This window comes from Myotis nattereri (assembly GCF_964212035.1).
Source record: "Myotis nattereri genome assembly, chromosome: 10".
Classification (NCBI taxonomy): domain Eukaryota; kingdom Metazoa; phylum Chordata; class Mammalia; order Chiroptera; family Vespertilionidae; genus Myotis; species Myotis nattereri.
In genome coordinates this window covers 29,103,249-29,247,427 of record NC_138085.1, presented here as the reverse complement: position 1 = coordinate 29,247,427, position 144,179 = coordinate 29,103,249, and the positions used below count along the sequence as shown (strand labels likewise).

The 144,179-nt window shown below is 44.0% G+C and overlaps 2 protein-coding genes and 1 pseudogene across 4 annotated transcripts; 2 read left to right on the top strand and 1 right to left on the bottom strand.

Moving 5' to 3' along the window:
* The first annotated feature begins 16,475 nt into the window (after window positions 1-16,475).
* Window positions 16,476-26,942, top strand: LOC308526416 (large ribosomal subunit protein uL4-like; annotated as a pseudogene). The gene is made up of 3 exons: window positions 16,476-16,487; window positions 25,630-26,130; window positions 26,320-26,942. The product of its transcript is annotated as a large ribosomal subunit protein uL4-like (transcript).
* A 10,167-nt stretch (window positions 26,943-37,109) lies between these two features.
* RMND5A (required for meiotic nuclear division 5 homolog A) lies at window positions 37,110-102,148 on the top strand. The gene is made up of 10 exons (XM_081101134.1): window positions 37,110-37,488; window positions 63,748-63,890; window positions 78,368-78,502; window positions 79,990-80,090; window positions 93,565-93,731; window positions 94,422-94,587; window positions 96,991-97,093; window positions 99,351-99,505; window positions 100,708-100,795; window positions 101,291-102,148. Exons 1-9 carry the CDS (start codon window positions 37,347-37,349, stop codon window positions 100,769-100,771), a joined length of 1,176 nt encoding a protein of 391 aa, XP_080957260.1. The 5' UTR covers window positions 37,110-37,346; the 3' UTR covers window positions 100,772-100,795; window positions 101,291-102,148.
* Window positions 102,149-116,352: 14,204 nt separating this feature from the next.
* Window positions 116,353-123,439, bottom strand: CD8A (CD8 subunit alpha). Of its 2 annotated transcripts, XM_081101558.1 has the most exons (7): window positions 123,232-123,372; window positions 122,761-123,126; window positions 122,076-122,189; window positions 121,826-121,936; window positions 120,633-120,663; window positions 118,206-118,261; window positions 116,729-117,797 (listed from the first exon to the last, which is right to left on the bottom strand). In XM_081101558.1, the coding sequence occupies exons 1-6, from the start codon at window positions 123,278-123,280 to the stop codon at window positions 118,210-118,212; spliced, it is 723 nt and encodes a 240-aa protein (XP_080957684.1). In that variant the 5' UTR covers window positions 123,281-123,372; the 3' UTR covers window positions 116,729-117,797; window positions 118,206-118,209. The 2 variants fall into 2 exon arrangements, with proteins under 2 accessions (XP_080957683.1, XP_080957684.1); XM_081101557.1 differs by having other exon boundaries at window positions 116,353-118,261; window positions 123,232-123,439.
* Window positions 123,440-144,179: the final 20,740 nt, after the last annotated feature.

The following is a 144,179-nucleotide window of genomic DNA, read 5'->3' as shown; positions in this document are numbered from 1 at the left end:
AATCTCTTTTCTACCGCTATAGATTAGCTTTGAATTCTCTACAGTTTAGTCATACAGTAGGTATTCTTTTTTGGCTGGCTTCTTTCACTTAGTATGATAATTTTGAGATTCATCCATGTTGTTATATGTAGCGATAGTTCATTCAGTTTTTATTGCTGAGTGGCATGTCATTTGATGAATGTGCCAGTTTGTTTATCCATTCACCTGTTGATGGGCAGTTGAGCTGTTTCCAGCTTGGGTTCTACTACAAATAAGACTTCTGTAAACATTTGTGTATAAGTCTTTGTATGGTCAATAATTATATTTCTTTTGAGCAAATACTTAGGAGTGGACTGAGGGGATCATCTGTTCCTTGTATGTTCACCTTAAGGAACTGCCAAATTGTTTTCCAAAGTGGCTGTAATATTGACATTGTCACCAGAAGTCCACAAGGGTTTCAGTCATCAATACTTGCTATGGCCGTGGCTGGTATTGCTCAGTGGTTGGAGCATTGTCCCATACACCAAAAGGTTGCAGGTTTGATTCCTGGTCAGGGCACATACCTAGCTTTCAGGTTTGATCCCTGACCCCAACACATATGGGAGGCAACTGATCAATGTTTCTCTCACATCAATATTGCTCTCTCCTCCCAAAATAAAAAATCAGTAAAAACATATCTCAGGCGAGGATTACAAAAGAAAAAAAAAAAAGCACTAAAGGGCATCCAGATTGGAAAGGAAGAAGTAAAACTGTCTTTATTTGGGATGACGTGATAGTCTATGTAGGACATCCAATGGAATCTCCCAATTCTGTTGTAGGTTTAGAGTAAGCATGTTTAGCTAAGTTGTAAAATACAAGATCAACGGACAAAAGTCAGTTTTCCTATATACTAGCAACAAATAATTGGAAATTGAAATAAAAATTACCATTTATAATAGCATTAAAATTCAATAATTAGTGATAAATCTGACAAAAGATATAAAATGTATCTAAGAGAAATTAAAGAAATTAATAAAAGAGAGAGAGATACTATGTTCATGGGTCAGATGACTTAATACTATTAAGATGTCATTTCTCCAAAAATTGATCTATATATTTAATGCAATTTTAATCAAAATCACATCAGGACTTATTATGGTAGAAATTGACAAGCTGTTTCTAAAATTCATGGAAATGCAAAGGACCTAAAAAAGTGAAAACATTGAAAAAGTGGAACAAAGCTGGAGCACTAACACTATCTAATTCTAAAATTATTATAAAACTTCAGTAATGAAGACAATGTAGTATTGGCACAAAATCAGAAAAATATATCAGTGAAATAAAACAGAGAGTCCAGCAATAAAGCCCATACATATATGGACAACTGATTTTTTCAAAGATACAAGGCAATCTAATGGAAAAAGAATAGTCTTGTCATTACATGGTGCTGGAACAACTGGATATCCATATGCAAAAATCCACCACTAAACTATACTTCAACCCATACTTATGCCATATGTAAAATTTTCTCAACATAGATCTTAGATCTAAAACTATAAACTTCTTAAATAAAAGATAGAAATTAATCTTGAATTGAGTTAAAGATTTCTTAGATATGTACCATCCATTAAAAAGTACAATCTGTTAAAAAAAAACCCCACAAATGAATATATTAGACTTAATCAAATTTAAGCACATCTGTTCTTCCAAGGACAATGTAAAAAGAATGAAAAGTGTAGCCACTGACTGAGAGAAAATATTTTCACATCATATAACTGATAGAAGTCTTGAATCCAGAATACATAAAAACTCTCAAAACTCAATCATAAGCCAACCAACAACCAATGCAAAAGATTTAAATAGAGAATTAATTAAAGAAGATACATTTAAAAAAATAAACATATGAAAAGGTGTTCAACATAATTAGCCACTAGTAAAAGTTAAATTAAAACCACAATGAGGTGCCACTACATACTTACTAGAATGGCTAAAATGTAAAACTTACCATTCCAAGTGTTGACAATAGGTAGAAAAATTAGAATGCTCACACTGTTAATGAGAATGTAAAATGTTATGTCCACTTTAGGAAAACCCGTTGGCAGTTTTCATTTTAAGTTAAATATGTATCAATCATATGACTCAGCCATTTCACTTTTAGCTATTTTCCCAAGGGAAAAGAAAGCATATATCCATACAAGGACTTGTACATGACTGTGTATAGCAGCTTTATTTGAGATAGTCATGTATTCACTTACCCAAAACTCACAGCCGTCCTATGAGTTGTGTCCTGTCATTAACCCCATTTTCCAGGGATTTGTTATGAACTGAGGATGTGAAGCATTAAGGTGGTCACTGATTCTTGTCCACCACCAAGATGAATAATGAAACCTGCCTCAAATATACATTACATATTACACATTACACACTACATATTACACATTATATAACTATATTATATATATTATATTATATTATATTATATTATATTATATTAATTATATTATATTATATTATATTATATTATATTATATTATATTATATTATATTATATTATACTAGAGGCCCGGTGCACAAAAATTTGTGCACTCGGGGGGGAGGGGGGGTGTCTCAGCCCAGCCTGTGCCCTCTCGCAGTCTGGGACCCCTCGGGAGATAATGACCTGCTGGCTTAGGCCTGCTCCCGGGTGGCAGAGGGCAGGCCCAATCCCTAGGTGCAGCCCCTGGTCGGGCTCAGAGCAGTGCCGATTGGGGAGTTGGGGCACCGCCCCCTGTCATGCACAGAGTAGGGCAGATCAGGAGGTTGCGATGCCACCCTCAGTCACGCACAGGGTAGGGCCGATTGGGGGGTTGGGGCACCGCCCCCTGTCACACCCAAGGCAGGGTCGATGGCAAGGTTGTGGCACCACCCCCTGTCATGCACAGAGCAGGGCCCATCAGGGGGGTTGGGGCTCCGTACCCTGTCACGCACAGAGCAGGGTTGATCAGAGGGTTGGGAAGCTCCCCCCTGTCATGCACAGAGCAGGGCCCATGAGGGGTGTGGGGAGCTCCCCCCTGTCACTCACAGAGTATGGCCGATAGGGGAGTTGGGGCACCACCCCCTGTCACACACAGAGCAGGGCGGATCAGGGGGTTGGGGTGCCACACCTTGTCACACTCAGGGCAGGGCCGATGGGGAGGTTATGGCTCTACCCCATCACACACAGAGCAGGGCCCATGGGGGTGGGTTGGGGTGCCGCACCCTGTCACACACAGAGCCGCAGGGCGATCAGGGGGTTGGGGAGCTCCCCCCTATCAGGCACAGAGCAGGGCTGATCAGGGGGTTGGGGTGCCTTCCCCTGTCACGAACAGAGCAGGGCGGATAGGGAGGTTGTGGCCCCGCCCCCTGTCACACACAGAGCCGCAGGGCGATCAGGGGGTTTGGGCGCTGCCCCCTGTCATGCTGATCCCAGTGCTGGGAGGCCTCTTGGCTCCGCTGATCCTGGTGCTGGGAGGCTTATTACTTTTACTAGATAGGATAGAGGCCTGGTGCACGGGTGGGGTCTGGCTGGTTTGCCCTGAAGGGTGTCCTGGATCAGGGTGGGGGTCCCCACTGGGGTGCCTGGCCAGCCTGGATGAGGGGATGATGGCTGTTTTCCAGCTGGTCACACACCCTTCAGGGTGGGGGTCCCCAGTGGGGTGCCTGGCCAGTCTGGGTGAGGGGCTGAAGGCTCTTTTCAGGCTGGTGGGTGACTAAAGCTCCCAACTGCTCCTTTTTTTCTTTTTTATCCTGGGCCAGCTTTAGCTTTGAGGCTTGGCTCCAGCTCTTAGGCCTCTGCTGCTGAAAGCAGGTATCTGGTTTGTTTGGGTTCTATAATCGAAACAGTTTCAACTCCAGCTCTGAGATCCCGGCTGGCTGAAAGCAGGTTTCTAGGGTTTTGTTTAGCTTCTATATTTGTAACAATGTTTCAAACTGCAAGCTCAGAGGCCGGCAGCGGCAGGCAGGGAATGTTGGAGTCCTCTGTCACTGAAGCAAGCAAGCCTCATGTTCACTTCAAGCTGCCTGGCTGCCGGCCGCCATCTTGGCTGGCAGTTAATTTGCATATCGCCCTGATTAGCCAATGGGAAGTATAGCGGATGTACGGCTAATTACCATGTTTCTCTTTTATTAGATAGGATTATATTATATTATATTATATTATATTATATTATATTATAATCTGCCTCAAAGTTCAAAGTCGGTTAGAAAGTTCAAATTGAATAATACATATAATGTACATAGTGTAATGCCTAGCATATTGTATGTACTCAATAATGTGATTGCTGATGATAATTATTTGAGAGTAGGGAATGATAGTTCAAAAATATGTGAAAATATTTTCACATCATATATCTGATAGAAGTCTTGAATCCAGAATACATAAAAACTCTCATATTTTGCCATGTATCTATAGAGAAATGAGCATAGCTCCTTTTTTTTAAAGAAACATTTTCAAATTTTAATAAAATACTATTGAGTTCTGGAGACAATGAGTGAGATTTACAGACTTCGTTCCTTTAGCAAATAGATAAATCTGTTGAGATGAGGGCCAAATTGTCTGCATCAGAGTGTCAAGCAGTGAAACCTGTAATTCCTGATTGTTCTGCAGTTGTTTGAGCAAAGATGGTCACGATGTAAAGTGAGAAGACCTGTTTTTGAAGTGATATGTCCTTCTGCCGGAGGGACCCACAGGGAAACATTCTTACTTACCTGGCCTGGGGGAAGCTGGTGACGGTTTATTAGATTAGGCAGGCCATTAACTCTTCAAATAATTCTTTTAGCAATCAAAACATTGTGTACTGTTGTCATTTGAGTGCATAAGTAATTTTTCTCCAGAGAAAAATAGAAAAACATGAGTAAGCAAGATGAGAATACCATAATTATAGCCTCATAATCTCACCTATCTATAAATACCTTAGTGGAAACTTTTCCAGAACTCCTTCTATTCATCTTTAAAAGAAACAAAAGTAGAATAATAGCACAATATACATTTTTTAATAAATTGCTTTCTTCACTTGGCAATGTATTCTGATTTTTAAAAAGATTTTAGTTGATGCATCTCTGCAACATCATTAATCTTTGTATAGATATATAATCATCAATGTAATCAACCCCCTAATTTTGAGATTCCAAACAAGGCTTTGTTGACCATCTTTGATTCTACCATGCCACTCTACATATTATATTCACTGATAATTTCCTTAAGAGAAATTCTCTTAAAGAGAAATTGCCTTGTCAAAGGATGTGAACATGTAAAAGATGTTTTACATATTTTCCCAATTGCTCTTCAAAGAAGTTGTACTGACTTCCCACTCCCCCTGTCAGTGCACATACTGTTACTTTTAGACAAGCTCTATAAAAGAAGATTGTGCTAAACTCATGGGTGTCCTTTTGATCTGTGAGTAGCCAAATACAATGCAAATAGAATTGCTTTCTACATCTAAACTGGGATTAGGGTAGTCAACTCAGGGTAATCAGGGCCAGCAGGTGGATTTCTCCACAGCTGGGAGCTTGAAATGTAAAACAATGCATAAAAATAGAAGAAGAAAGGAAAAGCCTACTCAAGGAAAGGTGAAGCAATTTGTGGTGTACTTTTGCTGACCTTGTAAAATTGCTTCTACTAATATATGTTTTATAAAAGGGCGTTGGGGAGGTCCTTCCGAGGCTGGAGGGTAAAAGAACTAGGATGGGCCCTGGCCGGTGTGGCTCAGTGGATAGAGCATTGGCCTGCGGACTCAAGGGTCCCAGGTTCGATTCCGGTCGGGGGCATGTGCCTGGGTTGCGGGCACGTACCCAGTGGGGAGTGTGCAGGAGGCGGCTGGTCGATGTTTCCAGCTCTCTATCCCTCTCCCTTCCTCTCTGTAAAAAATCAATAAAATATATTAAAAAAAAAAAAAAACTAGGAAGGGGCTTGCCAGGCTCAGAAGCCATTGGAAGAGAGGACCTCAGGAAGTCCAGACCGAAAAATCTAAGGAGTAATGGTTTGCAGCTCATGCTTACACAGCACCTCATACTTTACAAAATACATTTTTTAAAGAAACAATCTCTCTCTCTCTCTCTCTCTCTCTCTCTCTCTCTCTCTCTCTATATATATATATATATATATATATATATATATATATATACACTAGGGGCCGGTGCACAAAATTCGTGCACTGGGTGGGGGGGGGGGGAGTGTCCCTCAGCCCAGCCTGCCCCCTTTCACATACTGGGAGCCCTCAGGCGTTGACCCCCATCACCCTCCAATCGCAGGATCGGCCCCTTGCCCAGGCCTGACGCCTCTGCCAGAGGTGTCAGGCTTGGACAGGGGACCCCCATCTCCTCCCGATCACTGGCTCTGACCCCCGCCCAGGCCTGAGGCCTCTGGCCCAGGAATCATGCCTGGGCAGGGGACCCCCATCTTCCTCTGATCGTTTGCTCCACCCCCCGCCCAAGCCTGACGCCTCGGACCCAGGCTTCAGGCCTGGGCAAGGGGACCATCATATCCCCCCAATCCCCGACTCCGCCCCCCACCCAGGCCTGATGCCTCGGCCAGAGGAGTTGACCCTCATCACCCTCCGATCACCAATCACCGGATCGGCCCCTTGACCAGGCCTGAGGCCTCCGGCAGAGGTGTCAGGCCTGGGCAGGGGACCCCCAGCTCCCCGCGGTTGCAGGCTCCGCCCCTGCCCAGGCCTAATGCCTCTGGCCTAGGGGTCTGGCCCGGGCAGCGGGGACCTGCAGTGGCAGCGGGGGGCGCCGCGATCGCGTGGGCTCCACCCCTGCCCCTGCAGGACGCCCCTGGTGAGGCGTCCGGCCCGGGCAGCAGGGACCCGCAGCTGCAGAGGCCCCGTGATTGTGGGCTTCGCTTTAGGCCAGGCAAGGGACCCCTAGCTCCTGGGACTGCCAGCTTCGACCATGCCCAGCTCCCATCGCTGGCTCCACTCCTACTTCCTGCTATCACTGGCCAGGGCGGAAAAGGCACCTGATTCTCCGATCATGGCTGGGTGGCAGGGCAAAGGCGGCTCCAGGGCCGCCTTTGCCCTGCCCCCCACCTCTTAGCTCCCCCCTGGGTTTCCGATCACTGTCAGTGGCAGGGGGCTTCTTCCTGCTTTCCCTTTCGCCTCCCTGCATTGTGCCTACATATGCAAATTAGCCGCCATCTTGTTGGCAGTTAACTGTCAATCTTAGTTGGCAGTTAATTTACATATAACCCTGATTAGCCAATGAAAAGGGTAGTGCCATATGCCAATTACCATTTTTCTCTTTTATTAGTGTAGATATGTGTGTGTGTGTGTGTGTGTGTGTGTGTGTGTATTTCAGAGAGAAAGGGAGAGGAAGAGAAAGATAGAAACATCAATGATGAAAGAGAATCATTCACTGGCTGCCTCCTGCACACCCCACACTGAGGATCAAGCCTGAAACCTGGGCATGTGCCCTGACTGAGAACTGAACCGTGACCTCCTGGTTCATAGGTCGACACTCAACCACGGAGACATGCCGGCCAGGCCTACAAAATACTTTCAATGAAATGTAGGGAAATAGCAGGATATCTGCTATAGTAGGACCATGGCAGTGGATGGTGCTGGGCGGTGTGGCGGGGGGGGGGGGGGGGGGGGGCGTTCTACACTAGCACTGCACTGGCCACTCCTAACTTCTTGTGACTTGAGGAATAGAAACCACTTACTTTTTCCTTCAACAGCACTTGGCTGCTCTAGAGTGAAGGTTTGTGTTCCCCCAAAGTTCATTTGTTGAACCTAATTCCCAATGTGGTGGTATTTTGCGGGTCGGGCCTTTGGGAGGCGATAAGGTCATGAGGATGGAGCCCTCATGAATGGAATTAGTGCCCTTACATAAGAGATTCCAGAGAGCTGCCTTGCCCTTTCTGTTGTGACTGCCATCTATGAACCAGGAATCTTCCCAGACACCATATTTGCCTGCACCTTAATCTTGGACTTCTCAGCCTCCAGAACCGGGAGAAATAAATGTCTTTTTTTTTTTTTGTTTAAGCTACCCAGTCAATGGTATTTTTGTTATAGCAGCCCAGACAGACTGACACCTGCTACCTTTTACATGGTAAATGCAATCCTAACTCCTAGCTGGGGGTGGGGGTGGGGGGCTTTTGCAAGATGTTATGTAACTGTGACAAGGCAAACCCTGCCAGAAATAGCATGGCGGTCTCTCTCTCTCCTCTTCTTGGCCTTCCTTAAAGTGTTTCTCTTTGTTTCCTTTCTCCCAAGCTCCACGAGCCCTTCTTTTGCCTCTGAAACTTGTTTTCTGAGTCCATGGAGCCCAGCTTCTTCCATGGCTTGCTTCTTCTTTGCTTCTGCTGCTGTGACTTTCTAAATAAATGTTTGCTTGTATTTGGAAAGAAAAAAAAATGGAACATTAAAGAGTCCGGAGGCATAGGAAATGCTGGGTGGTATGCTAGTGATAGAGCAGTGGGTAATGTCTACTTGACCCAGGGAGGATGTGCATAGTGAAGAGAAGAGAGCTAAGGAAAATTCAGAGAAAGGCCAACATCTTAGGGTAGGGAAAGGGCCAGGGAAAAGGGGTGAGAGAAGGAGAAAAGGAAGGAATGGCCAGACACCCAGGAGGAAACCAGCAGTTAAGTCAATGGCTGGAGAAGAAACAGGAAGGACAGATGCACTGTTAACCTATTTGAAGGATTTCTTGTGGGAAAGAGGTTACACTTGTTTTCTATAACAAGTATGTGACAAGCATAAAAACACAAGAGGTAAAACAAACCCTGTGGTGAAGGTGCGGGTAGGAGGATCTGGAGCAATAATTAGTGTTCTTGTCTAGTCTGGATGCCTTCACCTCCCCATCTTCGTCTGTTAATAACCTGGCCCTTGGTTATAAAGTGGGCAGTAATATTATTCTATCCCTCTGGCCACAGTGACTGGTCCAGTGATAGGCACATGATGCCAGGCAAGACAATCAGAATTCTTATCCAAACATTTTCTAATTGGACTAGTCTTCTTTTCTTCTCTTTTGGTGATGGGATTTTTTGGCCATGAGCTCAGAACTGGAGGGCATGCTGCCTGTTGAGCATTGAGAGTTTGTCTGCAAGAGCAGAACTTCAGCACACATTTTCCTAACATTAATTAGTTATGAGTTGATTAATTAATAGAGAGCATGATTTATGTGATGCATCAAGTGCTGTTGTTATATCCTCATCCAGAACTAGCAAGCAGAGCAGGAGAATCACGGGTGGAAGCAGCACCAGCCTGCAATGTCTGAGTGACTATATGCTTTGCTTATCGAAGCAGTGGGTTGTAAAGTTGATAAGAATGTGTACAAGTTGTATTAGTGAAAAGGATGGCGGAGATAGTAAAAGAAGGATTGTTGCTCTTGAGTAAGAGCCATATGTAATCTACACTAATAAAAGAGAAAAATGGTAATTGGCGTACGGCACTACCCTTTTCATTGGCTAATCAGGGCTATATGCAAATTAACTGCCAACTAAGATGGCAGTTAACTGCCAACAAAGATGGCGTCTAATTTGCATATGTAGGCACAATGCAGGGAGGTGAAAGGGAAAGCAGGAAGAAGCCCCCTGCCACTGACAGTGATTGGAAACCCAGGGGGGAGCTAAGAGGTGAGGGGCAGGGCAAAGGCGGCCAGCCATGATCGGAGAATCAGGTGCCTTTTCCGCCCTGGCCAGTGATAGCAGGAAGTAGGGGTGGAGCCAGCGATGGGAGCTGGGCACGGTCGAAGCCTGCAGTCCCGGGAGCTAGGGGTCCCTTGCCTGGGCCTAAAGTGGAGCCCACGATCACGGGGCCGCTGCAGCTGCGGATCCCCGCTGCCCGAGCCGGATGCCTCAGCCAGAGGCGTCCTGCAGGGGCAGGGGTGGAGCCCGCACGATCGCGGCACCCCCCGCTGCCACTGCAGGTCCCGCTGCCTGGACTGGACGCCTAGGCCAGAGGCATTAGGCCTGGGCAGGGGCGGAGCCTGCAACCGCGGGGAGCTGGGCAGGGGCAGAGCGGGAGATCGCGGGGAGCTGGGAGTCCCCTGCCCAGGCCTAATGCCTTGGCCAGAGGCGTTAGGCCTGGGCAGGGGCAGAGCCTGCAACCGTGGGGAGCTGGGGGTCCTCTGCCCAGGCCTAATGTCTCAGCCAGAGGTGTTAGGCCTGGGCAGGGTCAGAGCGGGAGATCGCAGGGAGCTGGGAGTCCCCTGCCCAGGCCTAATGCCTTGGCCAGAGGCGTTAGGCCTGGGCAGGGGCGGAGCCTGCAACCGCGGGGAGCTGGGGATCCCCTGCCCAGGCCTGACACCTCTGCCGGAGGCCTCAGGCCTGGTCAAGGGGCCAATCTGGTGATTGGTGATTGGAGGGTGATGAGGGTCAACTCCTCTGGCAGAGGCATCAGGCCTGGGCGGGGAGCTGGGGGTCCCCTGCCCAGGCCTGATGCCTGGGCCAGAGGCATCAGGCCTGGGTGGGGGGCAGAGCCAGGGATTGGAGGGATATGATGGTCCCCTTGCCCAGGCCTGAAGCCTGTGTCGGAGGCGTCAGGTTTGGGCGGGGGTCAGAGCCAGTGATCGGGGGGAGATGGGGGTCCCCTGTCCAAGCCTGACACCTCTGGCGGAGGCGTCAGGCCTGGGCAAGGAGCCGATCAGGCGATCGGAGGGTGATCGGGGTCTACGCCTCTGGCTGAGGCATCAGGCCTGGGCTGGGGGCAGAACCAGTGATGGGGGGAAATGAAGGTCCCCTGCTCAGGCCTGACACCTCTGTCAGAGGCGTCAGGCCTGGGCAAGGGGCCGATCCTGCGATTGGAGTGTGATGGGGGTCAACGCCTGAGGGCTTCCCCACACCCAGTGCACAAATTTCGTGCACCGGGCCCCTAGTATGGAAATAAAAGGCATAGAGAGCCTTAGATTCATGCAAGGTTAATATTATTGATGGGAAGTGCAGGAATAAAAGTATATAGTCACTAACTGTTATGCTACTTGGTAGGAAAAGAATCCTATAGAAAACTAATGAGGTGAGGGGGAAATCCGTTTTAAATTTAAATCTATTAGATTACTCATATGAAATGCCATTTTTAAAGTCAAAACTGTCAAAGAATAGCAATTGTAAATGATTTTCCCTAATATATAGATTGTCATTTGTTATGACAAATACGAACCAAGATACTTTGAGGTATTAAATAGCTAAGTACAGTTTAATCATAAAGTTCCTGTTTAATTTCCCAGGAACATAATTTTTAATTGCAACTAGTGGGATTTGGGAATGCTTCAAGGAGAGGTGTTTGCAATGGTGTTGAAGACTGCTTGACTTAGTAGTGGAGATGGAATAGAAAAATATCCCAGGCCATGGGCAGTAGCCTAAGTAAAAGAATGGATAGGACAGTGAGTACAGTATGCTACCTTTTGTGTAAGAAAGGAAAACAAAGTATATATTATTTGCTTGTGTAAATGTTTAAATTTTCTGTATTCTTGGAAGAAATTAATGCCAGTGGTCAACTTTTTGGAGTTGGGTATGGAATCTGGGTGGATGGGGGACAAGGTGTAGGGAAGACTCCTGGGTGTCTGGCCATTCCTTCCTTTTCTCCTTTTCTCACCCTTCTTCCCTGGCCCTTTCCCTGCTCAGTGCACAGGCATGGAAACATGGAATGGACTGATGAATCTCAGAGGGAAGTGGGGAGGGAGTGGCCGGGAAGAGATTAACTGAAGATCTTATATGCATACTAGAGGCCCAGTGCATGAATCCTGGCCTGCCGGGATCAGACAGAAACCAGCAGTCTGACATCCCCCAAGGGGTCCTGGATTGTGAGAGGGCGCAGGCCAGGCCGAGGGACCCTAGTAGGCAAATAAAAGAAGTAAGACCAATAAGTGTAATGTGGTACACAAGGGGTGTCTCTTAGAATGCTTCCCAAACTTTACTGCGCTCACAAGTCATTTGGGGATATTGCTAAAATGCATATTGTGACACAGTAGGTCTGGGAGAGCACTTTAGAGTCTGCATTTCTGCACACTCCCAGGTACTGCTGGTGCTGGTGGTCTGCAGATCACATTTTGATCCACAAAGCATTGCATCTCAACCTCAACCCTCTGCTTCTCCTTCTGTCTCTCCAAGAGCTCAGACTTGGTGTCCAAGGTGTAAGCACACACAGCACAAGGCAGAGAAGGAGGCAGAGATCCCCTTTCCATCTACAAATTGTGTTTATTTCCTCATCGGGTTATCTGAATGGACCCATGTTAGAAAGATAATACAGATGTCACCATGAGGCATAGAAAAGAATCATGAAGAAATGAGAGGCAGCTATATCAAGCAAGAGTTGACAAGGGTCCTTAAAGATTAGAATGGAAGCAGCCACTCAACCAGAGTGACTCAGTTGGTTGAGTGCCATCATGCGTATCAAAAGGTTGCTGGTTTGATTCCTGGTCAGGGCACATACCCAGGCTGTTGGTTTAATCCCTGGTTGGGGGCAAACAGAAGACAACTAGTGGATGCTTCTCTCCCCTCCCCCACCCCCTCCTCTCTCCTCCCTTCCGCTTCTCTCTCTCTCTCTCTCTCTCTCTCTCTCTCTCTCTCTCTCTCTCTCTCTCTCTCTCTCCCCCTTCCTCTCTTAGCATGTTCTTAAGTGAGGATTTTTTTTTTTAAAGGAAACATTTGAGATCTTGCTCCCCAGCACATGTCGTCAGAGATTGGCTCAAATAAACTCATAACAATTTTCTCTAGAAAAGAAAAAAAGAATGGAAGCAGCCAGAGAGATTTTTCAGAGGTCAACTCAGCTGGCTGAGGAAGCCAACCTGATGTTAGCAGGAGAGTGAGAAGGAAGGAATAAAGGTGACTCCAGAGTTTTGTGCCTGGATGTGCCTAGAATGATGAGGGTGCCATTAGCTTGTGGGGGAATATGAGTTCAGTTTTATCCCTTACATCTAGGAGAAATCCTAGATCTGAACAAAATGGTAAAATAAATATAGTAATGGGTATCAAGTGAGTATGGACATGAAGTACAAAATGTTTAGAAATAAGAATGTTAGGGCACATGTTCATTGAGTGGAAGAAATCTAAAATAATGGCGGGGGACTGTTTTGGTAGTGTAGGGTAGTGCTACCAAGAAGTTTAGATAAAATAAAAAACCTTTGCTCATAAACAGACATGTAACATTTTCTTCTGTAACAAACTCTTGTAAATCTTTCAGAAAACCTTTGAAGCTTCCAGGAAAGTCAATCCAGTCCCTGACATATCTGCTCCGATATTAGAGTCTGAGTTGCTGGAGTTACCTGTCTGGTATCTTTTATGAGCACTGCTTGTACACAAAATAGTCTTCTGTGTTCCCTTTTAATGAATGTATTTTGGAATGTAAATGTCTTTTCTAATTGTTTAAAATTTACTAACAATTTTACAGAAAAAGGTGCATATAAAACAACTTGGTAGAGCTTTTGGATCCTCAGTTCTTATGAGTGCACTACATACCAGTATATGCTCCTGGTGGTAATGGCTGTGAATCATTGGTGTGTAAGTTGTTTAATGACCACTCATCCCTTTGCAATGTGCCCTAGATGTTCCCCTCTTCAAAATATGGAGTCTGTTGCCTCTCTTCCTGAATCTCAGCTGGCCTTATGACTGGCTTTGACCAAGGGATTACAGTATCTGCTCTTGCCCTCTTGCAATGTACCACAAAGATGTGAGGAAACTTGTCCTAGACTGCTTCCTGTGAGAGACTATGTTCAGAGATAGAGGCCCACCCTTCAGCCAGCACCAAACTCCAGACATCTACAGATGAGTCTGAATGAGTGAGCAGGGGCCAGATTCTGAAGGACTTTGTGAGACATGCTAAGGAAGTTGGACTCTGTGGCATGGACAGAGGGAAGTCACTGAGGCGTCCGAAGCAAGGGAGGGAACTTATCAAACTTACATTTAATTTTATTATTTTTAAAAAATATATTTTATTGATTTTTTTACAGAGAGGAAGGGAGAGAGATAGAGAGTTAGAAACATCGATGAGAGAGAAACATCAATCAGCTGCCTCCTGCACATCTCCTACTGGGGATGTGCCCGCAACCAAGGTACATGCCCTTGACTGGAATCGAACCTGGTACCCTTCAGTCGGCAGGCCAACGCTCTATCCACTGAGCCAAACCGGTTTCGGCCAAACTTACATTTTAGAAAAATAAATCTCACAGTAGGGAGAAGAACAAATGGTTTGAGGAAAAACCTGGAGTTAGAAGATCTGTAGGCAGAAACACTATGGCAATAGCACAGGTGAGAGATGAGCTGGGACTGAACTAATATAGCAGCAACAGAACTGTTGAGATGTGGGGCATGAGGAAGTGGGAAGACTTACCTAAGGGTAACTAGGGTGGCGACAGATGCACCGACTAAGATAGGGAATGGGGATGGGGAGCAGGAGGAGACAGCACCATGGGAAAGAGAATGAGTTCATTTTGGGGGTGTTGGATTTGAGATACTTATGGCATGTCCAGATGGAGAGGACTATTTGTCAATTGGGTATGATGATGGAGGGTTCTGGAAGAAGTCCTGCTAGAAATAGAGATTTGGGAGTTCCTCAGGACAAAGGTAGAAGATCCTAGAAGGTAAATAAGGTTAGTTAGAATAACACGTGGGGTGGAAGGGGTGGGCATTGAGAAGGGACGCCAAAGAAGAAGCCTGAAGAAGAGAGGCCCAAAACAACTGTGAAAAATGCAGGTCTTAGAAGTCAGGTTGAACATTTCCAAAAGAGAGAACCTACAGAGAGGTAGGTGAGGTAAGAGCCGCAACGTAACCTCTGGATTTGGGAATTAGATAGTTGGTGAGCTTTCCAAAGCAGTTTCAAATGAGTGATAGGAGAGCCAGACTGCAGAGAGATGAAGAAATAGATGGAGGGAATTAGATTTCCCTTTCAGAAAATTTAGCTGCAGATAAAAAGAAAGATGATGGTATCAAGGTTAAAATCAGTTTTTGTTGGTTTGTTTCTTAAAATAACAAATATTTGAGCTTGTTTACAGGCTATGGAGAGCAAGGGACTGGACAAGCATTGGAGTGAAGCAATAGTTGATGGAATGGGACCCTGGAGTTGGGAGTAGGAGATGGTGTAGTGATAGAGGGATTGGGTAGGAAGTGAGCCATTTTGTCCTTTGAGACTGGAAGGCTAAAACCCCAATAGAAAATGAAAATCACCCTAGCCGGTTTGGCTCAGTGGATAGAGCATCGGCCTGCGAATTGAAAGGTCCCAGGTTCGATTCTGGTCAAGGGCACAGGCCTGAGTTGTGGGCTCGATCCTCAGTGGGGGACCTGCAGGAGATAGCCGATCCATGATTCTCTCTCACCATGGATGTTTCTATCTCTCTCTCCCTCTTCCTTCCTCTCTGAAATCAATAAAAGTAAATTTTTAAAAAAGAAAAGAAAATGAAAATCATTCATTTTAGAGGACACCACCCTGCTTTCTGGTGTGGTTTGCCCCGGAAGTTCTCAGCAACCTGGTGTAGATAGAATGTTGGATTTGCTTACTGTTGATCACAGAGACGGTTTCTAGTTTTTCAATATTTTAAATAATGGCAAAAGCCATTTTTTATTAGTTCCTTTTTTCTTAAAAAAGTATAACATTACTAATACATTCGAATGCCTGACATACTTTCTCTCCCTTTCTCCTTTGAGGTAACCACTGTCCTGAACTGGCAATATGTCATTCCCATACAGCTAACGTTGGATTACACTAAGTATTTATTATCCATAATTTATATAAACATTGTTTTGTATGTTGAAAGACTTTTTTTTCAAATTATAAAAGAATGTTTATTTAGAAAGGTAGTGAGGTAGTAGAAATAAGCCAGCTGGGCTGCATAGTCTCAGGAAACAAGTTACAGAGGCAGAAGAAGGGCCCTTGGAGCTTTTGAGAGGGAAGGGAAAGGTAATGCTCCTGGGGGGAAGGAGAGGAGGAAGGAAAAGGTGCAGGCCTGCTCCCAGAGGGAGACCGCCTAAATAATTTTAATAAATTGGTATGTTACTGTACTTTTCATTCTGAAATTTGCTGCTGCTTTTTATTTTTTTAATCCTCTTCTGAGGATATGTTTTTATTGATTTTCAGAGAGAGCGAGAAACATCGATGTGAGAGAGAAATGTTTACCGTTTGCCTCTCATAGGCACCCTGCCCAGGGATGGAACCTACAACCTGGGCATGTGCCCTAACTGGAATGATAACAAAGACATTTTGGTGCATGGGACGATGCTCAACCAACAGAGCCACACCGGCCAGGGCCAGATTGTTGGAGTTTAAATTTCAGCTAGTTAACTTAAAGTCTATGTAATCTCGATGAAATTACCTAAACTCTTTTTACTTTCTTTAGTTCTCCTCCCTTTCTTCTTTTCCCTCCCTCCCTCCCTCCCTCCCTTCCTTCCTTCCTTCCTGCCTTCCTTCCTTCCTTCCTTCCTTCCTCTCTTTCTTCATTTCTTTCCTTTCTTTTTGCTTCAGTTTCTTCATCTATAAAGTGGGGTGATTAGTAGTACCTACCTGTTGGATTTTGTGGTAATAATATGCATTAATACATGTAAAGTGCTCAGAGCTAGAGTTCCAGTCAAGATGGCAGAGCAGGTAAACACTGCACTCACCTCCTCCAGCGACTGTTAAATTAGACAACCAATCAGCCTGAGGGAATCCCTCCCATTTGTGGCAACAGCAATCAAGGCTCAACTACAACAGAAGGGCAGACACAATCCACATAAGGGAAACCCCAGAGCACTCAGCTCAGTTGATCAGGGAGACTAAGGCCTCACAGGACACCTACTATAAAAGGCCACTCTACCAAGACTGGGAGTTATAGCAGCTCCACTTAATACATGGAAACAAAGATGGGGAAGCAGCCCAATGAGAAGACAAAGAAACACGTCCCAAATGAAAGAACAGAACAACACTCCAGAAAAAACCTAAATGAAATGGAGGGAAGCAATCTACCAGATACAGAGTTCAAAATATGGGTTATAATATGCTCAATGAACTTATGGGAAGAGTCGATAAGTTCAATGAAAATTTAAACAAAAAGATAGGAAACATAAAAATGGAATTTGTGTTACAGGTTTGTTCCCCTATTTGTATTAAAGCCCAAACAAATGCAAACCAAAGTACAAGTTTATTTAAGGAAATTGTGCCATTCCTAGAGTCACAGGTGAACTAGTGGTCTAATTGCTGGTTCCCCCAATTCCTGGCCTGCATGGCACAGATTATATATGGGGGGTGGGATAATTCATGGCGATTAAGGGAGTAGGGGTCATAGGCTCTTCTGATTCATTGGAGCCAGGGTAGGGAGTAGTTCAGTGATGGCGAACCTATGAAACGCGTGTCAGAGGTGACAAGCGAAGTCATTTTTTTGGTTGATTTTTCTTTGTTAAATGGCATTTAAATATATAAAATAAATATCAAAATCATAAGTCTTTGTTTTACTATGGTTGAAAATATCAAAAAATTTCTATATGTGACATGGCACCAGAGTTAAGTTAGGGTTTTTCAAAATGCTGACACGCCGAGCTCAAAAGGTTTGCCATCGCTGGAGTAGTTGATCATTATATCAGGTCTCGAGGTCAGCTATGGCTCCAGTCTGTCTGGGTACATGAGGGTGTGGTGGGTAGCATCATTCCACTCTCCTGGGCCTGAGGCTGAAACACAACTGAGATCAAGATGTTATCTTCAGTTTGACTAAAACTTGGTTCCCTTGATCAACAGACTTGAGGCTTAAATCAGTTTGACACTGGCCGGAACCTGATGTTCTAAGGCAGTGGTTCTCAACCTTCCTAATGCCACGACCCTTTAACACAGTTCCTCATGTTGTGGTGACCCCCAACCATGAAATTATTTTCGTTGCTACTTCATAACTGTAATTTTGCTACTGTTATGAATCGTAATATAAATATCTGATATGCAGGATGGTCTTAGGTGACCCCTGGGAAAGGGTCATTCGACCCCCAAAGGGGTTGCGACCCACAGGTTGAGAACCACTGTTCTAAGGGCTCTAAGGTAGAAGGGAAAAAAAGAAAGGAGGAAAGAGAGTCATAGTGCCACTAGACGGAATCAAGAAGACAGAAAAGAGGAAGGGTCATGTTAAAGAAATAGAGTTTCTGTGTAAATTAGAAAACATTAAAAAAGAACCAGCCAGAAATGAAGAAGACAGTAATTGAAATGAAGAATGCATTAGAGGGAATCAACAGTAGATTAGATAAATTAGAGGATCTAATTAGCGATTTGGAATACAAGTAGCAGAAAACACCTAATCAGAACAGCAAAAAGAATAAAGAATTCAGTCAGGACACATACAAGAAGCAACCCATGAATGCATAAATCTTTCTCTCTGTCTCTTCTTCAAATCAATAAAAAAAAAGAAGAATAAAGAATTCAAAATAATGAAGATAGGGGCTTCTGGGACAACATCGAGCATAACAACATTCTTATCATAGGGGAACCAAAGGAGAAGAAATTGAAAACCTATTTGAAGAAATAATGACTGAAAACTTCCCTAACCTGGTAAAGGAAACAGACAAACCCAGGAAGCTCATAGAGTTCCAAACAAGATGTAAAGTATAGCATAGGGAACATGGTCAATAATATTGCAAAAACTCTGTATAGTACTAGACTTATTGGGGTGATCACTTTGTGAGTTACAGAAATATCTAATCACTGTGTTGTACACTTGAAACTAATATGATATTGTATGCCAATTGTAATTGAAAAATTAAAAGAATTTTTAAATAGAAACCAATGAGGAAAGAAATCCATATGAAGCACAGAATACTACAGACATACACATATATGAACACTCATATGTACACACACGTATTATTATAGTAAAATGCTGTAAAGATATATCAGCTTTAGGTGACTGTTCATGTTTCAGTGTATTTTTGTGTTATTTAGAAATCTAAGTTGACAAAAGATCATGCAGAAACCCACCATTTAATTCAGCAAAGACACATTCTTCTGCTCCTGCACCCTCAATCTCAAGAATTTGCAGTACTATTTACCACCACTTGGTAGCACTGTACAGCATATGTAGGGCTAACTCAAACTTCATCTTAATCTCCGAAGGTCTAAAATTGCAAAACAAATATCATAAGGTGACAGCTTTGTGGTGGACACTCACTCAAGAAAAGGTTATAAGATAAGTAAAACTAGAGTATTTGGTTAAGAAACACATTAAATACTGGAAGTTTTATCTACAAGAGAAATCCACAAAAGGGAGAGATCCAGGAGAGCTGCGAGGGAAAATGAGGTAAGCTGGCCTGTGAGGCGTAGGGTTAGACTTCAGGAAATTGAGAGAAGGACATTAGATTCGCAGAGGGAAGGGACAGAAGCAAGAACAGTGTGAGCAGAGAAAATGAGACTGATTGAGATCAGAACCGAAGGTTCATGCTGGGAAGTAGTTCTGAGGCCAAGTGGGTGAGCAGTGAGCAGGACAAGGGAGGTTATTGGATTTAATAAGGGGGCAGTGCGTGGAGATCCCTAGAAGTGCTATTTCAGGAGACAGGTGGTCAATTGACAGACCCATTCATTATTTATAATATCCTGTTTGATTTTTGTGTGAAAAATATTCTTCATAGTTTTTCATGAAAAATAATGCTAATATCCTAAATATCCCTATTTTTATGCTTTTTTTGGGGGGAGGGGGTGGGGTAAATCAGAACAAGGTAAAGATCTTTAGCCCTGATAGATAAGGTAGCTTGAATACATGTATTTATTTATTTATTTTTATTTCAAGAATTTAAACCTAAAAACTTAAGTTTGTTTTTAAAATCCCAATGTTTTAAAGGAGAGAAAAAATATTTTCTGGCTGACTGGTTTGGGAACAAGAACAATTATTGTGCCATTAAAACAATACATTTTGAAAATAGCATGCTATTAAACAATGATTGGGTTACCAAAGAGATCAAAGAAGAAATAAAAAAGCATCATGGCAACAAATGACAATGAAAATTCAACAATCTAAAATCTATAGGACATAGTAAAAGCAGTCTTGAAAGGAAAGTTCATAGCTCTACATGCCTACCTCAAAAAAACAAGAAAAAATGGTAATAAATGATCTAACCCTACACCTCAAGGAGTTAGAAAGAGAGCCACATGAAAAGCCCAGTGTAAGCAGAAAGGAAGGAAATAATAAAGATCAGAGTGGAAATAAATGACATAGAGACCAAAAAACCGCCCCCCCAAAAACAAAAGATCAACAAAAGCAAGAGCTGATTCTTTGAAAGGATAAACAAGATTGATGAAAAAATACTATGAACAACTCTATTCCAACAAAATGGACAACCTAGAGAAAATGGACATATTCTTAGAAAAATACAAGCTCCCAAAACTCTATCAGGAAGAATAAAAAAACCTGAGTAGGCCGATAACTACTGAAGAAATTGAAGCAGTGGTCAAAAATCTTCCAGCAAACAAAAGCCCTGGTCTGGATGGTTTTACAGGGGAGTTCTACCAAGTTTTCAAAGAAGACCTAAAAACTATCCTCCTCAGACTATTCCAAAAATTTCAAGAGGAAGCAACACTTCCAATCTCTTTTTATGAAGCCAGCATTACCCTAATTCCAAAATCAGATAAAGGCACCACAAAAAAAGAGAACTACAGGCCAATATCCTTGATGAACATAGATGCTAAAATCCTCAACAAACTTCTAGCAAATCAGATTCAGCATTACATTAGAAAGATCATACACCATGACCAAGTGGGATTTATCCCAGGGATGCAAGGATGGTACAATATCCGCAAATCAATAAATGTGATACATCACATAAACAAATTGAGAGACAAAAATCACATAATCATATCAACTGATGCAGAAAAAGCATTTGACAAAATCCAACATCCTTTGTTGATAAAAACTCTCAGCAAAGTGGGAACAGAGGGATCATACCTCAACATAATAAAAGCCTTATATGACAAACCTACAGCCAACATCATACTCAATGGGCAAAAACTAAACTCATTTCTCCTGAGAACGGGAACAAGACAGGGATGCCCACTTTCACCACTCCTGTTCGATATAGTACTGGAAGTGCTAGCCATAGCAATCAAACAACAAGAAGAAATAAAAGGCATCCAAATTAGAAAAGAAAAAGTAATACTGTCATTATTCACAGACGACCTGATATCATACATAGAAAACCCCAAAAACTCTATCAAAAACTATTACATTTAATAAATGAATTTGGCAATGTAGCAGGATACAAGAATAACACCCAGAAATCTGTGGCTTTTTTATACACCAATAATGAATTCACAGAAAGAGAAACAAACAAACAAAAAAATCCCATTTACCATTGCACCAAAAAACTTAAGATACCTAGGAATAAACTTGACTAAGGAGGTAAAAGACCTGTACTGGGAGAACTACAGGACATTGAAAACAGAGATAGAGGAAGACATAAACAAACGGAAGAACATACATGTTCATGGATTGGCAGAATCAACATCATTAAAATGTCCTTACTACCCAAAGCAATCTATAGATTCAGTGCACTCCCCATTAAGATACCAAGGGCATATTTCACAGATCTAGAATAAATGCTCCAAAAATTCACATGGAATAAAATAATACGCCAAATAAGCTCCCGCCACTGCTGCTAGGCTAAGGAGCAGCAAGCCTGGCTTCTAGCTGAGCGGTGCTCCCCCTGTGGGAGCACACTGACCACCAGGGGGAAACTTCTGTGTTGAGCATCTGCCCCCTGGTGGTCAGTGTGCATCATAGCAACCAGTTGTTCTGTTGTTCAGTCGGTTTGCATATTAGGGTTTTATTATATAGGATTTTTAAATTTTTGGTAAAATATACATAACATAAAATTTACCATTTTAACCTTTTTTAAAAAATATTTTTTTATTGACTTCAGAGAGGAAGGAAGAGGGAGAGAGAAAGCTGCAAACATCAATGATGAGAGAGAATCATTGATTTGCTGCTTCCTGCATGCCCCATACTGGGATCAAGCTGCAACCCAGGCATGTGCCCTGATTGGGAATTGGACTGTGACCTCCTGGTTCATAGGTTGATGCTCAACCACTGAGCCATGCTGGCTGGGCTTTAACCATTTTAAGTGTACAAATCAGTGGGATTAAATACATTAACAATGTTGTGCAACCATCTCCATTTCCAGAACTTTTTCATTGTCCCAAACATAAAACCTGTACTTCTTGAACAGTAACTCACCATTTCCCCCTTATCCATAGTATTTCCAAATTTTACCCCTGTATAGTTTTTTGTAGTGGTTGCTCTAGGTATTACATTATGTATACTTGCCACAATCAACTCATGTCACCATTTTACTAGTTCAAGTTAAGTATAGAAATCTTACATTCATTTACATCTTTGTTCTCTCTGTTTATAATCTATACTAATAGAAGGGTAATATGCTAATTAGACTGGATTGACTGGACATCTTCCAGATGTCTGACTTCCTTCCGGACAAAGCCACGGTGGCCTGGCCAAGGTAGAGGCAGTTAGGGGAAATCAGGCCGGCAGGGGAGCAAGCAGTTAGGGGTGATCAGGCTGGTGGATGAGCAAGCAGTTAGGGGCGAGATCAGACTGGCTTGGGGGAGTAAGCAGTTAGGGGCACGATCAGGCAGGCAGAGTGGTTAGAAGCCAGAGGTCCCAGATTGTGAGAGGGTGCAGGCCAGGCTGAGGGATCCCCCCCTCCCTCCCCACATGCACGAATTTCATGCACTGGGCCTCTAGTATAATATAAAAGGGGCTCTATGGAAAGTAACCTCACAGGGTGATTTGATCATAAATTCCTAATTGAGCAGGTCATGGTAGGTAGTCATGCCCCAGGTATACTAGTATAACTTCTTTAGTAAAAGGCTTATCTTTGCCTTAAGCAAGCCCTGTCCATTGTCTCTGCACATCTAGGTTAACACACCTTTGAAATGCTTCTTCTTAGAGCCCTCTTACTAAAGCCTGACCACCTTCAAGAGAGAACATAATATTAACCTTTCTGAAATCAGATCCCTGCCTTGCTTTCTCCCACTTTCCTGTAATCTTCCTTATACTCCCTCCTTAATTTCAAATGCACAAAAGAAGCTGACAACTGTCATATTCTTGGTAGCACTTATCTCAATCTGTTGAGATCTTGCTTCCATGTGTATCCTCTGTTTGATTCAAATAATGTTTTATAAAAATTCTCTACAGGTATGGACATTCTTATGTCAACATACTTACTCTACATACAACATTGTTATAGTTCTTGCTTTCACTGTTAATTTAGAAATTTAGAAAATTCAAGAGGAGAAGGAAACTGTATTATATACACTAATATTTTTGGTTATTATGTTATTTCTTTCTTCTTGATGTTACAAGTTTCTTTCCTTTATTATTTTCTTTCTGTTAGAAAACATTGTTTCTGGTAGGTCTGCCTCTGAGAAATTCTCTTAGTTTTCCTTCATCTGGGGATATCTTGACTTCATTTTCATTATTAAAGAACTAGTAGCCTGGTGCACAAAATTCATGCACATTAAAAGGGAATTAATTAGTGGAGCCATTTTAATATTGCTATTTGCCCTTTATAATAGAAGTGTGAGAGAGGAAAGGAAATTAGTAAAATGTATATGAAAATAATATATAAATTTATTAATAATTAAACAGTAACAAAAGGATATAACAACAGAGGCATGATTTAAAAACGACAAAAACATGATATGAAAACAACAAAAACATTATGTAAAAACAACAGTGATGCAAACAATGACTGATAAAGTGATTAAACTTATTCTAATATCTCCCTGTACAGCACATTAAGAGTGAAAACAATTTCAGAGTGCTTGACTAATTTCCATTGTGCTGAAGTATTTAGAACTTTAACTGTAACGTCACATGCTCTTCAAACTCAAGAGAAAGCAACATATAACTGACCATGTGCAAAAACGAGTTCAGGTAGGAATATGCCTACTCTGTCTAGACTTTGTCCTTGTGATTTGTTAATAGTCATCACAAATGCTGGCATCACAGGAAACCGTCATCGAATCAATTTAAATGGGAGGCCAGTGTCAGATGGGAACAAATCAATTCTTGGAATCAGAACAACCTCTCCCTCTGCATATCCTGTTAATACTTCAGCTTTGATAATGTTAGGTAGTAATCTTTTGATAATAAAGCTGGTACCATTACAAAGACCCCATTTACTATTGAGATTTCTCAATAGCATGATGATTGCACCCACTTTCAATTTTAATTTATGACACGGCATTCCCGAAGGAGTAATACTATTAAGAAATTCGATGGGAAAATGTTCCTTTTCAGCATCATCTGTGGAATCAATGGAATCTTCACTCAAATATGTGTGAAAATCTCCATCGAGTATTTCCAAAATTTCTTCATTTAATTTTTGAACATGCTCATTTTTTGGACAAAGAATTGCATGTTTAGATATATTTTTCATATTATCTATAGATATAGTATTTCCAAAGGTAGCTTCAATAATAGATCCATTACAAATCATTTCACAGGAGATTTCAATAATATCCATTCCTAAATGAAAACTGCTATCAAGTTTGCCATCTCCAAGTTTTACTAACCATCCACTATAAGCAGAATCCTCTGATCTCATATTTGTTGTAAGAGACAACTTTCTGAAACATCCCCAAACATTGCAGTACTTTAAACTCGTTTGTACTATGGCCGATCACATAGTATGCAGTACAATATGGAGACATTGTCGAAAATCTCCTCCAAGAAGGAGAACTTTCCCACCAAATACAACATTCAAATTCCTCTTAGTAATCTGTCTATGGTGTTTATAGCATGACTGGATGCCATGGTGCATTCATCAATAATGAGAAGTTGGGCCTTTTTAATAGTTTTAGCAACTTCACTCTTTATATTGAGTTTAGAAATTGAAGCTTCATTTAATGCAGTGGTTCTCAACCTGTGGGTCGCAACCCCTTTGGGGGTTGAATGACCCTTTCATAGGGGTCGCCTAAGACCATCCTGCATATCAGATATTTACATTATGATTCATAACAGTAGTAACATTACAGTTATGAAGTAGCAACGAAAATAATTTTATGGTTGGGGGTCACAACATGAGGAACTGTATTTAAAGGGCCAGAAGGTTGAGAACCACGGATTTAATGGAATCGGTAATTTATATTGGGAATGAAAGGTGCTTCCACCGAGAAGTAAATTTGCAGCAATTCCTGTAGACACTGTGGATAAAACAGTACTACCACGACCTCTAATATAATGTATTAAAACTTTATACAGATATGCAGGTGAATAGGATTCCTAGCTGGCAGGCCCCTGACAGCAAGCTGGCCACCTGTGGATTCTGTGAGGAATGGGGTTCCCTTCTCCCTCCTGTCAGGGTCTGGGGTGCAGATGAATGGGGTTCCTGGCTGGCAGGCCACTGACAGCAAGCTATCCAACAGCAGATTCTGTGAGGAATGGGGCTGCCTCCTCCCTACTGTCAGGGTCTGGTTTGAAGGCCGGACTCAGTACTTCCATGCCTCGCTCCGGCGGGTTCCTGCCTGAAGTCTTGCCCTGAAGGCGGGTTCCTGCCTGAAACCTCCCCCTCTGGGAAACAGCTGGGGGAGGGCGCAGCCGTTTCCAAGACGACCCCTGCAGGACTGACTTCTTTCCGGTTGGTTGCGCTTCTGGAGGTGATGTTACACCGAGGGTTTTTATATAAGTAGCTATTTTCCCTTTTCCTATGGAAGCCACCAGCTTGGGAGAAGTGTGGCCACAGATATCAGTGTGCTCTGAAAAGAGGGAGTCATCTGGCAAAAATGTCACTTTCACACCAACTTGTGCAAAAACGGATGTGAATTGGCAGGTCATCAAACCAATGTTGAGTCTTGGGGTACTGGCAGAACTGTGGCTCGAATTCCTAGAGTTTGAGGTGGGGGAAATCATTGTTCTGGCCAGAATGCTTTTAGACATATGCGTGTGGGGGCTGCACATTTGCACCAAAACCTGGCGGCATTGGCAATGCAGAGTGAACACAACAGAGCAGCGATATGCCATCTGCGGTGCCCTGGCTGCCTCGGCCTTACCAGCGCTGGTCATGTCTAAAGGTCATCATATTGAGGAAGTTCCTGAACTTCTCTTGGTACTTGAAGATAAAGTTGGAGGCTATGAGAAGACCAAGAGGCTGTTTTGTTTCTTAAGAAACTTAAGGCCTGGAATGGTATCAAAAAGGTCTATGCCTCTCAGCGAATGAGAGCTGGCAAAGCAAAATGAGGAATTCGGCGCAGAGACCGTGCATTATCTGTAACACGGGGACAACGGTACCATCAAAAACCGAGAAACATCCCTGGGGGAGCATTTGAGATTTTGCTCCCATGTGTTTGGCTAAAATTGACTCTTTTTAATTTTTAAATAAAAAAATGTGTTTTCAAATAAACATATGAAAATTATCAACAGGTTTTTATGTTTCTTATATTGATGAGGTTTTTATAGAAAACAGGAAGCCGAGAAAGGAGAAAATAATGCTGAGATTTGGTGATGGAATTAGTCTGCTTAATGTAAGCAAAGTGAACATTTTGAACCTTGCTCCCAGGAGCACGTGAGCCGTTTCTGTGTTTGGACTGAAAGGGCTTTTCCGCGAGTTAGGTGGTCTGTATGGCACCTGGTGGAAAGCAGCCTCCCTCAAGAGTAACTACAGCCTTCCCATGCACAAGGTGCTCAGTACAGACCTGAGCAGAATCTTGAAAACCCTAGAGACCCAAAGAGCCCTCTGAGCACCGCGCAAGAAGATTCACCGCAGAGTCCTGAAGAAAAATCCACTGAAAAACCTGGGAGTCATGTTGAAGCTGAACCCATAGGCAAAGACCATGAGCCAAACATCGTTCTCCAGGGGCCAAGAACCACAAGCTCCAGATGGATAAAGCAGCAGTTCTAGACGCCAAATCAGAAGAGAAGGGGGTTCCAGGCAAGAAGCCTGTGGTAGGGAAGAAAGGAAAGAAGGCTGTTGGTGTTAGGAAGCAAAAGAAACCTTTGGTGGGGAAGAAAGGCTACAGCTACCAAGAAACCAGCCCACAGAAGAGAAACCCACCACAGAAGAAAAGAAGCCTGTAACATAAAGTTAAATGTGGTCAAATCACTTCGGACAGCTCTAGCCGACTTGGCTCCGTGGATAGAGCGTCAACCTGGGGACTGAAGGGTCCCAGGTTCGATTCCGGTCAAGGGCACGTGCCTGGGTTGCAGGCTCCATCTCCCCCCCCCCCCCCCCCGTGTGTGTGTGTGTGTGTGTGTGTGTGTGTGCAGGAGGCAGCCAATCAATGATTCTCATCATTGATGTTTCTATCTCCCTCTCCCTTCCTCTCTGAAATCAATAAAAATATATATTTAAAAAAAATCACTTTGGACAACTAATTTTGAATAAAAACCTAATCAAAGACAGTGAAAAAATTATTTTCACTGGACATAGGATACTCGGTTGACAATTCTTTCCTTTTAGTACTTGAAAAATGTTGTGCCACTTCTTTCTGGCCCTCATGGTTCAGATGAGAAATCTGCTGTAATCCATATTTGTGTTCTGCTTTAAGGTATTATTTCTCTCTGGCTGCTTCTAAGGTATTTTCTTGATCTTTAGTTTTCAGAAGTTTAATTGTCATATGTCTTGGAGTGGATTTCTTTGAGTTTATTTCATTTGAGATTTGCTTAACTTCTTGAATTTGTAGGTTTATTTATTTACTTTTTTACCAAGTTAGGGATGTTTTCAGCTATTTTTCTTTGAATACGTTTTCATACTCTTTTCATTTTGTGACTGAAATGATATAATTATTATCTTTTAAAAAATCCTATAGTCCTTAAGACTCTGTTCCTTTTATTTCAGACTATTTTTTCTCTGTTGTTCAGGTTTGGTAAGTTCTATTGATCTGTTCTTCAAGTTCATTGATTTTATCTCTCTTATTTTTACTCTATTATTGAGCTCATACAGCAAGATTGTATTTTACTTACGTATTTTTTCAGTTCTTTAATTTCCATTTAGTTCTTTTTGATAATTTCTATTTCTTTGCTGAATTATTTACCTTCAATTTGTTTCAAGAGAATTTGTAAATGATTGCTGAAGGTTTTTATGATAATTGCTTTAACATAATTATCAGATAATTCCAACATTTGATTCATCTCATTGTTGGCATACATCGAGTGTCTTTTCTCATTCATGCTGTCATTTTCCTGGTTCTTGAATGAGTGATTTTTTTTATTATATCCTGGACATTTTAGTATATTATAAGGCTCTGGATACTATTTAATCTTCATGGTCTTTTAGCAGGCAGTCCCCTGTTGAGATTTAACACATGGGCTGTTGGGTGTGTGTTTTAGATTTCCTCTGGTCCATTCCAAAACCACTTTGGCAAAAGTGGAGCGCTGCATCACACTGCCTTGTTGCAAATGGGTGAGGTGGAAGTTCAGCTCGCCCCTGGTCCACGGACACCCTCCCAGTAAAAGTGGAGCCTCAGCGCCCATTGTCTTGTTGCCTCTGAGTGGGGGTGTGAACTCAGCTCCATGTTCAATCTGCTGATCCCACCTGCAGGGGGAATGGGAGCACCGCCTGCTTTTGCCAGGCAGAAGATGGAAGGTCAGTTCCCCATTCAGCTCTTCCCAAACCATTCTGCAGAAGCACTGGAGTGCTGCCTCTCCCGTCCTGGATGAGAGGGACTGAGTGGGAAATCACTCCCTGTGCAGTTCTGCCGAAATCATGCTGGGGAGAGGGTGTAGGGGTTTTTTGTTTGTTTGTTTGTTTTTCTGTGTTTGGCTGGAGTAAGACAGATATTGCTAATAAGGTTTTCTATTATAAGGCCACCCTTTTCCCCTCATGGTGGAGCCAGGGAAAACAGACTTTTCTTGGGGCTTTTATTTTCTTGGGGTTGAGGCTTTTCCAGTCTGAGATATGACAGAAAATAAAGAAACCCAGGAACTTACCATGGTGTCATTTCTCAAGTGCCAAGATCCCTATGTAGGCCAACCTCTTTCTAGCTTTGAAAATAGTCCCATGCTTAATGAGACATATCATGCGACAAGTGACTATGACTGATAAGTTAAAAGAAATACAAACAATAGAAGCAGACCCACAAATGACTCAGAGGTTATATTTAGCAGGTAAAAAAAAATTCCCATGCTATGTCCAGGGTTTTTAGGAATGAGCTGGAGCAATGGGATTACTTCATGTTAGTGGAACTGGAAGTCTCCTCAGAAAGCCATTTTTCAAACACTTGCTTAATTTACTACCTGGAGTCTCCCCCAGGTTGTCAAAAGTCGTGAATCTTGTATTTTACAATTTACAACCTAGACTCTGCCCTGAACAGATGCATAGTAAATTATGTAAACAGACAAATCAAATGCATATCTAATAAAAAGAAATAATAACATGCTAAATTTATATAAGGATTCATTATTTACAGAGCACTTTCTATATACATATTCTCTATACATTTACTAATTAAATGTATGCATTTACTATTATATATATTTCAACAATGTTGCAAGGTAGGTGGAGTAGGTATTGTTTTTTTGTGTGTGTGTGTGTTTTTTTAAAGGGAGCTGATTGGTTAAGGTTCTTGCCTAAGGTTGAAAAGCTGGTCAGTAGAAGTGCTATGATTTTGTGAATTTTAGCCCTGGGCTCCTATTACCAAACCACACTACCTAGGGTAAATGAACATTTGTTCTATTAGCAATCCCATGCTTGACAAATAATCATGGAGCATGGTTTTGTCTTTTTGAGGTACAGTATTTTATGGGTTTTGAAATCAGAATGATTCAAATTCAAGTTCCAACTCCACCATGTCTAAGTTGTGTAACCTTGGAAAAATTACTTAACCCTTCTGTGCCTCAATTTCTTCATCTGTAAAATGGGGATAACAATATTTACTTTCAAAGATTCTTTCGGATAATCACACATTTAAAGCAAAGTGCCTGGCTTAATAAATGGTAGCTGTTATTATTCTTCTTAAATATACACAAAGCAAAAAAATAAATCCCCATTGCATTTCCATGATGAGGAAGTAATGATTCAGGCTCCAAGCTTTCAGAAGCAGGGCGTGTGCACCTGTCCATTCCTGTTTGGTTGTGCAGCACCTCACATGTTGCTTAATAAACACTGGCATCTCTGTAATTTTAACTGGAAGGGACTTAAAGGTCACCTGTCTCAAGCCTCTCATTTTATAGGTAAGGAAACAGGCTGGGCGAGGTTGGATGAATTACTTCGGGGTTACAGTGTTAGTGCCTTCCTGCTACACCTGGTAGAGCACACCAAGGAGTAGGCAGAAAACAAGTATACAACAACACCCAGACTCCAGGAAGGAGGAGATTCAGACCAATAAAACCGGAGGGAGGGGGTCCAAAGGTGTAAATGCCCCCTGCAGGCTGGACACCATCCATGAGGGAAGTGCTTTCCTGGTAGGCAGCCAATTGGACGTGCCTGGCCTTCAGGTGTGGTGAAGGCTACACCAGCAGGGCTTTGCTGGTGAGAGAGGCTGTCTTCTGCAGACATTAGTGCGGCTGTAGGAAGGGGGCGGTAGATGTAGAAGAAAAGGCATTATTGTCGACACTGCCTATCCAATTCCTATTAGCAGGTCTTAATGGGGGCAAGTGTCATTCAGCTAGTCATCAAACAGTCATTTAAATGGCCATTTGCCCCACACCACACAGGAGCCATAAAAGAAGCAGAAAACACTCACTTTAATATTTTTTGGTAGTAGTTGCGTTTTCAACCATTTCTTAAACTGATCTTAGTAGCAATTGTGAGAAATGTCTCATGTGGAGATTTTATTTTATTGGCTTGAAAATAAAGAAAGTTTAATTTGAAAAATAAGAAGGAATGGTATTTTTATAATTCAATATTTCATAACAACACATTTTGTCAGTTGATCCTTGCTTTTATATTGGCTGTCAGCTGGAATAGTCAGTAACTTAGCAAGGTCTTTTCTTTTCTTTTTTTAATCCTCACCCAAGGATATTTCCCCATTGATTTTAAAGAGAGTGGAAGTGAGAGGGAAAGACAGAAACATCGATGTGAGAGAAACACATCGATTGGTTGTCTCCTGCACACCCCTGACCAGGGCTCAAGTTGGGGAGGAGCCCGCAACTGAGGGATGTGCCCTTGACCAGAATCAAACCCAGGACCCTTCCCACTGAGCCAAACCAGCTAGGGCTCCACATGGTCTTTTTTTTTACAATTATAATTATAAATATAACCTTTCTTCCCCTTATCTGAAAGTGTGTTTAGCATAAAATTACATTTCCAAAGCAATATTTTATAAATTCTCAAATCTAAAAAGATGACATTTTGACACTTTCTATCTAGCCTCTGTCTAGTTTCAGGGTTCTAAAAATAAATCAAAATAAGCCCTGGCTGGTGTGCTTAGTGGTTAGAGCACCGGGCTGCTCACAGGAGGTTCTTGGGTTTGATTCCCGGTCAAGGGTATGTACTTGGGTTGCAGGTCGGATCCCTGGCCCTAGTTGGGGTGCATGTGGGAGACAACCAATTGATGTGTCTCTCTCACATCAATGTTTCTTTCTTTTTTTAAAAAATATATTTTATTGATTTTTTACAGCAAGGAAGGGAGAGGGATAGAGAGTTAGAAACATCAATGAGAGAGGAACATTGATCAGCTGCCTCCTGCATACCTCCCACTGGGGATATGCCTGCAACCAAGGTACATGCCCTTGACTGGAATCAAACCCGGGACCCTTCGGTCCGCAGGCTGATGCTCTATCCACTGAGCCAAACTGGTCAGGGCATCAATGTTTCTTTTTCAGTCTCTCTTTTCACCCCTCCCGCTCCCTTCCACTCTCTCTAAAAATCAACAGGAAAAAAAATCCTCACTCCTTGGGTAAGCACGAAAAGATAAGTAACTAAGTAATCCTATATAATAAAAGCCTAATATGCTAAGTGTCCGACCGTTCATTCAACCGTTCTACCAGTCATTATGATGCATACTGACCACCAGGGGGCAGATGCTCCAACTGGTAGGTTAGCTTGTTGCTGGGGTCTGGCCGATTGGGACTGGGTGAGATGGGACGGACATGCCCTGGAGCCCTCCCGAGGTCCCTCCTGGCCCTGATCATGCACCAGTGGGGTCCCTCGGCCTGGCCTGTGCCCTCTCGCAATCCGGGACCCCTCAGGGGATGTCAGAGAGCCAGTTTCAGCCCGATCTCTGCAGGCCAGGCTGAGGCACCTTCCATTGCACAAATCCGTGCACTGGGCCTCTAGTAAGTAACTAAATAACTAACTAAATAACTAAATAAGAAAAGAATACATAAGATATATTGAATAAGGGTGTGCTAAGGTATAGTTATGTGTAATGGCTATTAAACATTTCAAAAAGATGTCAAAAGCAGCTCTATAAATTTTTCTGTTGTTAATTTTGTTTGGACATCAAAAACAGTTTACAAAATAGTTATATATAATGAGAGCAATCTTTTATAAAAATGCACATATGGATATATATGTATAGACACAGGAAAAACTCTGGAAATTCACCCTAAATGTTAAAACTGAATTTCTGCCTGGGTTTTGGGATTTCATGGGATTATGATTTTTTTTTATGTTTTTAATTTTTTTTTCATTTTCTAAGTGTTTTTTGTTTTTTTTACAGTGAATATGTATTTTGGTCTCCTTTTTAAAAATGTTTATTTAAATGTTACAGAGGATTGAATCTGGCGTGGAGGGAAGACCAGAGCAAGGTCCAGAATGACTGCAAATGAAAAGTTCTCTAGGTTGAACAGAATGTGGGCAGGAGTCCATTGGAGTGGTGTTTGTGTTGTGTGTGCAAATCCTTTTTCGTTGTGTACTGAAAGACGATCATAACAATATAATTTATAGTTGTTCTGAAAACTAAATTTCCCCCCTCTTGTTTCAAGAGACCTTCTTTGACAAATCAAGGTTCAGGCTTGAAGCAATTATGCACTGGGTAGAAAAGGCCAGAACAAGTGAAGGAGGGAAGACAAAGATCTCTGCCCAGACAGGTACTATTTTTTCTCCCCTCAGTTAAGTTTGAGGTCCCTTCTCTTCCTTGTCTATTCTCTTTCCTTTAACACATTTTCTATGCTAATTAGATCATGGGGGTTAAAAAGAAAAGTCAGTCCTGGCCTAGGAGCTAACCATCGAATTGAGCTAAGGCAAATACTTAAAAACTTAACAAAAAATAGAGGGGCAGTGTTCCCCTCGGCGTTAAATGACTTAACATAGAGAAGTCCTAGAAGCAGTCCAAGGGTGGCTGCTAACTTTACTGTGTGGTCATGGCTTAGGTCCGCACTGTTTGACAGAACTTTGTACCGTGATGGAAATGCTCCTTCTGTGCTGATTGGCACAGCAGCCACTAGCCACACGTGGTTCCTGAGCACTTGAAATATGGTTAGTATGACTGAGGTATTGAATTTTTGATTTAATTTGAATAGCTATATATAATTAGTAATCACCATACTGAAGAGTGCAGGCCAAGCTCTAGGAGGTATAAAATTGGTGGTGGGACTTTTTTCTGTTACTTTAAGAAAGCGGAGGATTTGAATAGCTAATAAAGAAAAGCATTCCAGGAGAAGAAAAAGCATAAATGAGTTATGCTCAATTCACACTGAAAGTATGAGTGTTTGGATGCGGGTGTGTGAAAGTGCCCAGTGTTTGGATGGGGAATTGTGATGGGTTGTTACACTTGTACAGACCATACATCTGAGAGCTAGGATGGGAAGTCATTGGTTACTTCTTTTTCTTAAAAAACTGAGGTATAATTGACATATAACGTTAGTTTCATATGTACAACATAACAATGGTATTTGTATAATTATTTCTGATCAGGCACTATTGAGTGGCTTACATGTATTATCTCATGCAATTATTATTTTTAATTGATTCTAGAGAGGGAAGATGGCAGAGAGAGAAAGAAAAAGGGGGGGGGGGGGAAACATCACTCGGTTGCCTCTGGTACATGCCCCAACCACTCTCAACCTAGGTATGTGCTCTGACTGGAAATCAAACACATGACCTTCCAGTGGTGGGACAAGGCTGCGACAACTGAGCCACACTGGCCAGGACTCTAATTATTATAACAACCTTTTCAGGGAAATGAAGATTCATTTGTTGGCCCTGTAAGGGTAAGAGATCAAAGGCAGATAAGTGAAGCGATTATAATCTTGGAGACATGTCAAAGGTACTAATCAAGGTGAGGAGGTAGAAATTAAAAACCTCCCACTTAAGACATTAGGAAGTTACACTCAATAGAACTTGACGTCTGACTACAGAGGAAGGGTGAATGAAAAAGGGAGCAAGACAATCTCTCTCTAGGGATACTCATGAGGACAGAATTCTGGGAACACCTACGATTCTGGGGTGAATGAAGGCAGCTGACCTTGCAAAGAGATATTGGAAAGGATGTAGGTGGGTGGCAATGGAAAGAGTTTAGTGGAGTTGAGCAATCTGTTAGAGAAAAGGTTTTCAAGAATCCTATAGGTAGATAAGTTAAAGATGAGGATGAAGAAGTGTCAGAGAAACCTGGGAGAGTTAAGGCAATGCTGACAAAAACTGAGGCGTCAAGTGGAGGACAGTTGGTTTTGGAGGGGAGATACAAATTCTGCTTTTGGCATGTTGATTGGATGATGATGTCTGCTGGTTGGAGGGAATGTGAAGTTTGAGTTGATAAGGCAGATCAGGGCTGGAGAGGGTCAGTTATAATTTTTTTCTCCCAGGACAGTAGGTAAAGGGAAAAGAGAAGGTTAAAGATATAACCTGGGGATAGAACCATCCATCTAAGAAGGTTAAATGGGGACTTACAATCATTAACAACCACCATCACCACCATTTATCCTGTGACTATCATGTGCTTTTTACGGGCATCCTATATAATAAAAGCCTAATATGCTAAGTGTCCAGTCAACCAGTTGGCCTTTCAACCAATCAAAGCGTAATACGCTAATGATATGCTAAGGCCGCTCAACTGCTCGCCATGACGTGCACTGACAACCAGGGGGCAGATGCTCCAACTGGTAGTTTAACTTGCTGCTGGGGTCCACTGATTGGGACTGAGCAAGAAGGCCAGACACACCCTGGAGCCCTCCCGCAGTCCCTCCCCAGGATGGCCAACCTCCTGCGTCCCTCCCTGGCTCTGGTTGTGTACCAGTGGGGTCCCTCAGCCTGGTCTGTGCCCTCTTGCAATCCAGGACCCATTGGGGGATGTTGGAGAGCTGTTTCGGCCTGATCCCACAGGCCAGGCTGAGGGACCCCACTGGTGCACGAATTCGTGCACTGGGCCTCTAGTTTATATATATTATCTCACTTAATTTTCCTAAGAATCTAATGAAGTATTATTAATTCCAATTATAAAAATGGAAGTTGGAGCTCAAAAAGGTTTTGTCATAATTAAGTAAAAACGATTGCCTACTATGCTGTCAAACTCTGTTCTGGGCACAGAATAAGACAGCCAAGGGGCCTGCTTTCATGGAGCTTTTATGGATGAGGCGCAGACAGAAAAAAAAAAGCAAGCGAATAAATGAAGCAGATCACTTCAGATTTAATAAGCGGCGAGAAAATAATAAAATTAGTGATATAGCCCTAATCGGTTTGGCTCAGTGGATAGAGCATCAGCATGTGGACTGAAGGCTCCCAGGTTCCATTCCGGTCAAGGGCATGTACCTTGGTTGTGGGCACATCCCCAATAGGGGGTGTGCAGGAGGCAGCTGATCAATGTTTCTCTCTCATCAATGTTTCTAACTCTCTATCCCTCTTCCTTCCTCTCTGTAAAAAAAATCAATAAAATATATATTTTTAAAAATTAGTGATATAGTTTACCTATAATAATAAAAGCGTACTAAGCTAATTAGATCTTCCAGGCTGAATTTCGTGCATCGGGCCTCTAGTATTATAATAAAGATGATGCAGCAATGGAGGAGGGTGTGCGAGAGGGTAGAAGCTAGTTAGTGGGGTCAGGGGAGGACCCTCTGAGGGGGGACAAGTGAGCTGAGAACTTCAGGAGGGGAAAGATGGAAGTTTTCCAGGCCAGGGAAAAGGGTAAGACGGCAGAGGCCCTGCGGCAGTCCTTGCTGGGCTACTGAGTCCACGTTAAGGTCGGTGCAACTATATGAAGCTTAGCGAGCAAGGGGAGGTTGGAGACGACACCAAATCAGGGGAAGGAGTTACACAAAGGGGGACGTCGATCCCATTCAATGGAATAAGCCACCTAAGAGGCAGAGAGGCCAGGCTGTCCGGCTTTTGGACGAATCTCCAATCCGCGAAGCTGCGGGTGCATGGCACGGGGGTGAGGCAACCCATCAGGAAAGGTTCCAGGACCGGGGCCAAAGGGCAGAGGCGGCCGGGGGCTGGGGGCGGCGGGTGCAGAATGGGACCTCGTGGTGTCGCAGGCGGCAAGGCAGCACCGCCCGCCGCGCCTGGTCTTTCCTGGCGGGGATCCCGCGCGGCCGGCAGGAATCTCCGGCCACGGCCCCCCGAGTCACCCCGCCTTTAATTCTGGTAGGGCGCCCCCTGCCCGGCCTGGCTTGGTTTTCCGACCGCGGCGGTGAGTTCGTCTTCCAAAACTCCGGAAATGACAGTACCCACGAATGACAGGGAGATGGACTGACGGATGGCTAGGAAGAACTGCCAGGGAAAACAGCCCTTTTCACTTCGGCCTGGTTTTATCGCACGGCTTTGCAGGAACCACTGGCTTTCCGCTTTGCTCTCCAGGTCACCCCCTCCAACAGCAAGACTCTTGGTTTGGCCCCTCGACCTGGATTGGCTGGAGGTTTACGCCTCGGCCCGGGATTGGAGGACGTTGGTTCCTTCCGTATTCCTCGCTCCCATAGGCTCGTTCGCCCGGTTTCTGGGAGGAGGGGTTGGGGACGGTTTCCACCCTCTTGTTTACGAAGCGCGTAGTGGCGGCGCTGTCAGAGTGCCGGGGCTGTCCCCAAAGTTCCCCATGTAGCTCCTCGGACCAATTGGGTCCCGGCTCCACCGCGCCCTCTCCCGCGTGGGACGGCCCTCACCTGGAGAGCGGCGGCGCGAGCGGACGCCCGCCGCCTCCCTCCGCCCTCGCTCGCCGGGCTGCTCCCCCTCGCGGGAGCTCTTGGTACGGCCCGCGCCGCCTCCTTCCCTCGCTGGGGTGGCTTCTCCCCTCACCCCCCCCCTCCGCCCCCCCATCTCGGGTCGGCGGCTTTTGGTGCCGCCCAGGAGAACCAGGTCATCGGCCGGTTCCCGTAAAAACAAAAACAATCGGCGGGTAGCCGAACGCGGCGAGCGGGGGGACCGGAGACGCGGGGCCGGGTGGGGCAGCGAGCCGGCGCGGTTGCGACGCGCCAGAGGCCGTGCGCCATGGGGCAGCCGGGCACGGGCTTCGCGGGGCTTCCCCGGCGCCGGGGCTAGCGTGCCCGCCGCCTCAGCCGCCCGCGCCGCCCGCCTGGGGGACGAGGAGGAGGACGCGGCCTCGGCCGGGCCCGGGTCGAACGGCTGTGGACGCCCGGGCGCCGGGGAGCCGAGCGCCGCCGCCGCCGCCTCCGAGATGGATCAGTGCGTGACCGTGGAGCGCGAGCTGGAGAAGGTGCTGCACAAGTTCTCGGGCTACGGGCAGCTGTGCGAGCGCGGCCTGGAGGAGCTCATCGACTACACGGGCGGCCTCAAGCACGAGATCCTGCAGAGCCACGGTAGGGCGGCCCGGGTGGGCACGCGGGGCCCGGCCCGGCCCGGCCCACCGCCCGCGCCCCCAGGCCCCGGCGGGGCGGGAGGGGTGCCCTCGGAGTTCGTTCCCCGCCTCCCCTGTGACTTTCCCTCCTCATCGCGGCCGCTTTGCCTCGAACCTGCCCGACCCGGTTGCTCATTGAGAGCGAGCGCGAGTCCGTGCAGAAGCCCCCCCGGAGCCTCGTGCTTCAGCCATGTTCCGCGCGCGCGTGGGGTCGGCCCGCCGCACCTGCGAGCTGCTGCGCTCCCGGGTGGCGCCCCCTACCCCGCCCCGAGGGGCGAATTGCGTTGGGCCCTTTTCCTGCCCCTGCTCCCCATCCTTGGCTGGGGACTCACTTCTTCTTTCTTTTTTTTTTTTTAATTAGAAAGTCGAGTGTTATTCTTAGCTGTGGGTGAAACAGTGGCCCCTGCAAGTTCATAATTTGACTGTTACGTGGAAGCAGCTCTTTGCGCTGACATGATTCCTATAGAATTAGCTGAATTAAACTGGCCCGCCCTCCCAGTGCAGACAGTGCTGAGACGGGGGGAGAACAGGCACATCGTTCTTCCTGAAGCAAATTGTGGAAGAAATTTTTGGTTATTTGCCTAAATCGAGTTTTTACTTGTTTTCTTTTTAGCAAACCCATTTTCTAGAGAAGGCGTTTTGTCTGGGTTATTTCAGTATTGCCCTAGCCCTGGAGGCAGACACTTTGCCAGAGTTAACTTGTGGTAGCTGGTTGAGAAGGGTTTTTTTTTTTTTTTCTTTTCTCTTTTTAAGTAACATTAAAGATCTGTCTGTGCTTACATCAAAACAGTCACAGTGATGATTCCTTCTGATCAGGATGTCAAGGACTGTATTTAATAGGCTTATTCTGGATGTAGGGACGGGGGCCTTTTCAAATCGTCGGCTGGACAGAAATTTGCGTAGAGGAAGGTATGGCAGCTGGGGTGCAGTGCAGGTGCCTGTGGCGGCTGAGATGAGGGCAGTGGCGCTCCTGGAACTTCTGTCCTCCTCCCTTCCTTCTCTCCTTCGTTATTCTACACCTTCCTCTCCCAGGTGACTTTCAGATGAGAGTTAGTGCTAGTCCGTGGGCAGGGAGTCTGAACAACATCTCTTTCTGGACTCAGCATCACTTTTGAGCTCCTGGGAAGAAGCAACCTGCAACCCTCGTGGGGGTAGGAGTAGAAATGTTCATATGGGACACCGAGCAGACCTCGATGGTTGCCTCTGAAGGGGAACGGAGGTGGAGCAGGCTGGGAATCCTGGGGAGGGTCTGCTGCGTTCGGTTTTGGTCATGAGAGAGAAAGCAAAAGCAGAGGGCTCATGAAGAGAGAGTCCGGCGCTTAATGTTTACTGGTGGCTGAAGATGTATAGATGGTGTTGGTCCGGAAAAGGACTATCATTTTTTAGCTTAATTTGCCACAAGTTCAAGGATTGTACTGAGCCCTGATTCTTTTTCTTCATCATTTAAATTAAACTTTAGGTTGTCTTAACTTCCCCAACTCTGAGGGAAGGGGAGAGCACTGTTGCCATTGAGTTGTACCTGCCTTGTAATGAAGTTTGGTCTAATTTAAGGTTCAGTAGGTGCCATTTGATCATTCTTACTGTGCTTTTGGTCTAATTTGGATAATGCACTGGTGCTTCTCAAACCTCACTCACGTATGCACTCTTATTTTTCAGATGGATTCATGATTTAACATAAGTAGGTTTGTCCTCGTTCTAGGCAGTGGTATTTGTGAAGTCACAGTCTTTGGTGTGTTTGGTATAATAAACTACTTATTAAAAATAAATTCGTAGCTATTAAAATATATTACATACAGGTAAAAGCACCATTCACATCAATGGTATGGGAACCACACTTTGGACAACCATTGATTGACAGATAAATAGTATGGATACATTTTGGTGGTTTGATTTGTGATTATTTATATGCTTTTTAGCACTTTTTTTCTATTGGCAAATATATTTATATATTTTCATTTGTGGTGGAAGGGACAACAGGAAAGAATTATATAGCTTTGTTGCTGATATTCTAAATTCACATTTGGTGAAAGAAGAATAGATAAACAGTTTTATGACATGTTTAAAGTGTATTTGGGAAAATGACAACCTTTGTAAGAGTAAAGTCTGTACAGCATTTTTTTAAAAATAGATTTTTATTGATTTCAGAGAGGAAGAAGAGGGAGAGAGATAGAAACATCAGTGATGAGAGAGAATCATCAGTTGGCTGCCTCCTGCACACCCCACTGGGGATCAAGCCCACAACCTGGGTATGTGCCCTGATTGGGAATCAAACCGAGACCTCCTGGTTCATAGGTTGAGGCTCACCCACTGAGCCATGCCTGCTGGGCTGTACAGTATTTTTTATTATTAGTTTTAGGCTATTATTAAAGGGAGTTCTAATGTGGCTTCTGAAAGTGATTCTTAAGGATTTTCTAAATTTAAATTTTATTTATTTGGGGTAAATAGTACATTCAAATGACAAAAAGGATACCCAGTAAAACCTCCCCCCTTCTTATTCATTGAACACTTAATTGGCTACCTCACAAAGATGCTTATTTCCAGAAAAAATTTTAAGAGCATTCAGGTAAATAATAATTTGTCATTATTTTTACTGTGATTTAGGCTTAGTATTATCTCAATTTGCACGTTGGTAGAGACAGCTGTATTTGTGGGAACTATCTAAAATTCCTTTTGTGTGGTGTGTGGTCTGAATCCTGGCAGTAAAACTCTTTTAAATTATGATCCTCTATCTTTATTTATTTCTTTGGTGAATCAAAGAGAATTTAGTTACTATTTGCAGAAGAACTGCTACTTTTTTCTTTTTCTTTGTTTAAAGTAATCTGAGGGTGGCAAATGAGTAGGTAAGTAGGCAATTAAGCATGAAAGAAAAAACAAATTATGGTGGTCACATTTTTTTAGTTCTGTGATTGGTATAAAGGATACTGTTATGAGGATAATGACTAAGTTTTGAATTGAATAAAATTTGATATCTAGTTTAATATCTAATCTGAAAAGTAGCAAATAAGTAGGCCAGCAGAGTTTGGGTGGATAACAGTAGCCATTGTTCAAATACTCTAAGAGGAGAATAGACTAGCAACCAAACTACTTGAGCTATTTTAGATGGTGAGAAGAGGTCATTGTTGGTGTTTCTAGTGGGTTTAGAAGCAGATTTAACTTTGTCAGCCATTCCTTTCCAGGCTCATTTCGGAGATAATTCTTTGTTATTAGGCACCTTACTCATTCACACTAGTATGCTACCCTTGATTCTTTTGGTTGCAGAATCCTTTAAATTAAAATGGAATTTGTTGACTCATAACTAGGCTGAGGTTAAGCCAGGCTGGCTTCAGGGGCACAAAGGATGTCATAAAGACAGGACTTGTGTTCTCCTCCTCTCAGCTGTGCTTTCCAAGGTTGGTTTTTTCTCAAAGGAGCTTTCCCCATATGGAGGTAAAGATGTCCAGGGGAGCTCATGTCGTCCTTGCTGCTAGGGTCCCCAAAGACAGGAGCGTGTCTTTTGTCTGCACTTCCAACAAAATTACCAGGAAATACCCTTCTTGTCTTGTTTGGGTCATATGAGCCTCTCCCTGAATCAGTAACTGGGGCTAGGGCATGGAGTCCACTGGCCATCCTGGTCTGTGCTTACCATGTGTCCGTAGATGTATGATCATGTGATCCCTTGTTGATCAACTAGAGGACAGAGTTCTAGAAAGAACAATTTGCACCCAAGACAAAAGGGATAGGTGTCTATTATAGATATACACAGGGGTGGGCAAAAGTAGGTTTACAGTTATTTGTATGGAAAATAATACAATAAATCATAGCAGAATAAACTTTCGAGTACTCACACCTGTAAACTTACTATTGCCCATTCTTGTATTATCATTGTTACATCATATGAATTACATCAATGGCAGTTACATCAAAACATCTTTTAGATGTTTTCTTGACCAGCCCAACCTTTATTTCTCAGTTTTTGCCTTGCTTCTTCACTGTAATGTTTGTATAATTCAAATATTGAATTATTAGTATGACAATCTGAAGACTAGAGAAAACAACTTGATTCGTGTTACCTTTGGGAACTTATTTGGCATCACTTCAGTACTTGACATGATAAAATTATTTTCCTAAAGTTCTTTTATCTTTTAAGTAGTTTATAACTTCAGATAACAACAGGGGAAACATGCCAGCACTGCTGTGATAGTATCTTACTACAGCTAATAGACAAATTTCCATTGTTTTCATGTTTTATTCCGTTAGCTATTAGGATGGTGAAAATGGTGTAGCAAACTATTCATTTGGGGTATTAAAACTGTTTTTATTTGGTGTCCTGCCTATTCATCTGTAAAATACTTGAAAATCAGCCCGAAAAGGCAGTTTAGGGGAGCGTTGTGGAGGGCCCTGACGCTGAGGTATGTACTTGGAGCCCTGTGGTACTCCATGTAACTCCCGCAAGTTGGTAGATACCAGGAGATGATCTCTAACTGGGCGTTTCTTAGAAAGCTCCAATACTTTGTAGGAGAGTGGCAGAAACTCTGCCCTTCCTCTTAGATTAGGTGCTAGCCTGATGCCTCAAGAATAGGGACTAGAGTCTCCGGCAGGACTTGACGCTTTTAGAAATATGCTTTCACCTTATTTGGGTTTGGTGATTGCTCAGCGGAGCTCACAATTCTTCGGGAACATTGTTTGGGGAGTCCATAGTAAGGCTTATATTACCAAAGCCTTTCTCCACTTAAAATTAAGGCCTAAATAATAATTTCTTTTTATACTAGAGCACCGTGTGTTACTTTGATACGTTTTCAATATTTGTGGAATTCATATAGATTTACTGTCTTACGGATATATAAAGACATTTGGGTGGAGATAAGGAGAGACTTATTATTATTTTTTCTATTTGAGAGAGACTTATTTTTTAAGAAAAAAAGGCCTCAGTCCTCCGGGAGCTTGGAGGCCAATTAAGGAGATAGGATGAGTCTGCACTTGGTGGAATAAAACACACTTTTGTCCTTGAGCTCAGGAGATGTGAGTTTGAGTGCTTGCTCTGCCATTTACTGGTTCTTTTTTTTTTTTTTTTTTTAAATATTTTTTATTGATTTTTACAGAGAGGAAGGGAGAGAGATAGAGAGTTAGAAACATCAATGAGAGAGAAACATCAATCAGCTGCCTCCTGCACATCTCCTACTGGGGATGTGCCCGCAACCCAAGTACATGCCCTTGACCGGAATCGAACCTGGGACCCTTCAGTCCACAGGCCGACGCTCTATCCCAGGGGTGGGCAAACTTTTTGACTCGAGGGCCACAATGGGTTCTTAAACTGGACCGGAGGGCCGGAACAAAAGCATGGATAGAGTGTTTGTGTGAACTAATATAAATTCAAAGTAAACATCATGACATAAAAGGGTACGGTCTTTTTTTTCAATAGTTTTATTCATTTCAAACGGCCGGATCCGGCGCGGGCCGTAGTTTGCCCACGGCTGCTCTATCCACTGAATCAAACCGGTTTCGGCCATTTACTGGTTCTATAATCTTTTTGTTGTTGTTAATCCTCACCCGAGGATATTTTTTCTATTGCTTTTCAGAGAAAGTGGAAGGGAGGGAGGGGGAGAGAGAAAATGGACTGGTTGCCTTCTGAACACACCCCAAGGGGGCGGAGAGTGAACCCGCAATCCAGGTACATGCCCTTGACTGGGAATCAAACCGGAGACCCTTTGGTGATGGGTGGACACTAACCACCGAGCAATACTGGCCAAGGCTGGTTCTACAATCTTGCCTAGCCTGTTTCCTTTTCAGTAAACTGATAATATCACAGAGTTATGGGAATTAAATAGATAATAGTTGTGAACTGGCTTTGAAATCTGTAAGACAAAGTATATTTGTTATTTTGAAGGTCCGTACCTTTAATCAGTGTTAAGCACTGTTTTATTTGAGACGCTTTGACTCTTTAGATGTATTTATTACTGGTGTATATGAAATACCATTCTGTGACCAGGGATCTATCTGCTCAATACTATAAGGATACTCAAAGCGTATAAGAAAGAGTCTTCAAGAAACTTCAGTGGCATAATGAGATCAGACTTTTATATTTGAGAAGGGCAAAAACCAAGGCCGTGGGCTCAATATATAACAGTGCTTCTGGTTGGTACAAGTATTAGCAGTTCAGAGAAATGGGAAGAGCAGGAACCCTTGGAAAGAACTGCTTGGGGAGGAGAGGTATTTCAGTGAACTTGAGAGCATCTGGTCAAATAGTAGTTAATCACCAATTATATGTGGAACTAGGCTGTCTTTTGAGAGTTACAGAGGACAAGCAATCATTCTCAAGCTCTAGTTAGGGATGAGACAGGCATGTTTTTAACAAACACAAACAATCCTTGTAATGCAAGACCATATACAGACAGTTCCCAACTTACAGTGGTTTGACTTATGATTTTCTGACTTTACGATGGTGTACAGATGATATGCATTCAATAGAAACCGTACTTTAAGTTTTAAATTTTGGTCTTCTCTGGGCTGGTGATACATGGTACGATACATGATGCTGGACAACGCAGCAAGCCCCAGCTCCACTCAGCCATGCCAGCACTTAGGGTAAACACTGGATGTAAGTCTTGAGAGCATGGTTAAGGTAGGCTAGGCTAAAGCTATGATGTTTAGTAGGGTAGATGTATTAAATGCATTTTTGACTTACAATATTTTCAGCTTAACCCCAACGTAAGTCAAGGAGCTTCTGTATATAGGCCAAGTGCTGATTGAGGTACAGACAAGAAGGAGTAAGACTTGAGACAAGGAGCCTCTTCTAACATGTGGGAGGTTTCAGTAGAGACTGAATGTGGGTAGTAGGAAGATAGGAGGGGGTGCCAGGAGAAGTTGTTGGTAAGAACAAAAGTGCAGAGGAGTGAGAGGACAAGAGGCATTCTGGGAACTGTGGAGGATCAGGGTGGGGAGAAATGAGGTAAAAGAATGAAGATTAGCCGAAACCGGTTTGGCTCAGTGGATAGAGCGTCGGCCTGCGGACTCAAGGGTCCCGGGTTCGATTCCGGTCAAGGGCATGTACCTGGGTTGCGGGCACATCCCCAGTGGGAGATGTGCAGGAGGCAGCTGATCAATGTTTCTCTCTCATCGATGTTTCTGACTCTGTATCTCTCTCCCTTCCTCTCTGTAAAAAATCAACAAAATATATTTAAAAAAAAAAAAAAGAATGAAGATTAAGTTGGAATAGGTTTTCTATAGTCATGGATACCTGGGAAAGTAGTAGACCAGGAGAAAGTATTGAATGACTTGGGTTGGGAGGGGCTTTTTGAACAGAGAGAGGCATTATCAGAGACCAATTGTAGTAGCATTTAAGTTGGTTGGAGTGGGGAGTGAAGTTTGGCAAGAATAGTTAAGATTAAGATCTGATGAAATAGGCACCTGTATATGGGTGGTAGAGATATGAAAGGAACATGCCCAGAATTCCTGAAGAAAGAAATTTCCAGGAGTTGGTACATGGAATGGATGGAGTCTGGCAGAGTGTGATAGAGGGGCTGGAAAAATCAAAGGTAATCTGAGGTGTGTGTTTTTTTAATGTGATTTTTTATTGATTTTAGAGAGGAAGGGAGAGAAAGAAGCATCAGTGATAGAATAATTGATCTGCCACCTCCTGCAGGGAGAGAAAGAAGCATCAGTGATAGAATCATTGATCCGCCACCTCCTGCAGGCCCTATACTGGGAATTGAGTCGAAATCTGTGCATGTGCCCTGACCGAGAATCATTTGTGACCTGCCGGTTCATGGGTCGAAGCTCAACCACTGAGCCACACCGGCTGGGCTAATCTAAGGTTTTGAGCCTGAGTGGCAGGTGGAACCAGGAAGAAAAAAGGAAGTTTAAGTGAGGGGAAGGTAGAAATTTTTTAAATATGAAAGCCCCATTTTAATGCTAAAGTAAACCTTATGGGGTTCAGCCATTTATTTCAAAGATAAAAAGAGATGCCTAGAAATAATTCTCTACATTTTGAAATTGAAGGGAATGAGTAGGCGCTTTAAAGTCAGACTATCTAGCATTTAAAAATTTGCATGTACATCCTCTTTTTTGTCTTTCTCTCTCCAGTTCTTGTCTCCTAGCCTCCCCCCCCCCCCGCCCAAATATATTTTTATTAATTTCAGAAGGAAGGGAGAGGGAGAGAGAGATAGAAACATCAATGATGAGAGAAAATCATTGACCAGCTGCCTCCTGCACGCCCCCTACTAGGCTCGAGCCTGTAACCCAGGAATGTACCCTTAACTGGAATTGAACCCAGGACCCTTACCAGCTAGGGCAGTGATGGCGAACCTATGACATGCGTGTCAGAGGTGACACGCGAACTCATTTTGTTGGTTGATTTTTCTTTGTTAAATGGCATTTAAATATATAAAATAAATATCAAAAATGTAAGTCTTTGTTTTACGATGGTTGCAAAGATCAAAAAATTTCTATATGTGACACGGCACCAGAGTTAAGTTAGGGTTTTTCAAAATGCTGACACGCCGAGCTCAAAAGGTTCGCCATCACTGCTCTAGGGCCTAGTCTCTTTTTGAAGCCTTCCTTTTCTTTCTCATGCCAGTCATTCTGGCCTAGCTCTCTGCTTCAGGAGCACTATTAGTCTGTACCATGTAATTTAGCCCTTAAATATAAACTCCCTCCCTGCCCCCCTACCTCCACGCTTGGTTTTGTAGCAAGCACTCTGGGCTGTGATTTGGTGCAGTGGATCACAATACCTATTGAATCCACTGTTCTGTTCTGTCAGGAGTTGACCGACAGATTCGCTAGCTATTAATATACTGAAGCAAGTTTGTTTTGTTTTCAGGGTGTACCGCCTGGAGAAGAAAAATGAGCATGTTCTATTTACGCCTTTTCCTTCCCCCTGTAAGTCTCTTCTGAGCAGCTACTGTGTTCTAGATGCTGAGATAGTTCACGAGAAGCATAAAACTTTCATAGGCCAATTTTAGTTTGCTACTCACAGTATGAAAGTGTCTCATATTGTTTTTTAATACCAACCGTACCTTTTCAAGTTTTTGTATTTTATTACTTTGCAAGCATATCCATGCTCACCTTATCAACAGTTTTTTCAGACTCTAGTTTAGACTCTTATCTTGGTCTCCTTGTACTCCCATCCTAAATTTCTTAACCCTTTGAGTGCCAACCAATATCCTAGGAACTATGCTAAAATTGCCAAGGCATTTTTGCTGATTTTACAGCAGTTTAGGAAAAAAATTATGAATCGCAAGTAAATGAAGTTACATATTCAAAAGCTTAAGGAAACCTTTACTACATTGACATATTTAGCAATATCATCATCACTAATAAAAACAGACTTAGAACTGGACGCCATTTCGAAGCTTTGATAGCGTTCCCGGCATTTTTGGCGAAAGACAGGAGGAGCGCGATTGCGCTCCCCGGCACTCTAGCGGTTAATCTGTCTAGTCTGTACCCTGAACGCTGTTGACACATGCATTCAGTGCTCAGTAAATGTCCATTCAATCTAAATGTCATGGTTCCCCCTTTCTTTTGACTTTAGTGTTTTTTTTTTCCTGTGTTGTCTTTGGTTTCATTTTGTTTATTTTAAGGTATAAAATTTTTTTTATAAGAATGTGATAAGGTAGAAAATTTTTTCCCTTGTTGCTTTCTTAGTAATGTCTAATCCTTTGTCTTTTTCTATTTAAAAAAATTTTTTTAGAGGAACTAATGTAGGATAGTCTCTGGAGTGTATTATTTCCTCTGTGAGATATAACTTTTCTTTTAGGTACAGTTAGGATTATGTTTACTCTATGGGGTTCTTTGTATTTATCTACATCAAGAGTGTGTATCATTTTGCTTTTCACTTAATTCCAGATGTAAGCTCTCTGTTCCATTTTATGAAAGTGGAGTTAACTTTTTTTTGGGTGGGGGGGAGTTAATAACTCAAAAGAGCTGAAATGTAATATATGTAACTAGTAGCCCGGTGCATGAAATTCGTGCACATTAAAAGGGAATTAATTGCCCTAACTGGTTTGGCTCAGTGGATAGAGCATCGGCCTGCGGACTCAAGGGTCCCAGGTTCGATTCAGGTCAAGGGCATGTACCTTGGTTGTGGGCACATCCCCAGTGGGGAGTGTGCAGGAGGCAGCTGATTGATGTTTCTCTCTCATCGATGTTTCTAACTCTCTATCCCTCTCCCTTCCTCTCTGTAAAAAACCAATAAAATATATATATTTTTTTAAAAGGGAATTAATTAGCAGAGATATTTTAATATTGCTATTTGCCCTTTATAATAGAAGTGTGAGAGAGGAAAGGAAATTAGTAAAATGTATATGAAAATAATATATAAATTTATTAATAATTAAACAGTAACAAAAGGATATAACAACAGAGGCATGATATAAAAACGGTGAAAACATGATATGAAAACAACAAAAACATGATATATAAACAACAGTGATGCAAACAATGACTGATAAAGTGATTAAACTTATTCTAATATCTCCCTGTACACCACATTAAGAGTGAACATGCTTTCAGAGTGCTTGACTAATTTCCCTTGTGCTGAAGTATTTAGAACTTTAACTGTAATGTCACATGCTCTTCAAACTCAAGAGAAAGCAACATATAACTGACCATGTGTGAAAATGGGTTCAGGTAGGAATATGCCTACTCTGTCTAGACTTTGTCCTTGTGATTTGTTAATAGTCATCACAAATGCTGGCATCATGGGAAACCGTCGTCACATCAATTTAAATGGGAGGCCAGTGTCAGATGGGGACAGATCAATTCTTGGAATCAGAACAACTTCTCCTTCTACATATCCTGTTAATACTTCAGCTTTGATAATGTTAGGTAGTAATCTTTTGATAATAAATCTGGTACTATTACAAAGACCCCATTTACTATTGAGATTTCTCAATAGCATGATGATTGCACCCACTTTCAATTTTAATTTATGACACGGCATTCCCGAAGGAGTAATACTATTAAGAAATTCGATGGGAAAATGTTCCTTTTCAGCATCATCTGTGGAATCAATGGAATCATCACTCAAATATGTGTGAAAATCTCCATTGAATATATCCAAAATTTCTTCATTTAATTTTTGAACATGCTCATTTTTTTGGACAAAGATTGCACGTTTAGATATATTTTTCATATTACCTATAGATACAGTATTTCCAAAGGTAGCTTCAATAATAGATCCATTACAAATCATTTCACAGGAGATTTCAATAATATCCATTCCTAAATGAAAACTGCTATCAAGTTTGCCATCTCCAAGTTTTACTAACCATCCACTATAAGCAGAATCCTCTGATCTCATATTTGTTGTAAGAGACAACTTTCTGAAACATCCCCAAACATTGCAGTACTTTAAACTCGTTTGTACTATGGCCGATCACATAGTATGCAGTACAATATGGAGACATTGTCGAAAATCTCCTCCAAGAAGGAGAACTTTCCCACCAAATACAACATTCAGACTCATAATTTCTCTTAGTAATTTGTCTATGGCGTTTATAGCATGACTGGATGCCATGGTGCATTCATCAATAATGAGAAGTTGGGCCTTTTTAATAGTTTTAGCAACTTCACTCTTTATATTGAGTCTAGAAATTGAAGTTTCATTTAATGGAATCGGTAATTTATATTGGGAATGAAAGGTGCTTCCACCGAGAAGTAAATTTGCAGCAATTCCTGTAGATGCTGTGGGTAAAACAGTACCACCACGACCTCTAATATAATGTATTAAGACTTTATACAGATATGCAGGTGAATAGGATTCCTAGCTGGCAGGCCACTGACAGCAAGCTATCCAACAGAAGATTGTGTGAGGAATGGGGCTGCCTCCTCCCTACTGTCAGGGTCTGGTTTGAAGGCTGGCCATGCCCCCTGTTGGGCCAGACCCAGAGTTCTACTACGCTGTGGCCTCCGCCTCAGCAACCCAGGACTTACTGCTGCTGGGCGCTCCTGGCGCTCCGAGCGTGGGTTCTTCCCTCAGGCCTCGTGGGAAACAGTTCAGGGAGGGCGCACCCTTGGCAAGGCAACCCAGGACTCAGCACTTCCACGCTCCACTCCGAGAGTGGGTTCCTGCCTGAAACCTTGCCCTCCAGGAAACAGCTGGGGGAGGGCGCAGTCATTTCCAGGACGACCCCTGCAGGACTGACTTCCTTCCGGTTGGTTGCACTTCTAGCCGTGATGTTACACCCAGGGTTTTTATATAAGTAGATATTTATAAACTTGTACATTAAAATTGTTCTCTGCTTCCAGGATATTCTTAACAATGATAAGTCAGGTATTAGTGATTTCTGGGGTACCCTGTTATCTATTTACACCAAAGTATCCTAGTCCTAGGTAGTAAGGTTTTCAGCCTTTTTGGAAATCTGAATAATTATCATTATAGCAATACCTTTCTGTGTTGTGCCTCACCATTTTTTATAGAGTGCTCTCAGTTATAGTTGGTCTTATCTCATGTGTTTGACTTTTAGGCAGCATGTACTTCTTGGTGTAATTGACACTTTTACATTGCCTTTTATAGACCAAATTAAAATGTGTGATTATCTGCCAATGTGCAGACATATCAAGCTACAGCATTGTAGTGCTGCCTATCAACCAGCTGTTTCGTTTTAGTAACACTGTCTTTAATAGTGTGTGTACAATTATTTGAGGTCCCCCACCCATATCATAAAAACAAGTATCAAACAAAATTGAAAATGCAAATACTGAGTAAGGATGAGAAACATAGTTTTCAGTAGTAATGATATATTTTTCCTGATTGTATTAGAAGGCCTGAAATGATGAGTAAATCTTGTTACATGGTTGGACATATGATTATCTTAAACTATGTGATCAGTAATGTAGGAAAATAATTGAATATATATATTCAATATATATACGTATATACATATACATAAATATATACAAACATGCTCTCACACACAAAATGCTAAACTGTATTGAGTATTATTTACAAAACTACTGTATAACTAGGAATTTTTAAGGATTTTTCACTTTGTGAGGCCTAGACACCTCGTTTACTATTAAGTATGTTCTACCTTCCTACATTCTGGCTTGGAATACCCTTTTATAGGAATACTTTATGTATTAAGGTTGAGGTGAATTTCATTTCTTTAAACCTTAGGATAATTTTCTTTTACAATTAAGGAAACGGGCTCAAAACACAAGCCTGTAAATTCTCATTCCGAGTTTACAGCTGATTTTTTTCTTTTGGGGAGGCCATTATTTGGAAGAGAGAAGAAACTTAAAACTGCAGTGGCGCCATTTTGTGAATGTGTTTTATTTGGAAATTGGTGTATGTTGAAAATGCATATTACTGAGTGAAAGAACCCAGCCTGAAAGGTTATATACTGTGTGATACCACTACTTGACTTTCTGAGAAAGGCAGAACTATGGAGACAATAAAAAGATCAGCAGTTGCCAGGAATAGGGTGGACGGGAGAGATGGGCAGGCCACAGGATTTTTAGGGCCGTGAAAGTGCTCTCTATGATATTATAATGAAGGATATACCTGTGTCTGTACATTTGTCAAAACCCATAGAATGTGCAACACCAAGAGTGAACCCTAAGGTACACTATAGGTGTTGGGTGAGTATGATGTGTCAGTGTAAGTTTGTCCTTTGCAAAAAAATAACAGAAAGTGTTGATAATGGGGGAGGCTATGCATGTGTGGGGGCAAAGTGTATATGGGAAATCTCTGTACCTCCCTCTCAATTTTGTTGTAAACCTAAAACTGCTGTATATAAAATATTGTGACTGGAAGTGATGGGCACTGTCTCAGAACTATTTCTTTCATTATTAAGTAGGGGCCTGAGTCCAGGGAGGCTTATTACATTGAAAAAGCAGTACTTCATCTTGGGTAAAAAGTGACCACCGCAGCGGCCAACCTGGATTTCAGTGTTTCCCTTCAGATCTAGTTTAGTTATGGTAAAGACAGCTGTCACAGTAACCAACCCGCCCCACCCCCACCCCCCTCCAGCTTTACTTTCTAGGAACTGAATCCAGTTAGATTTCTTTCACAGAAAGGTTCTCCTAGAAGCAGGTTTTGTTTTCAGACAGAGAAGTCAGCAGACCATTAAAACTCTCTCTTTAGGACTAAAGTTTGGTTTCACTCAGTTTGGTTACTACAGTGATTTTTAAACCAGTTTTTACCTTTGGCTGTTTTCCACTGAAAATGCATTAGTGGACTCTTTCTCTCTGAACAGGGTTTTCCCAGGGTTCTCTGTCAGATTATTATACTTTTCTTATGCTTCCAAATACTTTGTAGAAGTTATTTTTTCTTGGGGCATACCAAGAACTCTCAGTGTTAATTAAATTACTAGTATAATTTATAAACTTGAAAACCAAAATCTATAGGGACTTGTAGATGGTAAAGGAAGAAGAGATAACAGTGACATCAAAATCCGTAAGTTGTTAAGATTTGAAAATATCTATGGAGGTCAAGGTTGGGGCATGGAATTATAGTTGATAAATTCCAAATAACCTCTCTCTTGTAGTTTGGTGTCTGCTTTTATGTTCTTTAATTTGTTGTTTACTTTGTTGTCTATTGACTGTAGAAACGAACATGTCTGGATGGATAGGAGTTAGGGCTTTTTAAAGCTTTTTTTTAATATCATAAATTTCACCCTTTTAAAGTATACAATTAACTAGCTTTTAGTATATTCAGAGTTGTACAACCATAACCAGAACATTTTCATTACTCCCCAAAGAAACCTCTTGCTCATTAACAGTCACTCTCCATTCCCCTCTTCCTTAGCCCCTTGGCAACCACGAGTCTACTTCTGTCTGTAGATTTGCCTATTCTGGACAAGTCATATATAGAATCACATAATATGTGGCCTTTTGTATATGGCTTACTTCACTTAATATCATGTTTTCAGGGTTCATCCATGTTGTAGCATATATCAATGCTTTGTTTCTTTTTACGGTTGAACCACATTCCATTGTATGGATATGCTACATTTTGTTTATTCGTTAATCATTTGGATGGTTTCCACTTTTGGCTGTTTTGAATAATGCTTCATGTACAAGTTTGTGTGTGGACATATGTGTTCAGTTATCTTGGGTATATACCTAGGGGTGGAATTCCTGGGTCGTATGGTAACTATGTTTAACTTTCTGAGGAACTGTGAAAGTGTTTCTATAGCAGCTGCATCATTTTACAATCTAGCAATGTATGAAGTTTCTTAAATTCTCTACTTCCTTGCCAACGCTTCTTGTTGTCATCCATCTTTTTCAGTGTAGCTATCCTAGTGGGTCTGAAGTAGTTTCTCATAGTTTTTAAAAAATATATATTTTTTATTGATTTCAGAGAGGAAGGGAGAGGGAGAGAGATAGAAACATCAGTGATTGGAGAGAATCATTGATCATCTGCTTCCTACATGCCCCCCATTGGGGACGGAGCCCCCAATCCAGGCATGTGCCCTAACTAGGAATCGAACCATAATCTCCTGGTTCATAGGATGATGCTCAGTCGCTGAGCCACACTTGCAGGGCTCTCATTATAGTTTTGATTTGCATTTCCCTACTAACTAATGATGTGGAGCATCTTTCCCTGTGCTTATTGGTTATTTGTGCAACTTATTTGAAAAATATTTCTATTCAGATTCTTTGCTCATTTTTAAAATTTGTCTTGTTATTTTTGAGTTGTAAGAGTTATTTACTGGTATATATTCTGGATGTTAAGCTCTTATCTGATATATGATTTGCAAATATTTTCTCCCATTCTGTGGGTTGTCTTCTTGGTATTGTTTGAAACTCAGAAGGTTTTAGTTTTATTGAAGTCCAATTTAATTATTTTTTGCCTGAATTACCACGTTTCCTCAGCATAAATTACGTTGTTAGAAGTAGGAAGCGTCTAATACATACTTTGTGCAATTTTACTTAGAGATAAGGGCAATTTCTATTTTGGCTTCCCCATATTGGATTGGGCACCTTATCTATATATATAAAACCCTAATATGCAAATAGACCAAACGATCGAACAACTGAACAACTGGTTGCTATGACGTGCACTGACCACCAGGGGACGTGCATGGAACATGGCAGGTGTCGGCAGCAGGAGGCAGAGTGTGGGACATGGTGGGCATCGGCCGCGGGGAGTTGGTGGAGCAGGTGAGCAGGGGCGTCAGACCAAGACCGGGTGCCAGTCACTGTCATTGGGGCGAGCCTCTGGTGCTTACTGAAAATTCTTTGCTCCTGCACACCACAGTCCTGCCCAGTGTTTGTACCTGCTGCTGGCACCGGCCCTGCTTGCACCTGCTACCGGTGCTGGAGCCATTGCTCGCACCCGCTGCTGGTGCCGGCCCTAATCGCTCTGTGCTGTCAGCAGGTGTGAGCAGGGCCGGCGCTGTCAGTGCGTGGGAGCAGCAGTGGTGGAGAGGGGCTGCCAGCAGACGGGCCGGGGGCTGGGTGGGAGTGCAGAGGATGGGCTGAGACCCGTCCCTGTGCCCACTGCAGCTTTGTGTCCGACAGTTCCTTTCAAGGTGCATGAATTCGTGCACTGGGCCCCTAGTAGGCACTATATTCTTTTTCAGTGGTTGTCATTGAGTCGGATTTTCTATATTCCAACTTCACAGTCCTTGCAACTTCTTTGGAAAATATTTTGTGCAATTTTACTTAGAGATACGGGCAGAGAAACTCTAGAGAAACTGTTCTTGTTATGTTAACTGATAACATCCACATTGTAAATCCAGTGGCCAGTCCTCAGTCCACCATTTACCTGACATAGCAGTGCACTTAACACAGTTGGTTACTCCCTCTTCATTGATACATTTTCTTCACTTCGCTTTCCCAACACCATGCTTTCTTGATTTTCCTCTTATGTCACAGTTAGTGTTTCAGTAGTCTTTGTTGTTCTTTTTTAAAAAATATTTTTGTTGATTTCAGAGAGGAATGGAGAGGGAGAAAGAGAAACATCAATGATGAGAGAAAATCATCGATCAGCTGCCTCTGTACACACCCTTCTCCCCATTGGGAATTGAGCCTGAAACCTGGGCATGTGCCCTGACCAGGAATCAAACTGTGACCTCCTGGTTCATAGGTTGACGCTCACCCACTGAGCCGTACCGGCCGGGCTTGTTCTTTTTCAGTCCCACTTCATCCTGGTCTCATAAACTTGGAGTTAGTTCCTTGGATTTGCTCCTTTTACTACTTCTTTCTACACTGACTCTCTAGGTAATTTCATTTAGTCACATGCCAGTGATTCACAAATTAGTATATCCAGCCCCCTACCAGGGATAAAGCCCATAACCTGGGCATGTGCCCTGACCAAGAATTGAACTGGCAACGTTTAAGTGTGCCAAATGATGCCCAACAAACTGAACCACACCAGCAAGGGCTATAAAAGTTTTTGGTTTTTTAATAATTTTTTCCAAATAGAGTTGACATGCAATGTTATATTATTTTCAGGAGTATAACATAGTGGTTAGACATTTATATAACTTACGAAGTGATCACCCTGATAAATCTAGTACCCATTTGATACCATACATAGTTATTACAAGATTACTAACTATATTCCCTGGGCTATATTTTACATCTCCATGACTATTTTGTAACTACCAATTTGTACTCCTTAATTCCTCCTTTTCATCCATCCCCTCAACACTCCTTCCATCTAGAAAACATCAAAATGTTCTCTGTATCTGTGAGTTTGCTTCTGTTTTGTTAGCTTACTTTGCTTTTTAGATTCCACATATAAGTGAAATCATCCAGCATTTGTCTTTCTCTGCTTTATTTTACTCAGCACAGTATCCTCTAAATCAGGGGTCCTCAAACTTTTTAAACTGGGGGCCAGTTCACTGTCCCTCAGACCGTTGGAGGGCCGGACTGTAGTTTAAAAAAAACCTGTGAACAAATTCCTATGCACACAGCGGCGGCAAAAACACCCAGCCGGCCAGATAAATGTTTTCCAGCCCGCGGGCCGCAGTTTGAGGACCCCTGCTCTAAATCCATCCATGTTGTTGCAGATGACAAGATTTAACTTTTTTTTTATGGCTGAGTCATATTTCATTGTATATATGCACCTCTTCTTTTTTATCCATTGATCTATTGATGGACACTTAGGTTGTATGCATATCTTGGCTGTTATACATAATGCTGCAATGGACATACGGATGCATATGTCTTTTTGAATTAGTGTTTTAGGTTTCTTCAGATAAGTACTCAGAAGTGGAATTACTGGTCTTTGTTTGTCTCTTGTTATAGCCTGTGTTTTATTTTTTTTTAAATATGTTTTTTTATTGGTGATAGTATTATAGATGTCTCATATTTTCCTTCCCTTTACCTCCTTCCTCCCAGCCCCTATCCACCCCGCCCCGCCCCCCCCCCCAGGTCTTCACTTTATTTATTGCCCGTGTCCATGGGCTATGCACATAAGTATATAAGTTCTTTGGTTTATCTGTTCTCATCTTCCCATCCCCATATCGAGGAATGTCAGTCTGTTTTGTGCCTCTATGCTTCGGGTCTTACTTTGTTGGTCAGTTCATTTTGTTCATTAGATTCCACAAATAAGTAAAAGCCTGTGATATATGTCTTTCTCAGATTGGCTCATTTCACGTAGCATAATATCCTCCAGGCCCACCCATGCTGTCCCAAAGGGTAAGAGATCCCTCTTTTTTACCACTTTATAGTACTCCATTCGTAAATGTCCCACGGCTTTTTTATTCATCTACTGATGGACTGTTTCCAAATTTTAGCTATTGTCAATAACACTGCTATGAACACAGGGGGTGCATATATTTTTCGGATTGGTGTTTTGGAGTTTTTAGTATATATTCCCAGAAGTGGGATTGCTGGGTCAAATGGGAGTTCCACTTTTTTTGAGGAAACTCCATACTGTTTTCCATAGTGGCTGCACCAGTTTGCATTCCCACCAGCAGTGAACCAGTGTTCCCTTTTCTCCACATCCTCGCCAGCACTAGTTGTTTATTGATTTTTTGATGGTAGCTATTCTGACAGGAGTGAGGTGATATCTCATTGTGGTTTTAATTTGCAGTTTTCTGATGATTAGTGACTTTGAGCATTTTTTCATATGTCTCTTGGCCATTTGTATATCTTCTTTGGAAAAATGTCTATTCAGGTCTTCTGCCCATTTTTTAATTGGATTGTTTGTCTTCTTTTTGTTGAGTTGTATGAGTATATATTTTGGAGATTAACCCCTTATCAGATGTATCATTGGCAAATATGTTCTCCCATACAGTGGGCTTCCTTTTCATTTTGATGGTGATTTCTTTTGCTGTGCAGAAGCTTTTTATTTTGATATAGTCCCATTTGTTTATTTTTTTTCTTAGTTTCCTTTGCCCTTGGAGATGTATTGGCAAAAACTCTGCTATGTGAGATGTCTGAGATTTTACTGCCTATGTTTTCTTCTAAGATTTTTATGGTTTCATGTTTTATATTTAAGTCTTTTATCCATTTTAAGTTTATTCTTATGTATGGTGTAAGTTGGTGGTCTAGTTTCATCTTTTTGTATGAGTCTGTCCAATTTTCCCAACAACATTTATTGAAGAGACTGTCTTTGCCCCATTGCATGTACTTGCCTCCTTTGTCAAATATTAATTGACCGTAATGGTGTGGGTCTGTTTCTGGCGTCTTTGTTCTGATCCATTGGTCTATATGCCTGTTCTTGTGCCAGTACGAGGCTGTTTTGGTTATAATGGCTTTGTAGTATAGTTTGATATCCAGTATTGTTCTTTCTCAAGATTGCTGCAGCTGTTCAGGGTCTTTTATGGTTTCATATAAATTTTTGGAGTATTCTAGTTCTGGGAAGTATGCTGTTGGTATTTTAATAGAGATTGCATTGAATCTATAGATTGCTTTGGGTAATATAGACATTTTAATGATGTTACTTCTTTCAATCCATGAACATGGTATACTTTTCTATTTAAAAAAAGTATCTTCCTCAATTTCTTTTTTCAATGCCCTATAGTTTTCCAAGTACAGGTCTTACCTCCTTGATTAAGTTTATTTCAAGGTATCTTATTTGTTGTTGTTGTAATGATAAATGGGATTTTTTTTGTTTGTTTTTAGTTTCTCTTTCTGAGAGTTCATTATTGGTGTATAAAAATGCCGTAGATTTCTGGATGTTGGTTTTGTATCCTGCTACCTTCCTGAATTAATTTATTAAGTCTAGTAGTTTCCTGGTGGTCTTTAGGGTTTTCTATGTACAATATCATGTCATCTGTGAGTAATGACAGTTTTACTTCCTCCTCTCCAATTTGGATGCCTTTTATCTCTTCTTCTTGTCTGATTGCTTTGGCTAAGACTTCCAGTACTATCCTATCTAATAATAGACAAACATAGTAATTGACCATACCTTCGCTACGCCTCCCATTGGCTAATCAGCACGATATGCAAATTAACAGCCAACAAAGATGGCGGCTAATTTGCATACTTCAGGCAGGGCGGGACAGCGCTATCTGCAGGCGTCCCTGTGTGACCCGACCTGGGGCGGCCGGGCGGGGCAGCAGCGATCTGCCGTCCCGCCTGGGCGTCCCGTGTGCCACCCGACCCAGGGCGGTGCCCCAACCCCTGGATCAGCCCTGCTGTGTGCACTACCCGGGGAGGTGGGGCAGGCACCGAGGGATCGGGCCTGCCATCTGCCACCCAGGGAGCGGGCCTAAGCCAGCAGGTGGTTATCTCCCAAGGGGTCCCAGACTGTGAGAGGGCACAAGTGGGGCTGAGGGACACCCACCCTCCCTCCCTCCCCCGTCAGTGCACAAATCTTTGTGCACCGGGCTTCTAGTCTATATATATATAAAAGCCCAAGTGACTGTTCAACCGGTAGCTATGACATGCACTGACCACCAGGGGGAAGATGCTCAATGCACAGGCATGGAAACATGGAGCAGACTGATGAATCTCAGAGTGAAGGGGGGGGGATAGGAAGAGATTAACCGAAGATCTTATATGCATACTAGAGGCCCCGTGCACCAGTAGGGTCCCTTTGCCTGGCCTGTGGGGACCAGGCCAAAACCGGCAGTCTGACATCCCCCGAGGGGTGTCCTGGATTGTGAGAAGGCACAGGCCAGGTCGAGGGACCCCACCGCTAGTGTTGAATAAGAGTGGTGAAAGAGGATATTCTTGTCTTGTTCCTGTTCTTAAAGGAAAATGCTTTTAGTTTTTGCCCATTGAGTATTATGTTGGCTGTAGGTTTGTCATATATTACCCTGTGTTTTACAGTCTGTTTTGTCTGGTATAAGTATTGCTACCACAGCTTTTTTTTTTTTTCTTTCCATTTCCGTTTTCATGAAATATCTCTTTCCATACCTTCTTTCCATACCACATACTTTCAGTCTGTGTCTTTGAATCTGAAGTCTCTTGTAGACAGTTTCATTATCCATTCAGCCATTCTATGTCTTTTAATTGGAGCATTTACTCCATTTACTTTTGAAGTAATTGCTGATAGATATGTAGTTATTGTCCCTTTATTCATATTTTATTAAATATTCTTCTTAAAGACATCCCTTTAACATTTCTTATAATACTGGTTTGGTGGTGATGAACTGGCTTTAGCTTTTTCTTGTCTGAGAATCTCTTTATCTGTCCTTCAATTCTAAATTATAGCTTTGCTGGGTAGAGTAATCTTGGTTGTAGGTCCTTGCTTTTCATCACTTTGAATATTTTGTACCAATCCCTTCTGGCCTGCGAAGTTTCTGTTGAGAAATCATCTGGAAGTCTTATGGAAAAGCAGTTAGTTTTCATATAAGGGAGGCCCCATAAGACTGTCAGATGATTACTCAACACAAAGAAACTAATTGTTTTTCTTCTTGATGCTTTTAAATTCTCTTTGTCTTAACCTTTGGCATTTTAATTATTTATCTTGGTGTGGGCTTCTTTGGTTTCACCTTGTTTGGGACTCACTGTGCTTCCTGGTCTTGTATGTCTATTTCCTTCACCTAAGGAAGTTTTTCATCATTATTTCTTCAAATAGGTTTTCAATTCTTTGCTCTTTCTCTTCTCCTTCTGGTACCCTTAATATGGTACACTTGATGATATCCTAAAGGCACCTTAAACTATCCTCATTTAAAAATTTTTTTTTTGTCTTTTTGCTGTTATGATTGAGTGTTTTCTGGTATCTTATCTTCCAAATCTCTGATTCCATCCTCTGCTGTTGATTCCCTCTAATGCAGTGGTTCTCAACCTGTGGGTCGCGACCCCTTTGGGGGTCGAACGACCCTTTCACAGGGGTCGCCTAAGACCATCCTGCATGTCAGATATTTACATTATGATTCATAACAGTAGCAACATTACAGTTATGAAGTAGCAACGAAAATAATTTTATGGTTGGGTTGCAACATGAGGAACTGTATTTAAAGGGCCAGAAGGTTGAGAACCACTGCTCTAATGTATTCTTTTTTTAAAACATAGTTGTTGTTTTTTTGAAAGAGAGAGAGATAGAGAGATTGAGATTGATTTGCTGTTCTACTCTATGCATTCATTAGTTGATTCTTGTATGTGTCCTGACCAGGGATTGAACTTGCAACCTTGCATATCGTGATGACACTTGAACCAACTGAGCTACTTGTAGGGCTCTACTGTATTCTTCATTTCTAACTGGTTCTTTTTTGTTCGTGTTTTTTTTTTTATCTCCATTTTTATGTTTCTTATATCTTTGTTGAAGTTCTGTTGGAGTCATTGAGCATTCTTATAACAAGTGTTTTGAACTCTGGTAGTTTGTCTCCTTTTTGTTTTGTTCTTTTTCTGGAGTTCTGTTCTGTTCATTCATTTGCGATATGTTTCTTTATCTCTTCATTTAGGCTGCCTCCTTGTGTTTGTTTCTGTCTGTTAGGTAGAGATGCCGTGTCTCTCGGTCTTGATAAAGTGACCTCTGTGGGGCCTGATCGCCTGAGCTGGGTGCTCCCGGAGTGTCCTTGTGTGGGTTGTGTTTGCCCTCTTGTTGTATTTGAGTCTTCTTTGCTGTTGGCACCTCAATGGGGGGGAGGGGGGGAGGAGTTTGACGCTTGGGCTGATTGGTTATGAGGAGCTGTTGTGCAGAGACTGACCCTTCGGAGCAGGGTTTGCTTTATTGAGGCTCTTTGGTTGGTGCATGCTGAGCCTGTCCTTTCAGTGTGTCATTTGGGTGTGGTTGGGTGGTGCTCTAGTGTGGTCTGAAACTGGCCATTGGGTGGGTTGGTATTGGGCTTCTTGGGAGGTGCAGGCCAAGGTCAACTGCTGCCTGTGCCCTTCTAGGGGCCACTTGATATGAGCTACGAAGTGATCTGTAGATGGTGGCCACTTGTGCTGGGCTTGGAGGTTCCTGGGAGAGGCTAAACTGTGAACTGAAGCTGGCTGCCACTAGTGCCAGGTTTGGGGCTGCCCAGAAAGAGGTACAGGGTATGCCAAGGCCCGATGCTACTTGTTTGGGGACCTTTGAGAGATTTTAGGAACGTCTGCAGCATGAGCTAAGACAGGCTGTTTGTATGGAAAAGCCACTGGAAGTGGCTTGGGTGGGTCTGCAAGTTGAGTGGAGCGGGGTTTCTGGGAATCACCAGGGCAGGGTGAACACTTTGCCAGGGTGATGGAGGCTCAGATATGGTGTCTGTCTGCTGCTTGGCTCACAGAGAAGGGCTCAGAAAGAAACAGTGGCCCCTGCCAGCACTTCTGTCTGGGAGAAAACTGCCCCTCCAGCCCTTGCCCTGAAGCCAGACAATTCAGTCCCTCCCTATATGTTCCTTTTGAGCTGCTGCCCCAATGCTGGAGCTCAGAGTGAATGAGTCCGAGTAAGTTTGTCACGGGCCCTTGAAGAGGAGTGCCTGGGACTCCAGCAGCACTCAGCCCTCCATCTCACTCAGCTTCTATCTCCACTGGTTTTTACAGCCAGAAGTTATGGGGACTTCTCTTCCCAGCACTGGAACTATAGACTGGAAGCCTAGTGTGGGGCAGGAACCCCTTGCTCCTCAGGGGGTCCTCTCCAGCTGAGATATCTGTCCTGATTACTCGTAGGTGTTGGACCAGCCAGTTCGGTGTCTATGTGTCGTGTGTCGTCCCCCCCCCCCCCCCCCCCCCCCCGGTCTTGACATGGCTTCTTCTGTATAACCTTAGTTATGGGATTTCTGTTTAGCTAGATTTCAGGTGGTTCTCATTGATGTTTCTGTAATTTAGTTGTAATATTGAAGTGGTTGTGGGAGGAAGTGAGTACAGAGTTTACCTACTCCTCCAGGTTGACTGAAGTAGATAAAGTTTCTTTTGTTTTGGTACACCCTTACCATACAAATGGAGATTTCGTTTATAAATGTAAAATTCCCTTATAAAAGGGTAACTTGCATTCTGTTTTCATAGCTTTTCCTTTGTTATTTCTCAAAGTAATCCATATGCTAAAGAAACATATTTTGGAATGGCATATTTTACTACCCTTCACCTTTAGATAGCCAAATAGCTGATTCTTTCAAGTCTTTGCTCAAATGTCATTTTCTCAGTGAGGCCTGCCATAACCACTCATTTAAAGATTACAATTGCTTAACCCACATATACTCCCATCTTTTACTCTGCTTTCCACACCTCCCACCCCCAGTAGTATGCATAATCTTTTGTCATACTATATAACTGACTTATTTTGTGTACTGTTTATCTTGTCACTAGAAGGTAAGTTTAGGGTGGGGACTTTTGGTGGTTTTGTTTTACTGCCATATCTATCACGTAATGAGTGCTCAACAAAAAATTTTGAATGAATGCACATACTAGGGCTACTGTACTTTTGAGCTTGTTCTTGTTCAAATTTTTGGGCCCCATCCTCCCAGACTTCTTGAATTAGAAACTCTGGAAATGAGGTCCAACTATTTTGTTTTAACTAGGTCTCCAGGTGATTCTGATGCAAATAAATTAAAGTTTAAGAACCACTGCTTTGTAATATCGAGTAGGATTTCAGAAGCCAGGCCTTTTGCATGGCGGTGGTGATATGTAGATATTTGAGGTAATTGACAAATATTTCCGAATTTGGCCTCCCTCCCTCTAAAGCAGTGGTTCTCAACCTTGGCTGCACATTAGAATCATCTGGGAATCTTTTTAAAATCCTGATTTCTGGGCCTCATCCTCCAGAAATTCTGTTTCTTTGTTACTAATGTTGTGGCCCCACCCCATAACCAAGAAACAGAATTTCCGGAGGATGAGGCCCAGAAATCAGGATTTTAAAAAGATTCCCAGGTGATTATAATGTGCAGCCAAGGTTGAGAACCACTGGTCTAGGCAGTGGTCGGCAAACTGCGGCTCGCGAGCCACATGTGGCTCTTTGGCCCCTTGAGTGTGGCTCTTCCACAAAATACCGACTTCTGCACATGGGCCGCGAAGTTTCAATCACACTGTACGTGCACGCCCGCACATGGTATTTTGTGGAAGAGCCACACTCAAGGGGCCAAAGAGCCGCAAGTGACTCTCGAGCCGCAGTTTGCCGACCACTGGGAGGAACCCAGGAGCAATCTTCTAAGAGTCCTCTTGCAGTGGAGTCACACAGGACACATTTAATTCCTCCAGCATCAAATTGTAACGTGTTAAGTGTTTTCTACCAGGGAAGCTCATTAGAGACATTGTACTGAGTGAGGGTGTTTTATTGAGAACTGGTCATGCTCCGCCTACCATACACCAAAATTCTGAACTCTGGAGGAAAGTAGGAGTTTAGAGTAAACCACTTTGTATCATCAGTTTAGGCACAGTGAACCATTCTTTTCAGTTAGTGGTGGGAACCTTCCTGAAGTTCAAGTTCCCAGATGCCAGCCAAGGGTCAACCTTGCAAGCAGGCCTTTCTAAGGAGAGCAGACTCAGCCGTGTCACGTTCACTTATTTGTGCACATCATGATATCCAAAGGAGTTCACTTTTTCTTCTATTTCTTTATATAGAATATAAAACATTTAGACTAAATAATCTCTCTTTAGGAAATTTAGTAACAATCAAAATGTTTTGAGAATGAGTCGAACAGTTTAAGCAGATTGAATAAATGAGCTTATTTATTGAGACATTTTCTGAAAAATGCCCTGGAAATATTATTCCCAGTTTATGCTGACTTCAGTAACTACAAAAGTGGTTTACTTCATGGCAAATTTTTCTTAGGTATTCCATAAAATAAAAAATATTAAGGTAACGTTCTTAGTTTTCACTTGAAAAATATTATCACGATGTAGCCCTCTGCTCCAAAGCAGACACTGAATTTTCTTCACTTCCATTTTTAGTCTGAAGGGCCTGTTTGAAACGTGCCATCTTTGGGTTTGTTCTTGTAACCAACCTTTTCCCCCTCTTTTTTTTTTTTTTTTTTTGTAGGCCAAGATGCTGAGTTGTCAGGGACACTTTCACTTGTATTGACACAGTGCTGTAAAAGGATAAAGGATACTGTTCAAAAATTGGCCTCAGACCACAAAGACATCCACAGCAGTGTTTCCCGGGTTGGAAAAGCCATTGATAAGGTATGGTGTTGAAGGGAGTGTTTGGTATTGTTAAGCATCATCCTTCATCTCCTGTCACTGCTTTGATAACATTAACTTTCTCAAATTATTCTATGATGTTCCTTTCATTCCTGCTTTTAATAACTTTTGCAGATGGTTTTTTTTTTACTATGATATTCTTAATTCCCTGTTGCTATTATTTGAAAATAAAAAATAAAAACAAACCAAAAAACACCTCTTCTTACAGCCTTGTTATTTATCCATTTCTTATATGAATACAGCAAATAAAATTTAAGAAATGTTTAACCTCCTATGAAGGAGTTTGTTTACAGAAGTAACTTTTCCTACTTCCTGAGTAATTTCCTGGCTATGATTCTGTCTGTGTTATGGGATGATTAAGAAAACACCCTGTGGCCTGGCCAGTGTGGGTCAGTGGTTGATCGTCGACCCATGAACCAAGAGGTCACCGGTTTCGTTCCAGGTTGGAGCACATGCCCAGGTTGTGGGCTCCATACCCAGTGGGGGGCATGCAGGAGGCAGCCAGTTGATGTTTCTCTCTCATTGGTGTTTCTAACTCCCTTTCTCTCTAAAATCAATAAAACATATTTTTAAAAAGAGGAAACAACCGTTGTATTCACCTCCTCTGTACCATCCTAACTCATGTCTTTCTGTGTGCATGCTAATTGCCTTTCCTCAGGTTGCTTTATGTGTGAATAGCCAGCAAGGCCCGTCACTTGTGTTGGGTGATTTTTCTTGTAGCATCTCTTCAATCTTTGACTTCGTGGCTTACTGATAAGCAATATCATTTCTAGCACTGGGCCAGTGCTAGAGCTCATAGTCCTAGTGGGCCCTACGGTGTGATACTTCTGACCACTCAGCCACTGGGAAGTTTGTGACTGGTAATGGACATTTTTGTTCACACATTGCAAAATTCTGGGACAGCTGGAAGAACTTTTGGGGAGAACTCTTTGTAGCAAAGTCATTTTGTAACCAGTCCTGTGAGTTGCTTAGTCTGTACACAAGAGCAATACCTGTTATGTAGATATAAACTCATGGAATCCAGAGAATGGCTCTAACTCATGGATAAACCTGTTAGAAATTTTCCTATGTAACAGTAGTATTGAAGGCTAAACTTGAGGCAGCCTAAGTCAGAACTGTATGCTTCTAAGGAGACATCATTAACTGGTAGGTGCAGTATGTCAGGACCATGAGTAGCAGGGGCTCTGGGAACTCTTTGGGTAGCTGTGACCTACAGAAGTGTTAGTGACATTTCATAGTGCCGAGGGCTTCAACTCAGCAAAAGAAGTCAGAGAAGTGGTGTTGGTGGCAGCAGCCCCATTTCTGGATCAGTGATGGCTGTTGCCAGCAAAGGGTGGGAAAGCTGTGCCTATTTTCCGATAGAGCTTTGAGGCTGGAATGCCTATTTGGTGACTCTGAGGGAGTGAACACAGCTTGGGAGCAGGCTTTGGCTCAGACCTTCTGGGGCAATGGCATTGCAAGTCTTCAGTTATTACTTGCAGTGATTATTGCTGTGTGTTAGCCCAAGGACTTACTTGAATGGTGGTGAGGCACCTAGAGAAAACCCTCCGTTTCTCTAGGGCAGCCGTGGGCAAACTACGGCCAGCGGGCTGGATCCTGCCGTTTGAAATGAATAAAACTATTGAAAAAAAAGACCTTACTCTTTTATGTAATGATGTTTACTTTGAATTTATATTAGTTCACACAAACACTCCATCCATGCTTTTGTTCTGGCCCTCCGGTCCAGTTTAAGAACCCATTGTGGCCCTCGAGTCAAAAAGTTTGCCCACCCCTGCTCTAGGGTGAAGTAACCTGGAAGCCTCAGATTTCAGTGGCTGCCAGTGACCAAGGCATTCTAGTGACTTTGATAGTTCAACCCCTGTGAGGTGGTCAAGATTTGTTTGACCACCATGTTGCCTGCAGAAGATGATTGGAGTGAAAAGAGCTGAAGCTCCCAAAGCAGCCAGTCAGAAAAAGTATCTGAGAAGAGATCACAGATTGTGGGAGTAGGCGGGGCAGTCTCAGCAACCGCCTCCCGTGTGTTGACTGCCGCCTCCCAGGGTCAGGAGCATTTGGGCAGAGTCACCAGCCTAGCATTCTAGCACTGGTTTCTCCATTTCCTAGTGTGTGTCTGTTGTCTGGTCCTAATTGTCATCTGGACCCTCTTTTACTCTTGTCCCCCCTACTGGCAATTTGCTGAGCATGCCTGCCACCTGATCTAGCAAATCTTTACACATATTCATAGGGTTGTCAGATATTTTGGCCCATCTTTGAGACAAAGCATTTAAATATATTTGGTGCTGGAATTGCAGTACCTCTTTGAGAATGGATACCGAGGGAACACGTAGTGAGTAATCTAAATTCTGGCTTTTTGTGTGGGGATGGGTTTGAAGTGAATGTTCCTAATTATATACTTCTAATTTACTCATTTCTCTTTTGAGGACATTTTTTTTTTCATGTACTTGGAAGTTGCAAGGACCTTTTCAAGTAATTTTTCATTTTGGTAGTTTTATGTTCTTGTGAAAGTAGTTTAATTTCTAGGTGACCTAGATTCTCCTGATCCATTATATGAAACTATGTTACTAAGTTGATACTGATCAGTATTTAGTGAATTATAGTCTTAGCGTGTGTGTGCGCGCGCACACACACACACACACACACACAGACCCCTGGATCTCTTAGCCCAGTTCTCTAGCATCTTCTAATCTAGTGCATTCTTTCTTTCTCTCTCTCTCTCTCTCTCTTTCTCTCTCTCTTTTTTTTTGCATCTACTTGGCCTCAGCTGTGGAGGAAGCTATTACCCCCTAGAACAACATAGACATTGTGCACGAGCTTCTCACATAGACGAGGAATTCTGTGTAGGCTGTTGTCATATGAAACACCATTGACTTGTAAGGTTTTTTTTTTTTCTTTGGTTTTGACCTAGTCAGTTTGTATAAGCTTTCAGGGCCACCTGTTATAAAGGCTTGGTAGACTTATGTGGATGGGTGGTGAGAACAGGATGAAGCTGAAGCCATTGTGACACAAACCTTTAAAAACCACAACAAACAGACTTGAGTAATAAGCTGGAATGTTGTTCAGCAGCCTGTGAGCACCATGGACACTTGTTCCCACCCTCCCAAGAGGAGGCAATCAAAGAAACTGTGACTCCTTTGTGAGCTGGCTGGTTCTGAGTGAGGAACTTCAGTAAATTTGCTAAATGATGTTTGTTCCTTTAGTGTTTTAATGCTTCTTGTGTTTTAAAATTCTCTAGTTATCACTTCTCTGAAAATGTAAGCAGAAAAGAAGTTTGTGGTATTAACCAAGGTGTTTTATGGCTTTTTATTATAAACATAAAATTTGAAGATTTCTGCTTTAATGTGTTGACTATTTTCAGATGTCCAAAGTATTGCAATCACTGTTTAAAACATAATATCAGCTATTGAGTTCTGTGGCAAATATGTTTTTAATCCTCACTCAAGGATAGTTTCCCATTGATTTTTAGAGGGAGTGGAGAGGAGGGAGGAGGGGGGAGGGAGGGAGGGAGGGAGAGAGAGGGAGAGAGAGAGAGAGAGAGAGAGAGAGAGAGAGAGAGAGAGAGAGATTGGTTACTTCCTGCACATGCCCCAACCCGGGTTAGGGAATCAAGCCTGCAACCGAGGTATGTGACCTTGACCAAGAATTGAACCCATGACCCTTTGGTCCGTGAGCTGATTCTGTAACCACTGAGCATACTGGCCAGAGCCTGTGGCAGTTTTTTTGGTAAAAACAAATCATTTGTTAGTCTATTTTTAATTTTCTCCCCCATTTTAAGAAAATGTAGGACCCTCTCCTGTTTAGGGCATTTTATTTTTATTGTTTAATCCTTACCTGAGGATATTTTTTCAATTGATCATTTTTTAGAGAGTGAAAGGGAGGGGAGGTAGAGGAGGGGGAAGAGGGAGAAACATTGATGTGAGAGAGACACATCAGTTGGTTGTTTCCCACACTCACCGCTTGCCTTTGGCACATACCCCAACCCAGGCCAGGGATTGATCCTGCAACCAAGGTTAGGGAATTAGGAAATTAGGCCATTGCAGGGTTGGTAATGTTTTAAGGGAGAAAAGAATGGTTAAATATATTTTTAAAACCACATTGCCCTAACTCAGTGGTTCTCAACCTTGGCTGCACATTAGAATCACCTGGGAATCTTTTTAAAATCCTGATTTCTGGGCCTCATCCTCCGGAAATTCTGTTTCTTTGTTACTAATGTTGTGGCCTCACCCCATAAGAAAGAAACAGAATTTCCAGAGGATGAGGCCCAGAAATCAGGATTTTAAAAAGATTCCCTTGCCAAAACCGGTTTGGCTCAGTGGATAGAGCGTCGGCCTGCGGACTGAAAGGTCCCAGGTTCGATTCCGGTCAAGGGCATGTACCTGGGTTGCGGGCATATCCCCAGTAGGAGGTGTGCAGGAGGCAGCTGATCGATGTTTCTCTCTCATCGATGTTTCTAAGTCTCTATCTCTCTCCTTTCCTCTCTATAAAACATCAATAAAATATATTTTTAAAAAAAAAAGATTCCCAGGTGATTCTAATGTGCAGCCAAGGTTGAGAACCACTGCTCTAACTGATCTTCTGCCACTAGATGGAGCACCTACACTGGTAAGGCAAATGCTGACTCATAAAAAGCAAATGGAGTAATGCTATAAAACGTAAAATATAGAATATTTTAAGGTAGTTCTGGTGAGCAGTTTATGTAGAACTGCCTTTTATGTAGGTATGGTTGGGGTATGGGAGGAGAAAAAAGGTACCAGTGGGAGATAATGTCTTGAGTTTAGCCTTAAATAGTAGTTTAGGTAGACTATGTGGGTGGGGTCAGATGTGTACTAGCTCTAAAGTTTTGTTATTAATGTAATGGATAAATCCTAATGTAGAGAGATGTTACTATTAATGAAGGGAAAAGGAAATAAAAATGATAGAACATTGACTCTGCTTAAGAAGAAAAATTGCTGATTTCTGAAATATAGACAGATACTTTGATACATATTTTGGGTGGAATTTTTAGAATTATTGAAAAGGAATAATTAACAAAGTCATCAAGAGACAACAGTGATTAAAAAGCCAACATGTTCCCTGAAAATAAAACAAAACATCCAACTAAATCCCCTCCCTCTCCCCTCAGAATTAGTAGCTAGTAATTCAAGAAAATAAAGTAGACAATGTGTCTAAATTTTTGCAAGGCCACAGTTGTTGCTCGGCCACAGTTATTTGTTGCAAGGTGGGCTTCTCAGGGTCTTTCCCTGGTATCTTTCTTAGTAGAGCTCTTGCAGAAAGGAGGGCTGGAATGTGTGAGCCTTGGAGTGATTAGTAGCCCTGGGGAGAATCTGAGAGACCCTAGTTAACAGAGCCTTTCTTTAAACCTGGCTTGATTGGGCAAAAGAGATTTCTCTTTGTAGCAACCAAGACTCCTGACTCCACTTGTATTGGGCTTCAGTGTCTGTGAAACAGTATTGGTTTTGCCTTTTTCAGTTCTAAGAGCATTCTCAAAAGAGAAGATGAGTTCTGCTTTCTCTGCTGTCTGTCACACTACATCATTAGCTCTAAGCTATGGGCCTGTATTATTCTTACTACTACTGCTCTGAGCAGAATGAAATGGCATTATTTAGTTGACAATGGTAATTATTTGTTGAATTATATAGTCCAGTCCTCAGAGGAAAGCCTGGACCTCTGCAATCAGATCCGAGGATCCTGCTAGACCTGGAGGTGGTACAGACCCATTTTTGCCTGAGGCTATAAAATGGAATGGCTGGTGTGGTTTAGCATCCAAGTCAGGTTGGGTTGAGAGGGGAAAAGGACCTTCCACCTATTAAGCTGTGTCAACTAATCCAGCCTGTAATTGTATTCAAGTGATTTTAATAGATTAATGAATTTATTATTAATGCCTTTGTTAATATGCTTTTGTATTTTTGTTTTTATTTATGTTTTTTTAAAATGAATATTCTTTTAAATGTAGAATAGAAGATTTGGTGGCAAGCCCTGCCTCTCAGATTCAGTTACTGTAATTGGAGGCTTACAGTGGGATAGGTCCTGGTAGAGTTTCATGTTCCTTATTTAATTTAGTCTTTACCAAGGCTTTGTAAGGGAGGGATTATTGTCTGCAGATATAGATGTGAAAACTAAGACTGATTCAGTAGCCTGCCTGAGATCACAGAACTAAAAAGCAAATGGAAGCAACTGGGATGAAAACCCAGATTTTAAGATTTTGAGCTTTTCTGAATTTGAATTTCTTGAGGGAATTAATCCCCGGTGAGCTGAATTTCTCTCCTGTGCATCTAAATGGTAAGAGGTATGTGCCATTTTTGGGAAAATTAGTAAAATAGTCACTCGGATTTCTGTAGTTTGCTCAGATAGAAGCAGCTCACCAGAACGGAAAGGTATCTACACTAATAAAAGAGAAACATGGTAATTGACATATGACCGCTACCCTTTTCATTGGCTAATCAGCGAGATATGCAAATTAACTGTCAGCCAAGATGGCGGCCGACAGCCAGGCAGCTTGAAACTAACATGAGGCTTGCTTGCCTCAGTGACGGAGGAAACCAACGTTCTCCGCCTTCGGCTGCAGGCCTCTGAGCCTGCTGTTTCAAACATTGTAACAAATACCTCCGGACTTCAGCCAGCAGGATGGCAACATTGTAAGCAAAGGCCAGAAACCTAAGAGCTGGAGCCAAGCCTCAAAGCTAAAGCTGGCCCAGAATAAAAAAAAAAAAGAAAGAAAAAAAGGAGCGGTTGGGAGCTTCAGTCACCTGCAGCCTGAAAACAGCCCTCAGCCCCTCACCCAGACTGGCCAGGCACCCCAGTGGGGACCCCTACCCTGAAGGGTGTGTGACCAGCTGCAAACAGCCATCATCCCCTCACCCAGGCTGGCCAGGCACCCCAGTGGGGACCCCCACCCTGATCCAGGACACCCTTCAGGGCAAACCAGCTGGCCCCCACCCGTGCATCAGGCCTCTATCCTATATAGTAAAAGGGTAATATGCCTCCCAGCACCGGGATCAGCGGAGCCATGAGGCCTCCCGGCACCGGGATCAGCATGACAGGGGGCAGTGCCCAAACCCCCTGATTGCCCTGCAGCTCTGTTCGTGACAGGGGAAGGCGCCCCAACCCCCTGATCAGCCCTGCTCTGTGCCTGATAGGGGAGAGCTCCCCAACACCCCCCCCCCCACGGGCCCTGCTCTGTGTGTGACGGGGTAGAGCCATAACCTCCCCATCGGCCCTGCCCTGAGTGTGAGAGTGGCGGTGCCCCAACCCCCTGATCGACCCTGCTCTGTGGGTGATAGAGGGCGGTGCCCCACCCCCTGATTGGCCCTGCTCTGTGCGTGACTGGGTACAGAGCCCCAACCCTCCTGATGGGCCCTGCTCTGTGAGTGACAGGGGGCAGCGCCCCAACGCCCTGATTGGCCCTGCTCTGTGCGTGACAGGGTACAGAGCCTCAACCCCCCTGATGGGCCCTGCTCTGTGTGTGACGGAGGCAGCGCCCCAACCCCCTGATTGGCCCTGCTCTGTGCATGACAGGGTACAGAGCCCCAACCCCCCTGATGGGCCGTGCTCTGTGAGTGACAGGGGGCAGTGCCCCAACCCCCTGATTGGCCCTGCTCTGTGCGTGACGGGGTGGCGCCGCAACCTCCCCATCGACCCTGCCTTGAGTGTGACGGGACGGTGCCCCAACCCCCCAATCGGCCCTACCCTGAGCGTGACTGAGGGTGGCATCACAACCTCCCAATCTCCCTGCTCTGTGCATGACAGGGGGCGGCACCCCAACTCCCCAATCGGCCCTGCTCTGAGCCCGACCAGGGGCTGCACCTAGGGATTGGGCCTGCCCTCTGCCACCCGGGTGCAGGCCTAAGCCAGCAGGTCGTTATCTCCCGAGGGGTCCCAGACTGCGAGAGGGCACAGGCCGGGCTGAGGGACCCCCAATCCCCCCCGAGTGCACAAATTTTTGTGCACCGGGCCTCTAGTCCTATATAATAAAAGTATAATATGCAAATCAACTGCACAGTGGTGGAACAACCGGTCATTGTGCTCCCACAGGGGGAGCGCCGCTCAGCCAGAAGCCAGGCTCACACCTGGCAAGTGCAGTGGCAGTGACAGCGGCCTCTCCCGTTTCTGTGGCAATGCTAAGGATATTCGACTCAGTCAGACACCCCCTGTGAGAGCTCCTGGATTGTGAGAGGGTGCAGGTTGGGCTAAGGGACACCACCCTCTGCTCCCCCCCACCCCCACACCACCACCACCACCACCACCACCACCACCACCACCACCACTACCCACCCACTCCCCCACCCCTATACCCCCCTCCACCATCCCCTCCCCGAGTGCATAAATTTTGTGCACTGGGCCTCCAGTATAAAATAATATGCGAAATAATTGTGAGAAGATAGGATGCAAGTGTGACAGATGGTTACATTATGAAGGATTTTAAGGATCTTAAGGCCCAGCAGAGTAGTTAGTTATATCTCTGACCATGCCCCGTTCCTCCTCTTGGTTTACAAAGTAAACACTTAGCAGTTTGGCTTTATCTCCCCTCCCCACCCCCTTTTCTTGATCTGGCAAAACCTGCTTTTAACTTTGAAAACCAAATAGAGATATGAATATAATACAGTGGAGGAATGGAATGTCTAAAAAGGTATCGTCTACATCTAAAATGTATTTATAAATGCTGATCATGATACACTACAAAATATATTTTCTAGTGCATAGTCTGCAAAGCACTGCTGTTTGTCTATGCCTAAATATGGATTATTTCATCATAAGGCATGTGCCTCATCATTAGCTTTTCTGGGCTTGCTAACTTTTTGAATCAATTGGCAATTTTGTCCTTATGTATGAGTTCCTATTTCTTAGATTCTCAGGTACACTTGGTTTTATCAGCTTTTAAAAAATTTTAAATTAATCACATGGATATTAAATGGTATCTAGTATTAATTTGTGTTTCCATCATCTTTTTTTTTCTTTTTCAAAAAATATACTTTTATTGATTTTAGAGAGAGAGGAAGGGAGAGGCATATAGAGATAGAAACACTGATGAGAGAGAAACACATCAATTGTGCCTCCTGCATGACTCATTCTGGGGATCAAGCCCATAGCCCACTGTGTGCCCTGACTGGGAATTGAACTGGTAACCTCTTGGTTCATGGGTCCATGCTCAACCAATGAATCAAGCTGCTGAATTCCTTCATCATCTTTTGAGCATCTTTTTCTATATTTGATTGTTAGAATTTACTCCTTTGGTGAGTTTCTTGCTTATTTTCTGCCCACTTTTTTAATATTAGGTTGTTGGTCTTTAATTTTAATTGGTAGGAATTTATGATGAAAAAACAACTTTTGGAGACTAATCTTTTGTGGGTTATATGTGAAGTAGATGTTATTTCAAACTGAGTGGAACTAGAATACAGATCTTTTTGTTCTGTTAATTATTCTGTGTGATATTACCTCTCACTCCTAAACCAGAATAACTGGATGCCTAGAAGGGAAATTGATTCCTGGTAGGTGCAACAGCAGCCCAACAAGTTTTCTTCAAAAGTAGATGGGGCAGTTTAAAAAATTACAGTATTAAAGAATTGGCACTTATGTTTAAAGCAAATACTGGCCTCGCCGGTCGACCTATGAACCAGGAGGTCGCAGTTCAATTCCTGCTCAGGACACATGCCCAGGTTGCAGGCTCGATCCCCAGCGTGTGGTGTGCAGGAGGCTGATCAATGATTCTCTCTCATCATTGATGTTTCTCTTTCCCTTCCTCTCTGAAATCAATAAAAATATTTTTAAAAAAAACCCACAAAGACAAACAAAAAAACTCCCAAATACTGGATTTTGTCCTGTACTGTTATCATTGTGCTCAATGATTCTAATTTCATACAGTGTATTTCAGAAATGGATTAGTTTGGGATAGTGAACAAAAAAGCCAGTCATTAAAGTCTACCCAGTTTGTAAGCGTGCTCATGTTATAGCTAAAGCAATAGGATGGCCTGTTTAGGCAGTTTGATAAATTTACCCCTCCTCTGCTTCAGCTTCCAGATTTTAAAACTTTTAATTCATCAAAAATGTGAATGACTTGTCCTTGCTGGGTGGCTTTTTGGTTGGAGCATAGTCTTGTGCACCGAAAGGTTGTGGGTCGGGATGTGTACAGGAGGCAACTGATGGATGTTTCTCTCCTATGGATCTCTCTCTCTCTCTCTCTCTCTCTCTCTCTCTCTCTCTCTCTCTCTCTCTCTCCCTCCCTCCCTCCCTCCCTCCCTCCCTCCCTCCTTCCTTCCCTCTCTCCCTTCTTCTCACCCCCTCCTTCCTTTCTCTCTAAAAAAAAAAAAAAAAAATCAATAAAAATACGTCCTTGGTGAGGATTAAAAAAGAAGTGACTGATGCTAGAAGCACATGAAATGACTTATGAATTAGTGTTTCTCTTTCCAAGTCATAACATCTCCAGGCAGACACACCCTTGAATGTGTGTTTTGCTTTTGATTCTTCTTTGAATCTTGACTTCACATTTAAGAACATCTTTCCAAGTTTTCTTTTCTTAAAAGGAAAAACTATAGTAAAACAGTAGTGCTAATAATAGATATTTCTCTTCATTAGCCACTTCTTGGCTGGTTTGCAGTGCTGCTTATTTTCTGGGCAGCCTTGCAAACCAGTTTGGTTGCCTAGCAACAGAGCCTGGAACTAACTGATCCTAGCTCTGATGCAATAGTAAGAACGTGCAGTTATAACAAAAGGAGTTCTGAAACTGTATTGCATTTCTTCAATCTTCTTTTTATAATTTTAACTTTAAATTTTACTATAGGTGAACAGAAAGTAATCTATGAAAAAAATGTACTTATCTACCTCAGTGGTTTTAACTAGAATATCAGAATGATGGAAGTTCAGTAATTTTCATCAAATGCATTGCTTATTTACATTTTAGTTGTGTTTCCCAAGACAGGGAGGTAAGTTATATTATTTGAATGTAGTAGGGATATCCTGTATGATTTTTCTTACCTGTATAGTAGTGACAGTGGTACAGAAAGTTACCATTGGAAATAAAGGTCCATGAAAAGCATCATTGTGGGGACTTCTGTAATATTCTCAACAATAAATATTTTTTAAAAGATTTAAAACATCATTGTAAAACTGTTTCAATTTGTTGAAATATTAGACTCTTATATTTTAGAGTTTCCTAGATGATCAAAATATCCTTGTGGTATGTAAAGGAAAGATTTGAAGGAATTCTTCTGCTTCATCTGAGCAGCTTGATCTGGTGGTAGTTATTAAAATTCTGACTTTTAATTCATACTGCCAAATAAAACATTGATCAGTTGCTTCCCATGAGCACCCTGATCAGAGATTGAACTCAAAACCTTCTGGTGAACAGGGTGATGCTCCAGCTCACTGAGCCACGCGGCCAGGGCAAAGTTGTTTTCTTTCTTTCCTGCAGAACAGACGCCTGATAAATGGTTGGGAGTGGATGGGATTGGAGAACAATCATTAAATGAACAAGAATAAATCTCAACGTTGTATTTGTATTGAATGAGGCTGATAGATCTGTGAGGACTCTTGTAATTAGTCTCAATGATTCTTGCTCAGGGGTGCACTTAGACATTTAGAGAGTTATTTATTGGCAGATTGCTGAGTTTATAATACATTCTGTCATCTTCAGATCCCCTTTCCTTTAGTCATTTGAATAAAGGACTTCTGACCTATAGAGCTGTGAGATAATAAAATTGTGTTGTTGCCTGGCTGGTGTGGTTCAGTGGATTGAGTGTCATTATTCCCGGTCAGGGCACATGCCCGGGTTGCGGGTTCAGTCCTCAGTAGGGGGTGTGCAAGAGGCAGCTGATTGATGTGTCTCATTGATATTTCTATCTCTCACCCTTCCTCTCTACCTAAAAATCAATAAAAACATTTTTTAAAAATAAAATAAAGTGTGGTTTTAAGTTGCAATAGAAAGCCTGCAGACTGCCTTGAGCTAGAGGGGAAAGAAGATGGAGGGAGGAGGAAAAAAGCATCTGATTCTCCCTATTCTCTGAATGGTAGGAAAGCCCATTCCTATTCCTTATGGCAGAACTAAGGGGCTTCTCATTCCAGGTGCCCATTTCTGGGTTTTGGCTGCATTGCATCCAGGCTGAGAGATACTGGGGAGAGAAAACTAGTAAACGCACCACCATGTGACCTTCTTCCTCAGTCTGCTTACTCCTCCCCGCTTTTAAGTGTCCCCAAATAGCTGCCCCATTTATTGTGTCCTGATTTTATAGCTGCATTCAGTGGTAAAGACAAGGTGGAGTGTGTTTACTTACTTTTACCCAGAACTGGGTTAATTTGTTAATTATGAAAATAATTTTGTTCTTTGTGTGGAGCATGGTAGTTTTCATTGGCAATCTACTAATACTTTTGTGCACATGTTTTTAGATTTTTCCCCCTAAATATTTGAAGGTACAGTATTCTTTATTTTATATTTTTATTCTCACCTGAGGATATTTTTTCCATTGACTTTTAGAGAGAGTGGAAGGGAGGGAGGAAGGGGGAAAGAAAGAGAGAGGTGAAAGAGACACATCCATCATTTGCCTCCTCTACTTGTGCCAACCAAGACCGGGGATCAAACTTGCAACCGAGATTGGACCTGCAGCCCTTCAGTTCATGGGCCGATGCACTAGCCACTGAGAATACTGGCCAGGGCAGATATTCTTTTTTTTTTTTTAAACAATGGGGTTGCCCAGCTAGTGTGGTTCAGTGGCTGAGCATCAGCCTATGAACCAAAAGATCACAGTTCAATTCCTGGTTAGGGCACATGCCCAGGTAGTGGGCTCTGTCCTCAGTAGGGGGTGTGCAGGAGGCAGCGATTCTCTCATCACTGTTGTTTCTGTCTCTCCCTCTCCCTTCCTCTCGGAAATCAATTACAAAAAAAAAAAAATTTTAAATGGGGTCATAACTTCGTAGAAGTTTTTAATTTTTTTTTGCCTAAGGTATTAGGGACATTTTTCCATGTTAATAGATACACAGTAATGAGCCTCACCTTTTAATTGTGAATGGTAATACTAGAATAGTAGCAACTACCATTTTATTTAACCAGTAAGAGAGTGTTTTAACTTGCTAGGGCTGCTATACAAACTAGGTGGCATAAACATGTTTATTTCCCCGTAATTCTGAAGAGTGGAAGTTCAGGGTCAAGGTGTTAGCAGGGTTGCTTTTCTGAGGCCTCTCTCCTTGGCTTATAGATAGCCATCTTCTTGCTTCATCTTCACGTGGTTCTTAGTCAGCTTGTGTTCCCATTACACAATACCACAGACTGGGTAGTTTAAACAACAAAAATTTATTTCCTCACAATCCTGGAGACCGGGAAGTCCAAGATCAAGGTCCTAGCCAATTCATGTCCTATTGAGGATGGTCAACCTCCTTTCTGACATGCTGATGACTGCCTTCTCGCTGTATCATATGATGGGGAGGGGTGGGGAGAAGGAGGCAGGGAGGGAAGGAGGAAGGGAGGGAGGTGGAGAGAGAGAGAGAGAGCATAAACATTGTACTCTGGTGTTTCTTCCTTATCTTCTAAGAGTAGGTCCCTACCCTTACGACTTCATTTAACCTTTATCACCTCCTCACAGACAGTCATGCAGTTAGGCCTCCAGTGCGGGAATTTGGGGGGCAGGGTGCAGACATTCAGTCCATTGCACATGGTCTTCCCTCTGTACCTGTCTGTGTCTTTATTTCCTCTTTTTATAAGGATACCAGTCTTAATGGATTAGCACCGACCCTAAAATCTCATTTTAACTTATGATCTATACTGGGATTTAGGGTTTCATTAACATAGGAATTTTGAGAGGATGCAGTTCAGCCCAAATGGGGAGGTAGTGTTGATTTTTTCTACTTAAGATAAGGAAGCTGAGGCTCAGAGGCCTTATAATTTGGTCAAGATCACACAGCTAGTAGGAGATAGAGCCAGGATTCAAACCCAGGTAGATTGGCCCCGGAGCCTGCTCTCTTAACCACCTGGCCATGCTCCCACCGTGGATCTACCCCCCACCTTGGCACTGCAGTTGTTGGGATGTGTCATGGATTATTTAACTGATTCTATGTTAAGCATACGGATTTTTGCTTTTTTTCCTATTAGACAATGTTGTGTTGAAAATGCTTTTACAGGTACAACTCTGAAAATAATTGCTGTTGTATAGTGTCAAAAAATCAATTTATTCACATAAATCACTGTTAAATTTATATATTTTTGCAGGATGCTCTCTAAAATATCACCTGTTTAGTCTTCCAACAATAATCAAAGAGAGTGACAAGTTTTAAAAGGAGCAGTGGAAAAACTACTCTCTGTCATAGGCTACAGATGAATTTGAATTGAGTATTTATTTAGGGGTATCTCAGAGTGAAATGAAGGCCAATCTTTCTTTTAGATGGGTTGAAAATAATATACAGTGATGCATCCTAATCAATTCATGAGTGATTTATTTATTTATTTATTTATTTATTTATTTATGTGTCCTTCCCGCCCCCAGAATTTTGACTCTGACATTAGCAGTGTGGGAATCGATGGCTGCTGGCAGGCGGACAGCCAGCGGCTTCTCAATGAGGTGATGGTGGAGCACTTCTTCCGACAAGGAATGCTGGATGTCGCTGAGGAGCTCTGCCAGGTAACAATGTGCCAACTGCAAGAAGATGAAAAAGAACAGCCTTCGAGCTCCTGAGTCTTCTAGCTATAGTTAGATTTTTAATATCTTAATTATCAGGGCTGACCTAATTTTACTAGGAAATCTTTTTTTAATTGGTGAGAATTATAACCCTAGAACTTCTTAATTGGAGTATTTCCTTATTTCTGCCCCAAAATGTTGGTCCCAGGTCCTCAGTGAAGGGGTCTGAAGTGATGCTACTTTCTTCATTTCCTCCTCTTTTGATAGGGAAGGTTAGTATAGAAAAGGACAGAGATTTATGGTTGCTCGTCTCTTCTGGCCCAGCTGGTAGAATTTTGCTTATCAAATGAATTTCAAGCTAAAATTTATTTCAGATGAGTATTACTTGTTTTTTCTTTCTATTAGACATAAGTGTAAGGATTTCAGAACAGTTTACCAAATACCACTTAATCATAATGGTAGCAGCTGCCACACATATGAGTCTTTACCACAAGTCAAACCCCGCCTTTAATTTTCACTGCAATCCTGGGAGATGGAAATTATTTCTCCCGGAATCTGAGGTCTGGAACAGTAAATTTCCCAAGGCTGTACGGGTTCTTAGTAAAGGAACTGGGTAGGATTTAGTACCAGATTTATGTGTATTCAAATTTTGTCCTTGGCTACCATGTGCTATTTTTTAAGGACTATAAGAATTAAATAATTTAAAGCGAGTCTGTAAACAAAACCGTTAAGCCTTTTTTTTTTTTTTGCATGGAAACCCAAATTTATTGAACTACTGATGCTAAGTTATACAAACTTGCACCACTTCAATTAAAGCTTTAGTTTACATTTGGCCACCTCTAAATAGTTGTAACATTAGGTTGGTCAATAAGCCTTTTCTATTTTAACAGATAAACTATAACTTGGGTCTTTCTCTGTACCTTATGGGAATTGTGTATGTGTCCATATAAAGTTTCTAAATTGTGTTATTTAGTACTCAGTTCATTTACAAATAACAAAGACCCCAAATACGAGTGGCTTAAACAAAAATGAAGTTTCTTTTTCTTGCACAGAAATAGGAGGTAGTAAGCCATCAACAGCATATACAATGTAGCTGTGCCCATGAGTCTCTTCGGGACCTAGGCTCTTTGTAGCTCTCCTATTGCTAGGGCGTCCCCTGTCCTCATGGTCCAGGATACCAGTGAAAGCTCTATAATACCTTTTGGTATTCCAGGAAGGGGCAAAGAGTTCATGCTTATGTTTCATTGGCCAGAACTTCCATCTTGTAATCATACCCAGCTTTATTCCATATGGCTATATGCCCAGCTTACATTCACTACTTTGGAAAAGGAGAAAGAATGATATTAGGGCTCAACCATCAGTCTCTGCCATAGAAATACATGTTAAAAAGAAATATCTTTAAGGTTTGTCCCATATTAAATTTAGAATATGCTTTTACTATATCCCTTTATCCTGATTAGTGCTAATAACAGTTCTTTTTGTTTTCACAGGAATCTGGTCTTTCTGTAGACCCCAGTCAGAAAGAACCATTTGTGGAGTTAAATCGAATATTAGAAGCATTAAAAGTCAGAGTTCTGAGACCTGCTCTGGAGTAAGTTACTGAGTTTGTTTTATTTTGAATACTTGGAGAGAACTCTGTAAGAAAATGTAATTAGAAAACACATTAAAGATTTTGAGATATATATCTCACCTGGGATAGACTTCAGAGAAATCAAGAAGAATTATTTTATTTCTTTTAGCTAAGTGAATATGGGGGATGTGTAATATGAGAAATGGTTAGAGCTTACTTCACTTATCAGTTGATCTGAATTCCCATGAGAGAAGGGTTTCTTGTATCCAGGCTATACCACCACTTTAGACTAGCTTTATAACTGAAGTACTATTGTTCAGGCAGGCAGAGCTTGATATTTGAACTTCTGTAATGTGCTGAGTTCTATGCTAGTATCTAAAAAACAACATAATTGGAACTAAGTGGTATGGAGTTCTAATTGCCACTGTAAAATTTAATTATTTACTGTGCACTTGTCATTGCTGTGAATTATCTGAATTACTGAGTAAACTGTGATAAATATCATCCTAGAGCAGAGCCAGCAAATATTTTTGTAAAAGTCCAGGTAGTAAATATTTTAGACTTTGCAAGCCACATAAGGCTCTATCGCACATATTCTTGTCTTATTTTATAACCCTTTAAAAATGTAAAATACCATCTTGGTCTTCTGCCACACAAAACGAGCAAGCCATATTTGTCCCTTGCCCATAGTTTGTGACCCCTGTTCTAGAATTTTTTAAATGTGAGGATTACTGGGTTATTTATTAGGAAGGAAGGAAGGAGGGGGAGGAAGGGAGGGAGAAGAGATGCAGATAGGAGAAAGAGAAGGAGGAGAGAGAAGAACTTATTAAAGGAAGAGATGGATGATAGAAACAGTGATTGTTGTGAGATCCTAGCCGTAGGATCCTGGTATTTTAAAGTTGGCAGTATTTGAGATCACTGTTACCAGAAAAATAATTGGAAGATCCTTATTGATTTTATAAAATGCACATTTATTTCTTCTACTGACCTACTTAATTTTTATACCATAATTTCCTGTTTCTGATCATTTCTCAGTTCTCAGAAATTTTTGTAGAGTTCTAAAACCAGCCCAGATGGATAGGTAGAGATAGATAGGTTTCTGTGTAAATTGATAAATTCTAAATTCCTGTATAAATTATAAATATGAGGTAGGTATGGACTATAGTTTACAAGATAGATATCACCTAAACAGTACCATTGTGCTTGATGGATATAGCACCTTTATAATTTTTTTGATTTTTTTTTTAAAGCAAATTTTAGATTGTGACACACCTGGATATGGAGTTAAAGGTTGTTATGTAATAAATGCTTCTCATGATATTTCCTTAATATTCTCCTGTAAGAGATTTACTTTAGCATATGAGAGGCTCCATCAGCAATCCTAAAGAAACTCATTTAACTTTGTAAAACACAATGTTTCCCATGCATGTTTGACCAAAGAATCCTTGTTCACCCCACATCCACCTATTAAACCCACAAAATTGGAGTTCTGTGGAACATATGTTTGGAAAATGGTAGTTTAATAGAAATCTATTACAACAACTCAAACTTCTCCAAGTTTTACCTATTACTGGTAAATGTAAGATATTAATCAGCATCATTTATGGGCAAAGTATAGAAAATTCATTCTGCTTGTAGCAAAAGTTGAAAAATGAAGGACATCAGTTTGGGGATCTCTGGTTCAGATACAAGGGGAAAATACCTTTCAGTTGTGTGGCACCTTCTGTTTGTACATTGTGGGAGGAAGCATGTGCAACCACCCATGAGGGGAAGAGGAAGGTGAGAGGCTACAGTTCACCTCCAGGCAACCTAGGCAGTTGAGCAGGCCAACCCCTAACCTCCCTCCCCCACCCCCCCAAAAAATAATTAATACGAACAGAGGCCATGGAAGGACTAGATGAGAAGGACGTCTGGAGAGTATTAGCTAGTAATTGCAAATAATACGAGTCAAAGGAAAAAAGGCAGAAAAGAATGTGAGATGGGGGAGAGAAGTGGCAGAACAGCTTATCGCACTTACAGATCTGTTCAGGACACTGCCTGCTTTTTGTTCTTGTCCTTATATTTCTGAGTTTGTGTACAGATTTTTATCTTTATCCAGATTACTGTATCTTTTTAAAGTTCTCTGGGCACCCACCATAGTGCTTATTTTCATAGAAGGCATTCAAATAAGTGCTGGAATAGTTTGAAGGAGAACTTGGAACAAACAGGACCTCCTCCTTCATATGGTAGATAAAAGCAAAGCCAAAAATAACTGCACGTGCTCTTCGACTTTCACTGGGGTTACGTCCCAGTAAACCCATCATAAGTTGAAAAGATTTTAAGTTGAAAATGCATTTAATACACCTAACCTAACAAACATCATAGCTTAGCCTAACGTACCTTAAATGTGCTACGAACAGTTACATTAGCCTACAGTTGGGTGAAATCATCTCATTGCCACTGCCCAGCATCACGAGAGAGTATCACATGTCGCTAATCTGGAAAAGATCAAATTTCAAAAATCTAAGTACAGCTTCTACTGAATGTGTATTGCTTTTGTACCATCGTCAAGTTATAAAGAAATCAGTTTTCAGTCCATTATAAGTCAGAGACCATCTGTGGTGTCAACAAGAAGATAACAGTAATTTAATACAAAGAGGCGGAGAAATAATAGAAAACAGAAACTGTCCTTGTAGCTGGTGTCAGCATTTTGAAAGAAAGTGCTTGTCTTTAGGGGAAGCCAGTTGGCTGCCTTTCTAAAGGTGTTTCACAATAATGTTACATTGGTGGACTTGCCACAGTCTAGAACAAGGGTGGGCAAACTTTTTGACTCGAGGGCCACAATGGGTTCTTAAACTGGACCGGAGGGCCGGAACAAAAGCATGGATGGAGTGTTTGTGTGAACTAATATAAATTCAAAGTAAACATCATTACATAAAAGGGTATGGTCTTTTTTTTCAATATTTTTATTCATTTCAAACGGGCCGGATCCAGCCCGCGGGCCGTAGTTTGTCCACGGCTAGTCTAGAATCTGACTTTCAACCTTGCAGATTTGGAAACCTGTTTTTTTTCAATATCCATAGCATGCCTGGGGCCTCCTAGCCCTTTAGAATTTGCAGTTCTTTTTGCAGTGCCTCCATATGACAAGAGGGAACAGAAAATAACTGAATGGTTATGAGAGTGGAGGGGGAGGGGGAGGAAGGGGGAGAAGTTCCAGAATTTTCACAGAAGAAGGGAGAAAAAGTATTTTATTAGTTACACCATAGAAAGGTTTTATATTAGGCCATGAACAATATGTGGCTCTTTCTCCACCAGACTTAGCGTATGGGCACAGTGAGTTAAACATGTATCCCTCTACGCATCTCTTCTGCCTTTTCAGAATTAAGAACCCCAACAAAACAACAACAAAACAAAAATTCAAGCTCTGGGGGGGAAATCCCACTTATTCAAATCTTCATTCCTTTTCTCCAGTGGTATATCTATGAAGAGTCTTCTGTGGTTCTTCTGTGTGGCTATTTAAAAAGCCTGAGTCAGCAAGACTGCACCTAGGGGAAACAACTAAAACAGAAAACAAGACACCAGAAACTGCTTAATCATTGCCACTCTGGTTTCCATGGGTAGTTTCCATGTACATGAAGTCCCAAGACAGTAGGTAGTCCTCAGGAGGACGAGTAGACATAGCCATCTCTTACCTGAATACATTCTCACCAAGGAATTGAGTGGGCAAGCCAGGACTGTAGGGAAATTCAGAGTCTTCATAAAAAGGAAGAGAGCCCTGGCCAGTGTGGCTTGGTTTGTTGGGCGTCCTCCCATGTACTGAAAGGTTGCTGTGCACTGAGAGATTGCTATTTGATTCTCTGTCAGGGCACATACCCAGATCAGGGGCTTGATCCCCAGTAGGGGGCATGCAGGAGGCAGCCTATCGATGTTTCTCTCTCATCAATGTTTCTCTCTCTCCCTCCGCTGCCCCCCCTCCCCCCAAAAAAATCACTAAAAACATATTTTTTAAAGGAGTTGTTCAACTAGGCCAGGAGGGAGAAACTAAGAGGAAAGATTCTGGAGTTTGTGCTTGTAAAATGCAGATCTATTGTTAACTTGGTTTATAATAGATCTCTTGGTTTTGTGGTAGGGAACTAGCGATAATAAGGCAATGTTATATTATGTACTTCATTAAAAACTACCAGTCTGTATAGAACTGTGCTGTTCAATATGGTGGCCCCTGCCACATCTCACTATTGGGCACACATACTAAACTGTATTTCTGAGAAACTTATGTAAAGTTGGAAGTGTGTGTATTGTGTTTTTAGGTAGATTCAAATGTGTAATTCTATAGGCTGTATGGTTTCTTTTTTTTTTTTCTTTTAAGTTTGTGTCTTTTTTAAAATTAACTTTATTGTTCAGATTATTACAGTTGTCCCTCTTTTTTCCCCCCATAACTCCCCTCCACCCGGTTCCCATCCCACCCTCTGCCCTTACCTTCCCCCCACTGTCCTCATCCATAGGTGTATGATTTTTTTTTCCAGTCTCTTCCCGCACCCCCCACACCCCTTTCCCCCCGAGAATTGTCAGTCCACTCCCTTTCTATACCCCTGATTCTATTATATTCACCAGTGTATTCTGTTCATCAGATTATTTATTCACTTGATTTTTAGGTTCACTTGTTGATAGATATGTATTTGTTGTTCATAATTTGTATCTTTACCTTTTTCTTCTTCCTCTTCTTAAAGGATACCTTTCAGCATTTCATATAATTCTGGTTTGGTGGTCATGAACTCCTTTAGCTTTTTCTTATCTGTGAAGCTCTTTATCTGACCTTCAATTCTGAATGATAGCTTTGCTGGGTAAAGTAATCTTGGTTGTAGGTTCTTGGTATTCATCACTTTGAATATTTCTTGCCACTCCCTTCTGGCCTGCAAAGTTTCTGTTGAGAAATCAGCTGACAGTTGTATGGGTACTCCCTTGTAGGTAACACTGTCTTTCTCTTGCTGCTTTTAGGATTCCCTCTTTGTCTTTTGCTCTTGGCATTTTAATTATGATGTGTCTTGGTGTGGTCCTCTTTGGATTCCTTTTGTTTGGGGTTCTCGGTGCTTCCTGGACTTGTCTATTTCTTTCACCAGGTAGGGGAAGTTTTCTGTCATTATTTCTTCAAATAGGTTTTCAATATCTTGCTCTCTCTCTTCTTCTGGCACCCCCATAATTCGGATGTTGGTACACTTGAAGTTGTCCCAGAGGCTCCTTACACTATCTTCATATTTTTGGATTCTTTTTTCTTTTTGTTTTTCCGGTTGGGTGTTTTTTGCTTCTTCGCATTTCAAATCTTTAACTTGATTCTTGCGATCCTCTAGTCTGCTGTTGGATCTTTGTATAATATTCTTTATTTCAGTCAGTGTTTGCATAATTTCTAGTTGGTCCATATCCTCGAGGGTCTCACTAGATTTCTTGAGGGTCTCACTAAATTTATCGGCGGTTTCTAGAAAATTCTTGAAAAACCTTATAATCGTGGTTTTGAACTCTATATCCAGTAGTTTGCTTTCCTCCATTTCTGTCATTTGTGACCTGTTTCTTTGTCTCCACATTTTTTTTATGCTTCCCTGTGTTGATAGAGTGGCTTTGTGTGCTAGGTGTCCTATAGGGCCCAGTGGCTCAGCCTTCCCAATTACCTGAGGTGAACACTCTTGGTGCACCCCTTTGTGGGCTTTGTGCACAGTCTTGTAGTTAAGCCTTGATTGTTGTTTGGTATCACTGGGAGGAATTGACCTCCAGGCCAATTGGCTGTGAGAATCAGCTGTGTCTACAGTGGGAGAACTTCTGTGCTGGAGACACCCTTCTGGGGCAAGACTTGCTTCAGTGGGGCTTTGGTGCTCACTGAGTCTGCCCTCTGAGTGTATCCCTTATGGATCTGAGGAGTTGTAATCTGGACGGTCCCACTCTGACCACTGGGTACACTGGCTCTTGATCTCTAAGGAGGTGCTAATTTAGCCTCTGTCTGAGGCTACCCAGCAGGAGCTGCAGAGAGATCTGCAGATTCCTCTTCATTGTTTGTAGTTTGGAGGTGCCCAGATGAGGCCCAGCTCTGTACTTTACTTCCACACCTCCTCCGAGTCTCAGTGTGCTTTTCTCTTTCCTTCTAGTTGTAGAATTTCTACTCAGCCAGCCTTTCTATGGTTCTGGATGATGTCTGTTTTGTCTTTTAGTTGTATTTTTGAAGTGGTTGTGTGAGGCAGCAATTTCCGGTGTTTACCTATGCCGCCATCTTGGTTTCTCGTGTATGGTTTCTTAAATACCATGTTAAGAAAGACAAAGAGTCCTGACTGGTTTGGCTCAGTGGGTAGAGTGTAGGTCTGCAGACTGAAGGGTCCCAGGTTCGATTCCAGTCAAGGGCATGTACCTTGGTTGCGGCCACATTCCCAGCAGGGAGTGTGCAGGAGGCAGCTGAATCAATGTTTCTCTCTCATCGATGTTTCTAACTCTCTATCCCTCTTCCTTCCTCTCTGTAAAAATCAATAAAATATATTTTTAAAAAAAAGAAAGAAAGACAAAGATTCACACCAGTTCTGAGATGAGTGAAATGTTAGGAGTTCCAACAATGAACTCAACCCATGCATAAGAAATTATCATTTGAAAATATCTCGGAAATAACATGTGAGCTATCCATTTCAGTCTCCATTGCAAAGCTTATATGGTTCTTAACTTTTGGCTGAACTTTGATTTTTGTCATTTTTGCCACTCTGAATTTTTAAGCACTTGATTCAGTCATTCAGTCACCAATAATGCTCAGCCAAGTCCACACCTATGGAGTAAATAAATGTCAGCCATTTCCCAGTATTCATGAGCCTTGAAAAATGCTATGACGGTTGTAGTGGAGTGTGCTGTGGGAATTGGCAAGAGGCATTTTTATTTTAATATTACCAGAAATAGACATCAGTGCAGATTGGCAAAATTGTGAGAGGAGTGAGATAAACAGACTAATCCTATCAGTTAGTTTCCTGGGGGACAACGTTAACTATGAAGGTAAAATCTTGTTTTAATTATTTTTGGAATAATATGGAAATTCTAAAAGTGGAGCTAACAAGGTGCCAAGTCTTTTCAGATGCCTGATAAGTAGAATAATTAACGCTCCATGTTTCTGTGGGATAATTGGGCTGATAAGTAAGTGTTATTGTTTGGGGTCTTTTTGTTGAAGAGGCCCTGAAGGTCTGCCGGATGCAGGGCAATGACCAGAGATGACTTGACCGTGTGCTGCGACTAGATGTCACCTTTTGTCCACAGTATTTCTCCAAACAACCTGGTTCCAAAGCTGACAGTGCTCCCCTCGCCTGCACTGGAAATTGGAGAGCAGAATGTCTTTTTAAGAGTCACAGGAAAGTTGTAATGTAACCGTATGCTTATTAGTTTGCTGGTTGTGGTACAGTGGTAGTTGGTTTTTAAAAATTAAAAGTCAAAAGTTTTGCCCTAACCGGTTGGCTGTGGACTCAAGGTTCCCAGGTTCGATTCCGGTCAAGGGCATGTACCTTGGTTGCGCGCACATCCCCAGTGGAGGGTGTGCAGGAAGCAGCTGATCGATGTTTCTCTCTCATCGATGTTTCTAACTCTACCTCTCCCTTCCTCTCTGTAAAAAAATGAATAAAACATATTTAAAATATAATAAAAATCAAAAGTTTCTGCTAGAAATGCCATTATCCCAGAGTACAGGAACCCATATCCTAATGCCTCTAACTAGGCGTTCTCTTTCTGGTTTTATGTCTTCTGCTTTGTAGACACGGGGCTAAGTTTTTAGTGTTGATTATAGTCTTGTGCTTTGTAGTTTCATGTGCTTTGTAGGTTTTAGATTTGGTTGCTATCAAGTTAATTAAGGCCGTGACTGTCTTCTACCCCTATTCCTGTTCCTTGAATTAAATGCCTAAGTATTCAGTGTGAATTGCTAGCTAAGAAAATATAAAACATTTCTGAAGGGGATTAATGGATACATGTATATTGTCATATTCCTACCCAGTTGCTTCTAAAAAATTCAAAGTGGCACTAAGTGTTACATGGCAATGCCCAAGTAACTCTTTTGAATATAATTTTAAATACAATTTTCTTAATGAAATTATGACTTTGAAGAATGGTAACTTTTCATCCATTCAGTAAACACACACTAAGTAGCTTTTTATTGAATGCCTATTTGTGTCAGTCTCTGTGCACAGTGCTTGAACTAGTCCCCTCCTTAATGCCCACAACCCTTTGAAGTGTCCCATTTTATAAGAAGGAAACAGGTTTTTAGAGAATTAAGTAACAGATTGCCTAAATTCACACAGCAGAGCCAGATTTAAGTCCACACATAGTTGACTCTACCAACCTGTGCTCCTTGTCTGAATACCCCATTCAAAGTAGGGGAGTGCCAAAATGAGCAAGACACAGCCCCAGCATAAGAGACCAGAAACTATTCTACCAAATAGACTGTGGAATGAGCCATGTGAGAGGTTCAGATAAAGAACATCTAAGTCAGCGAGTGGGGGGATTACAGTAAATCCTCAATTTTGCGGACCTCAATTTAACAGACCAGATTTAATGGACAGAATTTCCGGTCAGTATGTCATATGTGAAAATTAACACCCTGTTAATTCTAAAATGTTTTAAACCAAGATTTGCTTATAATTAAATTAACAGGTTTTGTTGTTGTTATTAGTTCACCGTTAGTTTTTAAGAAATTTTAGCGAATAGTCCATATGTTGGAAAAAAACATTGTAGTAATTTCACTGACTTAAATAAATATTGCATATCTGTAATTATAGTCTACATATTTAAATCCAGGAGTCACCGCTCGTAAACAGTGTTTGGCGAATGACTAGCACTTGATCACACGCATCTCGCTTGCTAATTGGTCCTGTTGTCATCTGGTGTGACTGCAGCAGTTTTAATGGCTAGCCGGTGTTCCCACGTGCCCCGTCGTGTGCGTTTGTTTCCTCGAGGTGACCGGTGAATGCACGCATTTACTAGACCTGTTCAGTATAAGTTTAAAATTACAGTAATACATACAGAAAACTCTTCTGTGAAATTAAACCTTTCATACATACTTAATTTTAATTACTCAAATAAGTCTGTGTAAGTAAAAACAGGCAAACTCACTAATTTGTCAATTTTTTTAACATATGCATTCAGAAAACGCACTTTATTGTTTAACAGACTTTGAGCTTTGACAGACACCCCCCTCGCCCGAATTAGTCTATTATATTGAGGTTTTACTGTATTAGGAAAATTGTAGACAATATGGCAATTGAGCCTGGGCCTTGAATTTTTCATCTCTATTCTCAACTCTTCAATTTGTGTTTGTACTTTTGCAAAAAATTAACTAGCACTTATGTTGGGAGAAAGGCTTCCAATTAGAGGAAACAAATCTTCTATCTGGACTAGCTTTAATTCACCTGGACATATCACTATTGATGGTAATGTGAATTGCTAAATCAGATTATCTGAACATGTTTGTATGTTTTTCTTGGCTAGCACCTTTCTATCTTAATTCTCTTCTCAGTGGGCCTATTTCCTCCTTTCTTTCCTTTTTTTTTTTTTTTACTTCAGAGAGGAAGGGAGAGAGAGAGAGAGAAACATGAATGATGAGACAGAATCATTGATTGGCTGTCTCCTGCACGCCCCCCACTTGGGATTGATCCCACAACCCAGGCATGTGCCCTGACTGGAAATTGCTAGAAGTGAAATTGAATGTGATTAGAAAGGTTTGAAAATGACAACAGCTATGCCAAGACCTAGGCCTTACATAAAATTATGATACAAAGTACATGAAAAAGTTCCATGAACATAAAAATCAAGGTAAAGTTGCTTCAGCATCTTGTAATTTAAATTGGAGAGCATGGAGAACCCTAGCTGGTTTGGCTCAGTGGATAGAGCGTCGGCCTGTGGACTGAAGGGTCCCAGGTTCGATTCTGGTCAAGGGTAAATGCCTGGGTTGCGGGCTTGATTCCCAGTGAGGGGTGTGCAGGCAGCAGCCAATCAATGATTCTGTCTCATCATTGATGTTTCTTTCTTTCTCTCCATCTCTCTTCCTCTCTGAAATCAGTAAAAAATATATTTAAAAGAAATAAAAAAAATTGCACGGAGAACGAAAAAGCTTACAGTTTAAATGATGGAACGTTTACTTCTGCTTTGGATTGAAAACTGTTTAAAAAAAAAAACTTCCATCAGCTTGGCTAATATTCAGGCCAAAGTGTTGAAGTTAGTTGCCTCATTGAAAGAAAATAGTAATTGCAAGGAGATTGAAGAACTTTACTGCCAATAAAAGATAGTTTCATCATCTCAGAAGTCATCGTGAATTCACTAAAGTTATCTGGGGAAGCTGCTACTGTGTATCAGAATGTTGCTGTGAAATTTGTACCCAGATCTCAAAGATTAGTTAAGGTGGATGTTATGATTGTCAAGGAGTGCAACCAGGAACTTACACACAAAAGATGTAGAGTCACAAAGTGGTCATAAAGGAGATAAAGATATATGAACTTTCTTAATAAGAGGCAACACAGTGACTTCAAAACCTATGCTTATCTGGACAGCTAATTGTGGGAGAGGAGTTAGGGGGTTAAGAAAACATATATGTGGCTGCCTGGGTACAGTGCTGGCGGTTTGAGGCAGAGGTCCTATCAGGCAAGGGTTTTACCTTATTGCTTAAGTGTGCTTACATATTTGGGGGTATCCTTAGGTTAGAACATGACATTTTGCCAGGGAGAGAGATGTTGAGAATAGTAATTTAAATCCTTGTCTTGTGAGATTTAGGCTTAATGTAATATTCAGAGGATAAGAAATTTTGTTTTACTTTTGCATTAATTTAAAAATGTGTTACCTTTTTATGTGTAAAAGTAATATATGTTTACAGTAGAAAACTTAGAAGTCATAGGACAACATGGACTATTTCAAAAATCATTGTCACCTGGAGTACTGTTAGCTGCTGCTCATTGGTGTGTCCACAAGGTTGGTTGTTTCAGCCCCTTGGTGCTGCTCTAATAGTTGATGTCCTGTTCTGATGCGTCATAGCCAGTGCTGTGTGGCTGATAAATAATGCGTGAAATCCAACTTTTCCGGAGTCATTCATGTTAACAATTCTGGTAACTGGAAGTTACTTTTTTCTATATATCACACTTTTAACATTATATCATGAACATTTGCCTGTGGAAACAAAATAGGTTATTGTCTTCTTTTGTGAATAGCCCAGTATGGATTTTGCCCTCTTTCTGTTGGTTTTTCATCATTTATTAAAATTTGTAGTTTTTTTTAAAAAATATATTTTATTGATTTTTTACAGAGAGGAAGGGAGAGGGATAGAGAGTTAGAAACATCGATGAGAGAGAAACATCAATCAGCTGCCTCCTGCACATCTCCTACTGGGGATGTGCCCGCAACCCAGGTACATGCCCTTGACCGGAATCGAACCTGGGACCTCTCAGTCCGCAGGCCGACGCTCTATCCACCGAGCCAAACCGGTTTCGGCTAAAATTTGTAGTTTTTATTTGACTCTAGAAACTTTTGCACATATACCTCAGATCAGAAACAGAACAGTGAAAAGCTTACTACCTCTCTCACTTGTTAATAGGAAAACATACTCATGTTTTGTGAGTGAGAAGGGGTAGGATAAGCTTTAAGTAAGTGACCTAATTTAAATGCACTCTTGGATCTGAAGTCAGGAATTGCCTGACAGACTAGATCTGCCAGGAGCACAGTACTTTTGGTACTGATGGTTGGTGTTGGGCATTCACCAGAGATAGCTGCTGGAAGTATCTTGTTGGGAGCACGATTTATCAGGCTTGGTGTTGCAACTTGACTTCATTCATCTTAGTGCCAGGCAAGGATCCAAGGCTTGCTTAAATTTAAGTAAATATTTCCAAGGTCCAGGTAATTAATATTTTAAAAAATACTTAGATGTTCATGTTAGAAAAGCTTCATGATTGGACTCTAAGGTGTGGGTGATCAGCAAATTGATGAGTATGTGTGTGCACCAGCAGCCCTTTTTGGGAAGGGTGGGATCCTGTGAACGTGCAGCTCTGTGAAGTCTCATCTCTGTCAGCTGATTCATTATGAATAACTTGAAGCATTTATTTGTACAGTTGTAGAGATACTCAGTTATGTTCATACCCACTTCAGATTCCAGTGGTCCTTAGTGAATTGGGTTAGGTGGGGAATATTTGTCCAACTGAAGGTCAGATTAAAGAAGAATATGATACTGACAGCTTGTACGTCTTATGTGCAAAGAAACAAAGTAGTGCTATTATCATTTGATTGCAAAATTGAATTTAACTGCTGGCTGATATACTTTGCTTTAGTGTTCACCTGAACTGGTAGTTCCAGCTCAAGATTGGTTATTGCAACTGTACGATAGAGGCCCGAGTCACTGTAGCTTGGATCATTCAAAAAAATTTTTCTCGTTAGCACTACATTTGTACAAATTGTTTTGGCACAATATAATATACTATATGATGTTTATGTGGCTCTGTCTGCCTGATTAGACTGAAAGCACCTTGAGAGTATACTGATGTTTCTGTTTTTAATTCCAAAGTGAGTAGCACAAAATCTTGCTCCTAACAAAAGTTTAAAGATAGATGCTTCTCTTTCCAAATCTTGTGATTCATTTATAAACATGCCAGTTTAACAGGAAAAGAGTCGTGGATTTAGGCCAGTGATGGCGAATCTTTTGAGCTTGGTGTGTCAGCATTTTGAAAAACCCTAACTTAACACTGGTGCCGTGTCACATATAGAAATTTTTTGATATTTGCAACCATAGTAAAACAAAGACTTATATTTTTGATATTTATCTTATATATTTAAATGCCATTTAACAAAGAAAAATCAACCAAAAAAATGAGTTCGCCTGTCACCTCAGACACGCCTGTCATAGGTTCGCCATCACTGATCTGGGCAATGGGATAGTGAATCTCATAGCTGCCACCTGCTTCAAAGTATGGCCTTGCATGATCACAAATCTATTATGTCATTCTTCAGAGTTGATTTTGCCTTAGTGTAAAACTGTACTAAATATGTAATTGTCACCTAACAACATTTTTTCTTTTTTTCAGTGGTTGAAAAGCCTCTTTGTTGTAATTGTTATATATATATATATATTTTTTTTTTAAAAAAATATATTTTATTGATTTTTTTACAGAGAGGAAGGGAGAGGGATAGAGAGTTAGAAACATCGATGAAAGAGAAACATCAATCAGCTGCCTCCTGCACACCTCCTACTGGGGATGTGCCGGCAACCAAGGTACATGCCCTTGACTGGAATTGAACCTGGGACCCTTCAGTCCGCAGGCCAACGCTCTATCTACTGAGCCAAACCAGTTAGGGCGTAATTGTTATATTTTACTTTTTTTTTCTTTTTTAACAAGTCTTTGGGCCTAGGGATTGATGTTACCAGCAACTTCCACAAGATGGCAGACCAAACACTTTTTTTTCCCATGTTACTAGGTTTCAAACAATTTTTAACACACTTTTCCTAGGCTCTTAATTATTGTTAAAATCTTTTTTGCTTTTTCTTTAGGTGGGCGGTATCAAATCGAGAAATGCTTATAGCCCAAAACAGCTCCTTGGAATTTAAGCTACATAGACTGTATTTTATTAGCTTGTTAATGGGTGGAACTACAAATCAGCGAGAGGCATTGCAATATGCTAAAAATTTTCAGCCATTTGCCCTAAATCATCAAAAAGGTGAGTCTGGAGTCACATGTTATCAATGTTTACAACAGGCCTAAAGTCACCACTGGGATTGAAGCTTCTCTTAACTAGATCAATACACATTTGCTAATAAATGAAAACAGTTATAGGTGATAATCACTTATAGACAAAGCTGTGATGGGCTCTAGCACAAAAATAAAATATTGAAGATTCATAAATGAAAAGTCATAAACCTTGCATTTTTGGTGATTTCATAGTAAACTGAAAGGAGACATGAGAAAGAGTTGAAGTATGCACTTGCACCCCCCATGCTACTGTTAGTGCCACAACAAAGTGTTTCAGGGTGCACCAGGTGGCAGCAGTTAACCCCAAGTGTCAGTGTTGGAGAACTGGATAGTCAGATATTCGTAATGGCTCCTTTTATAGCATAGTTATCACTCCTCAAGATGATGGTAATTATACTGTGCTAATTGTAATAGTAAAATAACTGCAAGTTCAACATTTAGTGCTTTCTTTTTTTCTCCCTTTCTCTATTTCTGCTGTTTCTTTAAGGTGAAGGGAGAAACCCAGCTTAAAGAAAAGAATTTTAAAAGACATTGTGAATGAAGGATTTTAGGCTGTGTCAGTTGGGGGGATTCTTGCCTTTCTCAGCCTATTACCTGTAAGCCAGCTCTATTTCAGATGTAATCATTCACCTCTAAATAGCTGCTGCTTTTTGTTTAGACATTCAGGTTTTGATGGGCAGCCTCGTGTACCTGAGACAAGGGATTGAGAACTCACCATATGTCCACCTGCTTGATGCGAATCAGTGGGCTGACATCTGTGACATCTTTACGCGGGATGCCTGTGCCCTCCTGGGGCTCTCCGTGGAGTCCCCTCTCAGTGTCAGGTACGGAAATTGGTCCTATTACTAAAATGTGCATCACGTTTTTTAGTTGTTCTTAATTAGTTGCCTAGTTCTTGATGTTTAAAGCTGAGAGATTGTCTGTCTTTCTGATAAAGAGTGCAGTTGGTATTTCAAGAGATTGTCACAATTGACAGTGACAGTGTTAGGGCAGCAGTTCTCGGTGCAGTCGTGGACCTCTGGGGGTCTGAGAGCCCCTTGCACGGGGCTGACATTTTTCCTGATGGTGCAGGAGCATGGTGAGTGAAATTGCTGGAGCCTGAGCACAGGTCAGAGCAGTGGCCTCAGAACCCACTGTATTCCTCACTCCACACACTTGCAGTTGAAATGCTACTTTTACGTAAGAATGTTCTCGATAAAACGTTAAAAATGATTAGTTTTATTAAATCTTGACCTTTGAGTACACATCTTTAATATTCTGGATGACAGAATAAGAGGTTCACATAAAGCACTCAGCTTCGTGCCAGATGTGGCGACTCCCAGAAAAAGCACCTGTGTGTGTGTGGTTTGTTTTTCATGGGACAGTTTTTGCTTGAAAGACTCACTAGACAGCAAACTACAGAGTGAGCAAAGGAGCGCGACGCATCAGAGGAAGCAGCTGACAGCATCTTTGCCATAATGATAAAATTCACGATTTGAGCTAAAATATAAATTTTTGAAAACTTCTGTTATACTGAGCTTGACAGCTTTCTGGTACTTAAGGATGTTTCTGATGAGATTTGTGGTGATATTAATAAAGTTGATTTTTTTTATATTATGTAATTAGATGAATTAATACTTTGAAGATCTTAATTCAGTATGAGTTTACAAAGTCATACATTGAGTAAACGAATCACTCTGAGTATAAGACATACCATTGGATTTGAATGTAGCTCAGTATTAAAAATTCATTGGTAAGGATTCAGATTCGACGGTACAGCTGACCATTAAGAAACTACTGCTTGTTGAGTTTTGTGTGGCATTAAAGAAGAATATCCACACTGATCTGAAAAGCCAATTAAATTACTACATGTCTGTTGAGGCTTGATCATTTATTTCAACCATAAGAACCCTTTGCCACAGATTGCATGCAGAGGAAGAGTTAAGAATTCAGTTGCCTTCTGTTAAACCAGTCAGTAAAGAGGTTTATAAAAGTGCAAAGCAATGCCACTCTTCTCACAGACGGACTTTTAGCTTGGAAATGGGGGATTTGGGGTAAAGATGTTATTTATAGCATAATAAGTTTTTTACTTTTAAATGAATTAATATTTTAAAATTTTCTTGATTTTAATTTCTGATATTCTAAGTGATGATAGATATAATCCACAAAAAAAATGCTCTTTCATATCCTTTATATTTAAGCATGTAAAGAGGACCTGAAACCAAAAAGCTTAAGAACCTATTTTAAGAAAATAACTTTTTTAGCTCTTCTTTTCATTTAATTCCTCAAGTGATTTTTATTGATTTCAGAGAGGAAGGGAGAGGGAGAGAGAGATAGGAACATCAGTGATGTGAGAGAATCATTGATCAGTTGTCTCCTACATGACTCATACTGGAGATTGAGCCTGAAACCTGGGCATGTGCCCTGACTGGGAATTGAACCTTGACTTCCTGGTTCATAGGTTGGCGCTCAACCACTGAGCCACACCAGCCGGCTTCCTCAAGTGTTTTTAATCCTGTTATGTGCCAGGTAATGTGTGGGACACAGAGATAAATAAGGTACAATCTGCGCTCCATAGGGTGTACCATCTGAGTGTAGGAGACACTTGTGCAATTAACTCTAACGCATTGCCATGCTACAGGTTAGGTTGTCTGGGGAACAGACTCTGCAATGGGTAGAGATTGACATGAAGAAGTTTATTGGGATCAGCCCCTGTTGGGGGATGAAAGCAGCATGATTAGGCAGAGGAAAAGTTGGGATGTATGTGATGCAGGCTGACCAAAGACCTCAGCCATCCTTGAAGAGCTCTGGAGCTCTGGTGGGCCTGTGGAGTTGGAGCATTGTATCCATGCGGAGCATTCATTAAATATGACCCTAGTCAGGTGGCTTTCGTCAGCTTAGGGGAGTCCTGAAGAGGGCCAGCTGAGAACTGACTGCCAACACTTGTGCCCTAAACGGGGGTGATCTGGGTCTAGGAGGAACAGTGTAAGAAAATGTCTTAGAATGTCATTAATGTTAGGAGTGTCATTAATGACGGATAGGTAGGGCCCATTAAATCGGCTGGTTCTGTCCAATTTAAAACCTATTTATGTGTGTACATGCGCACACACACTAATTTAGCAGAGCAGAGGGCTCTGTACCCTGCCAAACGCCAGGGCCCTCTGCACAGAGTCTGGAGGAATTGACGTTTCTGGGACCAAGCTGTCTGGCATTGGCCTGGCATTGACATTTCCTCTTCTGTCTCCCAGTTTCTCAGCAGGTTGCGTGGCGCTGCCAGCTTTAATTAACATTAAAGCCGTGATTGAGCAGAGGCAGTGCACTGGAGTTTGGAACCAGAAAGATGAATTGCCCGTGAGTTCCATTTTCTCTTGATTGTTTACTTTACCTGTCATTAGAAGAATGTGAATGTTAAAGGTTTAGAATGCCAGTCTTGCCTTTTAACTGGGGAACATTATTGTAGCCATTTGACAGGGATGCTTTTATGCATATGGTGACATGATTAAATAATAGAAATGGGAGCAAGTATGTTTTGGAGGCACTGGAGGAGTTTTCTTAACATTTTGACTTTGGCAGTGAAAGCTAATGAAGGCCCTGGCCAGTGTGGCTCAGTTGGTTGGGCGTTGTGCCATGCACCTAAAGGTCGCTCCTTCAGTTCCCGGTCAGGGCACATACCTGGGTTTCCAGCTCGATCTCTGGTGGGTGGGGGGGGCGGTCGTGCAGGAGGCAGTGGATTGATGTTATGCCCTCATATCAATGTTTTCTCTCTTCTCCCTCCCCCTCTCTCAAATCAATACACGATTCTTTAGAAAAGAAAGCTAATGAAGGAGACGTCAGAAGTGGGGAGGGCAGGATATACTGTAGCATGCAGAGTGCTCTGCACATGGCAAGCCAGTGGTGCTACCGTTTTCTTTTAAATATAAGCGCAGTGAGTCATTTTGATTGGATTTAGTTTTATCTTAAGCATTGATATTGATGAAATCATGGGTTTGAGCTGGTTATATTGGTCTGATACCATTCAAAATAAGTACATAGCTATTAGATTAAAGGTCATCCTTGTGACCTCTGCAGTCCTCAGTGGCCCTTCAGTGCCGTGTGTCCTCTGATGCCTGGAGCAGGCCGTGGTTTCAAGCCTCAATTTTAGTCCCTTGCCAGCTTTCCACCTTCCTCGCGTAGTTTTTCCATTTCTGAAATGGGGACTGTCCTTCTCTTTTGGGACTATGGGACTATTAAAGGCTAGAGACAACATAGATATACTTAGAATAACATGGGACACGTAGTAGGTACTCACGTTTTGCCTACAGGGAGTGGCAGAGGTCACTGTAGTGGTATTTCCACCGGCCTCTGACAGATACTACAACTTTGGAAATACCCCTGCATGGTTCTGTCAAGACCCTGAAGGGCAAAAACGTGCTTTTGGCTTTTGTCTCTTTTCTGCCACCTGTGCACAGGTTTATCTGCAGTTACCCTGCTCTTCCAGCTGGTAACTGTTGGTTGGTTGCCCAGCTTCTCCTCGGAGATCTGGTTTGATTTGAAGCACAGGTGCATTCCCAGCCCTGCATGTGGTCAGGGCACCAGCAGCACCCCTGTTTGACTGCTGCACATTGGAGCAAGTGGAGAGAACTGAGCCTTCGCTTGCTCTGCTGAGGCAAGTGCCCGCAGGATGCTGGGAGTTTCCCAAGTTACCTGTAAGCCCCTCTGCTGCTTGTGCGCTAGGAAAGAGCCTGCCAGAGTCTGAATTCACCTAAGGCCTGTGTGTCAGGGTAATACAGCACTTGGAAGTGATGGTCTGGCCATTTTTTCTCAGGATTCTTCTGTTATACTTTGTCAACTTTTTTGAAAGAGTCCGGGTAATAGACTTTTATACTGATAGCCATTGTCGATTGAGAAGGAAGAAAACAGAATAACCGTTTGTGGAGCCCCTGCCAAATATCAACCCCTGTTAGGTAACTTCATAGCTTTCGTTTGTTTTGTTCACTCAGAGAGCAATCCTGGGGCTGTGATTGTGAAAAGTCCTGCTGAACTTCAGCTGCAAGCCCTTGTTGCAGGTGGTTTCTCTCGACCATTCTGCACAAAACGGGGAAGACTTGGACCTGAAACTCACACGGAAGCAAACCATATTTAATTTGCTTTTAAAGGAGTGAATACACTGAATTTTATCATCTAGCTAAGTGTGCTGCAAAACAGTCAGTATTTCTGATGGGTTTTACTGTTAGGTGTATCTAATGAATTTCCAAGAGTGTTTAACTTCTAGAACATTGATTTGCCTTTAACTCTTAACTCTCAGACATCAGAATTTAGCTTAAAAGTAGTGTTTTATATAATTGAAGATGGAAGCATTTTCTCAGTCCGTTGAGATTTTGCTTCCCTGCCGTTGTCATCAGTTTGGCTCAAATAAACTCATAAAAATTCTGTGATAAAAAGGTAATTTTGAAGGTTAATATAGAATTATGAATAATGCTAGAATCCTTAAGACTGTCCCTCTCGAGTTAGAAGAGTGTTGTGAGAGGCAGGATCAGAGGAGTAGGTGTTAGCAGTGTTCTTGGCTGCACAGTGCATACTCACGTTAAGGTGTTTGAGCTGTAACGAGCCTTTCACTTTTCTTTAACAGATTGAAGTGGACCTCGGTAAAAAGTGCTGGTATCACTCCATATTCGCCTGTCCCATTCTTCGTCAGCAAACAACAGATAGCAACCCACCCATGAAATTGGTCTGTGGTCATATCATATCAAGAGATGCCCTGAATAAAATGTTTAATGGTAGCAAGTAAGTATCTGACTTTTTAAACGTTAGTGAAATTTTTTCTTTTGTAACTTAGTGGGAAGTGAAGTAATGAGGGTAAATAAATGCTGCTAGAATTTAAAAGTAAATAGATTTTATCAGTACTCATTTGGCGTAGTGGGTGGCATCTGATTTTTTTGTCAGTCTTTTTAATATGTTGATGAATTTGGTGACCAGATTTATAAGCATGGTCTTTAGTGCCTTTTGGGTAGGTGATACAATGTCAACTCCTTGTCCCCCTTTTACACAAATGGTAGCATGTAGCATACTATTTACTGTTCTGTCAGTGCTGTGTCCTGGAGATCTTATACTAGGATATGCTACTGAAAGAGTCCTCATTCTCCCTTTAAAACTGCAGATTAATCTACCATGTGGAAATAATGATCATGAAACCAATTCCTTATTGATGAGCATTTAACTTTTGTTACTGTAAAGTGAATTACCTTATCTATACGCTGTATATAAATTCACAGAATTGAAATTGCTGCTTCAAAGGGTATATATACTTAGGCTTTTTATACATTATGAGTCCAACTTTTTATTAAAAACATTTCAAAAGCTTATTTCTAGCATAGGCAGCTAGAAAATTGCTCACTGGAGTTTATTTCAGACCCATTGTGGTGAAGTCTTTCTTTAAGGGGAGGCTCTGGCATGCACCACAGGCATCTGTGCCCTTCCTAGCCCATGCAGCCATGCTGGCTGTGTGCCCCACTGCAGGGCATGTCAGCTGCTCTTGGTAGCTACATACTTTGTAGGCTCAGCAGCTGGCATCAGATTTGCTGCACTTGAGTGGGTTGTGTGACCAATAGATTTGAAACTCATTTCGAGACAGATAGGTGCAGCCTAAATCTTGGAGAAGAAAAATTGGATTTACTTCTGAAAATTCCCAAAGCATTATGCAGAACAGTTGTCTTTTCTTTGTGTACAAAACAGTTTTTACTGATTTCCACTGAAGGAGAGCCTTTCAGTTTAGGGTCTGGCTTAGGTGGAGTTTATTTGTGATCCTCCAAAGCTTGGCTGTTATATTAAGAGAAAGCGCAGCTCATCCTCAAAATACAGACACATCTGTGTGTGTTTGTCAGTCTCTGTGTATGTAATTGTTAGAAAGACGTTATAACTATGTGAAGTTGAATGCCCAGTACTGATCATGTTCCCTCATTCAGTGTTTTTTTCCCACTTCTCTTTAGATTAAAGTGTCCATATTGTCCAATGGAACAAAGTCCAGGAGATGCCAAACAGATATTTTTCTGAAGAAATAATTTTAATTTGCAGTTTGTAAGTGAAACTGAATTGTGGGTGCATTTCAGAAGAGAATGTTCCATTTAATGCAGCTACCCAAGGACTCCCGTGTTTATATAAGCTAATGCTCCAAAAACTTTGCCAACATTTTAGTGCACACACACCGAGGGAGTGTTCCAGACGAATATTATCATAGGGCTTTATTATATTCTTGGTCTTTATTTCCGATCAAGTAACTACACCAGCAGTTGTCATTCAATGCAGGTTTTTGTACTTAATTATATGGTGATTTTTTTACTTTTTAAGAGCAGAAACAGAAATTGACCTCCCCACCATGTGATTAGTATTTTTCCTGCTTTTACTTTTGTCATTTTCTTGAGAATTGTAAGCTTTGGGAATGTTTGTGAAGAAGTTTTATTTCCTGTTATGTGTACATAATTAAATGAAAATTCTTCAGAAAAAGTTTGGAAAACTGAATTGTGGCTATAAAACTAATTTGCTTTTTTTTTTTTTTTTTTTTTTTTGCTTAAGGAAGAAAGCTGTGATAGATTTCAAGTTTGCTTTTTGAACTTTTTCTCTGCTCCTGTTCTCACTGAAAAGTCAGCAGACCTGCATTTGAGTTCTGCTGGTAGCCTGGCTGCCTGTTTTTAAAAATCCCATCATGAATTTAGCAGGTTGATGTGAGAAGTCTTCCGCTAGAATAGAGTGGAAGGAGCACTATTGTTTCTATGCTTTTATTGCCAAGAGGTGCTTGTTTTAAAAGTGTGTTCAATAAAATGAAATTCTGAAGTTAGAAGTGTTAAGTTGATATTTGCTCCCTTGGTCTTAGTAGCCCTGTGCTCTGAAATTTGCCTTCAGGACTTGGCTGTCCATTGCATTTGTATACCATGAAGACACAGTATTGTGTGTGTGTAGATGTGCACCAGCATCAAACATTGTGCATCTGGAAGGGGAGAAGCATGTTCCAGTCCTAAAATGCAGCCACCAGAGTCATTACTTTAAATCCTTAAAGTTAGAATCTAGCGAATTTTCTGTAGTGCAGAATATGTTTATTGCTGTTTTTGTATTTGAATAGTATACTGTTCAATGCCTCTCCTGCAGCGTGTATCATCTCATTGACTGTGAACCTGTATATTATTCTAATGGATACACAATGACCTTTTCTCTTGTGTGGTATCTTCATTTAATGCACTTTCCAGAAATAGCCATGTGTAAGAGTCTTTCTCTGTATGATGAACTACATGGAAAAGACTTCCGAGGACATAATTCTGACAAACCTGTTATGTTACTTCATTATAAGAAGAATGGTATATGGATATCACCAAATATTTTGCAACTTTATTTCATCTGACATGGAACTGAACATCAGTATAGGAAAACTTTCATGAGAAAACGAAAAAAAGAAGAAAACAAGCAAAGAGAACCATGACACTTCACTTTTTAAACTACAGATTGACTTAGGTTGGGGGGGAGGGGGAATGGATTTGGTGCTAAGTTAATTGGAAGGTGGCAGCACTTGCAGTAATACACCAGCCTGGCTGGTTTGTCCTGAAGTGTGTACCTTGGAGAGTTGGGTTTTGTTTATAAAGTCGGGGGGTATTACAGAGAGCCCTGCCTGACTGGCGTGTGTGGCCAGGCGTAGGTGGAGGGCTACTGTGAGCTGTGTAGGTGAGCCAGGAATCGTGCTTAGCCTGCTCGGAGTGCTTGCTTTGTTCGACCCGAAACTTATCCCCACAGCAACTCTTGCGCGGTGTTTCTGCTTTCCTGTTACAACCCTCTCTAAAGTTCCCTTCTCTCCACTAGCGCAGTGAAGGAGGAAAGTGGGGAGAAGCTCCTTGGACTCCAAAAGAAGGTAGAAAATTCAAGGCAGTACTCTGGTTGAGGACGTAAAACTGGTTTATTTTTTCTTTTGACTTAAAACCCAGAGTGTCTTTTTTTTAGCTTTTCTAGGCCAGATTTAGCTTTATTCTCACCTACCATCTCAGACACCTACACGGCATTTAGGCTTCACACAAGGTTTGAACAGTACAGACACATTGCTCTAAGACTAGAGGCTGGTGGTAAATATTTTTGGCAGCCAGGGACTCAGTTGTCTCAGGCCACTTTCGGGGACAAAAGCCAGAGCTCTGCTTTGTCCCTCTCCCGGTGTTGGGAATCCTGTTGACAGTTTCCGTGCAAGGTCCTTGTAGTCCTACTGGACAGGGTTAGGGCCAATAATTTGAAACTCTTGATCTGATTATTTAACATGAAAATTATGTTTTGTGATCCTTAACTAAATGCATGGACTTAAAATTTACTGGTGATTAAATGTGAAGGAGAGGTGGCCTTGAAGAGGCCAGATCTTAACCAAAGAGACTGAAATACAGTACGCTGTCCTTCCTACTCCAGTAACACCTTCACCAGAGCTGGCAGCACCATGTCACCGGGGCTGCGGAGGTCAGCGGTGCTGGAGGACGCCCTTCGCCACACTCTGCCTTCCACTTGCAAAAGGTCACGATAAAACCAAGGTTTCTTACAGTCAGACTCTTTAAAATAATGTACATTGAAAACCAATTCAGAGTGGTTGTTTAAATTCCTATAGGAGCCATTTCCATTTATCAGTCATGGACTATACTAAACCAATCAAACCTTACTAGGTCCTTAGCATCTGCTTCAGCCAGAGCATCTGTGCTTCCCAGTCTGAAGCACAGCGGCTGAAGTTGTCTTTCAGTCTTCTTTCTCGGTGGTGTGATCATCACAGATGCCATTTCTGTTGTTTTAATGGTGATAATGTGAGACTTCTAATACATAAATGAACGGGTATTGGTGCCTCTTGATTTTAAAATTTTGAGAAAAGAGCCACCTCACATTCATAGGATGTGTGAGTCTTTTATGAGTGCATGAGCATTTAATTGAAAATGAGAACATTACGAAGTCAGCCTTTTGTTTTGATTTTTCTGAAGCAGCTTTGTACGCAGAGACACTAAGACCCACACCGGGTTTGTGGGGAACGAGGATCCTTCTTTGTCTCCAGAGAGCCCCACAGGTTATGCCGTTGGCGCGCGGTATTTATGCTGTGAGTTATTCCCGCCTCAGTGACTTCCGCTTTGGGATGGGAGAGACGACCGAAACCAAGAACTCTTGGTTACCCGCACACGGCAAGCTGCTGGTAGGCGTTAGCCCTCTGGTTTTCCAGCCCAACCTCTGACCGAGTGGACTGCCAGCCAAGCTGGTCAGCTTTCTTAGTCAGAAGACTCAGGTTATTTTCAGGGAAGACGTGGAGGCATGATTTGGTTAAATTCATCACTAGGATGTGTAAGGTAAAGACACAAACCAAATATCTCTCATTACTTAACTACATACATTCTCTTTGGTAACACTAGGATGCTGCGGTCGTGAGGGAGTGATGGCAAGGATACGCACCTCGGTACTTCGTAGCCTGGCCAGCTGCGGGCGTTCTATGTGGTACAATAGTGTTCGCCATAAGCAGGTACAAACTTCATGGACTGTTTATTGAACTATAATGGAGTAGATACCAAAAATAGAATGACAAATGTATTTTAATAGCAGATGAGGCAGCTAGTTGTAGGCGAGTTTTCCACTGTTGACTACACACACGGAGAGAAAACCAAGTTCTGTTTTCAGGACATTTCCCTCCACACAGTTTTAACCGTAGTGAGCATATGCTTCATTTACTTCCAAAGAGGCAAAAGCAGCTGGAATCGACTCAATAGCACATGCTTTGTTTCATGATATGGGTGAGGACCTATTCTTATTTTAGCAGTCACGTAACATTCTCCAACGAGGCAGATGTGGGGTTCGCTAGGATTTAGTGCCTGATCTTTTCTTTTGGGAAGGGGTGGGAGTGAATGTATTGGGGATGGGAGGGAAGCAGGAGAAAAAAAATGTGAGTGTGAGTGAGTGTGCATGTCTCTGAAATTCACCATGACCCCCACCTGTGTCTAGCAAGGAGCAGGTATTTAATGTATTTTGCTCATGACTGCAGTGTGCATGTTCCCCCCTGTGTTCTCTAACTTACACTAAAAGGACTCATCAAATCATCTTGTTCAGATGGCTCAGGATTGTATTTCTTTTGCTTACCCTGTGCTCTTGGGTTCTATAGTATTTCTATAATTATGTAACAAGAATAGTGTTGCACTGTAATCTATTATATAGAGCTATATGTATGGAAAATTTTGATCAGTTTTTTAAGCAATGTATCCTGTTTGCAAAGGCACAATAAAGTTGCATATTATAGACAATAGGCAATAAAGCTAAAAATAAACCTTATTTAACACAAACCATATTCATATTCTCGGTTCATTTGATTTTGGAAAAAGTCTAGCATTTGCATATCTAGTAGTTTCAGGGATTTCATTTTAAAAAGTTCTGATATATTTAATTTATAAATTTCAGACTGATAGAGTTTTGGGAACTGTAAGAAATACTTTGTCAATGTGTGTATTTCTATATCAAACACATGGCTTCTCCTGTGTGTATTTTTAAAAATTAAAGAAATAGACATTTAAAAATCTTACGGAACCAGTTTGTATAAATATGACAGAGATATGAGGGAGGGAGTATATAGGTGCCGTGGTGAGAAGAGAGCATTGCTGAATGCCTTTGCTAAGGGGCTGCATATAAATAATTTAAAATATCTTTTGTCACCATCTCATCCTGTTTCTGCATCACTAGCAGTGTGAAGAGAGGGGATTGCTGGACACAGTCCCCCGTTCCTAAGTAGGTGTTTACCTTAGTGTTTCCGCAAACACCCACGCTGTGGACAGCTAGGGCCCTGCCCCACCCTCGGACCAGAGTGATAAGGCCCGAACTGCTCTGTCCAGGCTGTGGAGGAGTGGGGCTAACCCTCAGCATTACCAGGGAGGGACAGAGGCTGAGTTGTCCCTCCTACTCGTGACAAGCTAAAGGTAAGAGAGACTAGTAATGTTTGTGGTGCCTGTGTGTGTGTGTGTGTGTGTGTGTATTTTTAATGTACATTCTTATCTGAGATTTTAGGTTTCCTACCTATGGGAACCATTGTAGGTCATACCCAGTCATATTTGAAGGTAGTGGTCCAGTCTAGACAAGGCCTGGCAGGACAGGCCAAAGATCCCACCACCTGTCCCTGCAGCATGTGGGCTCCCTGGGACTCAAGGCGTCTCTGTAGCAGCACTGGCATCACCTGTGAGCTCAGTCCATTTACAGATGCAGATGCTGAATCAGACTGCATGTTTGTGAGCAAACTGGATGGCCCTCAAGGAGCCTCCTGGTGGTCCCTATTTTATGAAGTATCCTCCTTAAATGTGGCAGGTAAGGATCACATGTACTGACCATGAGGAGTACATGTTTTCCCTTTTCTTGATGACCAAGTCCTGAGTCATCAAGAAAAGTTAAAATTAGTGTACTTTGAGAAAATTTTTAGTGCAGTTATTTTTAAAATCAGTGTATTTCTTTGAGCATCAGGGTAATTGAAGTGTTATATTTGCAGCATGAAAAAATGTATTTTCCACGCCCCCACCTCTAAAATGGGGAAGGATGAGCACCAGAGGTGTAATATAATAGAATTTTGTAATGGCAAAATAAAGACAGAAAATGCACCTAGATAAATGTGTGGTGCACTCTGATATTTTCCCACTCTGTTTAATGCTCATCAAGACTGAATTGATTTCATGACTCACTAATGGGTCAGGATCCACAATTTTAAAAACCTTGCATTAGGGGACAATGATGAAACAATCCATTCACAAAGCTACTTTGAATCTCTGTCAACATATGTGTGATAGAGAGTGTTTTTTCTTTAGGCTCCTGTGAGTCTACTATGCTAGTAAATATAATATAGCCAAACATCAGAAGTATTGTCCTGTAACAAAAGGAGTGTTCTGTTAGGAAGAAGTGAAGAATGATTCTTAGCAAAGCAACTTGCAGTCTTTGCCACATTTAAATATGCATCTCAGCCACGAAACATGACATTTCACTCATATAAGTCGATGCAGCTTTTCACCTGCCCTCAGATAAACAAATGATGTTAGCTCACTGACATGTCTCCAGCTGCATTTCTTAGGCCCTAGTGGTATTTGTGTTAGAAGTGAGTGCCCTTGCTAAGTGAAATAAGCCAGTCAGTGAAAGAAAAATAACACATGATCTCACTCATTTATGGATAATTAAGACCATTATAAACTGATGAGCAAAAATAGGTACAGAGGCAGAGCAACATCGAACAGACTGTCAAACTACAGCGGGAAGGCTGGGGAGGGTTGGGGGGGGCGGGTAAGAGATCAACCTAAGGACTTGTATGCATGCATACGAGCATAACCAATGGACACAAGACACTGGGGGCCATGGGAGGCTAGGGGAGGGTCAAGGGGAGAAAAAAAAGACATATATAATACTCTTTGTAATACTTTAAGCAATAAAACAATTAAAAAAAAAAAAAAAAAGAAGTGAGTGCCTTGGCCAAGCTTCCGACAGGACCCCTGCTTCGCTCTTGCTCCAGAATATACTCCTTTCTATGTGATTTCACCACCGGTAGTGACCTTTATTTTCTATCTGGGTTGCATAGGTTAAAAACATCTTTGTTTTTGAGATGTTTATAGATTTTTAGAGGATCTTAAAATGTCTTATTTGCCTGATTTTAGAAATTAGAAACAGACTATAAAATACTCAATATTATTAGCAGAGCTACGTTGAAAATAGTATAGAATTTGGTCTATGGGCCTGTGGATGAAAAAGGGACCACATGCTAGACCTGACAAGCTCAGGAGGGGCCTGCGTGGTAAGCCTTATAAACCCAGAGACTGAAAGGTGGTCTGAACGTGAAATTCCTAACTAAAAGCAAATCGTGGTGGGAAGTCACACCCTGGCCTGTAGCTTTCTTGACAAAGGCCAGTCTTTACCTTTGAAATTGTCTGTTGTCTTTGTGCATCTAAGGTGACATAACTTGGAAAGGTCAGAGTAATCTTTCCCAGACCTCTCAAAGGCACAACCACCAGCACCAGAGCACGCGACCACATTGTTATCTTGTTGCCCACATACCATCTCTGTGTACGGTAAATGCTAACTACCCTGGAACCACCGGTGTAAAAGAAGTGTGTTTCTCTCCGTTTTACTCTTTGTCCAGTCTCAGAGATTTCCCCACTTTGCTTTCTTCCGCCTCCTTAATCTGCCACCAATGACTTCCATGTAATTCTCTGTACATCTCCTCCTTGATTCTAATGTATAAAATAAGCTATACAACTGCCATTTCGGGGGGCATTTTCTCAATCCGTTGAGATTTTGCTTCCCAGCAATTGTCTTCAGTTTGTCTCAAACTCTTCAAGGACGTCTTAAGCTGGATTTTTAAAAATTCAACATTTACTTGCATAGTGGGCAGGTGAAGATTCCAGTGGAGCTCACCCAGGATCACCCTGTAGACCCATGCTAGGCACCGGCCAGGGCCCAGCTCCTGCTTCACATCGGGTGAACTTGTGTGAGTTATCTGTTGGAATCCAGGACCTCCTCTTTGCTTGTGGTAGAGGGTCTGACTTTATTTGAGCTGTTCTTAGAAAACCCTTCGGGTGGCACTAAAGGTTAGGAGTTGAAATAGGCAGCTGCTTTTTAAATTTCTGCTTTTTAGTTAGAACTGCTTACTGTGAGTCTTGAGTAAATCCTTTTGCTGGATAAATAAGATTCCAAACGTGTTCAGCTCTGAAGATAAGGGGCATTTACTCCCTCCAGCTTGAATTTTGGGTTTTCTTAGGTGATTAAAAATGTTTGTGGAGGTGTCTAAGGGTACCCTGCAAGAAAGGGTACCTGTAGGCAATTCCAACACAACTATAAGGAAATAATGGGCTTGTCCAGGGATATATATAGTACAGGCTGGCTACCTAGCACTCAAGAGTCCTCACAGCTGTATTAGGCAGCTGGGAGAGAAACCGAGACACATAAGAGGATGGAAGTGATTTGGGGGGCGACAGCTGCTTGGAGCTCAACCTGTAAGCAGCACACTTTAACCCACCACCCAGTTTCTCTAGAAATTTGTTCAGACTTCCCAGATCGCCAAAGAAAACAAGTTAACATAGGAAATCGTGCCTGTGAAGTCAATAAACCTCCAGAACCCCAGTACCTTGTTACTACCCCACAGGCTATATGTGCAATTTCTATGGAACCTCAATCTGCAAGTACCTACAGAGTTGGGAAAATTTAACTAGAAATGATATCAGCTTGAGATGGCTAAAGTAGGGAGCTTTTGACACCTCCAAACTGATTTTTCTGTATGCTCAATTGGAAACGGCCTGTTCTAAAGTTGAACTGAACGACTGGGAAGCTTATCTTGATTGGAAGTTAGAAGCTTCTAACCAGGCCTGGGGTGGAGGGCTTGATACACACTCCCCCAATGAAGCAACCAAAGGGCTTTTAGACAAGGGAGAGGAGTGTGTTTTTATTGTAGAAAACCAGGTCACCCTAAGAGGGATTGTAGAAAACAGACATGGGATTTAGAAAAAAACAGAAGCAAGCGTAGGGCTGCTCTGAGGACTGGGAGAGGGCATTTCCCCTTCTCCTTATTAATACTTGAGGAGAAATTGAAATTATCCTAAAAGGGGAAATTACTGAGGCTACTTGATCTTTTCTTAACCTTACCCAATTCAGTTCCCTCTCCCTCAGAGTAAAGCTCTGTACAAATGGTAGGGATATCTAATCAACCAATGTCTTTTAAAGTCAGAACCTGTTTCCTTCTAACTAGGGGATGTTACTGGGCAACATATTTTTACTAGTCAAATCTGCCCCAATTCATCTGATAGGGAGATATTTCTTTAAATATGGTTTTTATTGTTGATAGTATTACAGATGTCTCCCATTTCCTCCTCTGTGCCCCTCTCCTCCTAGACCCTAACCCTCCCCCCCAAGTCTTCACTACCCTATTGCTGGGTTCCACAGGCTATGCATATCCTACATTATAAAAGGCTAATATGCAAATAGACCAAAGGGCGAAACGAACAGTCACTATGACATGCACTGACCACCAAGGGGCAGACACTCAATGCAGGAGCTGCCCCCTGGTGGTCAGTGTGCTCCCACAGGGAGGGGGAGCGCTGCTCACCAGAAGCTGGGCTCACGGCTGGCGAGTGGGAGCCTCTCCTGCCTCAGTGGCAGTGCTAAGGACCCTCTGGGGATGTCCAACTGCCAGCTTAGGCCTGCTCCCCTCGGAGGAAGGGTCCCAGACTGTGAGAGGGCACAGATTGGGCTGAAGGACCCCCCCCCCCATCCCCCTAGTGCATGAATGTTGTGCACAGGCCTCTAGTAAGTATATAAGTTCTTTGGTTTATTTCTTCTTGTCACCCCACATCAAGGTATGTCCATCTGTTCCATGCCTCCATGCTTTGGGTTTTATTTTGTCGATCAATTCATTTTGTTCATTAGATTCTACAAATAAGTGAGATCATGTGATATTTGTCTTTCAGGAGAGATTATCTTGAAACCTATGATTCCGAGATATCCTTTTCCCAGACAGTGAAATATATTTAGAACTAAATGAATGAGATACTAAACCAACTTTGGGCCTTTTCCAGTACAGATATTGACAAGACTAAGCCACTCCTATTATATACTTTGCCTCCACCTCACATTCACCAATATCCTTTAAGATCTGATGCACTAGCTCAGCGGTTCTCAACCTGTGGGTCGAGACCCCTTTGGCGGGCAAACGACCCTTTCACAGGGGTCGCCTAAGACCATTCTGCATATCAGATATTTACATTACGATTCATAACAGTAGCAACATTACAGTTATGAAGTCGCAACGAAAATAATTTTATGGTTGGGTCACAACATGAGGAACTGTATTTAAAGGGCCAGAAGGTTGAGAACCACTGCACTAGCTGGAATTAAGCCATTACACAAGATTACTTTAAAACTGGCTTATAATTCCACGTATGAGCCCCTGTAATTCTCCTTCCAGTGAAGAAGCCTAATGGAAAAGGATGGCGGTTTATACAGGATCTCAGAGCTACATATAAAACAGTTATTTCCAGACATCCTTTGGCTCCAAATCCACATACCCTGTTACCAGCCATTCCCGTGGACTGCCAACATTTTTCAGTAATAAATTTATGATGTGGCGTTTCAGCATTCCTTTAGAAAAATACAGTTACTATCTCATTGCCTTTGCCTGGGCAGATCGCTAATTTACTGGGACTGTAGTGCCTCAGGGATATAGAGAGCCTCCCAACTGTTTCTCTCAGACACTAAAAGCTGATTTAATGCACCGGTGAGGTCAAGACGGTCCCGGTGAGGTCAAGAAGGCCCCGGTGAGGTCGAGATGGCCCCGGTGAGGTCGAGATGGCCCCTGTGAGGCTGAGATGGCCCCTGTGAGGCTGAGATGGCCCCTGTGAGACTGAGATGGCCCCTGGGAAGCTGAGAAAAATACCACATGAACTCACTCATTTATGGATAATCAGGACCATTATAGACTGATGAACAAAAATGGATACAGAGGCAGAGCAGCATTGAGCAGAATGTCAAACTACAGTGGGAAGCCTGGGGAGGGTTGGGGGTGGGTAGGAGATCAACCAAAGGACTTATATGCATGCATATGAGAATAACCAATGGACACAAGACACTGGGGGTGGGTGAGGCCAGGGGAATGTCGGGGGGCGGGGGGGGGGGCGGCGAAAAAGGAGACATGTGTAATACTCTTTGTAATACTTCAAGAAAAAAATAAAATAAATAAATAAAATCCTGATTTCTGGGCCTCAAAAAAACCAAAAACTGATTTAATGCTGTTAGTTTCCCTGAGATTCCACTGCAATCCAATACTTGGATGATTCACTGTTAGGCTTTAGGACAGTTGTTCTCAACCTCCTGGCCCTTTAAATACAGTTCCTCATGTTGTGACCCAACCATAAAATTATTTTCGTTGCTACTTCATAACTGTAATGTTGCTACTGTTATGAATCATAATGTAAATATCTGATATGCAGGATGGTCTTAGGTGACCCCTGTGAAAGGGTCGTTTGACCGCCAAAGGGGTTTTGACCCAACAGGTTGAGAACCACTGCTCTAGGATATTACCAGACTCTTGAAAGGACACAACAGCTAGCTATAAAGCAGTGGTTCTCAACCTTGGCTGCACATTAGAATCACCTGGGAATCTTCTTAAAATCCTGATTTCTGGGCCTCATCCTCCAGAAATTCTGTTTCTTTGTTACTAATGTTGTGGCCTCACCCCATAACAAAGAAACAGAATTTCTGGAGGATGAGGCCCAGAAATCAGGATTTTAAAAAGATTCCCAGGTGATTCTAATGTGCAGCCAAGCTTGAGAACCACTGCAATAAAAGAGCCGCAGGCCTCAAAGGACAAGCTTCCATTTTGTTTGCCCCAAGTAAAATACCTTGGCCATCTCCTATCAAAAGGTGGGCTACTGATGAACTCTGACTCAGAGGGATCCTATCCTTTCCTCCTCCAAAAACAAAACAGCTTAGAGGATTCCTGGGTCCGACTGGATACTGTCACAATGGGGTTCCAAGCTTTTTATTAACGAGCCGACCTCTATATGTCTTCTTAAAATCAGATCAGCCCGATCCAATTTAGTGGAACCCTGGAGGGAAACAAGTTGTGAAAGCTCTAAAGAAAGAATTTTCCAAAGCTGCCACTTTGGGACACTCTAATTATAAACTTCCTTTCTTTTTTAGACATGAAAATAAAGGAAATGTTTTAGGAGTTCTAACTCAGAAACATAGAGATCATCATAGACCTATAGGATGTTACAGTCAGCAATTAGACTCAGTAGCATAAGGACCATCTCTGCTACAGCCGTGCTGTGCAAACAAACAGATGGGCTGCTGATTAACTCTGAAAGACTCAGAGCTATGGGCTCTGCTTTAACTATTTATGTTCCTCATTCTGCTGAATCTTGAGTGGTTACTCTTTTTGAGAATAAAAATGGAAGGAATCAGACCCAGGTGGCTGCATTCATTGTACTTGGTACAACACTGGTGGTGACAAATTCAGTACAAGTTCATTTATTCAACATTATTTGTTACTATGTTCCAGGAGCTGTTCTAAGCACTTAGGAAAATACATATACGGTTCATATGTTCTTTCCACCAACCCTTAGAGGTAGAGACTATTATCACCCCCATTTTACAGGTGGGGACACTGAGGTATCAAGACTAACATTAGGTCACTTGCCAGAGGACACAGTTAATATAGAGTCTGGAAGCTGGTTTCAGAGCCTCTATATTGAAACCTAATCTAAGGCAATCAGGGCCTCCTTTAGTTCCCTTTGGTGGAGGGAACTTTTAGGAGTGGGTTAGTGGCATCTGAACATCATATGCAGGGGAGGATTTGCACATGGGTGGGGGGCAGGAGGGAGGAGCAGCTTCTTGCTGGTAGAAAGGGGAGGCCCATTGCTGACTCTGCGGTTGAAGAGTTGCAGGGATTTCCCAAGTGTAGGGTGGGCTCTCTTAAACACAGTTTAACAGCCAGAGAAAGAAATGACAAATTTATGTTTTATTTCTTCCATCAATAGGATATGTTTTTGTTAAATGAATGAATGTTTGTTAAATGAACCAAGCACACTGAGGCTGGATTTCAGCTAACCGATACCAAGCTGATGGCATAATAGAGAAGTCATTTCTCTACTTCCTGTTTTTCAGGGTCCAAAACATGTGTTGTGGGCATCTCCCACGGAGAAGCATTTGTAGAAACAGTGCTTGAGGCTAGAGATTGGCAAGTGGAATGCTATTGTTGGACCCGAGGCTTCTGGCTTTGCACTGTGGGGTGCTCCTTCTGCACGGGTCTGTGGTCACCAGCAAGCCCCCAAGCCAAAGTTCACGAAGTTCACAGCCCACTGTTCGCATGCTTTAGGCCTCAGGGCCTGCAGATCCCTTGTCTAGATTCTCCCTGGTCCTGAAGGCCAATCTAATGCATACTTTTTCCTGTGTTGATATTTTAAATCTCCAAATTATTGTTTACTATTTTATTTATGGTAAGCGAAACCCTTTTTTAGGGGATAAGAAAAAATCAGTAAGTACTTCACTCTCTCTGTATCCTCTGCAGTGCGGCTCCCCAGCTGCTCACGCCTGAGCTGCAGGTTGAGGAGGAAAATGCAGCATGAGATAGAAGTGCCCTTTTCCTGTCTTCACCTGGCCCAGGTTCATGTCCACAGCCTTCCTCATCCGTTTCCACCATGAGGAGGGGAGGGCCTGTTGCAGGATGTCCCTCCTCACCCTGTCAAGGGAACCCGGAGAGCTGCCCCGAGCCCAGGCCCTGCTTCCACTCGAGGCCTCAGAGCCTGCTCTGAGCTGAGCTTCAGTGCCTGGGTCTGGCCTGCTGGATAGATTCAGGGAGGAGGGGGTAAGACCCAGACTTTGTCTCATAGGAAATGCTAAACTTGCATAGCCAGAAGCTTTTCTGGAAGAAAGGGTTTTTTGAGCCACATGCTAGCCAGACAAAGGACCAGGCCCCGGGACACGCAGTTGGAACCGCCAACAGCAGGCCTGGATGGAGAAGGCACATCCGCTGTCCTAGAGCGGAGGGCTTTTTTATATATTACTAGAGGCCCGGTGCATGAAATTCATGCACGGGAGGAGGGGTGTCCCTCAGCCTGGCCTGCACCCTCTCTAGTACGGGACCCCTTGGGGGATGTCTGACTGCCGGCAGTCCAACATCCCTCTCGAAATCCAGGACTGCTGGCTCCTAACCACTCTCCTGCCTGCCAGCCCAATCCCACACTGACCTGATTCCCCTAACTGCTCTCCCCTGCCAGTCTGATCCCCCTAACTGCTCTACCCTGCCAGCCTGATCCCCCTAGCTGCCCTCCCCTGCCGGCCTGATCCCCCTAACTGCCCTCCCCTGCCAGCCTGATCCCCCTAACTGCTTTCCCCTGCCGACCTGATCCCCCTAACTGCCCTCCCCTGCCAGCCTGATCCCCCTAACTGCCCTCCCCTGCCAGCCTGATCCCCCTAACTGCTTTCCCCTGCCGACCTGATCGCCCTAATTGCTCTCCCCTGCCAGCCTGATCCCCCTAACTGCCCTCCCCTGCTGGCCTGATCCCCCTAGCTGCCCTCCCCTGCCAGCCTGATCCCCCTAACTGCCCTCCCCTGCCGGCCTGATCCCCCTAACTGCCCTCCCCTGCCGGCCTGATCCCCCTAACTGCCCTCCCCTGCCGGCCTGATCCCCCTAACTGCCCTCCCCTGCCGGCCTGATCCCCCTAACTGCCCTCCCCTGCCGGCCTGATCCCCCTAACTGCCCTCCCCTGCCGGCCTGATCCCCCTAACTGCCCTCCCCTGCCGGCCTGATCCCCCTAACTGCCCTCCCCTGCCGGCCTGATCCCCCTAACTGCCCTCCCCTGCCGGCCTGATCCCCCTAGCTGCCCTCCCCTGCCGGCCTGATCCCCCTAACTGCCCTCCCCTGCCGGCCTGATCCCCCTAACTGCCCTCCCCTGCCGGCCTGATCCCCCTAGCTGCCCTCCCCTGCCGGCCTGATCCCCCTAACTGCCCTCCCCTGCCGGCCTGATCCCCCTAACTGCCCTCCCCTGCCGGCCTGATCCCCCTAACTGCCCTCCCCTGTCGGCCTGATCCCCCTAACTGCCCTCCCCTGCCGGCCTGATCCCCCTAACTGCCCTCCCCTGCCGGCCTGATCCCCCTAACTGCCCTCCCCTGCCGGCCTGATCCCCCTAACTGCCCTCCCCTGCCGGCCTGATCCCCCTAACTGCCCTCCCCTGCCGGCCTGATCCCCCTAACTGCCCTCCCCTGCCGGCCTGATCCCCCTAACTGCCCTCCCCTGCCGGCCTGATCCCCCTAACTGCCCTCCCCTGCCGGCCTGATCTCCCTAACTGCCCTCCCCTGCTGGCCTGATCCCCCTAACTGCCCTCCCCTGCTGGCCTGATCCCCCTAACTGCCTCTGCCTTGGCCCCGCCACCATGGTTTTGTCTTGAAGGACATCTGATCTAATTAGCATATTACCCTTTTATTAGTATAGATGTTTGGGGGTAAAAATATGGAAGTCGTTTTGAAAGACTTGACACTGGCTCTAGAGGAGGGGAAAGGTGAAGTGGGGAAGTTCTAGGATGGTGCCCTGTTCCTGAGGGAGAAGCATTTACTGGGGATCGGTGTGGGCACCGCAGCCGGCGGGCTGCTCCTCTTGGGTCGCCATCCTATGCTGAGGCAGAGCTACATCCACTCAGGACCCCGCGCCGACTTTTGTTCGTTGGCCCACAGCTACCAACTGGGGAATGACTCTTGTTTTCCTCCCGTCTCTGGCCTGCTGTAACTTAATTTAGGACATCTTAGACCTTTTTCTTGTCAGAGGTTTTTCATCTTTCACTTCTGCTTTCCCACACTTGGGGTACGTTTTCCCCTCGCTTTCTGTTCTGTAAAAGTTTTTGGGTTTTGCAAATGAAGGTTGTGGGAGGCAGTGCTGGAGAGCAGGAAGGCCCTGTCTTTGACCGGGTACTGGCAGAGCGTGTTCAGTGAATGGTGTCTCAGGCTCTGCACTTAGGATTGGCGTGTTTTTCCGTATGTGTATTTTACCCCAACGACAACAGTATCTTGTGATTATGAGAGGCGTAGCAGCTCATCTGTTACCGAGGAAGAATACAAGAAAAGAAGGCGATGGAAGAAGAGGCTCATTTTTTAAAATCCTCACCCGAGGATATGTTTTTATTGATTTTAGAGGAAGAGGAAGAGAGAGAGAGTGAGACATCTATTGCCGCCCATATGCACCCCAACCAGGGATTGAACCCATCGCCTTGGTTCAGATGCTCCAACCAACTGAGCCACCCGGCCACAGCCTAATTTGTCTTAATTGCTGTGAAAATGGGGAGTCCAAAGTGAAAGTGTAGACTGACTCAATAATTTTACCTTTGGCATTTATCTTAAAGAAACAAAGATGTATACAAAGTTTTAGCAGAATCACAGTGGTGAAAAATTGCAAACAATTAGATGGCGAGTAGTAGATGGACTATTATTTTGCACAACCAAAAATGGAATATTATTTTGCCACTAAAAAGTATGCCATAAATGTTTTTTATTAAAGCATAGTGCAACCCCATTTTTTTTATAAAAAGCATAGTATATATATTTTACATATGTGCATAGAAAATACTCAGAAGAAGTATACCCTAATATTAACAATGGATTATACCAAAGGCACAGAATTATGGATGATTCTTATTTCCCTGTCTATTTAAGTTTTTTCTTCCAGCGAGAGCACATTTCTGTGCAACACCGTGAGAGAGGAAATGCATGTGAAGGCAACAGTTTACCAGTGGTCAGCAAACTCATTCGTCAGCAGAGCCAAATATCAACAGTACAACGATTGAAATTTCTTTTGAGAGCCACATTTTTTAAACTTAAACTATATAGGTAGGTACATTGTTATTAACTTAATTAGGGTACTCCTCAGGCTTAGGAAGAGCCACACTCAAGGGGCCAAAGAGCCGCATGTGGCTGGCGAGCCGCAGTCTGCCGACCACGGGTTAGGCAATTAGCCTCCTCACTCCTCACCAGGGCAGTCTGCCCTGCCACATCCTCACCTGATCTGGGGGAGACCAGCTCTCTAACGATTCTGCCTCTGCAGACCGAGAAGTCAGCAGGGACCCCAGGAGCATGTTCAAATACGGCCTCTGAAGTTCAGAGATCCAAGAGGATCTCCATTCAACTTTCCTGATGCTCAAGCCACGTCGGTAAAGGGGTGGCCGCTCCTCGTTCATGGGTCCCTCTGCAATGAAGAGCTGGGAGAACAGTTTTGCCTCCACTTAGGGTTTCACAGAGGTTTTCTTTCTTTCTTTTTTAATCTTTCACAGAGATTTTCCTTAGAGATCGAGTTAATTCATTTTCCAGGACTTGGCTCACCTCTTCCACTTCACTTGAGGAATCCCTAGTGGCTATACACCTTGGTTGTAAAAGCCCACATACTTTTCAGCCACATTATAGAACTCAGTGGAAGGCAGTTGTTCTCTTAGTTCATGATCTTCTCAGGATCCTGCGTGCAGTGGTGGGTTTCTCAAGAAATGACTTGCTCCCTTGCGGTTGGAGACACAGAACCGCATGCTGAGCCAGAGGCCTCCAGAAGCACGATCTGAAGGGTGTGGAGGAGGGGCCCGCCTAGCTGTGACTCTGATCAAGCCTCCCTCCTCCCTGGACCTCAGCCTCCTCTGCAAAATGGCCAGGGAGGAGGTCTGGACCAAGTGATGGGGAGGCCCTCACAGCTCTAATAGCCGGTGCTGAGAGCACAGCCGGCCCTTCCCCCCAATACCTGTGCACGATAGTATTGCAACCCATATGGTAGGTAGACTACAGTTTTGTTTTGTGTCAATTAAAGACAAAGAAAAAGCATCCCCCCACCCCTCCACCCAACGAAAGTAATAATAACGAGAATGAATACATAAAGAAGGCGGATAAAAACGAAGGGAAGGGCTGTTGCTCCCCTTGTAAGGGGAGTTCTCAGTGGGAAGTCTTGTAGTGGCTGTTGCGCAGGGCCCCTCACCATCTTAGACGTATCTCTCTGAAGGGCTGGGCTTGCCTGCGGGCCTGACCAGGGGCCTGAAAGAGAGACAACCATCATTGCGGTGAGCGCAGTGCAGCAGCATCCATGTCCACCCGCCCTCCCCGGCCTCCCAGCCTCGTCAGGGTCTGAGGACCTGTCCCTGGGACAGAGCACAGGGCTGGCGGAGTGACCTCAGCAACCTACCAAGTGCCTGACTTGTGCCACCTTGTTTGTTTAACCCGCAGCAAAGTGAGGGGCAGGCACTGGTAATGAGGGCTAGAGAGCGTGCGTGCCCAAGGGCACAGAACTAGCAGGTGGTGGAGCCAGGATCTGAACACAGGACCTCTGTCAAAGATCCCCATGGAGGTGAGAGAAGGAAGCTGATAATCAAATCAGCAGTTGACCTGATTCTCAGGCCCCGAGAGGGTCACAGGGGAGGACGTGAGCAAACCACCACCATCAGCCGAGTGGAGCTACTTTATTTAAAAGTCCCCTTGACCCCCAACAGTCTTCAGCGGGACCCCCTCTCAGGTCACTCCCTGCGCCATCACCTGAAGACCCCCCCGCCCCATGCAGAACACCCCGTGTCACCTGCCGCTGCCCAGCTGTTGCACAGTGGACGTGTTTGCCTCAACTCAACCCCTCTAGCCTGCTGTCTCCTGGGCTGTGTGTCTAACCTTCAACGCTGGCAATCCCAATAAAGTTTTCAAATGCATTTTTTAAAAAATAAAAAATTAAGTCCCCTTGATAACCACACTAGAAATGTGTGCGAATTCAGTACTGGGCTAGCGCCCCCTGTCTGCACACGCCATGCTCCAAAACTTTGCCCACAGTCATCACCGCGTGTGTTCGCTCAGGCGCGTGGACTCCTCAGCTACGTTTCATCTGCACAGCGTTGTGTTTTATTCTCAGCTACTCATTTCAACACGGGAATTTTCAGAAAGAGAAAAGGGATAATTCTCCTCCAAAAGCTCCCAACTGAACCCCAAGGATTGAGCTTGCTAAAATTCTCTGTTTTTAAAGTCTTTATCCTCTTAGTTTATCACCTACAATATATGCATTGGAAATTCATTACACTTCCGTGGTTAGAAATAAGGATGTGTAAGATCTTGAACTTGCATCCCTGCAGAGAAATATCAAGGAGTGCGAAGTGCACGCCCCAGGTTTAAAGTCTGAAATGCTTTCATCTACTGAAAGGAACTGGTGAATGTGGTTGGTTTTCCTTAACCCCCTGCTTTCGTAGCCCCGGAGCACAGGAAGGAGCTGGCGCTGCTACTTGCTGGCATGATGGCCTTGAACAAGTCACTGCGTGGTGGGCCTCAGCTTCCCCACCGTAAAACAGTGGCCACAGTGACTGCTTTAAAAGTTGTTATGAAACCTGAAATTTAAATATGTCTACCTATACAGGGTGTCCCCCCAAATATATACACACTTTGAATAATCACTAATCCCCATGGGTTAAATCTGAGAAGAAACATGGGAATTAACAATTATTCGAAGTGTGTGCACACTTCCGGGAAGACACCCAATATAATTATAAGCCAAGTCCTGGGTACACTGGAGGCTTTCATCCAGCCATCAGCTGGTGGCTATTGTTGTCGATAATCTGAGTGTACATGTCTCTGCCCCCTTGGGTAGGTTTTCTGGCCTCTGAGCAGGGGTCTGTGAGATGGGACCATGGGGTCCACCTATCACCTGGGGTTGCTGTGAGGATAAGAGAGCCTGAGTGTAACCTGCTTGGCAGCGCGGGGCTGGAATGGGTGCTTGTTACACACGAGCACGGGGCTGCCTCGGCCTCGGCCGGGAAGGAGAGCGGAGACGGAGGCCTTGTCCTCTCTGTGATCATTTCAGAAGGACCCCGGGCTGAGCCTGGATGGGCAGTCACTTGAGCTGCCAGAGAGCTGCCTCTGGTGCCCCCTTTCTTTCCCTCGTTCTTGGCAGCCAGTCCGGGCCCTGCATGGCACAGGGACATTAGGGACCAAGGCCCTTACTTATTTGGTTCAGGTGATAAAAGATGGGCGCTCAAGAAACTAGATAGAGCAAGTCAGAGAAAAAATAAATAAGTAAAGCTTTCTTATGAAAACACCAAACCGCAGCTGTAATCATCCAGATAAAAAGACCTCAGGTTTTTTTGAGGAGCTGGAGTAAATGGGGAGACCCTTCGGATTTTTTATTTTTTGGCGCTAGGCCAAACAAGATGCAGATTTCCTGAAGCCACAGTGCTCCCCATCAGCCCAGCCTGGGCCTGTGTTTCCTCCATTTGCCAGCGTTTAGCCTCTCTGCTCATCCACCAGGCCTAGTCCCTGTCCCCCGGACTCCACTGCTAAGGCCTCTCAGGCGGGTTCCTATCGTCTGCTGCCTGGGGAGCTAGAACCTGAGCCCAGGGCTGCCCAGCGGGTTAGCAGGCCCAACCGTTAGGAGACTCACCTGGGACATTTGCAAACGCGCCGTCGGTTCCCTGGATAAGGAAAAAGAAGAGGTGGAGTGACTGCCGCCAATAGGCCCCAAGTGTGGTTTTTTCTTCCCTTTTCCTGTTTCCTTAGGTTTCTAACTCTTGGGAGCCCAGGTGAGGGCTTCTTTTCCATCCTTCTTCGCATCAATGAAAAGAAAGCAAACTACACTTCCTCCCCCCCCCCCCAACACTAACACCAACATTGCAAATACAGATGTGGTTTGCCTCAGTGGGAACCAAAGCCGGGTAGGGGGCCCATGGGGAGAGGGTCAAGGTTGAACCTCCATCCCTGGTGGTTTTGACCCCACCTCAAGGGCACGGGTCCCAGGGCCCAGAGGCGGCCCCCTCCAGCCCCCCCGCGGGTGTTTGTGATGAACCTGGTCCACCGCTAGGAGATTGGTAGGGATCTGTGTTCCATCAGAACCTTCCCAGGGAATGGAAGACGGGAGGGGAGGGGCTTTCCCGAGTCCAATCTCCTTGGAGAAACTGGCTGTGCCTGGCCCTGCAGCTCAGAGTCCCAGACATCTCCACCCCACTCCCAGCCAGAGTCACCTCCCAGCAAAGGGTCACCTCCCAGCACAGGGTCACCTCCCAGCAAAGGGTCACCTCCCAGTAAAGGGTCACCTCCCAGCACAGGGTCCCCTCCCAGCACAGGGTCACCTCCCAGCAAAGGGTCACCTCCCAGCACAGGGTCGCCTCCCAGCACAGGGTCCCCTCCCAGCACAGGGTCACCTCCCAGCACAGGGTCACCTCCCAGCAGAGGGTCCCCTCCCAGCCAGGGTCCCCTCCCAGCACAGGGTCACCTCCCAGCAGAGGGTCCCCTCCCAGCACAGGGTCACCTCCCAGCAGAGGGTCCCCTCCCAGCACAGGGTCACCTCCCAGCACAGGGTCGCCTCCCAGCACAGGGTCCCCTCCCAGCACAGGGTCGCCTCCCAGCACAGGGTCCCCTCCCAGCACAGGGTCACCTTCCAGCCAAGGGTCACCTCCCAGCAAAGGGTCGCCTCTCAGCACAGGGTCCCCTCCCAGCAAAGGGTCACCTCCCAGCAGAGGGTCCCCTCCCAGCACAGGGTCACCTCCCAGCCAAGGGTCGCCGGGAGCGGGCTGCGCAGCGGGCGGTAGCGGAGCGGACGGCTCCCCGAGGAACCCCCCCTCCCCGCCCCGGACTCACTGTAGCTGCAGATGACAGTGATGATCAGCGACAGGAGGAGGACCGCGCAGGTCCCCGCCAGCGGCGCCCAGATGTAGATGACGCAGGCGAAGTGCAGCTCCCTGGTGTCCACTGGCCACACCGAGGACGCCAACGTTTAGGAGCGGGCCGGGGTCCCCCCCTCCCTACCCCCGCCGCCCGGGCTCCTCTCCGTCCTCCCTCGGCGGTCAGGACCGTCCCCGCCCCGCCCCGGGACCCCGCGCCGCCTCACCTGCGGGGCCCGCTGCCGGCCGGCAGGCCTCCGGGCGCGGGGACACCGGCCGCGACGCGTTGGTGGGCGGCGGCGGCGTGGGGGGTCGCGGCGCGGGCGTGGTGGTGGGCTTGGCTGCGGGAGCGACAGAGCGGGGCTGGGGCCGGGCGGGGGCTCTGCACCGGAACCCTCGCCCGCTCCGCGCGCCTCTGCCCTGGGGGTCGCCCCTCCCGGCGCCGCCCCGAGAACCACAGGCGGCCATCCGCGCGTCCGGGTGCTGGCCCCGCGGCGGCCCCTGCTGCTCCCCGGGTTCCGCGAAGGTGCCCCCGGCGCTCCCGCTGGGCCGCAGGAGCTCGCTCCCCTCCGTCCGCCTCTCTCCGGGGCTCGTCCCCGCCCGGGGGGCGCTGCCTCGTGGGCGCGGGTGAGTACCCACGCTCCACTGACGAGGAAACGGAGGCTCAGAGAACTTAAGTCCCGTGCCCAGGCCCACACGGGCACCGGAACTCGAACCCAGACCGGCCGGACCCAGAAAGCTATCTTCAGTCCCTACCCGGCTGCCCGTCAGCCTCAGTTTCCCGGTCTGTGAAATGGGTACAGGATCTAATGAGCTCCCCAGGGGCGCTAAGAGGCTCGAAAGCGGGGCGCGTCCCTGGGAAAAACGGGTTCGGAGGCGAGTGCCCACCCCCACCCCGAGCGGCGCCCGGACCTGGCAGGAAGACGGGCACGAAGGGGCTGAAGTACATGATCGAGTTGCTCAGGACCGAGCAGAAATAGTAGCCTTCGTCCTCCTTGCGGAAGCTGTTCAGGATGAGGCTGTAGCGGTCGTCCCCGACCTTCGCGCCCGAGAACCGGCTGTCGTCCGGCACCTTGACGGGCTTGCCGCGGACCTTGGAGATGAACATGAGGAAGGTGGGGCTGCGGGCGGCGCCGGGCTCCAGGAACAGCCAGGAGCAGCCCGGGCCCGGCACGGACAGCAGCACCTCGCACTGCAGCTCCACCCGCCGGCCCAGGGCCGCCGTCGTCTCCCGCGGCGTCATCCGGAACTCGCTGGCCCCCAGGGCCGCGGCGGCGTCTGCGGGGATGCGGACGGAGAGGCTGAGCGCGGAGCCCAGCGCCTCCCCCGTCTTCCTGCCCCCCGACCCCCGCCCGCCGCCACCCCCGAGGGGCGCGAACTCACGGAGCAGCAGGCCCAGTGGCAGGAGCCACCCGGCCCCTGGCGAGGTCATGGCGCGCTCCCGCGGCGCGGCTCCGCTCCGGCTCAGATGCGAGCGAAGAGACGGGGTGGGACGCCGAGGGGAGAAGTTGCTCCCTTCGGACCGATTCCACCTTCGGAGGATGTGATGTCACCCGTCGCCCCGCTTTTTGCGGTTGTCACCTTCCAGCCCGGCGAGGGGGCTGGGGCCCTTGGGTAGGAGCCGTCGGGGCGGCCTGGCGGGGGCTGGGGCAGCCGAGAACCGCAGGGGTGAGGCTGAAGGAAAGGGCTGGGACACGGCCCTCGGAAATGGCACTTCTGTGGGGGTGGGAGAGTGATGCGAGGTTAGAGGCCTCAAAACCCCAGGGCGGGAGCGAGCAGAAATCAGAGAGGAGTCCCCTTCGTTGGCCCTCTCTCAGTGTTTCTAGCGCGGTCACCTTGGGGCTTGGTCTGCATGAAGGGCATCCAGGGCTGAGAGGGAAGCCGGTTAATGGCTTGCCCACTTCTCGGCACTGGGTCCGGGGAGCCAGGTGTTCACCCAGGAGGGACCGTGGGGCAGGCGGTTCCCCGTGGACCACACCCTGGCTCTCTCCTGGCCTGTCCTCCAGTTGTGAACGTTAGTCTCATGACTCTGATAGCAGGACCTGATAGTGTCACTCCTGCACCTCCCTGACCTGCAGGACTGACTGGGTGAAAGCTTAACCCTGGCCCAGCTCAGAGGCTTTGAGTGCTGGCTTCCCCCAGCCTCTGCCCAGTTCCCCCCCCCCCCCCCCCCCAATGCACTCCCTCTCACAGGCCTTGAGATTGTCTGAACTCCTCTTGCCTTTGCTGTTCCCTGTGCTTGGAAGACTTTCTGCGTCAGCCCTGGGGCCAGCTCCTGGGCTGTGAGACCTGGACCCCATTTCTCTGTATCCCTGGTCCTGGGTGCTGGGAGGGATATGGGTGTAGCCGGGTGAATGCAGGCAGTTTCCCCTCTCTGCCCTGGCACACGTGGCCCCTTTCCCTTTGTCCATTGCGGTACTGAAACCTTCCAGACCCAGGGGGTGCCCTCCTCCCAGTTCTTTGGGGCTTCCAGACCTGCCCACTTCGAACCCTATATTGGGGGCACTTCGGACTGTTGCTTAATTCTGGAGCCAAGCCACCTGGCGTTATCTGTTCTATGTGCCCGCCCCACCTGTGGGTTCTGTCTGGTGGGGACCATGTCCCAGATCCCAGCTTGGGCTGAGCTGTGTTTATGAACGGTACTCCCTTTGTGGAATCCTAAGAAGTGTCCAATGGACTTTTAAAAAAAAAATGACTTTGATTTCCATGCTCCCCTTCCCCTTCTCAAAGCATCAAGATGCTTACTAAAACATGGAGCCTTTTACATTTTCTATTTGAAACTGTTTTTAAAGTGTCTTTTAACTTACAAGAATCACATATTCTTGAAAAACTTCAGATAATACAAAAAAGAACAGAGGGAAAGCTCTGTCTCAACTTTCCTCATAGTCATCCATTCTCCAGAGAAAATCACTGTTACTTTTGAGTGTGTCCCTCAGATATTATCTGTTCACAGACAGATGTTTAGATATTGTTTGAGATACATGCAGTTGTACCATATATATATATATATATATATATATATATATATATATATATATATATATATGCAACTCACCTTTTTTATCCAACAGGAGAAGGAAAGATTTTCATGTAAGCTTATGTAGAGTTACCCCATTCTTCTAAGTGGGTGCATTTTCATTTCAGCAATTTCTCAATTTTTGTAATTACTAGCAAGGCTGCAGTAGATATAATGTATCTGTATCCTTGGGGACTTGCACCGGTACATGTAACATTTACACATTAAAGATGAGAGAGGTTGGGAAGGAAACCCTTTATAATTATGGTTATGAAAGGGAACACCGAAATGGATCCCCTGGCATACGTGTGTGTGTGTGTGTGTGTGTGTGTGTGTGTGTGTGTGTCCCTGGGTGTATAGACACAGGGCTGGGCCTTAACTCACGTAAGTGAAAGTGACAGCTAAGTCCAGACAGGCCAGGGATGTGGCAATCCTCATTTTAGATAGCAGCTTGCCGTTTTTATTTGTTTATCTAATTTTTTGTTACTCCTCACCGGAGGATACATTTTTTCCATGATTTTTAGAGAGAGTGGAAGCGAGGGGGAGAGACAAAGAGAGAGAAACATTGATGTGAGAGAGACACACCGATTGGTTGCCTCCCTCACACAACCAAGCCGGGCCAGAGATTAACCTGCAACCGAGGTAGGTGCCCGCCAACCGAGGGCCGATGCTCTAACCCAGCCGTGGGCAAACTACAGCCTGTGGGCTGGATCCGGCCGGTTTGAAATGAATAAAAATATTGAAAAAAAAGACTGTACCCTTTTATGTCATGATGTTTACTTTGAATTTATATTAGTTCACACAAACACTCCATCCATGCTTTTGTTCCGGCCCTCCGGTCCAGTTTAAGAACCCATTGTGGCCCTCGAGTCAAAAAGTTTGCCCACCCCTGCTCTAACCACTGAGCAACTGGGTAGGGCGCAGCTTGCCATTTTGCCTCTTCTCTGTGCCCACCGCAAGGGTGTCAGATGGCCCTGCTGGCCAAAGGATGCAACTGGGGGCATGGTGAAGAGGACGGACAGCTAAGGAAGTATTCCTCCTCCAGGGGAGGAAGCATGGAGGGGAGCCAGGGTCCACCTGCAGATATTTGGACCTTGGAAACGATGCCCTTGGGTACGATGATGGTCAGATTTGGGGTGCAATGCATGAAAATAGAGTAGTCCCCTCTCAATCTCCAGGAAACGAGACTTGGAGGCCTTCCAGCCTGTGGCTAAGCAGAGCATGAGCCCTGGGAGAGGCAGCCCCCTTTGTACAGAGCGACGGAGGGTGGGGGGAGGCCAAGGCAGCATGTCAAACCCACCAAGGAGGCTTTGTGACCCCAATGATATTTTTCACAGAACGTGGTGGATTTTCAGTGTAACCACAACGACATCCGCTGTGTATCAGGCAGAAGAGCAGATGCAATTGCGAAAGTTTTGGGGGTGCTCGCTTGTGCTGGGGCCAGGTGTGCAGAGGGCTGGATTTGGCCTGCCTCTCCCCTCCAGGTGAGCTCCCACCCCCACACTGCAGCACTCACCTGGGGTGGCGTGAAGAGATGAGAACAGCTGTACTCGCCCAGCAAGCCCCTTATTTTTGAAAAGCATCCAGAGGGAGAGAGAGAGAGAGAGAGAGAGAGAGAGAGAGAGAGAGAGAGAGAGAGTAATCAGTTTTCTGTGCTGAATTGAAACAGGTCTTCGTTTTTCTCAAGGTGTTTGTTCTTAAAACATGGAAAGAAAATAACTTTAATTTACACAACTTTAAGACATATTCAGAATGCATAACTGGGTGGGGCAGTGGTAGGAAAGTAATCAGGGCTCAGTGTCACAGTCCCTAAGACGCTGACGGACGACCTGGAATGATGGCTAACTCGCCTGCTGTCTCTCTCCCCTTGCCTAAGGAGATGCTTGTTGGGCCCTACAAAGGCTTTAAAAGGCCTTGCTTTATCTCGGCCATAAATATGTACCTGTCAACTCTATCTCACTTTTGCCACTCGCACTTCCCTCCACCCTGGGAACCTCCAAGCTCAGGCAGGCTGCTGCCATCTCTTGCCTGGACTTCTGCAGTGGTCTCCTAACCGGCCACCCCACTTTTACTCTGGTCCCTTCCATTGCTTCTGGTCCTTTCCAGTGGAAACCCTGTCCTGCCAACCCCCTGCTTCAATCTGCAAGGGCTTTATAGGGCCCTAGGGGAACATGGGGTGGTCCCCAAAGTTGCCCGAGGCCCTGCATGCTCCCTCGCCAGCCCTAACACCACCCTTTCCCGCTCGCCTTCTTCACGTGTAGTGGGCGTGGCGTCTTGGTGTTTTTGAAAGGGTCCTTTTTCCTTTCCACTTCAATGCCTCTGAGCAAGCTGTTCTCTAAGCCAGGAACGCCCTCAGCTCTGCTCAGTAAGACCCAGCTCAAGCCTCTGCTCTCTACGGGGCTCAGCTCCTTGTTCCTCCCCCGCCCCTGTGCGGTATAGACTGCCTGGACCTCGGGCATCCCTGGACTGCAGCACTTACGCTGCATAGCAACGGCTTCTTTGTTCTTCATCTTGATGACCAGACCCTGGTTCCTCGAGGAAGAGACCTTGTCTTGCTCATATATGTACAGTGGTGCCTAACAGAGGGTGTGGCACCCTCTTGGTCTCAGGGAAACCCTTGTTTGGTAAATGCTAAATGAGAGCAAAAGAAGGTGCAGCAAGCCAGAGGAGGTAGAGATAGTTGACTTCAGGTAAGTGGGGTCATGAAGTGTCTGGTTTGGAGATAAGGTTAGAATTAGGAGACAGGTTGGTTAGAATGAGGCATGGGACTTGGTCAAGATGGTGCCGATACGATGCTTTAATACATAGTCATGACATGGTTGAAAGAAAAAGAAGGAGGAAGAGGAGAAGGTAGATGCATTAATAGCGTATAAAAGGATATGTAACTCAAATTCGGATGTGAATTCACTCCAGAAGAGATGCAAATGATGTAACAGTCTGAACAGAGTTTAAAATAAAGAGAGTAGCATGTAGAAAATGCAGGAATCAAACAGGAACAATTGGAGGATGATAAATATTGAGCATACTGGGAATGAGAACCTTAGCTATAAACATACACTCCACATTGGACATAGTTGAAGGGAGAATGAGTAAAATGGGAGCTAGCGCTGAGGAATTCACAGAGAGCGCAAAGCAGGGCGGTACACGCAGAAGCAGTGAAGACAGCAGTTTGTGAAGCTGTTGAGATGTGCTCAGCACTGTGAAATGTGTAGTGGGGTTTCAGAAAAAGGGGAATAAAGGGAATTTAGAGAAGGACTATTGGAAGAGATCATGGCTGAAGACTCTCCACAATTAAAGACACAAGTGTTCTCAGAGTGCCAAATAGATTAAGTGAAAATATATCCATTTCTAGAACATTCCAAAGTGAACCACAAGACATCAAAAGCAAAGAGAGAAAGGCATCCCAGAATGTCAGAGAAAGCTGGGATAACTTTATGCCGTGGATTCATTAACGAATTGGATCTATCCAGCTCCCTTTTTCATCTGCTCTGTTAACTGTAGTCAGATTTTCACCATGCGGCCACGGATGCGGCTGTGACAGTAAGCCATGCATTCACATGAGCGAGCACTGTCCCTTTCTGCACTAGCAACACTGAGAGACGTGAGAGAGTTGTATGTTTTCCTTCTTGTGCCTTTCTTCATTGAGGAGCAATAAGAAATATTTGAAAGGCTTATCCATACCTCAAATCCATGTGCCATAAATCTCTTGAAATTATTGCATTTAATTTTGCTTTGTTTATAGCAAATACAAAGTCAACTTAGTTCCTCAATGAGACTGTTGAATGTAGATTTAAAATTTTTTTTTTATTGATTTCAGAGAGGAAGGGAGAGGGGGAGAGAGATAGAAACCTCAATGATGAGAGAGAACCACTGATCGGCTGCCTCCTGCACACCCCCTACTGGGGATGGAGCTGGCAACCTGGGCATGTGCTCTTGACCAAAATTGAACCCGTGACCCTCAGTCTGCAGGCCGATGCTCTATGCACTGAGCCAAACCAGCGGGAGCAAGGTTTAAGTTGTCTTGCATTGTTTCTCTACATTAGGGAAGAGTAGGTTCATTTGTTTCATGGATTATATTCTTCAAATTTTTAAGAACTCACATTTCACGAAGACCATGTTTTTCTTCAAATTCTTTCACAAAATAATGGGTGACACCTTGAATAGCTTATCTGTGACCTAACAGCCTTGAATGAATTTCTCCAAGATCCTTGATAATGGTCCCCAGCGAGTCCCTCTTCTTGTCCTTGGTGCCCGTGGCGTCCACACTGCCCAAAGTGGTCTCCGCCCCTCCACCACTTATCCCCACCCAGCCCTATCCAACTCTTTAAGAGCTCACTTTCTCCTCAGTTACTTTTTAACTGAAATCCCTTATTTTGAGGTAATCGTAGGTTAACATTGCAGTTATAAACCTGTACAGAGAGATCCTGAGGTTCCCCCCAATGGTAACATCTTGCTTTACTACAGCACAATATCACCAAAGGTTACTTTTTATGTTTAATAATTAATTTTTGAGATTCTTAATTTATGCTATTTTTAAACAGTTGTGCACTACTAATAGTGGTAATGATGGTGCAATCTAAATAACTTTTCAAAACTTAGAAATTTATGGTTACAGGAAATTAAAATTTCAACTTATATACATTTTTGGCAGAGAAGCATGAACAATAAAAGATCTTCAAGCATAAGGACCTATTACAGCCCAGCTGGGGGTGGTTCAGTGGTTGAGCATCAACTCTGAACCAAGAGGTCACCAGTTCGATTCCCTGTCAGGGCACATGCCTGCGTTTCGGGCTCAGTCCCCAGTAGGGGATGTGCAGGAGGCAGCCAACAGATTTCTCTCTCATTGATGTTTCTCTCTCTTCTCTCTCTCTCTCTCTCTCTCTCTCTCTCTCTCTCTCTCTCTCTCTCTCTCTCTCTCTCTCCCCCTTCCCGTCCCTCTAAAATAAAGAAAAACATTAAAAAAGGAACCTATTACATTAGAGTAAAATTCTGTGGAGGAAATGGGATAGGATCCTTAAGTTTAAGGAGTAAAAAGAATGATGCATAACGAGTCCATACGGTTTTCTTCAAACCAGTAGCTGTTGAGATTCCCTGGTAGCGAAGCTGCGGGGAGGCGGGACGCGGCAGCCCGATGCCAGGCGCGGGGGCGCGGTTGGGTCCCTGGGCGCGCGCTCCTGGGACTATGCCCGCCCGGCTGCAGGGGACGCGGCGGCGGCCGTGCACTTGGGGTTGCTGAGCGGCGCGGCGCCTTGGAGGAGGCGCGGCTCCATGCGTTGGAGACCCTCCCGCTGCTGGCGCGGGCCACGCGAAACGCGACTCCAAAGTGTCCCTACAGCAGATGCCCGGCTGCGGGGCCGCGGGCGCCCGCGCCACGTGCGCCCTGCTCACCGGTGGGTGCACCCGGCGCCCTAAGACGCCAGGGCCAACCTCTCCCAGCCCCGCCGCCGCTACCTGCAGCCCGGGGCCGAGATCCCGGACCGGATCCTGGACGTGGGCTCCGTTGGCCGCTGGTGGGTGAGTTCCTCCACCTGCCCGCACATTTGCACGTGGGCCCCCTGGCCGCACGCGGAGGCCTGTGAGCGCTCTTCCATGAGAAGTATCAGCCCGTGGTGCTCACTGACGACCAGGTGCTATGGAAGGAGCAGGCCTTGCAGAGGGAGAAGGACAAGCTGGCCCGAGCCAGGCCGACTCGCTGGGGCAGTCAGTCCGCGGGCCCCAGATGTAACCCAGTGAGGCCCAGGTCCCGCCCAGCTCCCAGCCCTGGCCGGTGCCTGGCGGACTGTTCGCCTGGGAGTGCGTAATTGGTGTGAATGAGCCTCAAGCGCAGAGTAACTGAAATAAATCATATGCAGAGGGTTCCCGCTGGGTTTCCACACAATTAGGGGGCCTTCCTCCCTCTCACATTGCTCCTTGGCAGCTGGAGCGAATCCAGAGCCTTCTTGTTCTGGGAGTGGGGAGAGCAGAGCACAGGACCGTGTACCTGTGTCCCTGCCAGAGTCAGCGATGAGCGTTATCCATAAACAAGCCTTTTCATTGGGCCTCACGGTCCCCTCACTGAGGCATCGTGTCTGTGAGGTGATTCCCAAGCTCTCCTACAGCCAGACAGGTTTTCTTTCTTCTTCTTTTTAAAAAAAATATATTTTATTGATTTTTTTACAGAGAGGAAGGCAGAGGGATAGAGAGTTAGAAACATCGATAAGAGAGAAACATCGATCAGCTGCCTCCTGCACACCTCCTACTGGGGATATGCCTGCAACCAAGGTACACGCCCTTGACCAGAATCGAACCTGGGACCCTTCAGTCCGCAGGCCGACGCTCCACCCACTGAGCCAAACCAGTTAGGGCTTCTTTTTAAATTTCGAGCTGCAATTTATACTCTCATTTTCATGAGTAACATTTTTTTGTTTTTATTTTAAATTATTTTGAAATAATTATAGTCTCAGAGTAAACTGGGAAAATAATACAGGACATCCTTTGTGCCTTTTGCCCAGCTTCCCCCCAGGGTAACATTTTACATAAAGCAGAACCAAGCCAGAGATCGACCTTGGCATAGCTGTTTGGATTTTACAGGGAAACTTTTTGCTAAACAGCCTGCGTTTACTATTTGTGTATTAATCGTGATGTTGGAAGGAGAATGTATTTTCTGACCTGGGAATTATTATGGAATCACAGATTCTGGTTGTAGTATACTTCAGTAACCTTTAAAACACAGAAGCCTATGGAAAGGAATATGTGAATGTACGTACGTAGCTGGTACTTAGCTAGGTTATGGTAATCATACTTTTTAAAAACTAAACTTACAGGAATAGACTAACTTTCTCACCTAGGTGGCCTGTACCTAATTAATAAAACAAGGAGACGAAACAACCAACCAACCAGACAAACCTGTAGCTACTGAGTTACTATTTACCCACACGCTTTATCACTCTTGGTTTTGTCGGTCTTTTCACTTCTTCCAGTCTGATAGGTGTTCGTGGTATCACACTGTTGCTTAAACTTGCACCTCCCCAATTAAGGCCGAGAGTGAGCCTCTTGTCACATGCTGGCCATTCAGCTGGCCTCTCTGCACAGTGCCTGTGTGCACCCTTGGCCTCTCCTTCATGTTGGGCATCAGCAACGTAACTTCCACACACCAGATCTCACATCATTTGAAAGACAAACTTTCTTGGTGCTTAGAGAACCTGATTTCTTCCCAACAACTGCATTAGCAATTTCTTTTTCTCGCCTGGCAAGAAATGTTTTAATTTTTGTTTCATTTTTATGGTGACAAATAATTTTCAAGTTTATTTCCTTTTTTGAAAATACAAAGCGAAACTACAAACAGGTTCCATCAAGACATTTTATCTCACATTGACATGCTCCATGGGACCCTCCTCCAATTTGATGATCACTGACCAGGGAAGTGTGGGGCGGGGGGGGGGGGGGGGGAGGCGGTTTGGAGGGGGAGAAAGGAAGGGGGGAGACTTTCTTAGGTAGCATGCCCTGACCTGGGGTGGGTGGTGTGGGGGCTGGGGGCGGCAAGGTTGAGGACAGGCTCACACACCTATCTCCGTTCACATTTACCTGGGACCACGGGCGTCTGTCCGGAGACCCCATGTCATGGCAGGTTAGCAGAGAGTGAGAATCCGTCCACTCCCTACTCCTCCTGCCTTCATAGCTGAGATGAAAACTTTGCTTTTAGCCTAGATCCGTGGTCGGCAAACTGCGGTTCGCGAGCCACATGAGGTTCTTTGGCCCCTTGAGTGCGGCTCTTCCTAAGCCTTAGGAGTACCCTAAATAAGTTAATAACAATGTACCTACCTATATAGTTTAAGTTTAAAAAATTTGGCTCTCAAAAGAAATTTCAGTCGTTGTACTGTTGATATTTGGCTCTGTTGACTAATGAGTTTGCCGACCACTGATCCCTGGGTGCTGGACCTGCCGGCTCCCTGGGGTGGGGCCTGCACTTCAGGGCTTGCAGGCTCGCCCTCAGTTCATGGCTGCACATTCTGCATTTTGCATCAAGGGCACCAGGTGGTCTGACAAGCAGAAGGCCTGACAGCAGGTTTGGGACTTTCAATCGAGTAGAATCAGGTTGGGATGGGGTAGGGGTTGGGGTGGTCTGATTATAATTTGTTGTTGTTGTTAATCATCACCCAAGGATATTTTTTCCATTAATTTTTTTTTTTTTTTTTTTAGAGAGAGTGGAAGGGAGGGGGGAAGACACACAGAGAGAAACATGGATGTGAGAGAGACACATAGGTTGGTTGTCTTCTGAACTCGCCCCGAATGAGACTGGGGATCAGGCCTGCAACCCAAGAATCAAACCCGAGACCCTTCATTTGGGTAGGGGGTGAAGATCTAACCACCGAGAAAAACCGTCCAGGGCCAAGAGATTATTATTATTTTTTTAAATGTATTTTTATTGATTTCAGAGAGGAAAGGGGAGAGAGAGAGAGAGAGAGAGAGAGAGAGAGAGAGAGAGAGAGAGAGAGAAGGAAATATCAATGATGAGAGAGAATCATTGATTGGCTGCCTCCTGCACGCCCCACACTGGGGATCAAGCCCACAACCCAGGTACGTGCCCTCGACCGATCAGAATCAAACCCGAGACCCCTCTGTCCACAGGCCGCTCTATCCACTGAGCCAAACCAGCTGGGGCAAGAGGTTATTTTTGATTAGAATAGAGTACCATCTCAAACCTCTTCTACAAAAAAGAAAAACCAAACCAAAAGAAGAAGAAAAGTATGCAGTCACTTCGCTCACTTTAAGATGGATATACATGTAAGTTTTCTTCCAGTTTTTTTTTTAAATTAAAATTCTTATTATTAAAAATGTAAATTCAGTGCTCACATTTCTATAAAGAATTACCCCAGTTTTGGGAAGTCCTGCCCCAGCGGGGCTAGCTGAGTGATGCTTTTCCCTGCTCACATCTGTGCAAGAGGAAGTCCAGGTTTGGCCCGTACTCACCAGCCAGCAGCTCTGTAAGTTTTCCAGAAAGCAGAGGGGGAAGGCTAACTTAGTATTAAACCTTTAAAAAAATATGCACTCACTTTCATGTGCTCCTGAGTGTGCACTACTAATTTCAACAACCAAATGAGCCTCCGCTCTTTTTGTTCATGAGCCATCCTGAGTCCTGTTGTATTTACAGTTAAGGCTCTGGCAAAAGTATCATGAGACAAAATAAAATAAACCTGTCAACAGGCTCATTTCTTTCATCTTTTTAGTGTGTGTGTGTGTGTGTGTGTGTGTGTGAGAGAGAGAGAGAGAGAGAGAGAGAGAGAGAGAGAGAGAGAGGGATTCAGAGTTTGTCTTGAAACAGTTTACCCCAAATAGAAAAGTCAGTGGAAATATATATATATACATATATTTTACACAAAATATTTCATTCTGTAGCGGGTGCTGGCTGAGGAGCCATGACGTAATTTCAAGTCAACCATAAAGCTTTTAAGGTTTTTACCCGCACATTTTATAAACTGTGGCCTTGCAGGTGGGAAGCCCTCCCCCTCCCTCCTCCCCCTCCCCCCTCCCCCCTCCCCACCCCGCGCAATTTTCTGAGGGGATCTGAGCAGTTCTCTTCTGGAGCCGGTGGGGCGAGCGTGGAAGCTGGAGGACGCGGCAATGGAAACATTGCAAGAGGGGGAGCAATTGTTTCCACCGGCTAACCGCCAGGGCCCCTGGGCGGCGGAAGGGCTCCGGCTCTCCCCAGCACAGCGACCCACTTCCGAGCTTGCACCGCTGGAAGAGGAGGAGGGGCGGGGGCCCTGGAGCAAGGAAGGCAGAAAAGGAGCACTTGGGAAGGAAAGGAGAGAAGGTGGCGAAGCCAAGCCCTGGCCCCTCCCTCCCCCCTCAGCTAGTCCTGCAGCTCCCCCCTCTCCCTCCTTGGGCGGGGTGGGATGGGGGCCTTAGAGACTTTCTCGGGATGATACCCACTTTTCCCAGTTAGCCAAGGAGAGAACTGAGCTGCTTCCCCCATACCCCGGACCCCCAGGCACACTGCCCATCTGGAATGTTCCTACATGTGCCCAGAGCAGAGCCATGAACGGGATCTCCTCTATCCCCACAGCTTCCCACCCGGACGCACAGAACGGTTTCCACACCCCCCACCCCACCCCGCGGATGTGAGGTGGAGAGCAGCCCGCGGAGCTGGGTGCCGGGTGGGGTTTGCAGTTGGTGTCCTACTTCATGGCCAGCCGATTCCACTCTGCAGGTGCCAGTGCGGAAGGGGGGCGGAGGCAGTGGGGGCAGACAAGGGTACACGTGATACCACCCACCCAGGGATGCCAGGATGTGGTGGGTGCAGCTAGGACAAGCACAAAAGGAGCCCAGCCCAGGTTGACACCCTCAGGGGCGAAGGGGGGGGGGGTGGTGAGCCCGGCGACTAGAGCCACTGTGGCTGAACTCAGTCTTTTTTTTTTAATATATATATTTTAATGACTTTTTACAGAGAGGAAGGGAGAGGGATAGAGAGTTAGAAACATCGATCAGCTGCCTCCTGTACACTCCCCACTGGGGATGTGCCCGCAACCAAGGTACATGCCCTTGACCAGAATGGAACCTGGGACCCTTGAGTCCGCAGGCTGATGCTCTATTCACTGAGCCAAACCGGTCAGGGCAGTCTTTTTTTTTTTTTTTTTTTAATATATTTTATTGATTTTTTCCAGAGAGGAAGAGAGAGGGATAGAGAGTTAGAAACATCGATGAGAAATATCTATCAGCTGTCTCCTGCACACACCCCACTGGGGATGTGCCCGCAACCAAGGTACATGCCCTTGACCTGACTCGATCCTGGGACCCTTCAGTCCGCAGGCTGACGCTCTATCCACTGAGCCAAACCGGCTAGAGCTGAACTCAGTCTTAAAGGAGGCCTGGAGGAGGAATGGTGGGGAGCCAGGCTGCAGCCCGGCATTGTTGCAAAGGCGCGAGGACCAGAAGCCACGCAGTGTGTTCGGGGAAGAGCACCGATGCTGGCTGATGCTGGAGGGGGGTGGGGGCCGGTTCCCCGCAGCCCACGGAAGGGGCGTACACTCCCTCCCCCGCCCAGCCGCTCCTCTGCACCGCCCTGCGGGCCAGCCTCGGCACCGGTCTGCAGTGCCCACCCCGGTGGACCCAAGGCTTGCGTCCCTCCCACCGCTCGCACTGGAAGTTACTTTTCTGTGCAGGGCAAGCCCCGGACCAGCGGCCGGCAGCAGCCCGAGCATTTCCTCTCTCACCCCAGGAAACGGTGCTGCGCCCGCAGGGCACAGAGCTCAGCGTGCAGCACCCAGGCAGAAGCTGGGGTCCCGGAGTGGGGTGGGCAGGGCCACGGGGTGCGGGGAAAGAGGAAGAAGCGCCCGAGGGCCCCTGGCAGGGGGAGGGCAAGGAGGGATCTGGAATCGGGACTTGGCAGGGAATTTAGAGAAGCTCAGCCCGACGCCTGCATGTTAGAGGAAGAGAAACGGCGGCCCGGGCAGGGGGAGCCCTTGGCAAGTTTCTAGGGAGGCCCTGACCGAGGGGGACTAGCTGCCCGGGACGCGCCGACCACACCCCGTGCCCGCGCTGAGTCAAAGGGAAGCGCGGTCCGCCCAGCAGGTGGCGCCGTCGCTCCAGTTTGGGCCCCGCGAGGTGCGGAGGAATCGGAATGCCGTCGGCGCCCGAGCCCAGGCCGAACTGCAGCGCGCGCAGGTCCTTCCCCAGCCCCCCCGCCCCCCGCGCCCCCCGGCCCGCCCCGGGGCCCTGGCACCTGCCGCGTTCGCTCCCCACCCGGCGGGGCCGGGCCTGAGTTCTCAGGTTCCCCGCTCCTGTCCCATTACGCCCCGGGAGTCCTACTTTTCTTTGGCGGCCGAGCTGACTGTTGGTGGGATGGGGGTGGGATAGAACGGCATTTGCATTTTGACGGGATCCAAGGACTTTAAAAAAACTGGGGTTTCTGGCCCAAGAGAGGGCGGGAGGGTATTTCGGGTAGACTCCCAACCTCCCCCAAGCCCTCGGTCTCTGGCGATCAGCCCCAAAGCGCCTGTGCGCGCCCCATCCGTGGAGATAGGAGAATGTCAGCGCTCTCCTGGTGGACGAGTCCCCAGTTGTGGGACTCTTCCCTGGCCAGGCTGGGAGTTCTCCCACCTCCCCCCGGTCACTTCTCAGAAACACCACAAGGCACCCACTGAGGATGCGGGGCGACCGGCCTGCAGATGCGTCCCCAGGCGCCTGGAGCCCCGCGCGGGCTGACCCGGTCGCGGTCTGCGGGTCCCCCGGCGGGGGCGCTCGAACGAGCCGGGTCCTCTCCCTCCGTCATCCGGACCTGCAGCCCCGAGAGGGGGACCCTGGGGCGGGGGCCTGGGGAGCAGGAGGGGACATCCGGCAGGAAGCTGACGGGGTCGGGGTGCCCCGGGGGCAGGTGGAGTGTCCGGCCCTGATCGTGCTGCGCGAAGAGCAAGGTCCCAGGCGGGTCCGCCTCGCGCGCTGCGGGCCGGCGGGCCTGGCTGAGGGGCAGCTCGGACGTACGGGGGCCGGGCCCCTCTGAGGTCCCTTTGGTCTCGCACGGCTGTCACCCGCCCTGTGCTGACCCCGGTGGTGCCTGGGATTAAAGCCCCTTGGTCAAACCGCGTCCTGCTGTCACCCACTAGAAGCCATGGAGCCCAGCCTTCTCCTCCTGCTGATATGAATCGCGGTTCATAGGAGTCCTGAGCTCCTTAGACACAGCAGTGGAGGTGGGTGGGGGTCGGGTGGGGGTGCAGTGGGTGCCTGGGACCTGCACGGAATTTGTGATTTTAGCAAATCCCTAAATCCCTCTCCGCCTCAGGTTGTGTACAGTCGATATTTAACCTAAAAACGTTCGCCTTGTTTTTAGGTTAAACATATTTTGGAAGATAGAAAATAGAAAAGAAAAAATAATTGCTCACAGTGGCAGTATGGAACTATCATTGCTTTAAAAAATCTCGCCAGAGGATATGTTTGTTTGTTTGTTTGTTTGTTTACTTAGAGAAACAAACATAGATGCGTTGCCTCCATTAGGGGCGGACTGGGGATGGAACCCACAACCTAGGTATGGGCGCTGACCTTGACGGAAATGGAACCTACAACCTTTTCAGTTCAGGAGAGGACTCGCCACCAACGGAGCCACCCAGCTGGGGCTATAATCACTCTTAATTAACATTTGGGTGTATTTATTTTGTATTATTTTTTGTTTCAATCCTAAACTTACATCTTTTTCATCATTGTTATATTTCCTATTCATGTGCTTTTTAAAATCCTTATATCAAAATACCAATGGCATATTTCACAGACCTAGAACAAACTTTCCAAAAATTCATCTGGAATAAATAAAGACCCTGAATAGCTGCAGCAATCCTGAGAAAGAAGAACAAAGTAGGTGGGATCTCAATACCAGATATCAAGCTGTATTACAAAGCCACTGTTCTCAAGACAGCCTGGTACTGGCACAAGAACAGACATATAGATCAATGGAATAGAATAGAGAACCCAGAAATCGACCCAAACCACTATGCTCTATTAAATTAATATTCGATAAAGGAGGCATGAACATACAGTGGAGTCAAGATAGCCTCTTCAATAAATGGTGTTAGGAAAATTGGACAGATACATGCAAAAAAATGAAACTAGACCAGCAACTTACACCATACACACAAAAAAACTCAAAATGCATAAAGAACTTAAACATAAGACGGGAAACCATAAAAATACTAGAGGAATCCACAGGCAGAAAAATCTCAGACATATGCCAAAGCAATTTCTTCACTGATACTGCTCCTAAGGCAATGGAAACTAAAGAGAAAATAAACAAATGGGACTACATCAAAATAAAAAGCTTCTGCACAGCAAAGGAAACCATCAACAAAACAACAAGAAAGCCCACTGCATGGGAAAACATATTTGCAATTGTTATCACTGATAAGGGTTTAATCCAGGGGTGGGCAAACTTTTTGACTCGAGGGCCACAATGGGTTCTTAAACTGGACCGGAGGGCCGGAACAAAAGCATGGATGATGGATGGAGTGTTTGTGTGAACTAATATAAATTCAAAGTAAACATCATTACATAAAAGGGTACGGTCTTTTTTTTTTTTTTTTTTTTTTTTTAGTTTTATTCATTTCAAACGGGCCGGATCCGGCCTGTGGGCCGTAGTTTGCCCTCGGCTGGTTTAATCTCCAACATTTACAGGGAACTCATACAAATTAACAAAAGGAAGATAGACAACCCAATCAAAAAATGGGCAACCGACCTAAATAGATACTTTTCAAAAGAAGACAGAAGAAAGGCCAAAAGACATATGAAAACATGTTCAAAGTCACTAATCACCCGAGAGATGAAAATCAAAACAACAATGAGGTACCATCTCACACCTGCCAGAATGGCTATCATCAACAAATCAACAAACAACAAGTGCTGGCGAGGATGTGGAGAAAAAGGAATGCTCGTGCACTGCTGGTGGGAATGCAGACTGGTTCAGCCACTATGGAAGACAGTATGGAGTTTCCTCCAAAAACTAAAAATGGAACTCCCATTTGACCCAGTGATCCCACTTCTAAGAATATATCCCAAGAAACTAGAAACACCAATTAGAAAGGATATATGCACCCCTATGTTCATAGCAGCACAATTCACCATAGCTAAGATTTGGAAAGAGCCTAAGTGCCCATCAATAGATGAGTGGATTAAAAAACTGTGGTACATCTACACAATGGAATACTACGCTGCAGTAAAAAAGGAGTTCTTATCATTTGCAACAGCATGGATGGAATTGGAGAGCATTATGCTAAGTGAAATAAGCCAGTCAGAGAAAGATAAATATCACATGATCTCACTCATTTGCGGAATATAATGAACAACATAAACTGATGAACAAAAACAGATCTAGAGACAGAGAAGCATCAATCAGACCGTCAAACCTCAGAGGGAAGGTAGGGGAGGGTGGGGGTAAGGGGGAGATATCAACCAAAGGACTTATATGCAAGCATATAGGCCTAACAATGGACCCAGACAACAGGGGGGTGAGGGCATGAGTGGGAGGGATGGGGGGTAATGTGGGGATAAGGACACATATGTAAAAACTTAATCAATAAAAATTTAAAAAATCCTTCCATCATATACAATTCTCTTACATGTAACATGTTCTTCAGGAGCCTCACCTGGTATCTGCATAACATTCTGTTCATATTTTGCCCATTTAATTCCCAATTAGTTAGTCATTTAGGTCATATTTACTTTTTCATTATGACACAGTGATTTCTAAATAGAATGTAATTTTAGTTTTTTATTTCTTACTAGAGGCCTGGTGCATGAAATTTGTGCATGGGTAGGGCCCCTACGCCTGGCTGGCGATCAGGGCCGATCTGTGGGGCGACTGGCGGGGTGATGGGGGGGGGGGTGGGGAGGGGGCTGCTGACACCTGCCTTGGCTGGCCTGGGGCCTGCAGGCTGGGGGCAGCTCCTGTGTTGAGCGCCTGACCCCTGGTGGTCAGTGTGCATCATAGCGACCAGTTGTTCCACTGGTTGTTCCACAGTTCGGTCGATTTGCATGTTAGGCTTTTATTATAGAGGATCTACCCTAAGAGTTCTTAAAAGGTGTTCAGTTTTTTAGGTGAATAAATTCTCCCCATTTGCTTTTAATTGTATTGCCCTGTGGTCTGAGAATGTGGACTGTATTTATGTTTTTTTTTGTAATGTGTTGAGCTTTTGATTAATAGTTGAATTTGTATATAACTTTAAGCATAGTTTTGAATGCATAACTGAGTATAAAATTCTATATATTAGATCAAGCTTGGCAAAATATATTATCCAAACCTGCTATGTTCTTTATTTTTATCTACTTGATCTGTTAATTTCTGAAAGAATTGTAAAAGTTTTCAGAATATGTTTGTAGATTTACCATTTTCTTTATTATTCCATTGACTGTTATATTTGTAACAGTTTGTGTTTTACATTATTTGTTTATTAAAATGTTTCAGCTTTATTGAGATGTAATTGACATGTAACATTGAATAAATTTAAGAAGTATACACCTTGATTATTTAATATACATGTATATTGCAAAATGATTACCACAATAAGGTTAGTTAACGTATTCACCACCTCACATAGTTACATTTCTATGTGTGTGTGTGACTTGAGAACATTTAAGATCTTCTCTCTTAGCACCTTTCAAACATGCAATACAGTATTGCTGACATCACATCTTATAATGGGAAGTGTGAACCTTTGACCATTTATTTCCATATTTTGAAGTGATACTGTAAAGTGTAAAAACCATAAGGCTGTTAAGGTGATAAAAACAAACAAACATATTGGAATATATATCTTTTTATGCACTTTGAATTATTTTTTTGAACTGGATCTTCAGAAGGAAATAGCTTTGAAAGTCAAATTGGCCTCTTAAGAATGCCCACTGTTTGTTGCCACCTGAGACTGCTTGCTTCACGGAACCCTGGCCATCAGGAGTATAAAATATAAAATGAAAAACAGAAACAAGACAGTGTTGTTTTGAGATGTAGGAAATGGGGATACTTTTAAAATTTTTCTTTGATGTTTATTGAAGTTGACCCCCCCCCCCCCCCCGGAGGTCTGATAATCAGTTGAATTTTTTTTTAGGTATGGATTGTCTGTTCTTGTACTTTTGTGCTTCTGCTTTCTAACTTTTAACTTGAGGAGGTTCATCTCTTCTAGTTCTTACATTCTAGGAATTATGTTTATGTTTATTCTACCATAAAACACATTATTCAAAAAGAAAAAAAATTAGCCCATCCAACTAGGTACTTGAAATTCACCCTGACTGCATTTCTCTCTGCTGCCCCTGGACCTGAGCAGACCTTTCGGTGTGACCCCCAAAGAAGGAAGGGGCTGGAGGGGTCTAAAGCTTATAAAATTGGGGCTTCCTTAACTCTGTGTTTAGAGTGCGGAGAATTTAGGGTGATGGGGTTGAAGTATGGGGGAAAGTGATGCCCAGTGAGATCACATGATTGTTTGGTCAGATAAAGGGAGTGTGGTGGGAAGGAGGAGAGGATACGGTGTGGGATGCTGAAGTCTCTGCTAATTTCAGGACTAAGAGAGAGGAGAACTGCCCCACCTTTTCACACACACGCAGCCCATTCACTTACAGTTTCCTTCCAGTGTTCATGCGATCAGTGGCGGTGGCCCTTCTTTCATTTCTGATATGAGTACTTTGTGCCTTCTCTCCTTTTGTCTTGGTTACTCTGGCTAGAAATTTGCCAATTGTATTGCTATTTCCTAAGAACCAGCTTTTCGTTTCATTGATTCTCTCTCTTGTTTCCCTGTCTTCAATTTCATTGGTTTCTGTTCCAAATTTTTTTTATAATATTTTATTGATTTTTTACAGAGAGGAAGGGAGAGAGATAGAGAGCCAGAAACATCGATGAGAGAGAAATATCAATCAGCTGCCTCCTGCACATCCCCCACTGGGGACGTGCCCGCAACCCAGGTACATGCCCTTGACCGGAATCGAACCTGGGACCCTTGAGTCCACAGGCAGACGCTCTATCCACTGAGCCAAACTGGTTTCGGCCTGTTCTAATTTTTATTTCTTCTTCTTTTCTTGCTTGCTTTAGGCTCAAGCTGCTCTTCTTTCTCTTATTTCCTAAGGTGGAAGCTTAGCTTACTGATTTTATATCATCCATCCTTTTCAACATATGCATTTAATACTATAAATTTTCCTCTGAACACTGCTTTTGTTGCATCTTACAAATTGTGGTAAGTTGTGTGTTCCTTTTCATTCAGTTGAAAACCTTTTAAAATTCTTCTTGAGATGTATTTTTTTGACCCATGTGTTATTTAGAAATGTGTTGTTTAATCTCCAAATATGGGGTTTCCCCCGATATTTTTCTGTTATTGATTTCTAGCTCAATTCCACTTGGTGTAAGAACACTTTGTGTGATTTAAATTCTCTTAAAGTTGTGAAGGTATGTGTTATGGCCCAGAATGTAATCTGTTTTGGTAACTGTTCCATGTGAGCTGGGGAAGAATGTGTGTGTTGCTGTTGTTGAATGGCATATTCTAAAATGTCGATTAAATCCTCTGATAAGGATTGTTCAGGCTCGGCCGGGGTGGCTCAGTGGTTGAGCGTTAACCTACGAACTAGAAGGTCACCGTTCAATTCTAGGTCAGGGCACATGACCGGGTTGCAGGCTCAATCTCCAGTGTGGGGTGTGCAGGAGGCAGCCAATCAATGATTTTCTCTCATCATTGATGTTTCTATCTTTCTCCCTCTCCCTTACTCCCTGAGATCAATACAAATATACATATATTTTAAAAATCAATGGAAAAAAGTCCTTGGGTGAGGATTAACAAACAAAGAAACAAAAAAAGGAAAAAAAGAAATCAAATACTAGAAAAAAAGTGATTATTGATGTAGTTGGATTAATTTCTATCAGGTTTGTAGCTGTTTTCTATTTGTTATAGTTATAATTGGGTTCTTTGTTTCTTTTTCCTGTCTGCTCCATCCATATAAATAATTGTTTATCAATATTTTTCCAGTCCTTGCCTGAGCGACATCGTGTATAGCTCTATGCTTCAAAATACGCATCTGTACACAATGAGGCAGGTACAAACATGTGCATGCAACACTGCCTATAAAGTGAATTTTGGGAGAAAAATCAGTGTTCATCAATGGGGCAGTGGGAATTTAAATGATGGTTCATTGACCAAAAGGAATACTATGCAGAAGATAAAAGTAAGCCAATACATTCACATGTCCTGGAATAAGACAAACTCTAACACTTGTTAAGTGGAAAATAAGGTGCAGAGTAATATAGACATTATACTTCTTTTACATAAAAAGTGCATGTCTGTGTGCACATGCACAGAGAAAGCTCTGGTCTGCAAACAGCTGTGGTGATGCTGGGTTTGGGAAGGCAAAAAACGACTACTTTTCCCCCCTGACAATATGGCACTCAGGTGTTTATTAAACTCTTAAAAAAATAAAAGCAGCTTAAAAGTGCTTTTTCTCCGAAGGAGGTGTCTGACATGAGCAACCTTCTGACCTCAGTGTTGGGACTGCTCATCTGAAAGGGGGGCACCACAGCTCTGGGGTCCAGGCCAGAGGTGCAGGGGAGCGGAGATGCTCCCAAGCTCTTGCCAAGGCCACTGTTGCCCTTTTCCTCATTCTCTGGGACTTGGGGCAACCTGAGTCAAGGTGCACACCCTGTAGTTCACAAAGACAGGGCTCGCCAGGGCGGAGGGAGAGCCTCCTAGGATTTGGGGTGGTGGTGACAGGACAGGCTGGAGGACCCCTGATGGGAGAGGGAGGGAATCTGGCCCAAGTGTGAAAGCTCACTCATGTGGGCCTGTGCTTCTCGCCCTGATTCTCAGGGGCCCCGGGGCCAAGCAGC

What these genes read in the sequence shown, in the direction of transcription:
- RMND5A (XM_081101134.1), top strand. Translation starts at nt 37,347, where the DNA reads ATGGATCAGTGCGTGACCGTGGAGCGCGAGCTGGAGAAGGTGCTGCAC. An exon ending in TCGCTGAGGAGCTCTGCCAG is followed by an intron (nt 78,503 to 79,989) that starts GTAACAATGTGC and finishes TTGTTTTCACAG; the next exon opens with GAATCTGGTCTTTCTGTAGA. An exon ending in GTTCTGAGACCTGCTCTGGA is followed by an intron (nt 80,091 to 93,564) that starts GTAAGTTACTGA and finishes CTTTTTCTTTAG; the next exon opens with GTGGGCGGTATCAAATCGAG.
- CD8A (XM_081101557.1), bottom strand. Translation starts at nt 123,280, where the DNA reads ATGACCTCGCCAGGGGCCGGGTGGCTCCTGCCACTGGGCCTGCTGCTC. An exon ending in CGTGCCCGTCTTCCTGCCAG is followed by an intron (nt 122,190 to 122,760) that starts GTCCGGGCGCCG and finishes TCGCTCCCGCAG; the next exon opens with CCAAGCCCACCACCACGCCC. An exon ending in GCCGGCAGCGGGCCCCGCAG is followed by an intron (nt 121,937 to 122,075) that starts GTGAGGCGGCGC and finishes CGGTGTGGCCAG; the next exon opens with TGGACACCAGGGAGCTGCAC.